This window comes from Callospermophilus lateralis, unplaced genomic scaffold, assembly GCF_048772815.1.
Source record: "Callospermophilus lateralis isolate mCalLat2 unplaced genomic scaffold, mCalLat2.hap1 Scaffold_142, whole genome shotgun sequence".
NCBI lineage: Eukaryota > Metazoa > Chordata > Mammalia > Rodentia > Sciuridae > Callospermophilus > Callospermophilus lateralis.
The window spans coordinates 2091270-2235448 of NW_027512569.1; positions in this window are offsets into that span (position 1 = coordinate 2091270).

Below are 144179 nucleotides of genomic sequence, written 5' to 3' on the forward strand. Positions count from 1 at the left end.
GGAATTTCTTTGCCTCAGGCAACCCCTTTGTAAAGCCTGAAGAAAACAGTTTTCAAATGAAAATGAATGGGCATCACCTGTGGCTCTTTGCTTAATTGCTTAAAAAGGGATGTGTCTGAATCAGCCCCTTGGCCCTATGTGAGGCTGGGGCTTAGATTCTCGGCACCTGATGGATCTACAGAAAGATCCCATCTCTGAATCCAAAACCAAAATGGCAAAAAGAGCAGTCAATGTGGATGAAGTCTCTTGCCTTCCTCTGTAGTCCTGACCTCTATCAAGTGAGAACAGATATCGTTTGGATCAAATGAGTTTTTCAAAGCCCTGAAGAGGCTAATGCATAGGTGCTTGGATTTTCTCATGACTCCAATTCACACAAAGAATTTATACTCAACAATCAGTAAGAGTCAAAATGGAGAAGCAGAGCAGTATTAAGTGCAGGCCTATTTGATCACTCCTGGTTCACAGGAAGGGTGTCCAGGCCACCCTGACTTTAGGCAATTGAGGGGTAAGTGAGCTTATTTTGGAAACTGTCTTGGGCTGCACCCCTCATGGAAACCTGCAGCAAGAGGTTATGATGTGTGTCTCTATGGCAGAAGATGAGGGTCATGTGGGAGTGTTTTGGTTTCAATTGCGGTCATTTGTGTGGCAGTGGAATAGGCCACTAATGAGATTCACCCTTCTAAACTGAGATCTAGCGCACTCCTTGGGAAAAATTGCCTGTGAGAGTTCTCCAGAGCTTTTATTGAAATGAGCTTCCTCACCATTTAATGGTTCCTGAATGAATTGAAACCCACAGTGCTTCCAAATTCATCCTTGAAAAGTGGCTACAAAAATACCATGAAATTTTTGCCATTCCAATGACCAGGTGGCACTGGAGAATCTTTGATGTCCTTTTGCTCATCATGAGTGTACCAGACAGTGCCTTGATTGTCTGGGTTTCATAAAAATGGTGTAGAACAGAAATGCCAGTAACTTGTAGCCTACTGAATAGTGGTGTGTGTGCAGGTGGTGTGCAGGTGTGTGATAAAACATCTCTTGTGGGGCCATGTGGATCTGCCATTACTTCCAAAGGGCTTGAGACTGACATGGTGCATCCAGCAGATCCTTATAAGTCTGAAACCTCTCCATGTAAAGGCATCTTTTATATGGAGATTTTCAGGGCAATGTTCAGAATCAGGTTGCTATGGTCAAGGGAGCAATCTATGTGGGATAGAATCCTGGTTGGTGAATTCTCCTGCAGACCCTGACCCACCATACATGACAGAACTCCCTCCAGCACTGGGTCTCAGTTGAACTCATTTTATTTAGTGAAACAAATACCAAACTCCCAGTGCAGCGGCAAGAAACACCATGAAAAGTGGAGGATTACCAAATGGCTTCACAGTCCACACGGGGAGACACTTAGCCTTAAGTGGCCACAGTTTACCTACAAAGAGTGAATTCAGCACTGCCGCCTCATGTCTTTTGGAAAATAAGAAACCATGTCCTCCAGGTTACATAGATGCAGACACAGCTTTGATGCTTTCACTAGAAATGAAGCTAAAGCTCCTGATAAAAACATATATTTCAAGGATCTTCTAGCTTTCAGAGTCTGTGTTGAAATATCAGCTGTTATCCTCATTGGTTTACCCCTAAATGTAATCCGCTTCCTTTCACTTGTAGCTTTTAAAATTCTCTCTTTATTCTGTACGTTGGGTATCTTCATTATAATGCGTCTAGGTGTGGATCTCTTATGATTTTGCACATTCGGCATCCTGTTGGCTTCTAGGACTTGGGAGTCTGTCTCATTCTTCAAGTCTGGGAAGTTTTCTCGGATTATTTCATTAAATACATTGCTCATTCTTTTGGTTTGGACCTCTATACCTTCCTGTATCCCAATGACTCTTAAGTTTGGTCTCTTTATGTTATCCCATATTTCTCGGATGTTCTGTTCATGGTTTCTTATCAGTCTTGCTGAGCTGTCTATGTTCTTTTCAAGTTGAAATACTTTGTCTTCATTGTCTGATGTTCTATCTTCTAAGTGTTCTACTCTGATGGTAGTGTTCTCAATTGAGTTTTTAAGTTGTTTTATTGCTTCCTGCATTTCTAGGATTTCTGTTTGTTATTTTTTACAACTTCTATCTCCCTGTATAATTGATCTTTTGCTTCTTGAATTTGTTTGTGTAATTCATTGTCGAAGTGATCTTTCATTGTTTGATTTTGCTCTCTAAAGTCTTCCTTGAGACTCCAGATTATCTGAAGCATGTATATCCTGAGTTCTTTATCTGACATTCCATCTGCTGCAGCTATTACCTCTTCTAAAGTTGTGTTGACCTGCATTGCTTGTGGTTCTTTTTCTTTGTCTTTTCATATGGCTCGCGTTTCTTTCTGCTTGGTGAAACTGTTGTGATTTTGAAATTTTCCCCCTATATATTTATATTGCTCTTGCATATTTGAAAAGTCTTCCTTGCAGGGGCGGGGGGTGGCTGTGGTGCTCCTCCAATTGGGGTGATCTATCTACCATGCTGATGGGCCGCTGGGCCTGTTCTCCGGATCGGTCGCAGGTCTGCCTACCCTGCAGGCGCGGGAAGCGGCTCTGCTAAGCCCCTCCTCCAATTGGTGTGACGTGTCTACCACACCCATGGACCCCTGGGGTGTTCTGCCGATCGGTCGCAGGTCTGCCTACCTTGGAGGCGCGGGTGGCGGCTCTGCTCTGCCCCTACTCCAATTGGGGTGACGTGACTACCATGCCGGCGGGTGGGTGGGCCTGTTCTGCCGTCGGTCGCATGTCTGCCTACCTTACGGGCATGGGCGATGGATCTGCTCTGCCCCTACTCCAAATGGGGTGAAGTGTCTGCCGCGCTGGCAGGCCGCTGGGCCTCTTCTGCTGGTTGGGTCCAGATTTGTCTACCTTGAGGGCGCGGGTGGTGGCTCTGCTCTGCCGCTACTCCAATTGGGGTGTCGTGACTACGAAGCCGGCAGCTTGCTGGGCCTGTTCCGGGCACCACTTGCAAAGACTCTGCTCTGCCACTACTCCTATTGGGGTTACGTGGCTACCATGCCGGTGGGCCACTTGGATTGTACTAGGCGCTGGAGAAGGCTCTGCTGTGCAACTACTCCAAATGAGGTGACGTGACTACCACGCCTGCTGGTCGCTGGGCCTGTTCTGGGCACCTGCGGCGGCTCTGCTCTGCCTCTATTCCAATTGGGGTGAAGTGAGTATCATGCAGGTGTGTCGCTGGGCCTGTTCCAGGCATGGGCAGCGGCTCTGCTCTGCCCCTCTGGCTTGATAACAAAGTGAGAGAGACTCGGGTGTTTGTGACTCACTTTCTTTACCAGGAGACCAACTGTTTCTGTCACCGCTGGTATCAATGAAGTTATCTCCTCCGCTGCTTTCTGATGTCATCAGATCTCTGCCATGTTGGTATCCCATACAAAAGGCAGCATTTCGTTCCCTTTGCTGGGTGACCAAAGCAATGGGTGAGTCCTGACTTGCCCTCACAAGCCCCGTCTCAATCCTGTTGCCACTGCCTATGAAGGCTTGGTTGATATTTACTTCCACATTATTCAGCAAGACCCGGACCGGGAAGCAGTTTCCACGGGTTCTTTAGCCTTGGGCCAGATCAGTTCGGGGAGGCCAAATTTGGCCGCTCTGGGCTCGGTGTATGTTCTAATAGGAGCAGGCTCCAAGACGCAGTTTCTGCGGGTTCTTTAGCACTGAGCCTGAGTAATTTGTCTGCGAGGCAAAGGTGAATGGCATCCTGAAATTACCTGTTCTATAGCTGAATGAGGTGCGATCAGTCGAAAACAGGGATGGTGACGTCAGCTCTTCAAGATGGTGGACGCTGGCTTTCTCTGTGGTCTGACCGGTATGGAGAATGGAATTGGACCGCATCCATCCCCGTCTCAATCCCAGAATTCAGCACTGAGCACAGTAATTGCATAGCTGGCAGGAGCCCATAGAATCCGCACCACTGTATATTTGCCATGCTATCTCGTCGTTTCCCAGTGCGCGCCACACACTCTAGCTACAGGGCAATTTGCTCAATAAGCAGCATGACCCTCCGTGTGGACAAATCACTCGCGTTTGAGCCCCCGTAGCTGATGCTCGTGAGATGGATATATGTCCACTAGGTTTTGGAACACCCCAAATTTGCTGGAAATTCCTAACAAGATAGGTTTTAGCCGTTCTAACTCGTCATTTTCCCTCACAGTGACGCAGTACATGGGGGTAATGCACTCCATTCGCCGCCATCATGTGATCCCCCAAAGTTAGATTTCAGTACAAGGAAAAAAATATGTATTTCAGGTGGAGGAATATTTCTGAGAATAATCTTGTGAAAAGTTGATTATAAATCCACATACATGAATATGAATTAATTTAAGGAGGGTATAAAAAAATATACTAAATATTTTGAAAAATCTGGAGAGTGAATATATATATATATATATATATATATATATATATACACACAGACACACACACACACAGACATTAAAAAGTAGCATTATGTATGTGAATTGAAATTCACCATGAAATATATCATCCACAGATCCAAAAATATTCATTTTAATGTACATGGATTTATGTTGTTCAACTAAAAAGCTCACCCATATGTTGAATTTTCAGTTCCAACAGCGTTAAGTAGGAGTGATCTCTTCTCACAATTTGTATCTGCCAAGCCAGCCACCTCACCAAATGTACGACTGATACCAGGTAGAATTCTATATGTGCTTAAAAAATTCATGTGATGAATAGGCTACAGAGAAAGGGAGACAGTTTTTCACATATTTGTTAACTTTGAAAACACATGGAGAACTATTTCAATTAAAATTCGCTAGATTTATAACACCTACAATTTATCATACGAAAGGCAAGTCCAATTATACACCATGCCTCCAGTGAACCTCTTGTATTTGTATTCTGTTTCGGTTATTATTCTCCATCAAATTAGGATAAGAAGTCAAAGTCTAGTAGGGTATGTGTTAGTGTCAGGGATTCAGTATTTCGAATGGAAAATTGGAAAATGTATCCAATGTGTATGCAAATATGTGCTACACAAAAATCTTCCCACTCTCATTCAGAACAATGCCTTGACATTACCTTCGCCCTACATAAGACACAATTAGAGGAGAAGATTCAGAAAATCTGTGAATACATATGTGGAATGGAAAATGCTCAGAAATTCACAAATTTGGAGGTGGTAGAGGAGTTTCCAAAAGTAAGGGACAGGGTAATCACTCCAAAAACATGACGTTCTGCCAGCCTAACATCTGAAGAAACTGCCTATGAGGTTGGGCAATGAAATATATGCTGTTGTCAGAAGCATTAGCTTCATATGTAGTGAGACCATCAAATCTGGTTCTGCATCTATGTGACCTGGAGAACATGGTTTCTTATTTTCCAATGAACATGAGGCAGCAGTGCTGAATTTTCTATTTGTAGGTACACTGTGGCCACTGGATTCTAGGTGTCTCCCCATGTGGACTGTAAATTCATTTGGTCATCCTCCACTTTCGTGGTGTTTCTTGCTGCTGCACTGGGAGTTTGGTATTTGCTTCATTAAATACAAGGGTTCACCTGGGTCACAGTGCTGAAGTGAGTTCTGTCAAGTGTGGTGGCTCGGGTTCTGCAGGAGAATGCACCAACCAGGCTTCTATCCCACATAGCTTGCCCCATTGACCATAGCAACCTGATTCTGAACATTGCCCTGAAACCTCCCCATATTACAATATGCTTTTACATATAAGGTTCTACTGACTGCAAAATGTCAGTCACAATCCATTTGGAAGCCAATGGCAGATCCACATGCCCCCACCACAGATGTTTTATCACACACCTGCCAACTACTGCTCTAGTACAACTACTCAGCAGGATCCAACTTACTGGAATCTCTGTTCTACACCATTTTCATAAAACCCAGTCAATCAAGGCACTGTCCTGTATACTCATGATCAGCAAAAGGACATCCAAATGTTCTCCAGTGCTACCCAGTCATGGGAATTTCAAAAATTTCATGATATTCCAACACAATTCCTGGCAATAATTTTCTGAGATCAGTAAAAGAACTCAGTTTCTAAGGGGAATCACACCAGAGTGCAAGCCTAGGTGGACCCAGTGATCTCTTCCAACCGCCATACAAATGTCCACAATTAAAACCAAAACACTCTCACATGGCCCTCATCTTCTTCCATATAGACACTCATTATATCCTCTGGCTGGAGGTTTCCATAAGGGACGCAGCCCACGACAGTGTCCAAAATAAGCTAACTGCACCGCATTTGCCTAAAGTAAGGGTGGCCTGGACTCTCTTCCTGTGAACCAGGAGTGATCAAATAGGCCTGCCTTTAATATTGCTTGGCTTCTCCAACTTGAGGCCTTCTAGCTTTGGGGTTTAGATTCTTTAAGTGAATTGGAGTCATGAAAATCAAGCACCTATGGCCTACCCTCTGCCGGGCTTTGAAGAACTCATTTGACCCAAAGGATCCCTATTCTCACTTGATGGATATCAGGAACCTACCAGAGGAAGGCAAGAGAGTTCATCAACAATATCTGATCTTTTTGCCATTTTGGTTTTGGATGCACGCATGGGATCTATCTTTCGATCCATCAGGTGATGAGAATCTAAGCCACAGCCTCACACAGGGCCAACAGGCTGATTCAGACATATCCCAATCCTAAGCAATTAAGCAAAGAGCCACAGGTGATGCCCATTCATTTCCATTTGAAAACTGTTTTCTTCAGGGTTCACAAAGTGGTGGCTTGAGGCAAAAACTTCCTGACATTCAACAGAACAATAGGTAAGCAAAAGGACCAAAGCAGGGTTTCTCCACTGATACTTTCCTGGTCAACAGATATCTGAGATTTCTGAGATGCTAGCCATTTCCTTCAGCTATCCAGTACATAGCCATGTCACAGATCTTGGAGGTGGTACAAATCTTGGACACAAAACCATGATACTATTCTGGAGAGTGGGCAGAATTGAGAGAGAAAATAGGAAATTAGGAAGCTTGTAGGTGTTGCCCATCCATAAGGCAAGCCAGAGTCCACTCATGAATTGGGCAGGATGAATGCTGGGAAGCTTTCTACTAGACAGGACACAACCATGGATGCATTGTCTTTTCTAATGTCTACAACAATGGACTCAGTGGGATACACACACATAGAAACACTCGCCTTGTCAAAGGACTTAATAGAAATATTCCACTCCATACCAAACAAACCGCCTTTCCTACCTATTCTCAGAAAATGATCCACTACCTGCTTTCTCAGGAAAAGCCCCTCTTCAGAGGTTTCCTGGCATTTGGCCATCCTCACATCCCTAGGTACCAAGAAAGACTGACTCTGTCCTTGGTAATTCCAAACATGTGAGACCACTGGGACTAGAACAGGGACTGTCTCTGGGAGCCTGGCTTCCTGGATCCCAAGTTCAGAGAGTTCCCTCACCAAGAAAGTGAAGTGAGATCACTTTCTTCAGGATCTGAATGATGTCACTGCCTTGGCAACCTCTTTGTCCTAACAGTTGCTTCCAAAAGTACCATGAGGTGGAGCCTGCCCCGATTTTCATGTGACACTTTCTCTAGTTAGAATGTTATATCAACCATAAGCACCTGGGAACAGCTTCCAAACAGGACTGGTTTGGTCCATGTTCTATACATTAAGAAGAGAGAGAATGATTCAGACACAACCCTTCATCCTGACCAGGATGATTGCCATGGAAGATGACTTTTGCTTTCTGAGGTACTTCATAGCTGCCTTCATCTTCACCAGGGATTATTTCTGCATGAACATTTGAGTTTCTCAGCAGGTGAAGATCCCCTAGATTCCTCTAGTTTAATACCCACACTGTTCCTGCTCTCATGCAAAGTTGGTGTATGGTTACGGTTAATAATATTTTCGATTTGGGTTAGGAATCATTCTGCAGGATGAATAATGGGATTGGGAACCTGCAATATTTATAAGAATATATAGGTGAAATATATGTATAAAAACGGGAATCTAAGAAAGATTTGAAGTCCAGAAGGGCATTGGGCCCTTGGTTTGGATACTTAGTGTTGAATTATGTTCTGTACAATTGTCTCAGTTAAATCGAAATACAATGGCATAGGACCTTGTACCATGGATGATTGAATGTAGAAGAGAACATCCAGTCAAAAAGGGGTAGTCAGTAGGATTAGCAAGATAGTCAGTAGGTTTAGGAAGAAGAGTGAGTATATGATTTGGAAAAAAAAGCTTCTTTAGCAATAGGGTTTCGTTTAGAGAGTGAATGTAAATGTCAGCACATGTGAAGAGTCAGGCAAAATGATGAACTGGGGAAAATATGTAGGAAAGCAGGTGTCAATAGAGACATTACGAAATCAGGCAAAGTATAAAGTGAGGGATAGGATTAGACATTTTCAACAGGCTTGAGTTTGAATATATAATCATAGGAAAAAACAAATATGTCATCATGAATGGGAATGAAATTTGAGAGCATTATGCAACCTGGACATGGATGTTATTAGTTATCAACATTCACTTTCCTTTTAGGCTTTGGTACAATCATAAGTGTGACATTTTATTTTTTCTTTTGTTCAGAATATTACTGTGATAAAATGTATATGTAGATCAGGTGACATGAGTATTTCTTTCACCATTTCTGGGAGCAATAATTTGAAGACGTATACATTAGTATTAGGGGCACAAAGAGGTGTAACCTGTGTCTATGAATATAGAGATAATGCATGAATAGACCATACTATGAATAAATGACATAACTGATTCCTCTTTAAATAATGGATTGAATTGATATGTGAAAATATATAAGAAATCTTATATTGATATACAATCATTCATTCCAACCAGTTATATATCTAATGGTAATATAAGGATTATGATTTATGATGAATGGTGTTTGAGTTTTGCTTTATAAGTGATGATGTTAAACGAAAATAATGTGTTTGGAAAGAAGTCTCATGAAAAGACCAGTCAAGAAACATGGAGGAATGCATGTGTTCTGAATCAGGAAGTGATTGATCATGAAACAAATGCCTATAAATTTTCTAATTTGTGACTGAAATATATATCCTATGATGTGGATAAACTGAAGACATAGTAACGTACAAGTGTTGAATAAAAATGAAAGTCAAAATACACATCATGTCCCCTAGGAATGTACTTGCATTGATTTTAAACTGGCCAAGTAACTGTAGAAATAATAGGGTTTGTATGCACCATTCACTGAATTTAATTTTCAGTACTAGGAAACAATATGTATTGCAGGTGGATGATTATTTCTGAGAATAATCTTGTGGAAAGTTGATTATAAATCCACAGATATGAATATGAATGAATTTAGGGAGTGTATAATAAGACACATATATTTCATATTTTGAAAAATCTGGAGAGTTTATATATATATACAAACACGCACATGCACAGATATTAAAAAGTAGCAATGCAGGAGATCCATTATGAAGGCAGGCATGGAGAAATCAATTCTCTGATCTCTTCAGCTGCACGGGCATAGGAAGTCGTAAACTGTCTAAATGCTGTTTGCTCAGAATCACTAGGCAATGTTTACCTGTTGTGAATCTGGGGCGAACAGTCTGGCCCCCTCAGAACACACACAGAGCCCGGATTGGCTGCATTCAAGCTTAGATTCGTCTGGTTTTTGTGACTCAGCACTAACATTCCCGCTGAAATAACTGGTTGGGCTTTCTGAATTGACAGAGTTAAAAGACAACTGAGCCTTCATAGGCAGTGGCCACAGGATTGAAATGGGGCTTGGGAGAGATATTCAGGACCCACCCGTTGCATTGGTCACCCAGCAAAGGGAACAAACGGTCACCATTTGAATGGGATACCACCATGGCAGAGAACTGACATTACAGGCGGAGGAGATAACTTCATTGAAACCAACGCGACAAGTGTGTAATCCCATTGCCATCTCTCTCAACACCATGGGGAAACCTCAAAGGCCCTTCCCAGCTCTGCCGTAATGGCCCCTCCCAGCTCTCCCAGGAGCGCGATAGCCAGACCTAGGGAAACAGGATTGGCTCGGGACTTGCGGCGTGGAATTCCCGGCTACCACTCCCACCAGTGCTGACAATTGAGGTCTCTTACACCACCTACCGGGGGCATGGCTCACGGAAGACAAGAAAATTCGCTGGGGGTTCTCGGGCCAAAGCTCTACAAACTTAGGGTCTGAGGGAGGCAAACAGGGAGAGTGTGCCCAGGCGTTCATTAAAACAGGGCTACCAGGAGCAGAGGCCTGGCGTGTAACCAGTATTGTGGTGAGCGTCAAAGGTGAGCGGGGCCTGGCTTGAGGAAGCACAAGAGAAGGCCCTAGGCACTCAGGATTGGAGACCCGCCCAGTCTGGAAGGAAGAGCTGCTGCACAGTGATTTGTTCCCACTTATTTAGAGGAGAAGCTTGGCCCAGTGCACACAGCTCCACCTACTGGAAGAGAAGTTAATTGTACTTTAGGACTGCATGTATTATTATTATTATATTATTTGTATGTTTTTCTTTTTCTTTCATTTTCATTTTTGTTGTTGTTCTTTAACTTTTTTAATGTTTTTTATTTTTTAATTTTTTTTAATTATTATTATTATTATTTTAAATTTTAATTTTCATTTTTTAATTATCATTATTACTTAAAATTTTCTTTCTTTATTTTCTATCTTTTTCTTTTGTCTTTTTATTTCTTTTAAATTTTCTTATACCACCTTCCTTGAATTCTACCTGGCTACTCTCATTCTCTTTAGTAACTTCTTCCCTTCCCTTCTAATATCTTTCCTTCCAAGCATCAAACAAAATTTATAAGAGTAAGCAGTAACTCAGTAGTCAAACAGAACAAGAAGTAACATGAGCAGCATAAAAAAGCAAGGAAGAAAAAAAGTACAAACAATGAAGGACAGCCTAAATATTCAAGAGCATCTGGAGTCATCAGAAAAATGGTCATATAAAGAACTCAAGGAATACCTTAGACAGATGGAATGGAACCTTAAAGAGGATACGAGACAACAAAAAACAAACAGTGAAAGAACGCATTGAAAATGAATTACATAAACAGATAAAATAAGAAATTAAGCATCTTTATCAGGAGATAGAGATTATTAGAAAAATCAAACAATAATTCTAGAAATGAAGGAAATGATAAACCAAATTAAAAACTCAATTGAGAGTATCACTAACAGAGTGGAGCAAGTAGAAGACAGAATGTCAGATAATGAAGACAAAATATATCATCTTGAAAAAACTCTATCCAAGAAAGAAATGCTGTAAAAAATTATGAGAAAACATCCAAGAGATATGGGATAACATAAAAAAAACAAACTTATGAGTCATCCCGAAAGAGGAAGGTACAGAGATTCAAACCAAGGGAATGAGTAACCTGCTGAATGAAATAATTAGAGAAAACTTTCCAAAAATAAAAATGGAAACAGATAAACAAATTGTAGATGCTTACAGGACACTGAGCACACAAAATCACACTAGACCAATGCCAAGACACATTGTTATGAAGATATCCAATATACAAAACAAAGAGAAAATATTAAAACCTACCAGAGAAAGGAGGCAGATTACAATCAGGGGTAAAACAAAAAGGTTAACAATGGATTTTTTTTATCACAGATGCTGGAAGTGAGAAGATCCTGGAACAACGTACTTCAAACACTGAAAGACAATGGATGCCAACCAAGAATTATGTATCCAGCAAAATTAAGCTTAATGTAAGACAACGAAATAAAAATATTTCATGATAAACAAAAGCTAAAAGAATTTGCAGCCAGAAAACCAGCATTGGAAAGCATCTTGAGCAAAACACTACACGAGGAAGAAATGAAAATCAACAATGAAAACCATCAGTGGGAAGTGCCTCAGTAATGACAGAGGGCGGGAAAAGCTAATCATGGAGAAACAAACTAATTTAAAAAAAAGATATAAGCAAACATGGGTGGCAGTACAAACAATATATCAATAGTAACTCTAAACGTTAATGGCTTAAACTCTCCAATAAAGTGACATAGGCTTGTAACTTGAATTAAAAAAAACAAATCCAACAATATATTGCCTACAGGGGACACATCTGAATGGAAAAGACATACACAAGCTGAAGGTGAAAGATTGGGAAAATTTATACCATGCACACAGTCCTCGTAAGCAAGCAGGGGTGGCCATCCTCCTATCAAATAAAATCGACCTCAAGACTAATTTAATCAAAATGGATAAGGAAGGACATTATATACTGTTAAAAGAAACCATTCACCGACAAGACATAACAATTATCAATATTCACGCATCAAATAATGGTGCTGCGACGTTCATTAAACAAATTCTCTTCAAGTTCAAGAATCAAATAGACCACAGTACAATAATTATGGGTGACTTCAACTCACGTCTCTCACCATTGGACATATCCTCCAAACAAAAGTTGAATAAAGAAACTATAGAACTCAATATCACAATCAATACCCTAGACTTAACTGACATATATAGAATATATCAACCATCATCAAGTGGATATACTTTTTTCTCAGCAGCACATGGATCCTTCTCAAAAATAGACCATATGTTTTGCCATAGGGCAACCTCAGTAAATATAAAGGGGAGGAGATAATACCATGAATTTTTTGTGATCATAATGGAATGAAACTGGAAACCAATGATAAAAGAAAAAAGAAAAAATCATACATCACATGCAAAATGAACAATATGTTACTGAATGATCAATGGGTTACAGAAGACATAAAGGAGGAAATCAAAAAATTCGTAGACATAAATGAAAATACAGACACAACATATCAGATTCTATTGGACAAAATGAAAGAAGTTTTAAGAGGTAAATTAATCATCTGGAGGTCATTCCTCAAAAAAAGAAAAAAAAAGAAAACAACAAATATATGAGCTCACACTTTATCTCAAAGCCCTAGAAAAGGAAGAGCAAAACAACAGCAAATGTAGCAGAAGGCAAGAAATAATTAAAATCAGAGCGAAATTGATACAAAAGAAACTATTGAAAAAATTAACAAAACTAAAAGTTGGTTCTTCGAAAAGATAAATAAGATCGACAGACCCTTAGCCATGCTAATGAAGAGAAGAAGAGAGAGAACTCAAATTACTAACATACGGGATGAAAAAGGCAATATCACAACAGATGCAACATAAATACAGAAAAAAATTAGAAATTATTTGGAAACCTGTATTCCAATAAAATAGAAAATAGTGAAGACATCGATAAATTTCTTAAGTCATATGATTTGCCCAGACTGAGTCATAAAGGAACACACAATTTAAACAGACCAATATCAATGGATGAAGTAGAAGAAGCAATCAAAAGACTACCAACCAAGAAAAGCCCAGGACCGGATGGGTATACAGCAGAGTTTTACAAAACCTTTAAAGAAGAATTAATACGATTACTTTTCAAGTTATTCAGGAAATAGAAAAACTGGGAGCTCTGCCAAATTCATTCTATGAGGCCAACATCACCCTGATTCTGAAACCAGACAAAGACACCTCAAAGAAAGAAAACTACAGACAAATATCTCTGATGAACCTAGATGCAAAAATCCTAATTAAAATTCTGGCGAATTGGATACAAAGGCACATCAAAAAAATTGTGCACCATGATCAACTAGGATTCATCCCTGGGATGCAAGGCTGGTTCAATATATGGAAATTAATAAATGTTATTCACAACATCATTGGACTTAAAGATACGAACCATATGATCATCTCGATAGACGCAATAAAACCATTCAACAAAGTAGAGCATTCCTTTATGTTCAAAACATTTTAAAAACTAGGGATAACAGGAACTTACCTCGACATTGTAAAAGCTATCTATGTTAAGCCTCAGGTTAGCATCATTCTGAATGGTGAAAAATTGAAGGCATTCCCTTTAAAATCTGGAACAAGACAGGGATGTCCTCTATCACCACTTCTATTCAATATAGTTCTCGAAAAACTGGCCAGAGCAATTAGAGAGATGAAAGACATTAAAGGCATAAAAATAGGAAAAGAAGAACTTAAATTATCACTATTTGCAGATGACATGATTCTATACATAGAAGACCCAAAAGGGTCTACAGAAAAAACTACTAGAACTAATAAATGAATGCAGCAATGTGGCAGGATATAAAATCAACATGCATAAATCAAAGGCATTTCTGTATATCAGCGACAAAACTTCTGAAACAAAAATGAGTCAAAACACTGCATTCCCAATTTCCTCAAAATAATTAAATACTTGGGAATCAACCTAACAAAAGAGGTGAAAGATTTATATAATGCAAACTACAGAACCCTAAAAAGAGAAAGAGAATAAGATCTTAGAAGATGGAAAAATATACCCCGTTCATGGATAGGAAGAACTAACATCATCAATATGGCTATATTACCAAAAGTTCTCTATAGGTTTAATGCAATGCCAATCAAAATCCCAAAGGAATTTTTTGTAGAAATAGATAAAGCAATCATGAAATTCAAATGGAAAAATAAAAGACCCAGAATAGCAAAAGCAATTCTAAGCAGGAAGTGTGAATCAGGCAGTATAGTGATACCAGATTTCAAACTATATTACAGAGCAATCATAATAAAAACAGCATGGTACTGGTACCAAAACAGGCGGGTGGACCAATGGTACAGAATTGAGGACACAGAGACTAATCCAAAAAGCTACAACTATCTTATATTTGATAAAGGTGCTAATCGCCTGCAATGGAGGAAGGATAGCATCTTCATCAAATGGTGTTGGGTAAACTGGAAATCCATATGCAACAAAATGAAACTGAATCCCCTCCTCTCGCCCTGCACAAAAGTTAACTCAAAGTGGATCAAGAGCTAGATTCAAATCAGAATCTCTGCGTCTGATAGAAGAAAAAGTTGGCTCCGATCTACATATTGTGTGGTCAGGCTCCAAATTCCTTAATAGGACACCCATAGAAGAAGAGTTAATAACAAGAATCAAGAAATGGGACTTACTTAAACTGATTTTTTTTTTCTCAGAAAGAGAAACAATAAGAGAGGTAAATATGGAGCCTACATCATGGGAACAAATTTTTAGTCCTCACCCTTCACATGGAGCCCTGATATCTAGAGTATACAAAGTATACAAAGAACTCAGAAAATTAGACAATAATATAACCAATAACCCAATGGGCCAAGGACCTGAACAGAAACTTCTCGGAGGAGGACATAGAATCAATTAACAAGTACATGAAAAAATGCTCTCCATTTCTAGCAGTAAGAGAAATGCAAATAAAAACCACCCTAAAATACCATCTCAATCCAGTGAGATTGGCAGCCATAATGAAGTCAAACAACAACAAGTGCTGGCGAGGATGTGAGGAAAAGGGTACTCTTGTACATTGCTGGTGGGACTGAAACTGGTGCAGCCAATTTGGAAAGGAGTATGGAGACTCCTGTGAAAGCTTGGAATGGAAGCACCATTTGACCCAGCTATTGCCCTTCTTGGACTATTCCCTGAAGACCTTAAAAGAGCGTACTAAAGGGATACTGCCACATCGATTTTCATAGCAGCACAATTCACAATTGCTACACTGTGGAACCAACCCAGATGCCCTTCAATAGATGAATGGATAAAAAAAATGTGACCTTTATATACTATGGAGGATTATGCAGCACTAAAATATGAGAAAATCATGGAATTTGCAGGGAAATGCATGGCACTAGAGCAGATTATGCTTAGTGAAGCTAGCCAATCCCTAAAAAACAAATACCAAATGTCTTCTTTGATATAATGAGAGCAACTAAGAACAGAGCAGGGAGGAAGAGCATGAAGAAAAGATTAACATTAAGCAGAAACATGAGGTGGGAGGGAAAGGGAGAGAAGAGGGAAATTGCATGGTAATGGAGAGAGACCCTTATTGTTACACAAAATTATATATGAGAGGTTTGAGGAAATTAAACAACGAGAGAAATGAATTACAGTAGGTATGGTAGAGAGAAAAGATGGGAAGAGATGGGAGGGGGGATAGTAGAGTATAGGAAAGGTAGCAGAATACAACAGTAACTAATAGGGCATTATGTAAAAATATGGATGTGTAACTGATGTGATTCTGCAATGTGTATTTGGAGTAAAAATGGGAGTTCATAACCCACTTGAATCTAATGTATGAAATATGATATGTCAAGAGCTTTGTAATGTTTTGAGCAACCAATAAAAAAAGTAGCGATATATATGCCAATAGAAATTCATCATGAAATATATATAATCGACAGATTGAAAAATATTAATTTTACTGAACATGAAATTATGTATAATGTTATTCAACTAGGAAGCTCACCCATTGGTTGAATTTTCAGTTCCAAAAGCATTTAGGAGGAGTGATCTCTTCTCTCAATTTGCATCTGCAAATTCAGCCACCTCACAAGTGTATACGAGTGATATCAGGTAGGATTCTATATGTGCATATAAAAATACATGTGCTGAATAGGCTACAGAGAAAGGGAGACAGGGATTCATATATTTGTTAATTTTAAAAACACATGTAGAACTATTTCAACAAAAAATTGACTAGATTTATAACTCCTACAAAATATAATGCAAAAGGCAATTCCAACTATACACCATGCCTCCTCTGAACTGCTTGTATTTCTATTCTTTTTGGGTTATTTTTCAACATCATATTAGGATCATTATTCAGAGTCTAGTAGGGTATGGGTTAGTGTCAGGGATTCAGTATTTCAAAAGGAAAATTGAAAAATGAATCCAGTGTGTATGTAAATATGTGCTACACAAAAATCTTCCCACTCACATCCAGAACAATGCCTTGACATTACCTTCACCCAAGTAAGACACAATTATAGTAGAAAAGTGTGAAAATCTATGAATACATATATGGAATGGAATATGCTCGGGAGTTCACAACCTTGGAGGTGGTAGAGGCGTTTCCAAAAGTAAAGGACAGGGTAAACACTCCACAAACAAAGAGCTCTGCTGGCCTAAGACTTCTTGGAATACTGCTTCTGAGGTTGGGCACTTGAAATATATGTTGTTGTCATGAGCTTTGGCTTCCTTTGTCGTGAGACCATAAAAGCTGGGTCTGCATCTATGTGACCTGGAAGACATGATTTCTTATATTTCAATGAACATGAGGCAGCAGTGCTCAATTTTCTCTTTGTAGGTAAACTGTGTCCACTGGAGGCTAAGTGTCTCCCAGTGGGGACTGTGAAGACATTTGATCATCCTCCAATTTTCGTGGTGTTTCTTGCTGCTACACTGGGAATTTGTTACTAGCTTCACACAATATAAGAAGTTCATCTGGGATACAGTGCTGGAGGGTGTTCTGTCACGTGGGGTGGGTTAGCGTCTGCAGGAGAATGTACCAACCCGGCTTCTATCCCACATAGCTTGTCCCAATAACCATAGCAACCTGATTATGAACATTGCCATGAAACCTCTCCATATAACAAGATGCCTTTACATACAAGGGAATGGGGGCTGCGCCATATCAGTCACAAGCCATTTGTAAGCCAATAGCCGATCCACATGGCCCCATCTGATGTTTCATCACACACCTGCCCACCACTGCTCTAGGCCCACTACTCAGCAGGCTCCAAATTCCTGGCATCTCGTATTCTACACCATTTTCATTAAACCCAGTCAAACAAGGCACTGTCTGGTATACACATGATCAGCAACAGGACATCCAAAGTTTCTGCAGTGCCACCTGGTCATGGGAATTTCCAAAATTTTATGGTATTTATCTAGCAAGTTTTCAAGGATGAAGTTAGAGGCACTGTGGGTTTCAATTCATTCAGGAACCGTTAAGTGTTGAGAAAGCTCATTTCAATGAATGCTCTGGAGAACTCTAAAGTCAAGGCTTCTCAAAGAAAGTTGCCAACAGGTCACATGAAGCCAGGCCAATTGACGTCTACAATGTGAGGTCCATGTGTGTTTTGACTCTCAACTATGGCTACCAAGTCTTTCAGAATAAAATCATGTGATATCCTGGCTGAGATTCCCAGGCCTCTGTGGAAAGCCACCCTGGGCCTAGATCAGTTTCCAAGAGTGAGTCTCATGCGTGGCCTCCTAAAATCCCAACACAATTCATGGCAATACTTCTCTGAGGTCAGTTCCAGAACTCAGTCTCTAAGGGAAAATCATACCAGAGTTCAAGCCCAGGTGGACCCAGTCATCCCTTCCAACTGCCACAAAAATGACCAAAATTAAAATGAAATCACTCCCACAGGGCCATAATATTCTTCCTTGTAGACACTCATCATAACCTCTTGCTGGAGGTTTCAATGAGCACAAGGTAGTGTCCAAAATAAGCTCACTTGCCCCTCATTTGCCTAAAAACATGGTGGCCTGAACACTATTCCTGTGAACCAGGAGTGATCAAATATTCCTGCTGTTAAAGTGTTCCGCTTCTCCAATTTGAGGTCTACTGGCTGAAGCCTATAAATTCTTGATGTGATTTGGAGTCATGAGAAAACCCAAGAACATATGGGCTAGCCTCTGCAGGGATTTCAAAGACTCATTTGACCCAAAGGATCCCTATTCTCAATTGATGGAGGTCAGGAACATAAAACAAGAAGGCAAAAATATTCATCCACAATGACTTCTCTTTTTGTCATTTTGGTTTTGGAATCACATGGGATCTTTCTTTAGATCCATCAGGTGCTGAGAATCTAAGCCACAACCTCATTCAAGGACAAGAGGCTGATTCAGACACATTCCATTCCAAAGCAATTAAGCAAAGAGCCACAGGTGATGTCCATTTATTTCCATATGAAAACAGTCTTCTTAAGGCTACACAACGGGGTGGCCTGAGGCAAAGACTTTCCTGACATTCAGGGTAATAGAAACAGAAGTAAGCAAATGGCCCAAAGAAGGGTTTCTCCACTGAGACTTTACTGGTCACACTGATATCTGATTTTTCTGAGATGCTCCCATTTCCTTAAGCTATCCAGTACATGGCCATGTCACAGAGCCTTGTGGTGTTACATATCTGGTACTCAAAACCATGAGCCTATTCTGGAGAGTGGCTGGAAAACACGAAGAAAACAGGAACTTAAGAAGATAGTAGATGTTGCCCATCCATAAGGCAAGCTGCAGTCCATTCATCAATTGGGCAGTAAGAATGCGGGGAAGCTTTCAACTAGAGACAACACATCCATTGACGCATTGTCTTTTCTAATGTCTACAACAACGGATACAGTGGAATACACAGACATAGAAACACTCACCATGTCAAACGACTTACTAGAAATAGTCCACTCCAAACCAAACAAACCACCTTTCCTAGCTATTCTCAGAACATCAGAAAAAAACACAAACTCACACCTACAATGGCAAAGGCAATTCTTTCCCCCAAGTAGGTCTGCGATTATCCGGAGTGTCTTCTGACTGGTGGGCCATATTATGTTCCCCAAAAATGTCCTGTCCTGTTTCAGATCTGGTCTCCTTGGCCAATTCTGTGAAGTTGTCAGGAGCCAGTGGTTTGCCACTACCTACTTTCTCAGGAAAGGCCCCTCTTCAGAGCTCTGCTGGAATTTGGCCATCCTCACATCAGTAGGTACCAAGAAAGAGTGACTATGTCTTTGGGAAAAGCAAACAAGTTAGCCCACTGGGACTCGGAGTGAGACTGACTCTGGGTGCCTGGCTTCCTGGATCCCAAGTTCAGAGAATTCCATCACCAAGGAAGTGAAGTGAGGTCACTTCTTTCAGGAACTGAATATGGTCACTGCCTTGGTAACCACTTTGTCCTCACAGTTGCTTCCAAGGTTCCCATGAGATGGAGGCTGCCCCAACATCCTGTGACACATTCAGAAGTTAGAATGGTATATCAACCATAGGCACCTGGGAACAGCTCTCCACACAGGCCTGGATTGGTCCATCTTCTCTACTTTAAGAAGACAGAGGCTGATTCAGACACATCAATTCATTTTGACCAGGTTGTTTGCCGTGGAAGATGACTATTGCTCTCTCAGGTCCTACGTAGCTGCCTACATATTCTCCAAGGATCATTTCTCCATGGATCTTTTAGGTTCTCAGCAGGTGGAAGATCATCTACATTCCTATATTGTAAGACCCACTCTGTCCCTGCTCTTCTGTAAGTTATATTGAAGGAACAGTGTATAGTTAGGGTTAATAATAGGTTTGATTTGAGTTACGAATCATTCTGCGGGATGAATAATGGCATTGGCAACCTGTGATATTTACAAGAGTATATATGTGAAATATAACTATGAAAGCAGAAATCTAGGTAAGATTTGAAGTCCAGAAGGGCACTGGGGACTTGAGTGGGATACTTAGCTTTGAGTTATGTGCTGCACAGATGTCTCAAATAAATCAGTATACACTGGCATCGGACCTTGTACTTTGGATGATTGAATGTTGAAGAGAACATCCAGTCAAAAAGCGATAGTCGGTAGGATTAGGAAGGTAGTCTGTAGGTTTAGAAAGAAGAGAGAGTATAGGATTTGGACCAAAAGTTCTTTAGCAATAGGGTTTCGGGTAGAGAGTGTATGTAAATGTCAGTACATGTGAAGAGTCAGTCACAATGATGAACTGGGGAAATCATGTAGGAAAGCAGATATCAATAGAGACATTAGGAAATCAAGCAAAGTATAAAGTGTGTGATAGGGTTAGACATTTTCAATAGGTTTGAGGTTGAATAGATAATCTTAGGAAGAAACAAATATGTAGTCACCAATAGGATTGATATTTGAGAGCATTAGGCATCCTGGACATGGATGTTTTTACTAATCCATGCTCACTTTCTATTTAGGCTTTGGTACAATTGTAAGTATGACCTTTGGTTTTGGTGTCCAGAATATTTCTGTGATAAAATGTGTATGTAGATCAGGTGACATGAGTATTTCTTCCACCAATTCTTGGAGCAATATTTTGAAGACTTATAAATTAGTATGGTCGTACAAAGAGGTGTACCCTGTTTCTATGAATATACACATAATGCATGAATAGACCATACTGTGAATAAATAATATAACTGGATCCACTTTAAATAATGGATGGAATAGATATCTGAAAATATATAAGAAATGTTATATTGATATACAATCATTCATTCCTACCAGTTATATATCTAATGATCATCTTAGGGTTATGGTTTATCATGAAGGGTTTGTGAGTTTTGTTTCAAAATTGATTATGGAAATCGAAAAAAATGTATTTGGAAAAAAAGTCTCAGGAATAGACCAGTCAAGAAACGTAGAGAAATTCATGTGTTCTGGAGCAGGAAGTGATTGAAAGTGAAACAAATGCCTATAAATTTGCTAACTAGTGAATCAAATATATATTCTATGATGTACATAAACTGAAGGAATAGTAATGTACCAGTGTGGAATAAAAATTAACGTCAAAATACACATCATGTTCCATAGTAACCTACATGCATTGATGTTAAACTGGGTCAGTTAATGTAGACATATTAGGATTTGTATGCACCTTTCACTGAAGTTAGTTTTCAGTACTAGGAAACAAATATGTATTTCGGGTGGATGAATATTTCTAAGAATAATCTTGTGAAAAGTTGATTATTAATCCACATACTTGAACATGAATGAATTTTGGGATTGTATATAAGACACAAATATTTCATATTTTTAAAAATCTGGAGAATATAAACAAACACACACACACACACACGAACATAGACATTAATAAGTAGCAATATATATGCCAATCAAAATTCATCATGAAATATATATCATAAAGATGCAAAAACATTCATTTTACTGAACATGGGTTTATGTATAATGTTGTTCTACTGGGAAGCTCACCCATAGGTTGAATTTTCAGTTCCAACAGGGTTTAGGAGGAGTGGTCACTTCTCACACTTTGTATCTGCTAAGTCATGTAACTCACAAGAATGTACGTGTGATACCACGCAGGATTCTATTTGTGCATATAAAAATACATGCGCTGAATAGGCTCCAGAGAATGGGAGACAGTAATTCACATATTTGTTAACTTTGAAAACACATGGAGAACTATTTCAATTAAAAATTGACTAAATTTATAACACCTACCCTTTATCATGCAAATGGCAAGTCGAACTCTGAACTGCATGTACTTATGTACTGTTTGGGTTATTTTTCTCCATCATATTAGGATTAGTAGTCAGAGTCTAGTAGAATATGGGTTAGTGTCAAGGATTCAGAATTTCGAATGGAAAATAGGAAAATTAATCCAATGTGTATGCAAATATGTGCTACAACAAATCTTCCCAGTCTCATCCAGAACCATGCCTTGACATTACCTTCGCCCCAAGTAAGACACAATTAGAGGAGAAGAGTTACAAAATCTGTGATTACATTTTTGGAATGGAAAATGCTCAAGAGTGCACAAACTTGGAGGTGGTATAGGAGTTTCCAAAAATAAGGACAGGGTACACACTCCACAAACATGGAGCTCTGCTTGCCTAAAACTTTTTGAGAAACTGCCACTGAGGTTGAGCACTGAAATATAGGTTGTTGTCACGAGTTAAGCTTCCTTTGTAGTGAGACCCTCAAAGCTGGGTCTGCATCTATGTGACCAGGAGGACAAAGTTTCTTATTTTACAATGAACACGAGGCAGCAGTGCTGAATTCTCTCTTTGTAGGTAAACTGTGGCCACTGGGGCTTTGTGTCTCCAAGTGTGGACTGTGAAGCCATATGGTCATCCTCCATTTCGTTGTGTTTCTTCCTGCTGCACTGGGAGTTTGGTATTTGCTTCACGAAATACAAGGAGTTCAACTGCGACAAAGTGCAAGAGGGAGTTCTGTCACGTGTGGTGGGTCAGGGTCTGCAGGATGATACAAGAACCAGGCTTCTATCCCACATAGCTTGACCCCTTGACCATAGCAACCTGATTCTGAACAATGTCCTGAAATCACTCCATATAACAAGTTGCCTTTACACAGAAGGTTCTGCTGGCTGTGCCATGTCAGTCACAAGCCATTTGGAAGCCAAGAGCAGATCCACATGGCCCCACCACAGATGTTTTATCACATACCTGCCCAACACTGCTCTAGGCCCACTACTCAACAGAGTCCAACTTACTGACATCTCTGTTCTACACCATTTACATGAAACCCAGTAAAACAAGACACTGAAATATTCATGACAAGCAACAGGTCATCCAAAGGTTCTCCAGTGCCACCTGGTGATGGGAATTTCAAAAATTTCATGGCATTTATCTAGCCATTTTTCAAGGATGAAGTTGGAGTCACTTTGAGTTTCAATTCATTCAGGAACCATTAAATGGTTAGGAAGCTCATTTCAATGAAAGCTCTTGAGAACACTCACAGGTAAGGCTTCCCAAAGAATGGTGAAAAGATCACATGATGTTTAGCTCATTTAGCTCTACAATGTGAGGTCCATATGAGTTTTGACTCTCAACGATGGGTGCCAAGTCTTTCAGAATAAAATCATGTGGTATCCTGGCTGAGAGGCCCAGTGCTCTGTGGAAAGCCACCCTGGGCCTAGAACTCAGTTTCCAAGGGCGACACTCATGCCTGGCTTCCTAAAATCTCAACACTATTCATGGCAATACTTCTCTGAGTTCAGTTGCAGAACTCAGTCTCTAAGGAAATCACACCAGAGTTCAAGCACATGTGGACCAAGTCATCTCTTCTAACCGCCACCCAAATGACCACAATTTAAACCAAAACACTCCAACGTGGCGCTCATCTTCTTCCATATAGACACACATAATAACCTGTGGCTAGAGTTTTCCATGAGGGGCACAGCTCAAGTCCGTGTCCAAAATAAGCTCTCTTGCACCTAAATTGCCTAATTCAGGGTGGCATGGACACCCTTCTTGTGAACCAGGAGAGATCAAATAGGCCTCCCATTAATACTGCTCCACTTCTTCAATTTGAGGTCAACTGACTGTGGGGTTTGGATTCTTTATGTAAATTGGAGTCTTGAGAAAACCCAAGCAACCATGGGCTAGCCTCTGCAGGGCTTTGAAGATCTCATTTGACCCAAAGGATCCCTATTCTGACTTGATGGAGTTCAGAAAAGTTACAGAGGAAGGCGAGAGACTTCATCCACAAGGACTGCTCTTTGGCCATTTTCGTCTTGGATGTACACATGGGATCTTTCTTTATATCCATCAGAAGGTGAGAATCTAAGCCACAGCCTCACACAGGGCAAATAGGCTGATTCAGACACATCCTCTCCAAAGCAATTAAGCAAAGAACCACAGGTAACACCCATTCATTTCCATTTGAAAACTGTTTTCTTCAGGCTTCACAAAGTGGTGGCCTGAGGAAAAGACCTTCCTGACATTCAGGGCAACAGAAGATTAGGTAAGCAAAAGGCCCCAAGCAGGGTTTCTCCACTGAGACTTTACTGGTAACACTGATATCTGAGTTTTCTGAGATGCTCGCCATTCCCTTTAGTTATCTAGTACATGGTCATTTCACAGAGCTTCGTGGTTGTACATATCTTAAACACAAAACCATGAGCCTATTCTGGAGAGTGGCCAGAATTCAGGAAGAAAACAGGATCTTAGGAAGATAGTAAGTGTTGCCCATCAATAAGGCAAGCTGCAGTCCATTAATAAATTGGGAAGGATAAATGCTGGGAAGCTTTCTAGCTGACAGGACATATTCATTGATGCATTCTCTCTTCTAATGTCTACAACCACGGGCACAGTGGGATACACTGACATAGAAACACTCGCGTTGTCAAACGACTTACTAGAAACCGTTCACTCCAAACAAAACAAACCTTCTTTCATACCTATTCTCAGAACATGAGACAAAACCACAAACTCACACCCACATCACAAAGGCACCTCCTTCCCCCATGTAGGTCTGTGACTATCAGGAGAGTCCTCTGACTGGTGGGCCATACTATGTTCCCAGAAATGGCCTGTTCTGTCTCAAATCTGGTCTTCTTGGCCAACTCTGTGAAGTTTTCAGGATCCAGTGGTGAGCCAATGCCTGCTTTCTCAGGAAAGCCCCCTCTTCATAGCTTTTCTTGCATTTGGCCATCCTCACATCAGTAGGTCCCAAGAAAGACTGAGTCTGTCCTTGGTAAATCAAAATAAGTTTGACAACTGGGACTGGGACTGGGACTGGCTCTGGGTGCCAGGCTTCCTGGATTCCAAGTTCAGAGAGTTCCATCACCATTGAAGTTAGGTGAGGTCACTTCCTTTAGGAACTGAATGAGGTCACTGCCTTGGCAACAACTTTGTCCTAACAGTTTCTTCCAAGGTTGCCATGAGAAAGAGGCTGCCCCTACTTTCTGTGACACTTTCACAAGTTAGAATGGTATGTCAACCATTGGTACTCAGGAGCATCTCTCAACACATCCCTGCTTTGGTCCATCTTCTCTACATTAAGAAGAGAGTGGCTGATTCAGACACATCCCTTCATCATGAGCAGGTTGTTTGCCATGGAAGACTTTTGCTCTCTCAGGTCCTTCATAGTTGACTACATCTTCTCCAGGGATCATTTCTTCATGGACCTTTGAGGTTCTCAGCAGGTGAAAGATCCTCTATATTCCTGTATTTTAAGACCAACTCTGTCCCCGCTCTTCTGTAAAATTAGATTGAGAGAACAGTATATGGTTAGGGTTAATAACAGGTTCAATTTGGGTGAGAAAAGAAACTACATGGTTGAGAAAACAGGGTCCTACAGTTAACAATAATATGAGAATTATTAATGGACCAGCCTGGGTGGATAAAAGTGTAGTTAACTAGGTGGACTATGTGAACCAAGACTCAAACCTCCCTTTGGGGGCCTCTGTCTTTCTTTGACGCTCTTCAAGACATTTTCTTAATTTACTCATAGATTCTTTTACAATTCCAGTATTGTCGGCATAAAAAAACATCATTCTTTCCTCAATGCAAGCAAAAAGGCACCCTTCTCTCATGAAGAGGAGGTCCAACACTCGCCTGCTCTGTAAACAACTTCAGAGAGAGAGAGGTTAAAATTCCTGTAAAGCTGTGATGTCGGTTTTTAATGTCTTTAAGCTTTGGTCTATTTCTGCTTCTAATTGTGTCTTTGTTGTGTCTCATGGACTAGGACAGTTGTTCCTGTGCCCACCCCTTCAGCAACTATTATTCCTAATAGGATGGCTAAAGTGAGGGATACAGGTTCCCGGTGGAACCGGGTTGTATGCCCCCCTATTAGATCTTTAAATGAACCTGCATCCTGATAGAGCACTCTCGAAAACATCTGCATCATTACATAATTAATCGCAACTATTGACCACTTTATGAAAACATAAATAATGTTAAAGTTTATAGAATTATACTGTTGTAGAGACGGACAAGGAAAGGCACCTAAGATAGCACCAAAGACAGGAAAGGAGTTTTATTTGGTTGCATCCGTATTTAGAGGGCATTGCTTCTGTTGTAATCAATTAATCCCCTGAACCCCAAGTTTTGGTAGTTTTAGTATTTGTACCCAACATGTAAGGGAAGGGGCTCAGAAGTTCACAGTCTGCAGAAATTCACAAAAATCAGTTTTTGTTTCTGTTTTTTTTTTTCCTCTGTTCTGTGCACGTTAACTTTTCAATTACACCTTGGAATGGGAGAGCTTTTTTGCCTCTTTTTTTTTCCTCCTTGCCAGCTGCCACCATGGAGCCCAGTTGGTAACTTTTTTATCTTAGAAATGTAGCAATCTCCGTGAAGCCCCAGCTCAAGGCCAGAGTCCTTGTTCACATATTTTGTGAAAAACTGGTAAGGCGAAGTCTAGCTTAGGGGTGGTGATTTTTCCAGCCAGTGGCCAAGTAGAACAGGGCAACACGAAAAGTGGAAGTTTATCTCCATTGAACTTTTTCAGAGGGACTCTTTTGATGAAAGCCCTAAAGTGAGCCTTGGTGAAGACTTCTGGAGAAGGTCATTTAAGACATTTCTGTGGACCTGGTACAGAGGGGGGTGACAGGGAAGGTGATGCTGAGAGCAGCTCCGTGGATCTGAGAATGAGGAAGGAGAGATGCCAAAGAATAATGGGAAAGGGGTTTGATTTTCCTAGAACAAAAACTTGAGCAGTAGAACAGGTAGAGCAGAGGGGAAGACGGGAGTGAGTATTCCAAAAAGCCTGTGAGGGACTTTAAATTCTTAGAAACCTGTTTTCAGTGATGACAAATCAACTTTAAAGGTCATTTTCATTACATCTTGGATAGGGGTCTGAGGGCTCTTCTCAGCTGGTTTGAGCTTTGTCTAAGCTTGCTAGAGGACTTGTGGGACCTAGTGCAGACACTGACAGGAAAAGAGAGGAGTGGGTGGAGGGGTACCTCGGTACCTGCTTCCTCAGCAAGGGGGCAATGTTCTGAGATCCAGCGGAGGTTTGGGTTTTTGATCTAGTAATTGGAGGGGAGAAATCAGGTTGCTGAGGTGGGAGTGACAGCAGAGAGTCTAGAGCAGAAGGCTGAGGGTGAGGAACTATTGGGGAAGCATAGTACAGGATGTGAGCGAAGGAGGGAAAAGGATTCCACATAGGGGAATTTCCCCCTTTTGAGCACCTGCCGAAGTTAAAACTGTCATGCAGAATTTGAGGATCTAGAGAACCCTCTGGGGGCCATAGTTTTTGGTTGTCTAATTGGTAATATAGCCAATGCTGTGTACTGAATTTGATGAGGAGTTTGGGTTCCAACAGGCAGCCCCTGTATGCTCACATCCCCATGACTTACACAAGAAGTCGGCTTTTCCCCCACACAGCCGTGGCTGTTTGTCGCATTGATAGTCTGCCGGGCATACATAGTAATATAGGCTAGCCAACCTGCATCTGGCTCGCGTGTCCCTGCATCCATAATGTTTGTTTCAATTATCTATGGTACGGAAGGGATTTAATGGAATTTTAGTGAGATCCTCTTCATCAGGCATGTCTCAATAGGAAAGACCTATACCGAGCAGAAAAATGTCTGGGTGGAGAGATAGTCACCAGGTCCCTAAGGGGGCGTTAAGGTCTCTTTAATGGTTCTATTTATTTTTTCTACCTGTCCTGAATTCTGGGGTATATAAGCATAATGTAACTTCCAATTAATGCACAGGGTCCTGGTTAACACCTGACTTACCTGGGCCATGAACACCAGTCCATTATCAGTCCATTAGGCAGATCGTATCTTGGAAAAATATCTTTCAGGATCTTCTTGAAAACCATTTGCGCCGTTTTTTTTTTTTTTTGTTTTTTGTTTTTTTTTGTGTGTGTGTGTGTGTGTTTAAGGCTTCAATCCATCCTGAAAATGTATCTACAAAGACTAGGGAATAATTAAGTCCATACCTTGCTGGCTTAATTTCAGTAATGTCCACTTCCCAGAATTGTCCTAGTCTGGTTTCTCGTAGGTGCTTTCCTCTAGGAAACTTGGAAGGGTAAGCATTACCCAATTGACGGACCCGACAGGCTTTTGTTACCCATTCAGTTATTTCCTTTCGCTGTGAGTTGGTTAGTGGAAAACTCTGTTCTTAATCTTACAGTTATGCCTGCAGTTTCTTTGAACCAAGGTGAGTGAGTTGATGTACATTTTTAACATAGTGTAGGGCTTGCTGTAATTGCAGGCTGAGCTCAGTGAAGTTGAGGCATTCAGTGTCAGTTTCGTTAGATGTTATCAAAAATTCCTGGTCCTCAGGGTTTCATTGGAATTGGGCATCTTCCTTTAACAGCGGGTATAATGGAGCAGCTAAGGACGCAAATCCAGGTATCCATAACCTGCAAAAGCCAGCAGTCCCAAGAAATTCTCTGAGTTGTCTGCTGTAAGATGGGGGTGGTATCTACACAATGGTTTTTTTTTTTTCTGGGCTCAGTGAGCCATCGTTTACTGCCCCTAAGGGAATAGCCCAGGAAGATTACTTCGTGCTAGCAAATTTGGGCCTTTTTGGCCGAAACTCTATACCCGAGTTGAGCAAGCTCATATAATAGTGCTTGGGTCCCAGACTCAGTTTTCCTTGGTGTTGGCTGCCAGTAGCAGGTCATCCACGTATTGAAGCTGGGTAACTTCAGGGTGCGTAGTTCTGAAGTTGTTGAGATCTCTGTGGAGGGCTTCATCAAAGAGAGTGGGGGAGTTTTTGAACCCCTGTGGGAGTCTAGTTCAAGTTAGTTGACCAGACATTTTGGTTTCTGGGTCTACCCACCCAAAAGCAAACAGCTACTGACTATCTTTATGCAGAGGCAAGCAAAAGAAAGCATCTTTTAAGTTCAGAACAGTATATAATTTCCCCTCAGGGTTCAGAGTGCTAAGCAGATCGTACCGATTAGGTACCATGGGGTGAATGTCCTGCCCTCTTTTGTTGATCTCTCTTAGCTCTTTAATGGGGCTATAGTTCCCGGTCCCTGTCTTTTTTTTCTAGTAGCAGGGGAGTGTTCCAGGCCGATTGACAGGGCCTTAGGACCCCTAATGCCAGATATTTCTGAATATGGGGCCTTATCCCACGTTTAGTTTTTTTGCTTAGAGGATATTATTTGACATTGATTGGGGAGACTGAGGTTTTTAACTCCACTGTTATTGGAGGTTGTTTCACGGCCAGGCCTAATGCAGCAGTTTTTGCCCAGGCATCTGGGTAATCTGTTATCCATTTTTGGGGTAGCTTGCCTGTTTGATCAGTCTTGGGGCATGTGAAGGGTGGATGTTCATCTTCTACTAATATAGTTAAAGCCGTGACTATAGGAGTTTTTGCTGAAGTATTTAGAAATTTCATTTGGGGGCCTTCATGGTTAAAAGTTATTTTCGCCCGGAGCTTGATGAGCAGATCTCTGCCCATCAATGGGTCCGGGCATTCTGGGATTCCTAGGAAGGAGTGATGGATTTTTCCTTTCCCCAGGTCCATGGTCCTCTTAGTTGTCTAAGCCCGATATTTACTGTCATCATCCCTTTGAACTAGAGACCTTTTATTTGATAGAGGGCCCAATGGGGCCTTAAGGGCTGAGTATACTGCTCCTGTATTCACTTCAAAGTTTACTGGAGTCCCCTCCACTTCAAAAGTTACCCTGAGCTAGGGGAAGCGATCTGAGCCCTTACTTTCTTAGTCATCCTCCAGAGTCAGAATGGCCAGCTGGCGTGGCTGTCTCTTTATAGGGAACTCTATGGCCCAGTATCCTTTTTCTTTAGAGTAGGCACACTGATCTGAGGCCAGGGGTGGCCTCTGGCATGGGCCCTTCCTGTCACCCTATGTCTTAATTTCTGGCCTCTTTCTTGCTGTGATCAGGACCTTAGTCAATGCGTTAGTCTGTCTTTTGCTTCTCTCATCCTCCCTTTGCTCCCTTTCTTTCTCCCTGTTTCTCTCTTATAGTATACTTTCTCGGCTTCTTTGACTAAATCTCTCTTTTAATTTTTTTTTAATATCCATGGCAGCTTGCTCAATTAAGGCCATCGTGACAGATGCCTTTTAATCCGCTGCCTGAGGATCTAAAGGAGTATATCTCTTATATGCCTCCATGATTCTCTCTAGAAACATAAATGGAGATTCTTCAGGCCTTTGAATAATTTCTCTTACCATGGCCAAATTAGTTGGTCACCCAGCGGCCACTTGGAGACCCGCTGTTAGAGCCTGGAAATAATTGAACAGATGCTCCCTATCTTCAAAGGTGTTGGGGTCCCAGTTGGGTGGGTTAAGGGAGAAGCCAGCTTTGATTATGTTGGGAAGTTGTGTTGGTCGCCCATCAGGTCTGAGGATATTTTTTTCTACATTCCAGGAGATTTTTCTCTCATTGCTCTGTCATGAAGAGAGTCGCTAGGTGGTGTTGGCAGTCACCCCAAGTAGGCAGGTGTGAAAACGTCGGTGAGTTCTCTGAGTTCTTTTAGCCGGGCCAGCTTCCTCCAGGGAAGGAGGGGCTGTGTGTGCCGCGGGACAGTCATCTGGATGGCGCTGGGCCAGCCTAGCTTCCTCGAATGGTGGAGATGCTGAGTCAGCAGAAGGGGAATCGCTTAGAGGGTGTTAGGGGTTGGGAGACGAGGGCAGATGATAAGGAGGGGGTGGAGAGTCCAGTAGAGTCTTGAGACTCAGGGAGAACAGAGGGTGGAGGAGGAGGAGCAGAGAGTTTGAGAGATAGAATCGTGGGGGGAAGGAGTAGGAGCAGGTGCAGGGACAAGGAAAGGCTTGACCCATGGAGGAGGAGATTTGTAGAGGTACTGACAAGTTAAGATATATGGCTGTTGATCTGGATGTCTATGTGGCCCCTGCTGAAAGACAATATCTCGGACTTTTCAAATAAGTGCGAAGTAGAAAGATCCTTCTAGGAGCCATCTGACTGCAATGGTGGGTCATTCTGAGACACAGAATCTGCCAGGTCTGGCGTTTTACTGAAAAAGAAAGATTCTGAGCCCTTAAGCAGATTTTGGTCCAGTGATCAAGGGTCAGGGACAGAGGCATTGAAATGATCTGTCCCATAATGAAATATACACAGACACTGAAAGCAACGAAACACAACACAGACAAGACAAGACAATAAAGACAGGCAATGGACGTCCAATACTGAGACCAGGACTGACTAGTCGGCAAAACCTGAAGGGCTGGCATTACCGAATCAGAAACAAAATATCACTGAGTCGAGGAGACTATTGTTCCACGATTTGCCGAGTCTATCCCCCAGGGACATGGCCTGTGGCTCTGTAACATGTGTGTCAGCCACCATGGGAGAGAGCTCACGCTCTTTACCAATAGCCGTTTTGCCATACCCTAACCTGAAGCCTGAAACCAGAAAGATGGGCCTTATTTACCCCCAGAGGAGCCCATTTGGGGGTATTTTGTCTGCAGCTGCCGGATCTTGCTAGGGCCACCAGATGTAAAGGTTGGGCGAGCATCTGCGGCAGAGACCACTAAGAGACTGTCTCATGCAACAGCAAAGGGTTTATTGGGAGTCCGGCATGAAGGGCTCAGAGATCACTTGAACAGAGCAGAGAGCCCTGAGTACAGCTTAAGAAATGGTTATATATTTTTCTTGGAGAGGGCAGGGAGAGAAATTTATTGATGGGTAATGGCGAGTGGGCGGTTTGCGTGCAACTCATTGACGGAGTACATTCTGCAATTTGGCGGTTCGGGACAGCACATTCTGGGAACGAGAATAGTAAACAGTTCTCAAGATTTCAACGGTGTTTTGTTAAGCATACAGAAAAACAGGAAGTGACAAGTATCTATTTTATTAACCTTTCAATATAAGTATGAAAACAGAAATCTAGTTAAGATTTGAAGTCCAGAAGTTCATTTGGCCCTTGATTGGTATACTTAGCATTGAATTACGTTCTGTAGAGATGTCCCAGAAATATGGATATACAATGTCATAGGACCTTGTACCTTCTCGGAGGTCAGTTCCAAAACACAGTCTCTAAGGGGAATCACACCAAAGTGCAAGCCAAGTTGGACCCAGTAATCTCTTCCAACTTCCACACAAATGACTGCAGTTAAAACCAAAACACTCTCACATGACACTCATCTTCTTCCATATAGACACTCATCATAACTTCTGGCAGGAGGATTCCATGAGAGGCGCAGCACAAGACAGTGTCCCAAGTAAGCTCCCTTTCCCCTCATTTACCAAAAGTCAGGGTGGCCTGGACACCCTTCCTGTGAACCAGGAGTGATCAAATATGCCTGCCGTTAACACAGCTCTGTTCTCCAATTTGAGGCCTACTGACTGTCGGTTTAGATTCTTTATTTGAATTGGATTCATAAGAAAACCCAAGAACCTATGGGCTAGCATCTGCAGGGCTTTGAATAAATCATTTGACCCATTGGATCCCTATTCTCACTTGAGGGAGGTTAAAAACCTTACGGAGGAATGCGAGAGACTTCATCCACAATGACTGATTTTTGGCCATTTTGATTTGGATCCACACATGGGATCTTTCTTAGGATCCATCAGGTGCTGAGAATCTAAGCTCTAGGCTCACACAGGGCCAAAGGGCTGATTCAGACTCATCTCTTTCAAAAGCAATTAAGCAAACAGCCACAGGTGATGCCCATTCATTTCCATTTGAAAACTGTTTTCTTCAGGAATCTCGAAGGCGTGGCCTGAGGCAAAGACCTTCCTGACATTCAGGGCAACAGAACAATAGGTAATAAAAAGGCCAATTGCAGGGTTTCTCCACTGAGACTATCCTGGTAACAATGGTATCTGAGTTTTCTGAGATTCTTGCCAATTCCTTCAGCTATCCAGTACATGTCCATGTCACAGTGCTTGGAGGTGCTACTATCGTGGACACAAATGAATGAGTCTATTCTGGAGAGTGACCAGAATTTAGGAAGAAAACAGGAACTTAGGAAGATAGCCGGTGTTGCCCATTGATAAGGCAAGCCCTAGAGCATTCATTAATTGGGCAGGATGAATGCTGGGAAGCTTTCTAATAGACATGAAACATCCATTGATGCATTCTCTTTTCTAATGTCTACAACCACGGACACAGTGGGATACACAGACATAGAAACACTCGCCTTGTCCAACAACTTACTAGAAACAGTTCACTCCAAACCAAACAAACCGACTTTCCTACCTATTCTCTGAACATGAGACAAAACCACAAACACACATGCACACCCACAAAGGCACCTCCTTCCCCCAAGTAGGTCTCTCACTCTCCGGAGTGTCCTCTGACTGCTGGGCCATACTGTGTTCCCCCGATATGGCCTGTCCTGTCTCAGATCTGGTCTCCTTGTCCAACTCTGTGAAGTGGTCAGGAGCCAGCTGTGAGCCACTACCTGCTTTTTCAAAAAAGGCCCCTCTTCAGAGTTTTCCTGGCATTTGGCCATCCTCACATCAGTAGGTACCAAGAAAGACTGACTCTGTCCTTGCTAAATCGAAGCAAGTGAGACCACTGGGACTGGGACTGGGATTGGCTCTGTGTGCCTTGCTTCCTGGATCCCAAGTTCAGAGAGTTCCATTACCAAGGAAGTGAGGTGAGGTCGCATCCTTCAGGAACTGAATGAGGTCACTGCCTTGGCAACCACTTTGTCCAAACAGTTGCTTCCAAGCATACCATGAGAAGGACGCTGACCCTACTTTCTGTGGCACTTTCGCAAATTAGAATGGTATATCAACCATAGGCACCAAGGAACAGCTCTCCACTCAGGCCTGGTTTGGTCCATCTTCTCTATATTAGGAAGAGAGCCTTTAGTCCCGGGAGCATTGCAGTGAACCTCCGCACTAAAACTATTAGCAAGCACCTGATGGAGGAGGCCTCCATAGGTAAGTGGCGCCTTTATAACATCTGATATCCGGTTAAGGGAGATCTCTTCTGATGACAGAGATGTGGCCTGGGGAGGCTCACATATACTCCTGTCCAGGACAGTAACAAGAATCGTTCTGTCCTCTGTTCTGTTCTGTAGGAAATTCCTCTGGAAGTGTAGAGAGGTGCCGACAGGCACGCACGCGCTCTTACCCTGGAGCTTTAGCAAGATGTTGCACTGTACCACTGTTTTTCTCTTTAGGCGCCGGGTTTCTGTTTTTCTTTTTGTGTGTGTGTGTGTGTTTTGTTCTGCGTTCTATTTTTTTTTTGTTTGTTTGTTTGCTTTTGTTCATTTTGTTGTGTGATTTTGGTGGTAAAAACTTAAGGATATTGGACGTGAAAATGGGTAATAAAGAGAGTAAGCCTGACACCCGTTTGAACTGTGTTTTAAGGAACTGCGATGAACTTTACCCCCCTTTGTTAAGCAGGATGATAGAAGCCCCTATCTGGCTGCCTGGAGCACAACCATTGCAGAGGGAAATGCCTGCTGGGGACCTAAGAACTGAGTATCTCCCAGGTTAACAAGTTAAACTCCTTTAAAACCCCTTGTCCCTCCAGATCAAGAGAGTCACAACATTTGGCAGAGTCCCCTGTGTTTCTCCTTTGTTAGCAAAGCAATTAACTTCCCCTTTTCTTTTTCTCAGAACCCATTCCTCATTATTTAATTGGTATAAATTGGCTTCTAGGTCAGGAACCGAACTTTAAGTTACAAATTTGGTACCCCCCCTCAGCCCCAGAACTTTGTGAGAGCTGTCTACTGAAATGTTAGGAGATGGAGCTTGCTTGGGGTGGAACTGAACCAGAGAAGCTAATCCTGTAAGTAAAAGGAGGGACTGAGGGACCCCCAGCAGCTGCCAAAGCCCTGTTGATTCAGGGAATACCCTCCTTCCTTCCGTGCACTGTAAGGATTATGCCACCTCTGTCTTTTTAAAAAAGAGAAAAAGAAAAAGGGGACACTAAATTCAGTAAAGTCACCATATAGACACTTTATTTTACATTTCAGGTTTCCCCTCTGTTAAAACATCTGGTCCCCCCCCGTGGTGCCACTGGTGTAGTAGATTTTTCTCTTATCTACTCTGGTTTAAAGGATTCTGTCTGACAACCATAGTATCTACCTCCTTTCTGTCTGTCTTGTGTCTTTTTTTCTGGTCCTTTAAGACATGTGCAATAATGTGTTGATATTATAAATTTTTTTTGGGAATGATCTTAGCTGAATGTGTGTCTAAATGATGATGTTTTATCATAACAAACTGGTATCTGAATGGGTTTTTGAAGCATTGCACAATCTTGCAGTTAAAAGTCGGGTTTAGATCATTGTTTAGTTTAAGATTTTAGGTAATTCATGCCAGAGAACTTAAATACTTAGGATGGAAAACTGAAGAACTCTACTTCCAAGTTGGCAAGTAACTTCCCAATCATTCACTCTTTTTTTTAACCAATTTTGAATTCGGTAGCCAGGGAAAATGTCACTGTGTGTACCAGTGCATTAATTTGGACAAGGATAGTAAACCATAGTATGGTATCTGTTGACAAAATAAGATGTAAAGACATAAAATTTTGTGAATTGTATCTTAAACTTGTATCATAATTTTCAACACCCAAACCGGAAAATTATGGTTAAAATGCCATAGGCCTGAGGTGTCTGCTCAGAATAGCAGTTTTTTCCCTGCTCCTTCCAGACCTCAGCCATGACTCATGTTGAAATGCAAATGAAAAAAGCCTGCAAGCTTAGTAGGAGACTGATTTGATGCCTAACGGAAGAAAAAAGTAAATTGTATGGTATTTACTAATTACTGGCCAGTCATTTTTTTCTAGGACTCTTATTGTTTTCCTTAGATATTTTATTATTTTTGAGCTCATGATTCTGAGCATACAGACCTAGGTTAATGTTTTTCTGATCAGTTCTATCTTTGACCAACTGTGGACTTTTTGAAACATTGCAATAAAGATTTCACCTGCGAAAAACTACAAGGCCCTTACTATTATTATGTGTGCACAATTTTGTTATGTGTTGTCTGTCTATATAGACATATATCCGTATATCATATATATGATACACAAATTAACATATATAAGGAGCGCTCATAAAAAAAAGCGCTCATAAAAACAAATTTTAAAAAGTGGATCAAAAGATCTTTAGTTCTCGTGGTTTAAATGTTTCAATTTAAATTGGATAAAAAGATAAAAATAAATGTTTTTAAATTTAAGCTTACAAATTTTTCTAGGTGTTCAAAAATCTAATAAAATATTAATATCTACAAAACGTGTAATATGCCTTGGTTCTAGGACATTTTCTTCAACATAAAAATGGTTTACACTGTTCAATATATTTCTCTAATATTTTGATAAATAAGTAAAGTAAATTTGATATGGGATTACTCATTCGTGAGTACTTTTGTGAGATATCTGATTCATTTACTAAGGTCTGTATAAGTTTTTACTAAACTCTATATAAGGTTTTAAAAATCAGTCATGTGTTAATGAGACAAAAATTTTTTGAAACATAAGTTTACCCATAACATTGTGTTTATTAAGTTTTATTTATTCTAAAGCAAGGAACCATAAAAATTAAAAAACTTATTAAATCAGAACTGTTATTTTAGAGCACTGTACTGCCATTTCTTTAAAAGCTAAACTTGGTTAATGTAGAAACATCAATGTAATTGTGATGCTATTAATGTTTTCATATCTTACAGGTATGCAAGTCTGTAAGGTAGAAACTTTAAAAGAGCATTATATCAAGCTGGTGTTATGAAGTTGTATGGTAAAAAATATATTGGAGATTTATTTACCTGTTATCAATAAGATTTGTAAAGTTTTATGTTACTTTTTACATTGTGGAACAATTTAAATGTATTTTTAAGTTAATGAGAGCCTAATCTATGTAAAAGTTGAAAACTTTCAGGCTTTCTTTAATTCATGTTTTAAATGTGATATCATATGGTGTTAGCTAATGTTCATGAGACCGCAAACAATTTATGTAAACTTTGTCAAATGATATTTAAAAATAAAGATCAGCTTTAGAACTAAAATGCTTAAGATTTATAAAGAGCCCTGCCTTACCTGAGATAAGGCTGTGTGTCCCATCTTACTATATGTGAGAATGACTATGAAACCAGTAGGTCAGATAATATTTCTTTAAAGTTATGTTAAAAACATAAAAAATGTCAAGATTCCTAGGATCTCAAACAGGGGATATAATGTAATACTCAGGCAAAAAATTTAGGGTAGCTATTACACGAACTAAGTATTTTTACTTTTGTTAATTTTAGTTTGAAATTTTCTTATAAGTTATCTAAAGATTCCCTGTTAGTGTTTTACAAATGTGTTGCTTTAAGAACACAACATGGGTTTATTCAAGATAATAAGTCATCACCTACAATACAGACAGAATAATACAGATCCCAATTAATAAAAAGATAATTATAAAGTTATAGACATTAAAGTCCAGTACTCTTAATATAAGGCTGTTAAAATTTATTTGCTGGATGTTTAAGATTAGGATTTAAAATTAAAGTTAAATAAAAAGGGCCAAGAAAACCAATATTTGGGTCTTACCCTCTGAGTCAATCTGAATCCACGAAACAGGGGACTTCTCTAAAGAGCTTTGCAACTCTGAGCCACATAACCTCCTGATCAGGGAGATTAATGAGACCACTGGAGAACAGAAAACCAATCAGTGCATTTGTTATGAAGAGGAGAGTCATCAGAGAAAGGAGATATCCCTGATGCTTCTGAGGGAAGCCAAATGGTCAAGCAAGACCTGGACCCACCTAGCGCAAATGGCACTAGCAGAATTGAAAATCTGCTCTCATCTTTCCAGAATTGACTCCCATAAAGCTCAGCTGACTGTTAACAATACATAGAAACAAAAGTCCGTTTGACTGCTTCATCTTAAACACTTTGGAAAGACAGTTAAGACCAAAATACAGCCATTCCTGGGCATTTTAAATAATAATAATAATAATAATAATAATAATAATAATAATAATAATAATATTTTAAGGTATGCACTTTATTTTAGCCTCCAAAAATAAGTAAGAGTGGAGGCTACAAAGAAGGATTCTCACACAGGAATGCCTGATACTTATAAAAAGAGACTATCAAGAAGAGCTGCCACAGGCAGAAATTTCTAATTTAAGGCCTGCAGATATTCCTAACCAACACAGGTAGGCTTGGTGTTTGCTAGTACGATTATCCAGCCCTGAGTAACAGAATTAAAGGTTTCTCTATTAGACACAGAGGTCATACTAGAAAAAGGATTTTACAAGATCAGATGACATTACATTGTTAAACTGTATCTTATGGGGAAGGACAACTGTAACACTAAAAGTTAAATATTAATTTGATAGTCCTGATAACTGGGGATATTAAAGACTGGTGAGGGAACTTCTATACAGTAACATGTTCCGGCTGCTGCAACATTTATTCAGTACTCATGGTTTTTGTTTCTCTCATAGAAGAACCCATCCCCAGATGACTTTACAACCTGTTCTTCCCCAACCAGACTTCAATCTGAACTGACTTCTAAAAGGCAACTCATGTCCCCCAACTGACTTATAAAAGGCAACTCATGTCCCTCACGCCATGCCCACTCACTTCACCCTGTCTCAGGTCAGAAGAAGAAATAATGATTGACGCCACTCTTCTTACAACAATGGAGAGAAAGATAAATAGACTATCAATATAAGTAATTAATTAAGTCAGGTAAAATCAGGGAGATCGGTTTTGGGTGAGTTCTAAAAATTTGGAGAATCTTACCTGAGGGATTAAAATTTCCTCAGTGCTCTTCCCCTAATCTATTAAAGATTTGAAAGGGACACAGAGAAAAGGGGGAAATGATAGACCCAACCTGATCTTTTATTAAAATTGGGAGCCATCTTGCCACAAAGCCATGAAAAGATAATTTTGGCTTTACCATAAATTACTGCAAATTCTGAACCTGCTTGAAATGCCTGCCCGTGCCTTGAACTCACGCATGCCCGGCTCTCTGACCAGATAGCAGCCCTCTCTGAAACTTTAGTGACACATCATAAATATTTGCCTTCTCTGGCCAGACAACATTCCTCTCTGAGGCTCTAATGGTCCTCTGAATTCTGATGTAGGGACAGCAAAAAAAAATCTAAACTACCATTAGTGTGATGCTTGTCAGAGTTCTGTTAACTGTAACACCCCTTTTGTGTAACATTCTGGGCTATAAAGCTGGGCTGTAGGAAAGCTGGGGTTGCTGTCTTGTTCCGGCTGTTTTGGGAGGGGAGGCAGCATGAAAGGTGGAAATAATAAGATTAATTTAATTTGATTTTAATTAGAGTCAGTGGTCTTTTCTTGTCTCGTGGTCTAACAATTAACACTCCAAAAACATGGAGCTCTGACGGCCTAAAGACTTCTTGAGGAACTTCCTCTGAGGTTGGGCACTTGAAATATATGTTGTTGTAAGGAGCTTTAGCTTCCTTTCTAGTGAGACCATCAAAGCTGGGTTTGAATCTATGTGACCTGGAGGACATGGTTTCTTGTATTCTAATGAACATAAGGCAGCAGTGCTGAATTTTCTCTTTGTAGGAAAACTGTGGCCACTGGGTGCTAAGTGTCTCCCCGTGTGGACTGTGAAGCCATTTGTTTATCCTCCACTTTTCATGGTGTTTCTTGCTGCTGCACTGGGAGTTTGGTATTTGCTTCATAAAATACAATGAGTTCAACTGGGACCCAGTTTTGGAGGGAGTTCTGTCAATTGTGGTGGGTCAGGGTCTGCAGGAGAATGCAACAACCAGGTTATATCTCACAGAGCTTGCCCCCTTGTACATAGAAATCTGACTCTGAACTTTGCCCTGGAACCTCTCCATGTAACAAGATGCCTTTACATAGAAGGTTCTGCTGGATGCACAATGTCAGTCACAAGCCATTTGGAAGGCAATGGCAAATCCTCATGGCCACACCACAGATGTATTATCACACACCTGCCCACCACTGCAATAGGCCCACTACTCAGCAGGCTCCAACTTACTGGCATCTTTGTTCTACACCATTTTCATGAAACCTGGTAAATCATGGCATTCTCTTGTACACTCATGATCAGCAACAAGACATCCAAAGGTTCTCCAGTGCCACCTGATTATTGGAATTTCAAAAATTTCATTGTATTTATCTAGCCATTTTTCATGGATGAAGTTGGAGACACTGTGGGTTTCAGTTCATTCAGGAACCATTAAATGGTGAGGAAGCTCATTTCAATGAAAGCTCTGGAGAACTGTCACAGGCAAGTCTTCCCATAGAGTCTTCAAAAGGTCACATGAAGCCAGGCCCATTGAGGTCTTCAATGTGACGTCCATGGGTGTTCTGACTCTCAACTATGGCTGCCAAATCTTTCAGAATAAAATCATGTGATATCCTAGCTGAGATTCCAAGGCTCTGTGGAAAGCCACCCTGTCCTTGATCTCAGTTTCCAAGGGCGAATCCCATGCGTGGCCTCCTAAAATCTGAACACAGTTCATGGCAATATTTCTCTGAGATCAGTTCCAGAACTCAAACTCTAAGGGGAATCACGCCAGAGTTCAAGCCCAGGTAGACCCAGTCATCACTTCCAACCGCCACACAAATGACCACAATTAAAACCAAAGCACTCCCACAAGGCCCTCATCTTCTTCCATATAGACACTCATCAAAACCTGTGGCTCGAGGTTTCCATGAGGGGATCAGTCCAAGACAGTGTACAAAATAACCTCCCTTGCCCCTCATTTGCCTAAAGTCAGGGTTGCCTGGACACCCTTCCTGAGAACCAGGAGTGATCAAATAGGCCTGCCATAAATACTGCTCTGCTTCCCGAATTTGAGGCCTACTGACTCTCGGGTATATATTCTTTATGTGAATTGGAATCATGAGAAAACCCAAGCACCTATGGGCTATCTTCTGCAGGGTTTGAAGAACTCATTTGACACAAAGGATCCCTATTTTCAATTGATGGAGGTCAGGAACCTTACAGAGGAAGGCGAGAGACTTCGTCCACAATGACTGCTTTTTTGGCCATTTTGGTTTTGGAAGCACACATGTAATCTTTCTTTAGATCCATCAGGTTCTGAGAATCTATGCAACAGCCTCACACATTGCCACGAGTCTGATGCAGACACATCCCTTCCCAAAGCAATTAAGCAAAGAGCTACAGGTGATGCCCATTAATTTTTATTGAAAACCATTTTTTCAGGCTTCACAAAGGGGTGGACTGAGACAAAGACGTTTCTGACATTCAGGGCAACAGAACAATAGGTAAGCAAATGGCCCAAAGCAGGGTTTCTCGAATGATATCTGAGTTTTCTGAGATGATCCCATTCCCTTCAGCTATCCAGTACGTGGTCATGTTACAGAGCCTGGAGGTGGTACATATTGTGGACACCAAACCATGAGCCTATTCTGGAGAGTGGCCCGAATTCAAGAAGAAAACAAGAACTTAGGAAGATAGTAGTTGTTGCCCATCTATAAGGCAAGCCACAGTCCATTTATAAATTGGGCAGGATGAATGCTGTGAAGCTTTCTACAAGACAGGAAACATCCATTGATGCATTCTCTTTTCTAATGTCTACAACCACAGATACAGTGGGATAAACAGACATAGAAACACTCGCCTTATCAAAAGACTTACTAGAAACGATCCAATCCAAACCAAACAAAGCGACTTTCCTACCTATTCCCAAATCATGAGACAAAACCACAAACTCACACGCACACCCACAAAGTCACCGCCTTCCCCCAAGTAGGTCTGTAACTATCTGGAGTGTCCTCTGACTGATGGGCCATACTATGTTCCCCCAAAATGGGCTATCCTATGTCATATCTGGTCTCCTTGCCAACAATGTGAAGTTGTCAGGAGCCAGTGGTGAGCCACTACCTGCTTTCTCAGGAAAGGCCCCTCTTCAGAGCTCTCTTGGCATTTGGCCATCTTCACATCAGTAGTTACCAAGAAAGACTGACTCTGTCCTTGGTAAATCCAATCATTTGAGACCACTGGGACTGGGACTGCCTCTGGGTGCCTGGCTTTTGGATCCCAAGTTCAGAGAGTTCCGTCACCAAGAAAGTGATGTAGGTCACTTCCTTCTGGAACTGAATGAGGTCACTGCCTAGGCAATCACTTTTTTCTAACATTTGCTTCCAAGTGTCCCAATAGATGGAGGCTGCCCCTACTGCCTGTGACACTTTCACAAGTTAGAATGGTATATCAAACATAGCACCCGGAAGCAGCTCTCCACACAGGCCTGGCTTGGTCCATCTTCTCTACATTAAGAAGAGAGAGATTGCTTCAGACACACCCATTCATCCTGACCAGGTTGTTTGTCGTGGAAGATGACTTTTGCTCTCTCAGGTCCTTCATAGCTTCCTCTATCTTCCCCAGGGCTCATCTCTGCATGGACCTTTGAGGTTCTCAGAAGGTGGAAGATCTCTTATGTTCCTGCATTGTAAGACCAATTCTGTCCCTGCTATTCTGTAAAGTTAGATTGAGGGCAAAGAGTATGGATAGGGTAATAACATGTTTGATTTGGATTAGGAATCATTCTGCTGGATGAATAATGGTATTGGGAACCTGCGATATTTGTAAGTATATATAGAGGTGAAATATATGTATGAAAACAGAAATCTAGGTAAGATTTGAAGCCCAGAAGGGCATTGGATCCTTGATTGGGATACTTAGCTTTGAATTATGTTCTGCACATGTGTCTCAGATAAATCTATACACAATGGTATAGGACCTTGTACCTTGGATGATTGAATGTCGAAGAGAACATCCAGTCTAAAAAGGATAGTTGGTAGGATTAGGAAGATAGTTGGTAGAATTAGAAAAAAAGAGTGAGCATAGGATTTGGGAAAAAAGTTCTTTAGCAATAGGGTTTCGGGTAGAGAGAAAATGTAAATGTCAGCACATGTGAAGAGTTGGTCACAATGATGAATTGGGGAAAATATGTAGGAAAGCAGATATCAATAGAGACATAGGAAATCAGGCAAATGATAAAGTGATTGATTGGATTAGACATTTTCAGCAGGTTTGAAGTTGAATATATAATCTTAGGAAGAAACACATATGTAGTCACCAATAGGATTGACATTTGAGAGCATTAGCCAACCTGGACACGGGTGATTTTTATAATCCATACTCATATTCCATTTAGGCTTTGGTACAATCTTAAGTGTGACTTTGCATTTTGTTGCCAGAATATTACTGTGATAAAATGTATATGTAGATCAGGTGACATGAGTATTTCTTGCACCATTTCTGGGAGCAATATTTTGAAGAGGTATAAATTAGTATTGGGGGCACAAATAGGTGTACCATGTGTCTATGAATATAGAGAGAATGATTGAATAGACCATACTGTGAATAAATAATATAACTTGTTCCAACTTTACAAATTGGAATAAATTAATATCTGAAAATACATAGCAAATCTTATATTGATATACATACATTCATTCCAACCAGTTATACATCTAATGGTAATATTAGGGTTGTAGTTTATCATAAATTCTGTGTGAGTTTTGCTTCAAAATTGATTATGGAAATCGAAAATATTGTGTTTGGAAAGAAATCTCATGAAATGAGCAGTCAAAAACAAGGAGGAATATATTTGTTCTGAAGCAGGAAGTGATTGAATGTGTTACAAATGTCTTTAAGTTTGTGAACTTGTGGATGAAATGTACATTTTATGATGTACAAAAACTGAAGAAATAGACATGTACCAGTGTTGAATAAAATTGAACGTCAAAATACACATCATGTCCCATATCAATCTACTAGCATTGATGTTAAAGTGGGTCAGTTACTGTAGAAATATAAGGATTTGTTTGCACCATTCACTGAAGTAAGTTTTCAGTACTAGAAAACAAATATGTATTTCAGGTGGATGAATGTTTCTGAAAATAATCTTATGAAAAGTTGATTATAAAACCACATACACGAACATTAGTGAATTTAAGGAGTGTATAATAAGACACATGTATTTCATATTTTGAAAAATCTAGAGTATATATATATATATATATATATATATATATATATATATATATATACACACACACACAAATACATTGGAAAGTAGAAAATATATGCCAATCAAAATTCATCATGAAATATATATCATCCACAGATCCAAAAATATTAATTTTACTGAACATGGATTTATGTATAATGTTGCTCAACTAAAAAGCTCACTCATAGTTTGAATTTTCAGTTCCAAAAGCATTTAGGAGGAGTGATTTCTTCTCATACTTTGTATCTGCCAAGTTAGCCACCTCACAAAAATGTACGTGTATTCCAGGTAGGATTTTATATGTGCATATAAAAATACATGTGCTGAATTGGCTACAGAAAAAGGGAGACAGGAATTCACATGTGTGTTAACTTTAAAAACACATGGAGAACAATTTCAAGAAAAAAATTGACAAGATTTATAACTCCTACCCTATATCATGCAAAAGGCAAGACCAACTATTCACCATGCCTCCTCTGAACTGCTTGTATTTCTATTCTGTTTGAGTTATTTTTCTCCATCATATTAGGATTAGTAGTCAGAGTCTAGTAGGGTATTGGTTAGTGTCAGGGTTTCAGTATTTCGAATGAAAAATTGGAAAATGAATCCAATGTGTATGTAAATATGTGCTACACAAAAATCTTCCCACTCTTATCCAGAACAATGCCTTGACAATACCTTCGCCCCAAGTAAGACACAATTAGAGGAAAAGAGTTAGAAATTCCGTGAATACATATCTGGAATGGAAAACGATCAGGAGTTCACAATCTTGGAAGTGGTAGAGGAGTTTTCAAAAGTAAGGGACAGGGTAAATGCTCCACAAACATGGAATTCTGCTGGCCTAGACACTTCTTGGGAAACTGTCTGTGAGGTTGGGCACTTGAAATATATGTTGTTGTCAGGAGCTTTAGCTTCCTTTCTAGTGAGACCATAAAAGCTGGGTCTGCATCTATGTGACCTTGAGGACATTGTTTCTTTTTTTCCCAATGAACATGAGGCAGCATTCCTGAATTCTCCCTTTGTAGGTAAACTGTGGCCCCTGGGGGCTAAATGTCTCCCCATGTGGACTGTGAAGTCATATGGTCATCCTCTATTTTCGTGATGTTTTTTGCTGCTGCACTGGAAGTTTGGTATTTGCTTCACGAAATACAAGGAGTTCAAATGGAACACAGTACGGGAGGGAGTTCTGTCACGTGTGGTGAGTCAGGGTCTGCAGGAGAATACAAGAACCAGGCTTCTATCCCACATAGCTTGCCCCCTTGACTATAGCAACCTGATTTTGAACAGCGTCCTGAAACCTCTCCATATAACAAGATGCCTTTACACATAAGGGTCTGCTGGTTTGACCATGTCAGTCACAAGCCATTTGGAAGCCAGTGGCAGATCCACATGGCCCCACCACATATGTTTTATCACACACCTGCCCACCATTGCTCTAGGCCCACTACTCAGCAGGATCCAACTTTCTGGCATCTCTGTTAAACACCATTTTAATGAAAACCAGTCAATCAAGGCACTGTCTGGTATACTCATTGTTGGAAAAAGTATAAACGGCAGCCATACCCCAGAGAAAAACCCCAACATGGCGCCTAAGGACTTCTTCTTCCTACCTTCTTCTTTTCTGAAGTGGTGCGAAAAGTTCCCGCCCGTGTGAACTCTCCCACTGGCGCCAATTTCAAATCTCGCTGGTGGGGAACCTTAGCCCCAATGAGAACTAACTCCTGGGCTCCAGAGCTGATATCTGAAAGAACTTGCCAATAAACGGGTTGCCTGCCATTTATCTAAGTCCTTCCATCTCCTCCTTAGTTCTATATAAGCACACAGCTTTTTGCAATAAAATTGGAATTCTCCCGGCGAAGTGCCTTTGTGTGGGGAGTTCTTTCATTCTGGTGCCCCGTTTGAGGATACAGGTGAGCTCTTTCCAACAAGAGCCCCGTCCCCCATTCCGCCGAGACACTCCGTCCTGGTCCGCTCTTTTCAGATGCCAGCTTCCTGCACTCACCACTGATCTGATGTATGTAAGCCTCCCCTGACCCCGGCTCGCCAACTCCCTTGGGGCTACCGCTTGTTTTGTGACCCTGATCGTCCGGCACACTCTAGACGCCCGGTAGGGGAGAGGGAATTCCTCCCACCAAGACCTTTACTGATCACAGTGGACCCTCTGGTGATCCGTTTCCCTTTGGGGCTTGAGGGTTCTGAGTTTACACGAGAGGCTCTGTGGTTTTTCCTCCTCTGCTTCCACTGCTGCTGCCGGCTAGATTTGCTGTTTCCTGCGGGGCTGCTGTGTCCGGCTGAAGCTGCCTCTCTGCTCAGGGAAAACTGAACTCCCGTCCTAGAACTGCATTCTGCTGGAACTGGAGTTCTGTTTTCATTACTGACTTCTTCAGCTGCGTTCGAAAACTTTGCTGACGTCAGGTTGCCCGTGGCTCCAAACCCATTGGGTCTTCAAGATCGCACTTCACTGGTGACGACCAGGTAGTACCCTCTGTATTTCCTCACGACAGCTGGTCATTTTGGGGACACCCACGTGACCCCCGTTCTCCCTGAGCTTCCTGGAAGCTGTTCCAGCTCGGATTTTCTCTTTGTCTATCTCGCTTACTCTTATTCTCTCTCTCTCTCTCTCTCTCTCTCTCTCTCTCTCTCTCTCTCTCTCTTCCATCTCTCCCTGTGACAATGGGCACCTCTTCATCTGTACCTGAAGCCTCACCTCTCAAATGTTTAATAAAAAATCTGGCCACACTCTTCCTCACACCAGACATCAAGCCCAAACTTTTAATTAAATTCTGTACCCAAGATTGGCCTCCATATCCACTGGAAAATATCAATCATTGGCCTCCAGAAGGCTCCTTAGATCCAAACCTCCCCTGGGACCTTTTTAACTACTGCCAGCGTCTGAAAAAGTGGAGGAAGATTCCCTGCATTGAAGGTATTAGCCTTCCCACACAGCACCTTGTCTCTGCTCCTCCTGCCCTCCCCCTCAGGTCCTCCTTGCTTGCAATCCCCTCTCTTACCCTACTTCTACTTCTGACTTCACAGATTCTTCCTCATTCGACCCAGCAGATGAACCCCCACCTTATCCCCAGCCCCATCTGCCCCTTCTCTTCTGCTATACCCTCCTCATCCTCTGCCTGATTCCATGGATCCTCAGCCTTCCATTTTATCCCCCTCCCCTCTGTCCTCTTCTGCCTGCTCCACTTCCTCCTCTTCCAAAGAGACACTCCCTTCCCCTCCCTCTCCTTCCTGTCCTCCGCCTGCCTCTTTCAGTCCTCCTGTTACCAGGTCTAAAGGACTCCTTCCCACCCCTCAGACAATCGCACCCCTTCGTGAGGTAGCTGGTCCCGAGGGTGTCATCAGAGTCCACGTGCCCTTCTCCAGGTCAGACATTACTCAGCTAGAGAGGAAGTTAGGCTCAATCACCACTAAACCCACCACTTACATTCGGGAGTTTCAATGGGTCCTGCAAGCATATAGCCTCACTCATCATGACATATACATGCTCTTGGCGAATACACTTCTCCCCGAGGAAAGGCAATGGGTCTGGGAGCTAGCCCAAGCCCATGCTGATGAAAATCATAGGACCAATCCTAACCACCCCAAGGGCCCTCATGCTGTCCCAGAGCAGGATACCCTATGGGATTACAACACCCCTGAAGGCTTACAGACTCATGACCTTTTTACATCCTGCCTCTTGGCGGGCCTGAAAAAGGCGACCCGCAAGGCTGTTAACTTTAAAAAGGTGCAGGAGGTCATTCAAAGGAAGGAGGAAACACCTTCAGAATTCCTGGATAGACTAACAAAGGCCCTTCAACAGTGCACATAACTCGACCCAGAAACCCCTGATGGCCGTCATGTCTTAATGACATATGTTCTGGCCCAAAAATACTCTGACATTATAGCCAAGCTTAAAAAGCTTGAACAGGGCCCTGCTACTCCTCAGACCAAAATCCTCGCTGTCTCTTTAAAGGTTTTTCATGGTAGAGAGGATGAAAATGAATGCCTTAGGCAGAGAGCTGAAAATGCCAAATTCCAAATGTTGGCCCAGGTCATTCAGAGAAGGCCATCACCACGCCGTCCCAATCTGACACCCCCTGGAGCTTGCTTCAAATGTGGTAAGGATTGTCCTTCGCCGAGAACACCCTATAACCCCTGCCCAACATGCCATCAAAGGAGACACTGGGGGGCAGACTGCCCAACAACCCAGAAGGGAGGTTGGTCAGCCACCCGGCAACCCCAGCCCCTCCTGGGCTTGGCAGAGGAGAAATGATGGAGCCCTGGGCCTTCCCTCCAGACTATTACCATCAAGAATCAAGAACCTAGGGTCACCTTCCTGGTGGATGGACGCTTCATTACCTTCCTCTTGGATACTGGTGCCACTTTTTCGGTCTTGAGGGTGTATTGGGGTCCTACGACACCCTCAAAAACTCCTATTGTCGTGGTAGGAGGTAAACATATTTTCCCTCAAAATCCTTTTTGTCCTTCAATCACTCCTTTCTCGTTATGAGCCATTGCCCCATTCCCCTTCTGGAAAGGGACATACTCTCACGACTAAAAGTCACCATTCACATATCACCCCACACCTCTCCTACCTCTCATTTCCTCATGATGTTCCTAGGGGCAGATACACGTCCTTCATGCACTCTCCCACGACTATCTAAACCAGTTAACCCTGAGTTTTGGGACACAACTATACCCTATATGGCTAAATGCAGTCCTATTCATATTGTCTTACTGGACCCTTCAAGATATATTAGTCAACCATGATATCCACTCACAACCACAGCCTTCCTCGGATTAGAAGCCATCATCCAGGATTTATAATGAAAGGGGTATCTTAGGCCTACACACTCTCTTTTCAACACCCCCATTCTGGCAGTTAAGAAACCTAACGTGTCCTACAGGCTGGTTCTAGACCTTCCCCTTGTCTACTCCTCTGTGGTCCCCATCCACCCGCTAGTGTCCAACCCTTACACCCTCCTCTCTCAGATCCCTGCCACTACTACCCACTTCTTGGTTCTAAATTTAAAACATGCGTTCTTTTCTATTCCCTTGTTCTCAGAATCTCAGGATATCTTTGCTTTTACTTGCACTGACTCTCACACCCGCCATTCTCATCAGCTTACCTGGACTGTCCTCCCACAGGGATTCAGGGATAGCCCCCATCTCTTTGGCCAAGTTCTTGCCCAGGACCTCACATCCTTTCACCCGACCTGTCCTGACTCTACTCTCCTTCAATATGTCGATGACCTTCTTCCATGTAGTCCCTCTGGGAACACTCTCAATCCCACACTGCTCAGCTTCTTAATTTCCTAGCAGACAAGGGAAATAGGGAGTCTCCCCAGAAGACCCAGGTTTCCCAGTCTTCTGTCACCTATCTTGGTTTTTGCCTTGCACCCAGAAAAAAGGAAATAACACTGGATAGGAGGCAACTCCTCTCTGATCTTCCAGTGCCCCATACAAAAGCCAAAATACTATCATTCCTAGGACTAGCAGGGTATTTTAGGGCGTGGATCCCAAATTATTCTCTTCTATACAAATCCTGTATGACCTAGCAAAGGGACCCCCTAGTGAATCTCTTGCCTCCTCCCCAAACTACCACTTGCGCAGGCTTCAGCAACTTGTCTTAAAGGCACCTGCCCTTCACCTTCCTGATCTTTCAAGACCATTTCATGTATATGTCCATGAAAAATGGAGGCAAGAACTTGGGGTCTTAGGTCAAAACTATGGGCCTACATTTGCACCTGTGGCATATTTGTCCAAGCAACTTGACCCTACCATCCGTGAGGGGGCCCCTTGCTTAAGATCTCTGGCTGCTGGACAAATTTTACACAAAGAAGCCTCTAAGCTTACTTTTGGGGCCCCTTTAACTATCCACTCCCCACATCACTTGAAGGATCTTTTAGCTTATAAGGGCTTTCAAACCCTTCCTCCATCCAGAGTTCTGTCGCTCCTCACTTCCTTTCTGGAAAACCCTAATATTACTTTCCTCCCCTGCTCTGCACAGAACCCTGCCTCACTGCTCTCAATGACTCCCACGTCTAACACACCAACTCATAATTGGTTGGAAACCTTAGATGATTTCCTCCCCTGTCATTCTTCCATTTCTGAGAGACTACTAGCCAAGCCTGACCTTATCTGGTTTACTGATGGCAGTTCCTTTAGGCAGAATGGCACTCATTACTTTGGATACACTGTAGTTTAAGCCACTGAGATTATAGAGGCCAAAGCTCTGCCTTCAGGAACTACCAACCAGCAGTCTGAACTTATAGTAGCCACTCGTGCCTGCCTTCTAGCACAAGGCAAATCCCTCACCCTTTATACTGATTCAAAATATGTCTTCCATATCTTATCCCATGCTGCAATATGAAAGGAGCGAGGCCTACTTACCACCAAAGGTAATGTGATCACTAATTCGGCTCTTATAACCAATCTGATAAACGCCTCCCACTTACCCACCCAGGTGGGAGTTGTCCATTTTTGGTCTAATCAGAAGGACGTCTCTCTTATCACTTAGGGCAATGCCAAAGCTGACCAGGCAGAACAAATGGCTGCTACCACTTCCAATGATGGACCCCCTGGGGGACATATAATGGCCACTTTAGACAGCTAATCTGAAGCCCCTACTTCTTCCAGTAAGAACAAGGATCTCTTCAAGTTCCTTCATACTCTATTCCTTTCCAATTCTCAGTCTTTGACCCTCTTTTTACAGAGCTTCTTCTCGCTCACCCTCTCTGACAAAGCCATGCTACAGAATATAGCCTCTAATTGTCAGATCTGTCAGTGGACCAACACTTATACTCCTTTAAGGCCCAAACCTTTTCCTTCCCACCAAGCCCGGGAACACATTCCCACTGCTGACTGGCAGGTAGACTTCACCAACATGCTCACAGTATGGTGCACTAAATACCTCCTTGTCTTTGTGGACACTTTCTCTGGTTGGATTGAGGCATTTCCCACTTCCAATAAAATGGCTTCCACTGTAGCTTTAATCTTACTGACAGACATCATCCCCAGGTTTGGTATGCCCACTTCTCTACAATATGACAATGGCCCTGAGTTTATTTCTAGGATCACACAAAAGGTCTTTCAAGCCCTCTCCTTCAAGTGACATTTCCACTGTCCATATTATCCCGAAGCTTCAGGGAAAGTGGAAAGGGTAAATCGTACTCTAAAGGAAGTCCTTACCAAATTGACAATGGAATTAAACTTAGACTGGGTCAAACTCCTTCCCTTGGATTTGCTTCGAATCAGAGCTCTCCCTAAAAACCATCTTTACTGTCTCCTTTTGAGATAATGTATGGAAGACCTCTTATACCCCCTGGGTTGGTCATTTCACAAGGACCTCTCACCCGAGATTTGTCTTTGCCTCTTTTGTATCATCTCCGCTCGGAACTCTGGAAATATCAGGACTGGCTTCATCCGGACCCAGTGTCCTCTCCAAACACTCCTCCCTTAACACCTGGGAGTCTAGTATATTATAATACCCCAGAGGAGAAAGGGACTCTTGCCCCAAAATGGGAAGGCCCATATCCTGTCATTCTCTGTACCCCCACTGCCGCCAAACTCTCCTTACCCGACAACCGTCTAACTCCCTGGATTCACATTTCTAGGTTGAAGCCATATCACCAGGAGGCCCCACCTGCTGACGACAGGAACAACCCAGAGGAACTCCAAGAATCACCTCCTGAACCTCCCCTTTACTCCTGCTCTCCACACTCATCTCACCCATTTAAGTTGCGGCTCACACGGTGTTCCATGCAGCCCAATTCCTCTTAAAAAAGTCACAATGAGCTCTCCCAACACCCTAATCTTCTGTAACTGCTTGTTTTTTGTGCTCTGCTTATTTTCTGTGCTCTATCGGGACTGGTCTTTACCCTCCTTTCCTACCATGTATTTATTCACTCTTCAGGAACGATACTCAGAACATGGCATGCAGAAGGTCCGCACAGTGGATGCAACTACTTGCTTCATCCACAACTGCACCTCTATTTCCCTAAAATTGTCACCTTCAAGGACCTTCGTCCCTGGTAGCTGGAACTGGCTTTTCATTTGCTTCCTTTTTGATCAAACAAAAGACTATAGTCATTGGTGGCCTGAGATATATAATGGGTGCCCCTATTGGTCATGCAGGTTCCATGAAGAACATGGTAGCTATTCTTACCACTCACTTGGTTACCCTAAAGTGTGGACTTCTAGTTACCTAAAGTGGGATAAAGGCTCTTCATCTGATAACAATGGATGGTATACTTTAGATATACCTGACCCCAAGGCCAAACGTTGGGACTATGTTGAGTTTGCTGTCTATACTCGGACAACCTCAGCCAGACCCAAAGGGTGGATGACAGTTGGCCGCACCCTGATAATGCCACCTAAGGCAACCATCCAGGTAGTCGAACACATTAAGGAGTCAGAATCAAAACTTTGAGATCTTATCCATAGCTCATCCAAAAAGGATTCAGACCCTTCAACCCCCTCAGGTCCCCCTGACACATGGCTCAATTTGTTACACAAATCTCTTCGATTATTAAACTCCACCACTCTTTCTGTGCCTCCTTCTCAGTGCTTTCTCTGTGCTTCACTTAGTCCCATTAGCGGCAGGAAATATTTCAGCAAAAACCTACAATTTCTCTAAGAAAGGACAACCCCTACATGTGACATGTATCCCACTGTGGGAAAGTTATTCCACCAATACTTTATTTCCTTTCATCTGTTTCCACCTGCCAATAATGAATCCTTTACCCATTTGTTCCTTGAGCTGAAGCACCCAATCGAGCCCTGCATTTATGCAACCTGGACATTTCCTCTGGTGTAATGGGTCTTTAAGTACCTCAACGATCAATGTCTCTGGCACCTGTTTCTTGGTTACTGTAGTTCCTCAGCTGTCTTTGTATGCTCCCACCGAATTCCGACAGTTGGCCCTACCTTCCTGAACCCGTAGGGCAGTCTTTCTTCCGGTTCTGGTAGGCCTCACTTTAACAAACTCAGTGGCGGGTCTCGGACTCTCTGGTGGAGCTATAGGTCATGCTCTATGGGCATCCAAAGACCTGCAACAAAAACTGCAGGAAGCACTCGATACCACTGCTGAGTCTCTGGGTTCCTTGCAGCGCCAGATTACTTCATTGGCACAAGTGGCTTTACAGAACCAAAGGGCAATTGATCTTCTCACTGGAGAAAAAGGGGGTACATGCCTATTCCTCAGAGAGGAATGTTGCTATTTTGTTAATGAATCTGGGCTGATAGAAAAAAATGTTGTTAAATTGCAGGAATTATTGACCAAATTGCTCAAACCTAGCTCCTCCAATCAAATAACAGGGTTCTTCCAATCCTATCTTGCCATGTACTTACTACCTATCTTGGGGCCCCTTATTGGGATGCTCCCTTTTTGTGCTCTCTTGCCATGCATAATGAAGTTGCTTCAAACCCAACTGCAAAAAATTTCTAATCAAAATTTCAACCAGCTTTTGCTTAGGCACTACCATCCCCTGATGACCGATGAACCCCTAACATCTCCAAGAGAACAGTTCACTCAGTGATGAAGCTCACTACCAGGCACGATGGAATGCAACGTACATCAGACAGCGGGAGGCAACGAGCTTGGAGAACCTCTTAATCTGCCATCCTGAATTCATGAGTCTTTATGATCTTCTAAGCTTCCTCATGGCCCTTGGCCTCTTCTATGTCAGTCCCCCAACATGGAACTTCTGCCAAAAATTGACCTTTGTTTAATTTTTATCTTCATTCTGTTTTTATTCGCTCTGATCTTCTTCAGGTGCTGGTGACGCCATGTCCAGGCAACGCTTCCAGTATTTCCTAGAGTCTCTGTTACAGGACCAGTATCTGATACCAACAATCTCCTCCATCCAGGACTGGTTTCATGCCATCGACAACTTGTGTCATCAGGGAACTTTCATAGAGTTTACCCCTACTGAAGTAGCTATCTATACCACTGGGTTTTATTTCTGGCTGACATGATATAACCAGAGCTGGCCCCCGAGCATTTGTCCACTTCCCTTTCTAGGCCCCACAGCACCCCCACACAGCAGGAAGCAGCCAGAAATGACAAACAATGCCCAACTTTCTAAGAAAACAAAAAGGGAGGAATGTTATGAAAACTATAAATGGCAGCCATAGCCCAGAGAAAAACCCCAACATGGCACCTAAGGTCTTCTTCTTCCTACCTTCTTCTTTTCTGCAGTGGCGTTAAAAGTCCCCGCCCTTATTAACTCTGCAGCCAGCGCCAATTTCAAATCTCACTTGTGGGGAACCTTAGCCCCAATGAGAATTAATTCCTGGGCTCCGGAGCTGATATCTGTAAAAACTTATTCTCAGAACATGAGACCAAACCACAAACCCACAACCACACCCACAAAGGCACCTCTTTCCCCCAAGTAGGTCTGTGACTATTCGGAGTGTTCTCTGACTGCTGGGCCATACTATGTTCCTCCGAAATGGCCTGTCTTGTCTCAGATCTGGTCTCCTTGGTCAACTCTGTGAAGTTGACAGGAACCAGTGGTGAGCCACTACCTTCTTTCTCAGGAAAGGCCCCTCTTCAGAGATCTTCTGGCATTTGGACATCTTCAAATCAGTAGGTACCAAGAAAGACTGAGCCTGTCCTTGGTAAATCCAAACAAGTGAGACAACTGGGACTGGGACTGGGACTGGCTCGGGGTGCCTGGCTTCCTGGATCCCTAGTTCAGAGAGTTCCAACACCAAGGAAGTGAGGTGAGGTCACTTCCTTCAGGAACTGAATGAGGTCACTGCCTTGGCAACCACTTTGTTTTAGCAGTTGCTTCTTATGGTCCCTTTAGATGGAGGCTGCCCCTACTTTCTGTGACCCTTTCATAAGTTAGAATGGGATATAATCCATAGGTGCTCAGGAACAGCTCTCCAAAAGGCCTGGTTATTCTGTCTTCTCTACATTAAGAAGACAGAGGCTGATTCAGACACCAAACTTCATCCTACCAGGTTTTTTTCCATGGAAGATGACTTTTGCTCTCTCAGGTCCTTCATAGCTGCCTACATCTTCTCCAGGGATCATTTCTGCACATACCTTTGAGGTTCTCATCAGGTGGAAGATCCCATACATTCCTGTATTGTAAGACCAACACTGTCACTGCTTTTCTGTAAAGTTAGAATGAGGGAACAGTGTATGGTTAGTGTTAATAACATTTTCAATTTTGATTAGGAACCATTCTGCTCGATGAACAATGGTATTGGGAACCTGCGATATTTATAAGAATATAGAGGTGAAATATATGAACGAAAAGAGAAATCTAAGTAAGATTTGAAGCCCAGAAGGTCATTGGGTCCTTGATTGGGATACTTAGCATTGAATTACGTTCTGCACAGATGTCTCAGAAAAATCGATATACAATGGCATAGGACCTTGTACCTTGAAGGATTGAATGTAGAAGAGAACATCCAGTCAAAAAGGGATAGTCGGTAGGATTAGGAAGACAGTAAGTAGGTTTAGGAAGAAGAGTGAATATAGGATTTGGACCAAAGTTTTTTAGCAATAGGGTTTCGGTTAGAGAGTGAATGTTAGTGATAGCACATGTGAAGATTCAGTCACAATGATGAACTGGGGAAAATATGTAGGAAAGCAGATATCAATAGACACATTACAAAATCATTCAAAGTGTAAAGTGAGTGACAGCTTTAGACATATTCAACAGGGTTGAGTTTGAATATATAATCTTTGGAAGAAACAAATATGTAGTCACCAATAGGATTTTCATTTGAGATCATTAGGCAACCTGGACATGGATGTTTTTAGTAATCCGTGTTCACTTTCCTTTTAGGTGTGGTACAATCATAAGTGAGAACTTTGCTTTTTCTGTTCAGATTATTACTGTGATAAAATGTATATGTAGATCAGGTTACATGTATTTGTTCCACCATTTCTGGGAGCAATATTTTGAAGATGTATAAATTAGTATTGGGGGTACAAAGAGGTGTACCCTGTGTCTATGAATATAGAGATAATACATGAATAGACCATACTGTGAATAAATAATATAACTGGTTCCACTTTAAATAATGGATTGAATTGATATCTGTAACTAAGTAAGAAATCTTATATTGATATACAATCATTCTTTCCAACCACTTATACATTTAAAGGTAATATTAGGGTTATGGTTTATCATGACGGGTGTTTTGCTTCAAATATGATAATGGAAATCGAAAATAATGTGTTTGGAAAGAAGTCTCATGAAAAGAGCAGTCAAGAAACATGGAGGCATACATGGGTTCTGAAGCAGGAAGTGATTTGAAGTTAAACAAATGCGTATAAATTTGCTAAATTGTGGATAAAATATGTATCCTATGATGTGCATAAACTGAAGAAATAGTAATGTTCCAGTGTTGAATAAAAATGAACGTCAAAATGCACATCATGTCCCATAGGAATCTACTTGCATTGATGTTAAACTCGTGTCAGTTACTGTAGAAATATTATGATTTGGCTTTTTTTTTGGTGTTATAATACAATTTATTTTAGTACTAGCATGCCACAGAATGTAGAGGAAGGAACAATGGATTTTTAGTTATAGCACTAATGATCTAACATTTAATGACTATTTTGGGGAGTCTAGAAATTACATAAGGCTATGTAACATATTGTTTTTTTATTTAACATTCAAAAAAGCTTGGAATTTTGGTGATATTTCTACTTTTTTATTTTTTATTTTTCAGTTGTTGATGGACCTTCATTTTGTTTATTTTTATGTGGTGCTGAGAATACAACCCAGTGCCTCACACGTGCTAGATAATCATGTTACCACTGAGCCACAAACCCAGCCCCTCCACTTTTTTCTTAAGATCGAATATGCCTCTCCCACTTCTTTACTCACTTTTTTCCTCATTTTCCCCCTTCTCTCTCTTCCTTTTTCATTTTCCATCCATATCAATTTTTCTCTCATGTCATTACAAACAGTATCTTGCTATGAAATATAAATTCAAGACTGTTTTTTATAGTCATTCTTTTTTCTTGAGAAAATTTTAAAATTATAATAACCTGATAGATATATTACTATACATTTATTATATATATGTATCTACATTCATGCATATGCATTACATATATTATATATGTATATATACATTTATATTTAAAGTACTTTGATTAGCCTGTTAGATATAATATAGTATAGACCATATCTTTCTTAATTCTCAAGTCTTCCAGAATTAATATCTTACAGTGAAAATCAATTAAACATATTTAAGTAAACAGGTATCTTTCTTATTTGTCTATACTGATAATTTAAGGTTTTATATCACATTAAGCTATAATATGGCATAATATATCTTATGAATTAGAGAAAAATTTTTTAAAAAACCTATTATTTAAGGACCATATGCACTGACAATTTAAATGGCATTCTCGTGATTTCAATTTCTATCAATTGTGTATTAATTGCCAAATATTTATTTTAGTACTTTTCATATTCATAATTGATATAAAGTCAATTGTTTAATTCTTCTTGTAAGTAGTTACTTATTACAGCAGGGGCATTATTAATAATTCTAAATCTTTATAAGAAAAATGGTACAAAGATATTTTCATGCAAACTTAAGAATAATTGCATGCTCTGAATGTTTGATTGTTAATAGATATAACAAAGAGCTTTTGATGAGTCTCTTCCCCAATCAAACATAAAATGCAAAGATATAGTTGGGTATGTATGTCCAAATAAAGATAAGGAGAAATACACATTATTAGCTAGAAACAATTAAATAAAAGATGAAAAGAAAAATTCAATACATTGTACGAACTTGTCAGATGAGGTAGTATTCTGGAAGAATAGCCTAAGGCTAGACCTGGTCCATGACAAAATATTAACTAAAAAATGAAATATGAAAAATATAGGAAATGCTATGAATTTTTCATGAAGGTAGGTGAATTATCCTTTAATCTCAATTTATGTGCATTTTCAAAAGCCAAATTTCTGGTAAAATAAATTTGTGATAGTTACAACTACACAAAACAAAGTTTCTGCTTAGCAAAATGAATGCATCTCAACCCTTTTTTAGCTGATTTCTTCCCACTCAATTTTAAACCTTTATTTATTTATTTATTTTTATTGGTTGTTCAAAACATTACAAAGCTCATGATATATCATCTTTGATACATTTTTCTCATTTGGTTTATGAACTCACATTTTTTCAACAAATAAGAATTGCAGAAACACATTGCTTACACATTCACATTTTTACATAATGGCATATTAGTGACTGTTGTATTCTTCTACCTTTCCTATTCCCTACTATCCCCCCTCCTTTCCCCTCCCATCTTCCCTCTCTACCTCATGTGCTGTTGTTTAATTCTCTCCATTATTTCCACCAGATTTCCCCTCACAACCTACTATGTGTAATTTTGTGTATCATTCAGGGTATTCTACCATTTCCATATGCTTTCTGTTCTCTCTCCCTTTCTCTCCCCCCACTTGTCTATGTATAATGTTAATCTTTTCCTCATGCTCTTCCTCCCTTTCTGTTCTTAGTTGCTCTCTTTATATCAAAGAAGACACTTGGAATTTGTTTTTTAAGGATTGGCTAGCTTTGCTTAGCATATTCTGCTCTAATGCCATACATTTCCCTGCAAATTCTATGATTTTGTAATTTTTTAGTGCTGCGTAATACTCCATTGTGTGTAGATTTCACATTTTTTTAATCCATTCATCTATTGAAGGCCATCTACGTTGGTTCCACAGTCTAGTTGTTGTGAATTGTGCCGCTATGATCATTGATGTGGCAGTATCCCAATAGTACGCTGTTTTAAGATCCTCAGGGAATAGTCCAAGAAGGGTGATAGCTTGGTCAAATGGTGGATCCATTCCCAGCTTTCACAGGAATCTCCATACTGCTTTCCAAATTGGCTGCACCAATTTGCAGTTCCACCAGCAGTGTATAAGTGTCCCCTTTTCCCCACATCCTTGCCAACACTTACTGTTGTTTGACTTCCTAATGGCTGCCGATCTTACCTGAGTGAGATGGTATCCTAGGGTGGTTTTGATTTGCATTTCTCTGACTGCTAGAGATTGTGAGCATTTTTTCATGTACTTGTTGATTGATTGTATGTCCTCCTCTGTGAAGTGTCTGTTCAGGTCCTTGGCCCATTTGTTGATTGGGTTATTTGTTATCTTATTTTTTAATTTTTTGAGTTCTTTGTATATTTTGGATATTAGGGCTTTATCTGAAGTGAGAGGGGTAAAAATTTGTTCCCAGGATGTAGGTTCTCTATTTACCTCTCTTATTGTTTCTCTTGCTGAGAAAAAAAAAACTTTTTAGTTTAAGTAAGTCCCATTAATTTATTCTTGTTATTAACTCTTGGGCTATGGGTGTCCTATTAAGGAATTTGGAGCCCGACCCCACAGTATGTAGATCGTAGCCAACTTTTTCTTCCATCAGATGCAGTTTCTCTGATTTGATATCTAGCTCCTTGATCCATTTTGAGTTAACTTCCTTGCTTGGTGAGAGAAAGGGATTCAGTGTCATTTTGTTGCATATCGATTTCCAATTTTTCTAGCACCATTTGTCCTTCGTATATTGCAGGTTTTTAGCCCCTTTTATCAAATATAAGAAAGTTGTAATTTTGTGGATTGGTTTCTGTGTCCTCTATTCTGTACCATTGGTCCACCTGCCTGTTTTGGTACCAGTACCATGCTGTTTTTGTTACTATTGCTTTGTAGTACAGTTTGAACTCTGGTATCGCTATACCTCCAGATTCAAACATCCTGCTTAGGATTGCTGTTGCTATTCTGGGTCTTTTGTTTTTCCATATGAATTTCATGATTGCTTTATCATTTCTACAAGAAATGTCGTTGGGATTTTGATTGGCATCAATTTAAACCTGTAGAGAATTTGGGTAATATCGCCATTTGGTTGATGCTAGTTCTGCCTATCCATGAATTGGGTATGTTTTTCCATATTCTAAGATCTTCTTCTATCTCTTTAGGGTTCTGTAGTTTTCATTTATAAATCTTTTACCTCTTTTGTTAGGTTGATTCCCAACTATTTAATTGTTTTTCCAATCATGTTATTTTCTTTGAGGATATTTTGAATGGAGTGGTTTTCCTCATTTCATTTTCAGAAGTTTTGCTGATGACATACATTAATGCCTTTGATTTATGCGTGTTGATTGTATATCCTGCCACTTTGCTGAATTTATTTACTAACTCTAGCAGTTCCTCTGTAGACTCTTTTGGGTCTGTTAAATATATTGTCATGTCATCCGCAAATAGCGATAATTTAAGTTCTTCTTTTCCTAGTTTTATGCCTTTAATTTCTTTTGTCTGTCTAATTGCTATGACTAGTATTTCAAGAACTGAATTAAATAGAAGTGGTGATAGAGGGCATCCCTCTTGTTCCAGATTTTAGAGGGAATGCCTTCAGCTTTTCTCAATTTAGGATGATGCCAGCCTGAGGTTTAGCATATATAGATTTTACAATCTTGAGGTAAGTTCCTGTTATCCCTAGTTTTTCTAGTGTTTTCAACATAAAGGGATGCTGAACTTTGTCGAATGTTTTTTCTTAATCTATCGATACGATCATATGGTTGTTGTCTTTAAGTCTATTGATGTGGTGAATAGCATTTATTGATTTCCGTATAATGAACCAGCCTTGCATCCCAGGGATGAATCCTACATGATCATGGTGCATAATTTTTTTGATATGCTTTTGTATTCGATTCACCAAGATTTTATTCAGAATTTTTGCATCCAAGTTTATTAGAGATATTGGTCTGTAGTTTTCTTTCTTTGAAGTGTCTTTGTCTGGTTTTGGGATCAGGGTGATATTGGCCTCATAGAATGAATTTGGAAGAGTTCCTTCTTTTTCTATTTCTTGAAATAGCTTGAAAAGTATTGGTATTAATTCCTTTTTGAAGGTTTTGTAGATCTCTGCTGTATACCCATCCGGTCCATGACTTTTTTTGGTTGGTAGTATTTTGATGGCTTCTTCTATTTCTTCCTTTGTTATTGGTCTGTTTAAATTGTGTGTGTCTTCCTGACTCAATCTGGTCAGATCGCATGACTTAAGAAGTTTATTGATATCTTCACTATCATCTATGTTATTGGAACATAGGGTTTCCATATACTTTCTAATTATCTTCTTATTTCTGTAGTGTCTGTTGTGATATTGCCTTTTTCATCCCGTATGTTAGTAATTTGAGTTCTCTCTTTTCTTCTCTTCCTTAGCATGGCTAAGGGCCTGTAAATCTTATGTATTTTTTCAAAGAACCAACTTTTAGTTTTATCAATATTTTCAATGTTTTTTTGTTTCAATTTCGTTGATTTCTGCTCTAATTTTAATTATTTCTTGTCTTCTACTACATTTGCTGTTGTTTTGCTCTTCCATTTCTAGGTTTTTGAGGTGTAGTGTGAGTTCATTTATTTGCTGTTTTTTTCTTTTTTTTGAGGAAAGAACTCCAAGAAATGAATTTCCCTCTTAAAACTGCTTTCATTGTGTCCCATAGATTCCAGTATGTTGTGTCTGTATTGTCATTTGTCTCTACGAATTTTTTTTATCTCCTCCTTTATGTCTTCTGTAAACCATTGATCATTCAGTAGCATGTTGTTCATTTTCCATGTGATGTAGGATTTTTCCTTCCTTCTTTTATCATTGATTTCCAGATTCATTCCATTATGATCAGATATGGTGCATGGTATTATCTCCACGACTTTATATTTAGTAAGAATTGCCCAATGGCATAATATATGGTCTATCTTTGAGTAGGATCCATGTGCTGCTGAGAAGAACGTGTATCCACTTTTTGATGGTTGATATATTCTATACATGTCAGTGAAGTGTGCTGTTGAATTTCATGGTTTCTTTATTCAGTTTTTGTCTAGAGGATCTGTCTAATTGCTAGAGTGGTGTGTTGAAGTCACCCATAATTATTGTGTTGTAGTTTATTTGACTCTTGAACTTGAGGCGAGTTTGTTTTATGAGTGTTGCAGCTCAATTGTTTGGTGCATACAAATTGATAATGGTTATGCATTGTTGGTGCAAGGTTCCTTTTAACAGTATATAGTGTCCTTCTTTATCCCTTTTGATTAACGTAGGTTTGAAGTTGATTTTATTCGATATGAGTATGGCCACTCCTGCTTGCTTCCGAGGGCCATGTGAGTGGTATGATTTTTCCCAAACTTTTAATTTCAGCCTCTGTATGTCTTTACCTATCCTATGAGTCTCCTGAAGGGCATATTGTTGGATTTTTTTTTTTTTTTTTTGATCAAGGTTACTAGCTTATGTTTCTTGATTGGTGAGTTTAGGCCATTAACATTTAAGGTTACAATTGAAATATGATTTCTACTTCCAGTCATGTTTGTTTGTTTGTTTGTTTATTTATTTATTTATTTATTTATTTATTTATTTTGGTTAGTTTTTACTTTTTGGTTATTTTCCTCTCCCTTTACTGAGATACCTCCCGCTGCTAGTTTCAGGCATTACTTTTCAAATCCTCTTCTTGTAGTATTTTGCTCAAAATGCTTTGCACTGCTGGTGTTCTGGCTGTGAATTCTTTTAGCTTTTGTTTATCGTGAAAGACTTAAATTTCATTGTCAAATCTGAAGCTTAATTTTGCTGGACACATTATTCTTGGTTGGAATCCATTATTTTTGAGCGTTTGAAATACTTTGTTCCAGGATCTTCTTGCTTTCAAAGTTTGTGATGAAAAATCAGTCGTTAACTTAATTGGTTTACCCTGAATGTAATCTGCCTACTTTCTCTCGTAGCTTTTAATATTCTCTCTTTGTTCTGTATGTCCCTGTTCTGGCTATCTTCATAATTATTTGTCTTGGAGTTGGTCTATTATGGTTTTGAATGCTTGGGTCCTGTACGCTTCCAGGATTTGGCAATCCATTCCATCTTTCATCTCTGAGAAATTTTCTAGAATTATTTCATTTAATATGTTGTCCATTCCTTTGGTTTGAATCTCTATGCCTTCTCCTATCCCGATGACTCTCAAATTTGTTTTTTTTTATGACATCCCATATCTCTTGAATAGATTGCTCATGGGATTTAAGCATCTTTTCTGTGTTTACTATATTCTTTTCAAGTTGATAAACTTTGTCTTCATTATCTGACGTTCTAACTTCTACTTGATCTAGTCTATTTGTAATATTCTTCGTTTGAGTTTTTAATTTGGTTTATACTTTCCTGCATTTCTAGGATTACTGTTTGATATTTCTTTTTAAGGTCTCTATCTCCTGGTAAAGCTCGTTCTTTGCCATTTGAATTTGTTTGTTTATTTGATTTTCAAAATATACTTTTATTGCTTGGACTTGCTGCCTCATGTCTTCTCTAATATTCCTTTCCATCTGAGTTAGGTATGCCTTGAGTTTTTTCCCTATCCCTATTTCTGATGCTTCACGGTCCTCCTGTAGAATTTAGTTGTCCTGCATTTTTTTGCACACCTTTTTTTCCCTTGTTTTTTTATGATGTTAACGTTAATTTTCAGCTCTATTTGATTGCTGTGTTTCTGCTTTCTTCAATAGATTTGTTTTGGTTTTATATATCTCTGTTGTCTCTCTTTTGTGTTTGTAGACTATGCCTGCAAAAGTGGATTCCACTTGGAAGGAATTCCGACAGCTGAGCTCCAGTGATGTCACCTGTCTGCTATGGCGGGCCCCAGGCTCCTTGCCGGGGTGTTTGAATGGGCGGGTGGGACTGGACTGTCTCTAGTTGGTTTCACCTCCCAGTCGCTGGCGGGCGGGCGGTCTCCAGCCATCCAGTCGTGCAATCAGCGAATGGGCTGTCACCGGCGGGCGGGTGATCTCTAGCTGCCCAATTGCGCAGGCAGCCAGCGGGTGATTGTTTGCTGGTGGGCAGGTGTTCTCCAGCCTCCTAGTCACGCGTGTCTGTCCTCTGGTCCCCTGGTTTCCTTTGCGAGTCTTGATTTCCCCTGCTACACCAGATTTCCTCTGAGTGATGCCTCTTGGCAGCTCAAACTGTACTCTTTGCCTGCCGTTTCTTGGGTGTGGAGGGTGTCTATTGGGAACCCCGGCACTCTATTGTTTTGATTTTTTCCGCTTGCCCCACCCATTGTGCTGGCTAGACAAATTTTGTTTTCATCAGTGATGGGAGGGGAAGTTGAAGGTCAGGTGCCACTAGTTTTCCCCCCATCTTTATGAAGGCTTTCTTTGGTAATCCCTCCCCCGGAAAGCCTAAGAGAGAATTTTTGCGAATTACCTGCTGTATGGGAGATAAGCTGAGTAACACACACCTGTTTTGTTGTTGCAATCTGTCGGAGAGTGGCGGTGGATACTTCAGCTCTCCAAGATGGTGGCCGTTGGTTTCCTCGGTGGAGTTTCGGTTGTGGGGGATAGAACTGTAATGCTTTCTTCCCCATCTGAAATCCCAAACTCAGCCCCGGGCTCAGTGGCGGGTGAGCCAGCCGGATTTCACAGAATCCGCAGCAACGTTTCTCCCTGCATGCAGGTCGCTTCACGGTGGAGGCCAGCCATCTGTAGCCACGGCACGGGCCGCAAGGATCAGTCACCCCAGATCTTCGGTCGCATAGTTGGCTCTTGTTTGAGACTCAATTACTGGACCTCGGTGGTGGAAATCATTCTTCTAGGTTCCAGGCACACTCATTTTTCTGTAAGATCCTAACAAGATACTTTTTCGTCATTCTAACTCCATATTCACATGTGAAGTTGCGCAGTACAAAGGGTCTGATGCACTCTATTCATGGCCATCTTGCAATGTCAAAATATTAGGATTTCTATGCACCATTTACTGAAGATAGTTTTCAGTACTAATAAAAAAAATGTATTTCAGGTGGATGAATATTTCTGAGAATAATCTTTTGAAAAGTAGATTATAAATCCACATACATGAATATGAATGAAATTTGGGAGTGCATAATAAGACACATATATTTCATATTTTGAAAAATCTGGAGGGTATATATATATATACAGACACACACAGAGAGACATTAAAAAGTAGCATTATATATGCCAATTGAAATTCATCATGAAATACATATCATCCACAGATTCAAAAACATTCATTTTACTGAACATGGATTTATGTATAATGCTATTCAAATAGGAGGATCACCCATAGGTTGAATTCTCAGTTCCAACAGCTTTTAGAAGGAGTGATATCTTCTCACAATTTCTATATGCCAAGTCAGCCACCTCACCAAAAATATACGTGTGATACCAGGTATGATTCTATATGTGCATATAAAACTACATGTGCTAAATAGACTACAGAGAAAGGGAGACAGGAATTCACATATTTGTTAACTTTAAAAAAACATGGAGAATTCTTTCAACCAAAAAATTGACTAGATTCATAACTCCTACCCTATATAATGCAAAAGGCAAGTCCATCTATACATGATGCCTCCTCTGAACTGCTTGTATTTCAATTCTGTTTGGGTTATTATTCTCCATTATATTACGATTAGTAGTCAGAGTTTAGTAGCGTAGGGGTTAGTGTGAGGGATTCACTATTTTGACTGGAAATTTTTAAAATGAATCCAATGTGTATGCAAATATGTGCTACAAAAAATTGTTCCCACTGTCATCCAGAACAATGGCTTGACATTACCTACTCCCCAAGTAAGACAAAATTAGAGGAGAAGAGTTAGAAAATCTGTGAATACATATCTGCAATAGAATATGCTAAGGAGTTTCCAAAAGTAAGGGACAGGGTAAACACTCCACAAACTGGAGCTCTTCTGGCCTAAAGACTTCTTGTGGAACTGCCTCTGAGGTTGGGCACTTGAAACATATGTTGTTGTCAAGTGCTTTAGCTTCGTTTCTAGTGAGACCAATAAAGGTGGGTCTGCATCTATGTGATCTGGAGGACATGGTTTCTTATTTTCCACTGAACATGAGCAGCAGTGCTGAATTTGCTATTTGTAGCTAAACTGTGGCCACTGGGGTCTAAGTGTCTCCCCGTGTGGAGTGTGAAGCCATTTTGTGATCCTAAAATTTTCATGGTGTTTCTTGCGGCTTCACTGGGAGTTTCGTATTTGCTTCACAAAATACAAAGAGGTCAACTGGGACACAGTGCTGGAGGGAGTTCTGTCACGTGTGGTGGGTCAGTTTCTGCAGGACAATGCACCAACCATGCTTCTATCCCACATAGCTTTCCCCATTGACCATAGCAACTTGATTCTGAAACTTGCCCTGAAACTTCTCAATATTACAAGATGCCTTTACATAGAAGGGACTGCTTGCTGCACCATGTCATTCACAAGACATTTGGAAGCTAATGGCAGATCCACATTGCCCCACCACAAATGTTTTATTACACACCTGCCCACTACTGCTCTAGGCCCACTAATCAGCAGGCTCCAATTTATTGGCATCTCTGTTCTACACCATTTTCATGAAACTCCAGTCAATCAAGGCACTGTCTGGTATACTCATGATCAGCAACAGGACATCCAAAGGTTCTCCAGTGCCACCTGGTCATGGGAATTTCAAAAATTTCTTGGTATTTATCTAGCCATTTTTGAAAGATGAAGTTGGAGGCACTGTACGTTTCAAATTAATCCAGAACCATTAAATTTTGAGGAAGCTCATGTCAATGAAAGCTATGGAGAATTCTCACAGGCAAGGCTTCCCAAAGAGTGGCTAAATGGTCACGTGAATCCAGGCCCATTGAGGTCTACAATGTGAAGTCCATGTGTGTTTTGACTCTCAACTATGGCTGCCAAGTCTTTCAGAATAAAATCATGTGATATCTTGGCTGTGATTCCCAGTGCTTTGTGGAAATACAACCTGGGCATACATCTCAGTTTCCAAGGACGACTCTCATGCGTGGACTCTTAACATCCCAACACAATTCATGGCAATACATCTCTGAGGTCAGTTCCAGAACTCAGTCTCTTAGGGGAATCACACCAGAGTTCATGTCAAGGTGGACCCAGTCATCTCTTCCAACCACCACACAAATGACCACAATTAAAACCAACACACTCCCACATGGCCCTCATGATCTTTCACATAAACACTCTTTATAACCTCTGGTTGGATGTTTCTATGAGGGGTGCAGACCAAGACAGTCTCCAAAATAATCTCCCTTGCCCCTAATGTGCCTAAAAACAGGGTGGCTTGGACACCCTTCCTGTGAAACTGGTGTGATCACATAGGCCTGCTGTTAATACTTCTCTGCTTCTCCAATTTGAGGACTACTGACTGTGGGGTTTAGATTCTTTGTCTGAATTGGAGACATGAGGAAACCCAAGCTCCTATGGGCTAGCCTCTGCAGGGCTTTGAAGAAATTATTTGACCCAAAGCATTCCTATTCTAACTTGATGTAGGTCTGGAACCTCACAAAGGAAGGGGAGAGACTTCATCCAGAATGACTGCTCTTTTGGCTATTTTGGTTTTGGATGCACACATGGGATCTTTCTTTAGATCCATCAGGTGCTGAGAATCTAAGCCTAAGCCTCACACAGGGCCAAAAGGCTGATTCAGACACATCCTTTCCAAAGGAATTAAGCAAAAAGCCTCAGGTGATGTCCATCCATTTTTATGTGAAAACAGTTTTTTTCAGGCTTCACAAAGGGGTGGCCTGAGGCAAAGACTTTTCAGACATTCAGGGCAGCAGAACAATTGGTAATTAAAAGGCCCAAAGCAGGGTTTCTCGACTGAGACTCTCCTGAACACACTGATATCTGAGTTTTCTGAGATGCTCGCCATTCCCTTCAGCTATCCAGTACATGGCGATGTCACAGGGCTTGGAAGTGGTACATATATTGAACACAAAACCATGAGCCTATTCTGGAGAGTGGCCAGAATTCAGGAAGAAAGCAGAAACTTTGAAAGATAGCAAGTGTTGCCCATCGATAAGGCAAGCTGAAATCCATTCATAAATTGGGCAGGATGAATGCTGGGAAGCTTTCAACTAGACAGGACATATCAATTGATGCATTCTCTTTTCTAATGTCTACAACCATGGACACCGTGGGATACACAGACATAGAAACACTCGCCTTGTCAAACGACTTACTCGAAACAGTCTACACCAAACCAAACATACCGACTTTCCTACCTATTCTGAGAACATGAGACAAATCCACAAGCTCACACCCACACCCACAAAGGCACCTCCTTTTCCGAAGTAGGTCTGTGACTATCCAGAGTTTCTCTAATTGTGGACCATATTTTATTCCCCCAAAATGGCATGTCCTGTCTCAGATCTGGTCTCTTTGGTCAACATTTTGAAGTACTGAGGAGCCAGCGGTGATCCAATACCTGCTTTCTCAGTAAAGGCGACTTTTCAGAGCTTTCTGGCATTTGGCCATCCTCACATCAGTAGGTACCAAGAAAGACTAAATCTGTCCTTGGTAAATCCAAGCAAGTGAGACCCCTGGGAGTGGGACTGGGACTGGATTTGGGTGACTGGCTTCCTGGATCCCAAGTTCAGAGAGTTCTGTCACCAAGGTTGTGAGGTGAGGTCACTTCCTTCAGGAAGTGAATAAGGTCACTGCCTTGGCAACCACGTTGTCCTAACAGTTGCTTCAATGAGTCCCATGAAATGGAGGCTGCCCCTACTTCCTGTGACACTTCCACAACTTAGAATGGTATATCAACCATAGGCACCCAGGAACAGCTCTCAACACAGGCCTGGTTGGGTCCTTCTTCTCTAAATTAAGAAGACAGAGGCTGATTCTGACACATTCCTTCATCCTGACCAGGTTTTTTACAATGGAAGATGACTTTTGCTCTCTCAGTTAATACATAGCTGCCTACAACTTCTGCAGGGATCATTTTTGCATGGACCTTTGAGTTTCTCAGTAGTTGGAAGGAATCCTACATTTTTGTATTGTAAGACCATCTCTGTCCCTGCTCTTCTGTAAAGTTAGATTGAGTCAACAGTGTATGGTTATGGTTAGGGTTAATAACAGGTTTGATCTGGGTTAGGAATCATTCAGCTGGATGAATAATGATATTGATGACCTGTGATAATTACAAGTATATATAGGTAAAATATAAGTATGAAAACAGAAATCTAGGTAAGATTTAAAACCCAGAAGTGTATTAGGACCTTGATTGTGATACTTAGCTTTGATTTATTTTCTTCAAAGATGTCTCAGGTACATCGATATACAATTGCATTGGACCTTGTGGCTTGGATGATTGATTGTCAAAGATAACTTCCAGTCAAAAAGTGATAGTTGGTAAGATTAAGAAGATAGTCGGTAGTTTAGAAAGGAGAGTGAGTATAGAATTTGCACCAAAAGTTCTTTAGCTATAGCTTTTCGGGTATAGAGTAAATGTAAATGTCAGCACATGTGAAGAGTCAGTCACAATGATGAACTGGGAAAAATATGTAGGAAAATAGATATCATTAGAGACATTAAGAAATCTGGCAAAGTATAGTCGTTAGTGAAAAGTTAGTAAAATAGGGAGTTGTCTCTTCATGTTTTTCTGTATACTTAACTTCCCTCCCTGCCCTCCCCAAGGAAAGTATATAAGCCCTGTTTAAGCTGTTCTCAGGACTCTCTGCTCTATTGAAGTGAGCTCTGAGCCCCAGCATGCTGGACCCCCAATAAACCCTTTGCCTTTGCATGAGACAGTCTCTTGGAGGTCTCTTCGCCTGACACTCGTCCGACCTTTACATATGGAGGTTCCACCGAGTTCTGGCAGCAGTGGACGAGAGACCCCAACTGGCTCCTCTCGGGATTTGTAAGGCGCCTCTTTCTGGTGTCAGGTTTCAGGTTAGAGCTTGGCAAAATGGCTGTCAATGAAGAGTGTGAGCTCTCTCTCACGGTGGCTGACAGATGTGTCAAAGAGCCACAGGCCACCACCCTGAGGGACACCCCAGAGGACTATGAAAATCGAGGAACAATAGTCTCCTCATCTCAGTGATATTTTGTTTCAGATTCGGTATTGCCAGCCCATCAGGTATTGCCGGCTACTCAGTCCTCGTCTCAGTGTCGGACGTCCATTTCCTGTCTTTATTGTCTTGTCTTGTCTGTGTCATGTGTCGTTGCTTTTACTGTTTGTGCATTTTTCATTATGGAAAAGAGCACTTCAATGCCTCTGTCCCTGACCCTTGATCACTGGACCAAATTCCGCTTAAGGGCTCAGAATCTTTCCTTTTCAGTAAACCGCTGGACCTGCCAGACTCTCTGTGCCTCAGAATGGCCCACCTTTGGATTCGGATGGCCCTTAGAAGGATTTTTCTACTTCTCACTAATCTAAAAAGTCAGAGATATTGTCTTTCAGGAAGGGCCACATAGCCATCCAGATCAAAAGCCATATATCTTAACCCGGCATTACCTCTGCAAATCTCCTCCATGGGAGAAGCCTTTCTTTGCCCCTGCTCCCGCTCCTAATCCTTCCCCCATGATCTCTCAAACCCTCTGCTCCTCCTCCTCCTCCACCCTCTTTTCTGCCTAAGTCACAAGATTTAACTCTACTGGATTCTCATCCCTCACCTTATCCCTTGCCCTTGTCTCCCAACCCCCAACACCCTCTAAGTGATTCCCCTGCTGCTGACTCAGCCTCTCCGCCATTGGAGGAAGCTAAGCCAGCCCAGCACCCTCCAGAAAACTCCCCCGTGGAACACACAGCCCCTCCTCCCCTGGAGGAACCTGGCCCGGCTAAAGGAACTCACCGGCAATGAAAGATTGAAAACCCTGGAACTCCTATGATGCTCCCCCTCCGTCCCTATGTGCCAATGATTGATGATGGCCATGGGGAAAAAATGCAAGCCTACCAGTATTGGCCTTTCTCCTCTTCAGACCTATATAACTGGAAAAATAACAATCCCCCTTTTAAAGAGGACCCCACTCGTCTCTCAGGTGTGGTTGATTCATAGATGTTTTCACACCAGCCTACTTGGAATGACTGCCAACAACACCTAGGGACTCTCTTCATGACAGAGGAACAAAGGAGAATCCTCCTGGAAGCTAGAAAATAATATCCTCGGACCAGATGGGTGACTGACACAACTTCCCAACATATTCAACCCGGCTTTCCCTAGAATTGACGAAACTGGGACCCCAACACCTTTGAAGGTAGGGAGCATCTGTCCACTTATCTCCGGGCTCTAATAGCGGGTATCTTAGTGGCTGCTAGGCGACCAACTAATTTGGCCAAGGTAATAGAGTTTATTCAAGGGCCTGATGTATCTCCCTCTATGTTTCTAGAGAGAATTATGGAGGCATATAGGAGATATACTCCTTTTGATACTCAGGCAGAGGCTCAAAAGGCATCTGTCATGATGGCCTTTATTGGGCAAGCTGCCCTGGATATTTAAAGAAAGTTACAACACTTAGATGGATTACAAGATATGACTTTGAGAGATTTAGTCAGAGAAGCCAAAAACGTATACCATACGAGAGAAACTGAGGAAGATAAGAAAGCAAAGGGAGGATAAAAGAAACAAAAGACAGACTAAGGAATTGACTCAGGTCCTGGTCACAACAACAAATAGGCCAGAAATAGGAAACATGGAGACAGGAAGGGATACCTCGGCCCAAACTAGAGGCCACCCCTGGCCTCAGATCAATGTGCCTACTGTAAAGAAAAAGGACACTGGGCCAAAGAGAGCCCTAGAAAGAGACAGCCACGCCAGCCAGCCATCCTGACTCTGGAGGATGACTAAGAAAGTTGGGGATCAGATCCCCTCCCCGAGCTCAGGTTAACTTTTGAAGTGGAGGGCACCCCAGTAAACATTGAAGTGGATACAGGGGCAATATACTCAGCCATTAAGGCTCCATTTTGCCCTCTATCAAATAAAAGGTCTCTAATTCAAGGGGCTAATTGCAGTAAATATCGGGCTTGGACAAATAAGAGGACCTGGGACCAGGGGAAAGGAAAAATTCATCACTCCTTCCTAGTAATCCCAGAATGCCTGGCCCCATTGATGGGCAGAGTTCTGCTCACCAAGCTCTGGGCCAAAATAACTTTTAACCCTGAAGGCCCCCAAGTGGAATTTCTAAATCCTTCAGTAAAAACTCCTATATTCACAGCTCTAACTATGTCAGTAGATAATGTACACCAAATCACTCACCTTAGTTTAAAGAAACTACATTCATTTATGAAGGATCAAGAACAGAGTTTTCCACTAACCGAATCACAGTTAAAGGAAATAACTGAATGGTTAACAAAAGCCTGTCAGGTCCATCAAATGGTTTCCTGCAGGAAAGCACCTATGAGGAACCAGACAAGGACAATTCTGGGAAGTGTACTTTACTGAAATAAAGCCAGCAAGTTATGGACTTAAATATCTCCTAGTCTTTGTAGATACGTTTTCAGGATGGATTGAAGCCTTTCCCACCAAAAAAAAAAAAAATAGAAAAGGAAAAAAAGAAAAAAAAAGAAACAGTGCAAATTGTGGTGAAGAAGATCCTGGGAGATATTTTTCCAAGATACGGCCTGCCTAAAGTAATAGGGTGTGATAATGCACCGGCATTCATAACCCACATAAGTCAGGGGTTAGCCAGGACCTTGGGGATTTATTGAAAATTACATTGTGCTTATAGACCCCCGAGTTCAGGACAGGCAGAATGAATGAATAGAACCATTAAAGAAACCATAACGAAATTAAGCTTTGAGACCGGCATAAAATATTGGACTATGCTCCTGCCTTATGAACTGTTTCATGCAAGAAATACTCCCTCTGTTTCTTTGTGTAACCTCACCCCCTATGAAATTTTCTATGGTGCCCCTCCTCCAGTAAGGGATCTAACCCCAACTCTAAGACCTAACGATTTCTTTCACACCCCCTTGCTTGACAGACTTAAAGCACTTGAAAGAACTCAGGATACCTGTGAAAACAGATGGCCACTGCCTAACAACCTGGGGACGAGAGGACTCCAAATCAAAATCAAGTAAGATGCTTCTTCTATGTAAGACGACATCAGGTGTCATCCCTGGAACCCCGCTTGAAAGGACCATACCAGGTGCTACTTATAACACCTACAGCGGTAAAGGTAGACAGAATCATTTCCTGGATCCATACCTCTCATCTCAAGCCTGCGGCCTGTTGAGACTCTGGCTGGAAACTGGAAAAGACTGGTAACCCTTTCAAATTGTGTATTCGCCCTGTGGATAAAGCTATAGACTCTCCCCTTGACCACCAGTAGTGCTAACCCTCATCAGCCCGTTCAGCAGCGATGGCTGATCACAAATCCTACTGGAAAAGAAGTATGGTCTATGTCATATACAGCCCACTTAGGTAACTAGTTACCATCTCTCCACCCAGACATTTATCAGCTGGCTATACGTCTTTCCTATTGGGATATCCCTGATGAAGAGGATGCCACTAAAATTCCATTAAATCCCTTCCAAACCATAGACAATGGAAACAAACATAATGAATGTAGGGACAAGCGAGCCAGATGCAGGTTGGCTAGCCTAGATTACTATGATTGCCTGGTGGACTATCAAAGCAACATGAAATCACGGCTGTGTGGGGGGAAAGCCAACTTCTTCTGTAAGTCATGGGGATGTGAGCATACAGGGACTGCCTGATGGATCTCAAGCTTCTCATCAAATTCTGTAGAGAAAAGGGAAAGAAAAGAGAAATTGGATGGAAATGGAAGGAGACCCTCATTGTTATACAAAATTACATATAAGAGGTTGTGAGGGGAATGGGAAAAAAAATAAGGAGAGAAATGAATTACAGTAGATGGGGTAGAGAGAGAAGATGGAAGGGGAGGGGAGGGGGGATAGTAGAGGATAGGAAAGGTAGCAGAATACAACAGTTACTATTATGGAATTATGTAAAAATGTGGATGTGTAACCAATGTGATTCTGCAATCTTTGTAATGTTTTGAATAACCAATAAAAAAATAATTCTGTACACAGCATTGGCCATATTACCAATTAGATAACCAAAACCGATGGCCCACAGTGGGGTCTCTAGATCCTCAAATTCTGCGTGACATTTTTAACTTCTGCAAATGCTCAAAAGGGTGAAAGGAGATTCCCCTATGTGGAGGCCTTTTCCCTCCTTCGCTCACATCCTGACCTATGTTTCTCCAATAGATCCTCACCCTTACCCTTCTGCTCCAGACTCTCTGCTGTCACTATCACCTCAGCAACATGATTTCTCCCCTCCAATTACTAGATCAAAAATCCAAACCTCTGCAGTTCTCAGACCATTGCCCAATTGCTGAGGTATCAGGTAATGAAGTACCCCTCCACCAACTCCCTCCTCTCTTCTCCTATCAGTGTCCGCACCGGATCCCACCAGGTCCTCTTACCAGCTAACCCAAATCTCAAACCAGCTGAGGAGAGCCCTCAGACCCCTATCCAAGATGTAATGAAAATGGACTTAAAAGTTTCTTTGTCATCACTGAAAAAAGGTTACTCAGAATTTAAAGTCCCTTACAGGCTTTTAGTGATACTAACTCCAGTCTTCTCTGCTCTACCTGTTCTACTGCTCAAGTTTTTGTTGCTAGGAAAATCCCAAACCCCTTTCCCATTATTCCTTTACATCTCTCCTTCCTCATTCTCAGATCTTCAGAACTGCTCTCAGGCCCACCTACCCCATCTGCCCCCTCTGTACCAGGCCCACCAAAAAGTCTTATCTGACCTTCTTCAGAAGTCTTCATCATGGCTGACTTTACGACTTTCAGCAAAAGAGTCCCTATAAAAGACTTCAGACTAGATAAAATTCCTCTTTTCGTGTTGCGCTGTTCTACTTGGCCACTGGCTAAAAAAATCTGCACTCCTAAGGTAGACACCCCCTTACTAGTTTTTCACAAAATATGTGTACAAGGCCTCTGGCCATGAGCTAGGGATTCACAGAGATGGCTACATTTCTAAGATACAGAAGTTACAAACTGGGCTCCATGGTAACAGCTGGCAGGGTGAAAATTAAAGGGAAGAAAGAGCTCTCCCTAACCCAGGTGTCCTTGAAAAGTTAACTTGCCAAGAACAGAGGAAAAAAACAGAAAAATAAACTGCTTTTTTTGAACTTCTGCAGACTGTGAACTTCTGCGCCCCTTCCTTTACATGTTGGGTACAAAATTCTGAAACTACCTAAACTTGGGTTTCAGGGGATTTATTGATTACAACAGAAGTAATGCCCTCTAAATCTGGTTGCAAACAAATAGGACTGTTTCCCTGTCTTCGGTACTATCTTAGGCGCCTTGCCTTGTCTGTCCCTACAGCAGTATAATTCTATATAATTAAACATTTTTTATGTTTTCATGAAATTGTCAACAGATATGATTAATTGTGTAATGGTTCAGATGTTTCCCAGAGTGCTTTATCCTGATGCAGGTTCATTTGAAATTCAAATAGGGGGAAATAAAACCCAGTTCCACTGGGAACATATATCCCTCACTTTAGCCATCCTATTAGAAATAGGAGTTGCAGCAGAGGTGGGCACAAGAACCACTGCCTTGGTCCATGGGACACAACAAATGACACAATTAGAAGCAGCAATAGACCAAAACTTAAAGATATTAGAAACCTCCATCACAGCTTTGCAGAAATCTTTAACCTCTCTCTCTGAAGTTGTTTTACAGAACAGTCGAGGGTTGAACCTCCTCTTCATGATAGAACGGGGCCTTTGTTCTGCATTGATGGAAGAATGTTGTGTTTATACTGACCATTCTGGAGTTGTAAAAAAATCTATGAGTAAATTAAAAGGACAACTTGAAGAGTGTCAATGAGAGAGAGAGGCCAAAAAAGGGTGGTTTGAGTCTTGGTTCACACAGTCCCCCTGTTTAACTACGTATTTATCAACCCTGGCTGGTCCAATAATAATCCTCATATTATTGCTAACTATAAACTCTGTTTGTTCAACCATGTAATTTCTTTTCTCCAATCTCAAATTGGACAAGTTAAACTTATGTTAATACCCCACTAGCAGACATAAAATGTGACACCCCCCAATGATCACTTTTATGACTAAAAGTAGCCAGAAGAAAAAGTGGGGAATGAAAGGTTAATAAAATAGGCACTTGTCACTTCCTGTTTTTCTGTATTCTTAACAAAAAACTGTTGAAATCTTGAGAAATGTTTGCTAATCTTGTTCCCAGAATGTGCTGTCCCCAACTGCCAAACTACAGAATGCACTCCCTCACCCGGTTGCGCGCAAACTGCCCACTCGCCTTGATCCATTAATAAAATTCCCTCCCTGCCCTCTCCAAGGAAAGTATATAAGCTCTGCTTAAGCTGTTCTCAGGGATCTCTGCTCTATTAAGTGAGCTATGAGCACCAGCACGCTGGACCCCAATAAACCCTTTGCTGTTGCATGAGGTAGATTCTGGGTGGTCTCTTTCTCCGACGCTCACCTGACATTTACTTGGATGACTGAATGTAGAAAAGAACATCCATTCAAAACGGGACAGTCAGTAAGATTAGGAATATAGTTGGTAGGTTTAGGAAGAAGATTGAATATAGGATTTGGAAAAAAAGTCCTTTAGCAATAGGGTTTCATATAGAGAGTGAATGTAAATGTCAGCACATGTGAAGAGTCAGTCACAATGATGAACTGGAGAAAACATGTAGGAAAGCAGATATCAATAGAGACATTATGAAATCAGGCAAAGCATAAAGTTAGTGATAGGATTACACATTCAACATGTTTGACTTTAATTATATAATCTTAGGAAAAAAGAAATATGTAGTCGTCAATAGGATTTACATTTGAGAGCATTAGGCAAGTGGACATGGATGATTTTAGTAATGCAGGTTCACTTTCCATTTAGGTTTTGGTACAATCATAAGTGTGATCTTTGCATTTTGTGTTCAGAATATTACTGTGATAGGTGACATGAGTATTTCTTGTACCATTTCTGGGAGCAATATTTTGAAGACGTATAAATTAGGATTGGGGGTACAAAGAGTTGTACCCTGTGTCTATGAATATAGAGGTTTCCTGGCCTAAAGACATTTTGAGAAACTGCCTCTGAGGCTGGGCACTTGAAATATATGTTGTCGTCAGGAGCTTTAGCTTCCTTTGTTTTGAGACCATCAAAGCTAGATATGCATCTATGTGACCTGAAGGACATGTGTTCTTATTTTCCAATGAAAATGGTGCAGCAGTGATGAATTCTCTTTTTGTAGGTAAACAATGGCCATTGGGGCTAAGCGTCTCCCTGTGTGGACTGTGAAGCCCTTTGGTCATACTCCACTTTTAATGGTCTTTCTTGCTGCTACAATGGGAGTTTGGTATTTGCTTCACAAAATACAAGGAGTTCAAATATGTCGCAGTGCTGCACGGCATTCTGTCACATGTGGTTGGTCAGTGTCTGCTGGAGAACGCACCAACCAGGCTTCTATCCCACATAGCTTGCACTCTTTTCCATAGCAACCTGATTCTGAACATTGCCAGGAAACGTCTCCATATACCAAGATGCCTTTTCATATAATTGTCTGCTGGCTGCACCATGTCAGTCACAGGACATTTGGAAGCCAATGGCAGATCTACATGGCCACAGCACAGATGTATTATCACACACTTGCTAACCACTACTCTAGGTTCACTACTCAGAAGGCTCCAACTTACTGGCTTCTCTGTTCTACAGCATTTTCATGAAACCCAGTAAATCAAGGCACTGTCTGGTATACTCCTGATCAGCAATAGGACATGGAAATGTTTTCCAGTGCCACCTGGTCAAGGGAATGTCCAGAATTTCATGGTATTTATCTCGCCATTTTTCAAGGATGAATTTGGAGCCACTGTGTGTTTCCCATTCATCCAGGAACCATAAAATTTTGAGGAAGCTCATTTGAATGAAACCTCTGGAGAACTCTCACAGGCAAGGCTTCCCAAAGAGGGGGCAAAAGGTCACATGAAGCCAGGCCCATTGAGGTCTGCAATGTGAGATCCATGTGTGTTTTGTCTCTTAATTATGGCTGCCAACTCTTTAAAAATAAAATCATGTAATATCCTGGATGAGATTCCCATGGCGATGTGGAAAGCCATCCTGGGCCTAGAACTCAGTTTCCAAGGGCGACACTCATGTGTGGCCTCCTAAAATCCCAACACGACTTCATGGCAATACTTCTCTTAGTTGGGTTCCAGAACTCAGTCTTATGGGGAATCACACCAGTGTTCAAGCCCAGGTGGATCCAGTCATCTCTTCCAACCACAAACAAATGACCACAATTAAAACCAAAACACTCTCAAATGGCCTTCAGCTTCTTCCATATAGACACTGAACATAAATTATATAACTGGTACCAACTTTAAATAATGGATTGAATTGTTATCTGAAAATATACAGGAAATCTTATATTGATATACAATCATTCATTCCAACAAGTTATACATCTAATGGTAATATTAGGGTTATGGTTTATCATGAAGAGTGTGTGAGTTTTGCTTCAAATTTTTATGGAAATCAAAAATAATGTGTTTGGAAAAAAGTCTCATGAGAAGAACAGTCAAGATACCTGGAGGAATACATGTGTTCTGAAGCAGGAAATGATTGAAAGTGAAACAAATGCCTATTAATTTGTGAACCTGTGGATGAAATATATATCCTATGGTGTGCATAAACTGAAGAAATAGTAATGTACCAGTGTTAAATAAAATGAACTTCAAAATACACATCATGTCCCATAGGAATCTATTTGCATTGATGTTAAACTGGGTCAGTTACTGTAGAAATATTAGGATTGTATGCACCATTCACTGAAGTTACTTTTCAGTACTAGGAAACAAATATGTATTTCAGGTGGATGTATATTTCTGAGAATAATCTTGTGAAAAGTTGATTATGAATCCACATACATGAACATGAATGAATTTAGGTAGTGTATATAGGACACATATATTTTATATTTTGAAAAATTTGGAGAGTATATATATATATATATATATATATATATATATATATATATATACACACACACACACACAAAACACAAACACAGACAATAAAAAGTAGCAATATATATGCCAATCGAAATTCTTCATGAAATATATATCATCCACTGATGCAAAAATATTAATTTTACTTAACATGGATTTATGTATAATGTTTTTCTACTAGGAGGCTCCCCCATAGGTTGAATTTTCAGTTCCAACAGCGTTTAGGAGAAGTGATCTCTTCTCACAATTTGAATCTGCTAAGTCAGCCACCTCACAAGAATATACGTGTGATACCACGTAGGATTCTATATGTGCATATAAAATACATGTGGCGAATAGGCTACAGAGAAAGGGAGACAGGTATTCACATATTTTTAAACTTTAAAAACACATGGAGAACTATATCAATTAAAAATTAGGTAGATTTATAACACCTACCCTAGATCATGCAAAAGGCAACTCCAACTATACACCATGCCTCCTCTGAACTGCTTGTATTTCTATTCTATTTGGGTTATTTTTCTCCATCATATTAGGATTAGTAGTCATAGTCTAATAGGGTATGGGTTAGTGCCAGGTGTCCCGGCCGGCAGGACACATCAACGTGGGCATCGAACATAGTTGGGAAGGAATGAAGGGACAAGAGACAGGACAGATGACAGCCTGACAGGAGTTCTGATCAAGCTGCAAACTTTTATTTTTCTCACAGGGTGTTTATATGCTGCTGATGGGAAAGCTCTCTTATCGGCAGTTGCTGGATGTCTTCACAGGGTTAGATAACCTCAGGATATTTCAGGAAGACAGATGGCGACAGGATGTCTCAGGGAGATAGATGGTTGTGGGATATCTCCCAGGCAGGATGTCTCGCCAGGGGGGCTGTTTCTTGTAAGTGTCAGGCTATTCTTTGAAGGAAAACTTCCTTCTAACCCCTGACATCTCCCCCTTTCTTATATAAAATATTTGACCTACCTTACCAGCCATGTTTTTAGGGGGGGGGGTTAGAGGCTCTGTTTCTCTAGGAGGCCTTAGAATATCTCCTGATCCTAGCGAGCATCTTTACTAGCAGATTTCGTTGTGGCCTTGGCATGTTTTTGGAGGAGATGGCCTTGAAGGGGAAGCATGCCAACCGCCATGCACCAGAGCATGTCACTCAGAGGTCTTGTGATTGGGGATCCGTGGATCCATCCTTTTGCAATCCTTCCTGCACCCTCCGATATTATGGCCTAACGTCCTCACTCCATGGGTGCGTCTTCCCCCAAGCCGCAGGGCCCATGTAGACGAACCCTTATGGCAAGGGCAGAAGATGGTTTGTCAGAGCTGTTACTTATAGTTTTATGTAAGAAAGAGAGACCTGTGGGGATGAAAACTTAAGAAATAAGCCTGTGAGAAGGGTAGAACATCCTTTTAAAAGTTGACAGCGTGGTCTTCCATCTCCAGATGATGATAGTGGATTTGTATGGGCTTAGAGGCCATAATATTAATGTGTTCTTTAATAAATTTTACCACACTGTTTATAATGCAGGGTCCTATGGTCACCATTAAACGTAAACCCAACAAAGGGCCTAATAGGGGAAAAAGGTAGGGTAGAAATCCATTAAGCTTTGTCCAGAGGGGATTTTCAAATACTTCCCTTCATCTCTTTTCTAGATCTTCTTGAAGCTGTTTAAATTTAGTGCATACTATGACTGATTTATTGGCATAAAAGCAGCATCGTTCCCCTAAGACCAATCAAATATCTCCCTGGTTAGCAGTCAGCAAATCTAAGCCTCGTCTGTTTTGAAGGAACACTTTTGCCAGGAAGTCTATTTGGTCCTACAAATCTTTAATGGTTTCTGATAGAGTTTGTACATCATTTTAAGTTGTTGAGACAGGCGATGGTAAGGGTGTATTGCCATGCCTAAGCCAGTGTACCTGTGCCCACAGCAGCTGTTATTCCAAGGCTGGCAATAAGTGGTAAGGCCTGTATCGCCCGCCTCTGTCTTTTGACTAAGGTGTCTAGGCTAGAGGTTCGTCTCCTGGGACAATAGTTATATCAGGGAGTAATAAGGCAAGAACACAGCCACTGGTCCAATTCGCTGGAAGCCTGGGGAAGGCCACCTTTCCTCGACACATAACAACTGTGCCATTGGGGGGACAAAGAGATGGGATGGGTGAGGAATAATTTTGTACTGTTGAGCAATTTCCAAAGGAAGTAATTACAAAATCCATATCATAGGTATTATTCTGCATCACGCCTAAAAGACATAATGTAAAAGTGCCTATAGGCTGTACTTTAAAGGGAAATCTGGGTTGGCATATATTATCATTGTCCATAGTAGAATTAATAGGAACTGCCATAGGCATGCTTGCTCCTGTTGTCATGCAGAGCCAGCAATTACCAGCAAGGGTGGGGTTGGAATTATTAAGGAAGGAGAAGGTAGTTTGCAAAATATCTAATGTATTGGTATCTAAACCTGGGAACTGGGATTTCGGCTACATTAAGGGATGATATGTGAGCTCAGGGATTTGGGGTTTCAAAAGTTTGATTATCTGAGGATGCTTGACAGCATCAGTGGGTCCTCTACCATCAGAGACCCCTGTAGGGGCCTTAATGGGCCAGTAGGAAGGTTTTCCGACAGTGCCTTGGCACCCAGCTGACTGTAGCTTGGTGTATTTGCCTTCTCCTCCCTGGTCAAACAGAACGGGGGTATAATGAAAGTGGTCCCCCCTGCTTCATGAGTTTTAATTAGGGAGGCTTCAAAAAATCATTCTCCCTGCTTGTTAACACAAATTGAGGCCGACACATAACAAGAGACATGCATAGCCTGGGTATGTGTACGGGTTGCAGAACAATTTTGGAGAGCTTTACTTGTACTAGGGGGAATAATCTTTGGCTTGTTAACACATTCCCATTTAGGCTGATGAACTCCTCTGAATTTATGGTCAACCTCGGCATGGAGGTAAGCCACCTTAGTCATGCAGTCAGCAGTCTGGGTCCAACTAGTGGGAGCCTGAGTCCAAGATCCTCCCTTGCCTTCACGGGGGGGGGCAGGGGGGGAAGGTACTCCATGATGTTGGAAGGTGGAGGGCCCAGGCCTCCGTGCACAAACCTGTTCAGCAGAAGTGCCTTAAGCAGGATCCTCAGACAGATTGTTGGATGGATCCAAAAAAGAGGAAAATTTGTACTCAGGGAGAGGGCCTCCGTCCCCGGTTTGAGGTAAGTCATTAACCTGTTTAACCAGGCGTTCTGGTAACCATCTTGGGGCTGCTAGCTCTTGGTCCAAAACACAAGCTGAGCCTCGTTCCCAGATGAGGACAGGATGTGGGTGTTTCCATTTATTTGTAAGGGGATTTCGCCACACAACAGGTGGCTGATCAGAATTGGAAAAGGGATGCCAGTGTCTGTCTGCAGCCGAAAGGCCTTCACTGTCTAGGGTAAGAAAAAAAAGGGCAAATAATGCATGGTTAAGGCAATGCCTGTGAGTGGTAAATACAAGGGCGGAAGCCTTAAGGCGAGATAGCCAAGTCTTTAAGGTAAGGTGGAACATTCCACAATGCCTTGGCCCTGAGGTTTGTATTGAATTCCAGTAGTATGACAAAATTGCAAGGTAGCACAAAACTGTTTAAACTTGGCACTGGTATATGGAGGACAATTACCTGTTTTAATATGTATTGGTTTACCCATTATGGAAAAGGCTGAAACAAGATGAGAAAGGACATCTTTGGTAGCCTCTCCAGAATGTGGTGAAGCAAAAATAAAGCTGCTGAAGGTATCAGTAGAAACGTGTATATATTTGGTTTTTCCAAATTCAGGAAAATGAGTAACATCCATTTGCCAAACCTGATTTGGCAGTAATCCTCGGGGGTTAACTCCCAAGTGTTGAATGGGGAGGGAGAGAGCGCAAGCAGTGCATTCTTTTACTATTTCTCGTGCCTGTTGCCTGGTAATTTTACAAAGTAAACGAAGGCTCTGGGAATTTAGTTGGTGAAGATTGTTTAGCTCCGTGGCCTATTGAATGGAGCCACCAAAAATTGGAAAGATGGTAGAAGTTGCTGCATCAGCTTGAGCATTACCTGTGTTAGAGGGCTGGAAAGATCAGAGTGTGCCCTGATGTGTCCTAAGAAAAATGGGTGTTGTCTGGCCTGAATTAGCTGCTGAAGCTGGTGAAACAGAAAGGCCACATTGGAAGAAGCCTTAATAGTGAGTGAAATCTCCAGCAGGAGCACAGAATGAGCAATGCAGGCACTGTCTGCATAAATATTAACAGGATTATCACAAAATGTTATAAAAACTTGTGTTATGGCAAACAATTCCACAAACTGTGATGAATGATAGACAGTATCAAAGGTGGTAGGCTGGTTATTGACAACAAAGACCGCACAGCCATTACTGGAACCATCTGTAAAGACAGTAAGGGCTTGGAACTGGGAGCCTTTTGAGTAATTTTGGGAAAAATAAATGGATGTATCTGGACAAAATGTAAAAGGGTGTCATTGGGGACGAGGTTATCAATTGTTCCCAAATGGCCTGATTGGGCAATACCCCATTCATCCCCTCTCTGTAGTAAAAATTGGGTTTGGTCATTAGTATATGGAATTAAAATATTATCAGGGTCTTTGCCAAAATGTTGTCGAGAAAGCAAACGACCTTTAATAATAATAATAGAAGCTACCTGAGCAAGATAAACGGTAATAAACTTGGAGGATGTGGTGGATAAATGGACCCAAAGCAAGGGGAAGCCTTTATTTTTAAAATATGGATATCACTGCCAAAATTTTCCTGAGGGTATATGAGGAGTGTGTAAAAGAACCAGAACCAGAGGAAGGTTTTAAGAAATTTGTGTAACAAACTGTTTGGCAATGGCCTCTGTGACTTGGTTTAATGCCTGTCATGCCTCGGGAGTAAGCTTTTGAGGGGAGGAGGGGTAGGAATCACCTCTCAAAATATCATTAAGGGGCAAAAGTACACAAGTGGATAATTTTAAATATGTTCTTAGCCATTGAATATCTCCCAGTAATTTTTGAGAATCATTAAGGGTGTGAAGATGGTTCACACGTAGTTGTATTTTAGGAATTTGGATCTGATTATCTTGAAGTTTAAGGCCCAAATAGGTATAAGGGTCCTGTGTTTAAACCTTATCAGGAGCTATCTGTAGTCTCAAGGTAGTGAGGGTTTTCTAAAGGTCCAAGTAACAATTATTAAGGTCATGGTAATTAGGTGCAGCAATTAAAAAATCATCCATATTATGTAAAACATAAAATTCTGGTCATCACTCTCTCACAGGGTCTACTGCTTGAACAACTTATTTTTATTAAAGACTAGGGCTGTTGGCCATACCTTGGGGAAGAACCTTCCATTGAAATCTCTGCATAGGGCCGTGGAAATTAATGCAAGGGAGACTAAAGGCAAAATAGGGTCTATCCTCAGGATGTAAAGGAATGGTAAAAAAGCAAACTTTTAAGTCAATAACCATTTTACAATAGTTTTTGGGAATAGCCATTGGTGTGGGAATTCGAGGCAGTAGTGCTCCCATCAGGCACATAACTTTATTAATGGCACACAAATATTGTAAAAGATGCCGCTTGCCTGATTTTTTCTTGATAACAAAAATAGGAGTAATCCATGGTGAGGTTGAGGGCTTTATATGGCCGGCTGCCAGCTGTTCCTGCACTAACATGGAGGCAGCCTCCAATTTTTTGGGGGGGGGTAAGGGGCCACGGATCCACCCACACAAGAGTCTGAGTCTCCCAAATAATTTTATCTGCATGGGGTACAGGAGGGTCAGGAACCGACACTAAAAGTCAGAATACCCAAGTCCATATGTATTTGTTTTTTTTATGGGTTTTATAGTCCCCACCAGTCCTTGTCTCAGTCTCACAAGGCCTGTACCAGGGACAAAATTTATACGAACCATTTGATGAGTCACCATGGAATTGGGACTGGCAAGAATGACTTCCATTTGACTCAAAATATCTCGGCCCCATAGGTTAACAGGGAGGTCAGGAACAATGAAAGGAGTGACAGTCACCTTATTACCCTCTTTATCAGTCCAGCTAAGAGCCCTAGAACTGACATGGGGATTTTTTGACTCTTAACCCTTTTAGGTCATTCAAGGATGGGGTTATGGGCCAACCTGATGGCCAGGATTTGTGAGAAATAATTGTGGCATCAGCTCCAGTATCTAGAATTCCTTGGAATTCCTTTTTTTCAATAAGTAAGGTAAGGGTGGTTCTATTGTGAGAAATGGGCTGAACCCAATATACATCAGAGGAGCCGAGGGAGGCTGTCCCCCATTGTAGGTTTGGGCGGTGGAAGTGCCTCCTGAATCCAAGGGAAGGAATATTAATTGTGCAAGTCTTGTTCCTGCTGGGATGTCTGCAACTCCATTAATAGCTGTTGCTAGTATTTTTATTTCTCCAGTGAAATCATTATCATTAATGCCAGGGAAGACCTGAACACCATTTAAGGTAGCAGAGGCTCTTCCAAGAATAAGGGCACTCGTATGAGATGAAGGGGGACCCATAATTCTAGTGGGTATTATCTGGTGCCCTTGCATTGAGTCTAATATTGTATCGGTGGGGGCACAGAGGTCCAATCCTGCGCTGCCTGGGGTGGCTAGTTGGAGGGAGGCAATTGTGGGGAAGAATTTTGTGGTAGGTTTGGAGTTTGGAAGGGAATAAACCTTATTGCCCCTGGTTTTGTCCTGGGGGAGGTCGTGGCCAGGGGCTGGCCCCGCAGGGGGTTTCCTGAGAAGCAGGAAGAAATAGGCTGTCTGAGGCCATTTGTCTTAGATCTACACTTACTGGCCCAGTGATGACATTTACCACATCTAGAACAAAGGGTAGCTGGGGGCGGTTTAGCCCCAGTTTGAGGAGACGATATTCCTAGGCTTTGTTTGCCTTTTGGACACATGCGTGCAAAATGGCCAGTTTGTTTACAAGTAAAGCAAGTACATGAGCCAGGATTGTGAAAGGCCTTGGTAAAGGGTGCATGTAGGGCGAGACCCATGGCATGGGCTGCACCCACCCCTGCACAGAGTCTAATAAAGTCAGAAAGTTTCCCTTTTTCCTTATGTGGTCGAAGAACATCCTGACATGCTGGGTTGGCGTTTTCAAAGGCAAGATGTTTTACAAAAGTTCTTTCGCTTTCGCTTGGTCCAAGCAAACATTCTGCAGCTAGGTTAAGCCGGGGAACAAGGTTTCTATAAGGGTCGTTGGGTGCTTGTCAAATTTTTGCCAAAGAAGTGGTAGCCGAGCCCGTTTGAGGGAGGCATCTCCAAGCATGTAAGCCAGCCATCTGAATCTGCGCCAAAATTCCAGCAGGGAAACGTGCCTATTTAGTTTTAGTGTCAAATGGCCCATAGCCCACTAGCTTAACATAAGTTCAGGATTTAGAGGAGGCCTTAGTTAATTTTTTTTTGAGCAGTTTCCTGACAGTGCTCCTTGAAATCTGCATTCCATAACAGGAAATCTCCGGCACTGAGGGTAGCTCGGTCTAAAAACTTCCAATCATTGGGAGTAAGCCATTGTGCACTGCGGCTTTCTAATAAAGTCAACTTGTAGGGCACAGTGGGGCCATTGTGAGCACAAGTCTTTTTATGTTTTTTAAGAAAACGCAGGCTTAATTTTTTGCAGACACTCTGGGTTCCTTCCTGCCTAGGGGTGAACTCCTCATGCTCTGAGTCCTGATCTCCTTGATCCATTTCCCGCGCTTCCTCCTCTTGATCCTCGTCTAAGTCTTTGACCTCAGCCTGGGCAGGCTTATCTATCTGACTGCGGGTGACTGGGAAGGCGAGAACAGGCTGATGGAGAGGCTTAGCCTTTGTATTAGACCGCCATGGGCCAGCTTGCATTGACTCCGTGCCTAAGGCTAATGAACAGAGCTCAGAGTCTAGGGATCTTAATTCTTTTAAAAGTTTGATCTGTTCCCGTCTATGTTGGAGAGACTCTCACAAGGAAGCCAGGCTAGGCACGGGAAGTGGGGAAAAATATCTGGGTGGCATTTTGCTCCTGAAAGGCTGGAGCACAAAAGGCAGGAGGGATATAGGAGGTAGGTAGATGTGTAAGTCCTATAGGCTGTGGCAGGGTCCTGAGAGGTGGCGCATCTTCTGAATGGTAGCTTGCTGCTTCCTTCTACAAGGTAGCCTCCATCCCAGGGGTCAATGTGTCTCTGGGATTTAAAACTCGATAAAGGTGTTTGGTAACCATTGGAGCCTTATTCATTAGGGTGGTATTTTGAGGGGGACTAGGAAGGTTCCCAGGGTCCTGGGGAGACTGAGAAGGGTCAATGTCTATACTAACTGATGGGCATGCCGTGGGGAGACGAGAGGTGTTTTACATAGTCTCTTCTCCAATCCTGACAAGTTGTAAGGTACCATTGTCAAAGGGTGAACTTTTAAGAATTTCATTAATTAAGTTCCAGTAAGAAAAGGTGGGAACTGGCACTTTTTCTGGGCCAAAGTTTTCATAATAATTTTTTAAACAGTCTCTTACTCTAAGCCATATTTTGCCATCAATGGTCACTTCAATGTGAAACCATGGACACAATTCTCCTATGTATTAGAAGAAAAATTTTAAGTCCTTTTTCTTAACACGCACCCCCCATGTCTTGAAGTACTCCTTGAGGCCTGACAAAAACAAATCATGTGATGAAACTGCTTGTCCCATGGTGGGTCACTCACCGTGCGTCATCCCCACTCTCCTCCTGGATCTGTCTCTTTGTGGTGTCTGCTGAGGCAATCGTGAGCTCCACTTGATGAAGTCTTCCAGGAGGACGGGGTTCCCAATCAGTCAAAGGCTCGAGCCCCAGTCAGTGGGTGCCAGTAGTCCCGGCTGGAAAGACACATCAACAGGGGCAGCGAACCTAGATGCGGAGGAATGAAGGGACAAGAGACACGAGAGATGACAGGAGTTCTGATCAAGCTGCAAACTTTTATTTTTCACACAGGGGCATTTATATGCTGGAGACGGGAAAGCTCTCTTATCCGAAGTTCCTGGATGTCTTCACAAGGTGAGATAAACTCAGGATGTTTCAGGAAGACAGATGGCAACAGGATGTCTCAGAGACACAGTTGGCTACAGGATGTCTCCCAAACAGGATGTCTCCATGGGGGCTGTTTCTTGTAAGTGTCAGGCTATTCTTTGAAGGTGAATTCCTTCTACCCCTGACAGTCAGGGATTCAGTATTTCAAATGGAAAATTGGAAAAAGAATCCAATGTGTATTCAGAGCAATGCCTTGACATTACCTTCATCCCAAGTAAGACACAATTAGAGGAGAAGACTGAGAAAATCTGTGAATACACATCTGGAATGGAAAATGCTCAGGAGTTCACAACCTTGGAGGTGGTATAGGAGTTTCCAAAAGTAAGGGACAGGGTAAAAACTCCACAAACATGGAGCTCTGCCGGCCTAAAGATTTCTTGAGAAACTTCATCTGAGGTTGTTTTTAGGAGCTTTAGCTTCCTTTATAGTGAGACGATCAAAGCTGGGTCAGCATCTATGTGACCTAGAGGACATTGTTTCTTATTTTCCAATGAACATGAGGCAGCAGTGCTGAATTCTCTCTTTGTAGGGAAACTGTGGCCACTGGTGGCTAAGTGTCTCCCAGTGTGGAATGTGAAGCCATTGGTCATCCTCCAATTTTTGTGGTGTTTCTTGCAGCTGCACTGGGAGTTTGATATTTGCTTCACAAAATACAAGAAGTTCAACTGGGACACAGTGATGGAGGGAGTTCTGTCACGTGTGGTGGGTAAGGGTCTGCAGGAGAATGCACCAACAAGGCTTCTATCCCACATAGCTTTCCCTCTTGAGCATAGCAATCTGATTGTTAACATTGCCCTGAATCCTCTCCATATAACAAGATGCCTTTACATACAAGGATCTGGGGCTTGTACCATGTCACTCACAAACCATTTGGAAGCGAAGGGCAGATGCATATGATCCGACCACAGATTTTTTAACACACACCTGCACACCACTGCTCTAGGCCGACTACTCAGCAGGCTCCAAATTACTGGCATCTCCGTTCTACACCATTTTCATGAAACCCAGTCAATCAAGGCACTGTCTGGTACACTGATGATCATCAATAGGACATCCAAAGGTTCTCCAGGGCCACCTGGTCATGGGAATGTCAAAAATTTAAAGGTATTTACCTAGCCATTTTTCAAGGGTGAAGTTGGAGGCACTGTGGGTTTCAATTTATTCAGGAATGATTAAATGGAGAGGAAGCTAATTTCAATGAAAGCTCTGGAGAACTATCACACGCAAGGCTTCCCAAAGACAGGCCAAAAGGTCCCATGAAGCCAGACCTATTGAGGTCTACAATTTGAGGTCCATGTGTGTTTTGACTTGCAACTATGGCTGCCAAGTCTTTAAGAATAAAATCATGTGATATCCTTCCCAAGATTCCCAGCGCTCTGTGGAAAGCCAACCTGGGCATACATCTCAGTTTCCAAGGGCGACTCTCATGCGTGGCCTCCTAAAATCCCAACACAATACAAGGCAATACTTCTTTGAGGTAAGTTCCAGAACTCATTCTCTAAGGAGAATCACACCAGTGTTCAACCCCAGGTGGACCCAGTCATCTATTCCAACCGCCACACAAATGACCGCAATTAAAATCAAGACACTCCCACATGGCCCTCATTTTCTTCCATATAGACACTCATCATAACCTCTGGCTGGAGGTTTCCATGAGGGGCACAGCCCAACACAGTGTCCAAAATAAGCTCCCTTGCAACCATTTGCCTAAAGTCAGTGTGGACGGGACATCCTTCCTGTGAACCAGGAGTGTTCAAAGAGGCCTGCCGTTAATATTGCCCTTATTCTCAATTTTGAGGCCTACTGACTGTGGTGTTTAGATTCTTTATGTTAATTGGAGTCACGAGAAAACCCAAGAACCTATGGTCTAGTGTCTGCAGGGCTTTGAAGAACTCATTTGACCCAAAGGATCCATATTCTCAATGATGGAAGTCAGAAACCTTACAGAGGAAGGCGAGAAACTTCATCCAAAAAGGCTGCTCTTTTGGCTTTTTGATTTTCATGCACACATGGGATTTTTCTTTAGATCCATCAGGTGCTGAGAATCTAAGCCACAGCCTCACACAGGGCCAAGAGGCTGATTCAGACACATCCCTTTACAAAGCAATTAAGAAAGAGCCACAGGTAATGTTTATACATTTCCATTTGAAAACTGTTTTCTTCAGGCTTCAAAAAGGTGTAGCCTGAGGCAAAGACTTTCCTGACATTCAGGGCAACAGAAGTATATGTAAGCAAAAGGCCCAAAGCGGGGTTTCTCCATTGAGACTTTCCTGGTAACACTGATATCTGAGTTTTCTGAGATGCTCATCATTTCCTTCAGCTCTCTAGTACATGGCCGTATCACAGAGCGTGGAGGTGGTTCATATCTTGGACACAATACCATGAGCGTATTCTGGAGGTTGCCCATAATTCAGGTAGAGAACAGGAACTTAAGAAGATATTAGGTGTTGCCCATCCATTAGGCAAGCCGCAGACCATTCATAAATTGGGCAGAATGAATGCTGGGAAGATTTCTACTAGAAAGGACACATGTATTTATGCATTCTCTTTTCTATGGTCTACAACCATGGACACAGTGGGATACACAGATATAGAAAGACTAGCCTTGTCAAACGACTTACTAGAATCAGTTCACAGCAAACCAAACAAACCGACTTTCTTACCTATTCTCAGAACATGAGACAAAACCACAAACCAATACCCACACCCACACCCACACAGACCCCCAAGTACGTCTGTGACAATACGGAGTGTCGTTTGATGGTGGGCCATAATAAATTCCCTCATAATGGGCTGTCCTGTCTCAGATCTAGTCTCTGTGGCCAACTTTGTGAATCTGTAAGGAGCCAGTGGTGAGCCACTATCTGCTTTCTCAGGAAAGGCCCCTCTTCAGACCTTCCTGGAATTTGGCCATCCTCACATAAGTAGGTACCAAGAAACACTGACTCTGTCTTTGGTAAATCCGAAAAAGTTTGACCACTGGGACTGGGACTGAAACTGACTCTGGATGCCTGGCTTTCTGGATCCCAAGTTCAGAGAATTCCATCACCAAGGAAGTGAGGTGAGGTCACTTCCTACAGGAACTGAATGAGGTCCCTACCTTGGCAACCACTTTGTCCTAACAGTTGCTTCCAAGGGTCCCATGAGATGGAGGCTGCACCTACTTACTCTGACATTTTCACAAAGTTAGAATGGTATAATACCATAGGCACCCAGGAAGAGCTCTCCACACAGGCCTGGTTTGCTGCATCTTCTTTACATTAAGAAGAGAGAGGCTGATTCCAACACAACCCTTCATCCTGACCAGGTTGTTTGCAATGAAAGATGACTTTTGCTCTCTGAGGTCCTTAATAGCTGCCTACATCTTCTCCAGGGATCATCTTTAATGACCTTTGAGGTTCTCAGCAGGTGAAAGATCCCTTAATTTCTGTCTTGTAAGACCAACTCTGTCCCTGCTCTTCTGTAAAGTTAGATTGAGGGAAGAGTGTATGGTTAGGGTTAATAACATGTTCAATCTGTGTTAGGAACTATTCTGCTGGATGAATAATGTTATTGGGAACCTACGATATTTATAAGAATATGTAGATGAAATATATGTATGAAAACAGAAATCTAAGATTTGAAACCCTGAAGGGCTTTGGGCCCTTCATTGGGATACTTAGTGTTGACTTACTTTCTGCACAGATGTCTCAGATAAATCCATATACAATGGCCTAGGACCTTGTACATTGAATGATTGAATGTGGAAGAGAACATCCAGTCAAAAAGGGATAGTAGGTAAGATTAGGAAGATAGTTGGTAGGTTTTGGAAGGAGAGTGAGTATAGGATTTGGAAACAAAACTTCTTTAGCAATAGGGTTTCGGTTAAAGGGTGAAGGTAAATGTCAGCACATATGAAGATTCAGTCAAAATGATGAACTTTGGAAAATATGTAGGAAATCAGATAATAATAGAGACATTACAAAATCAGGGAAATTACAAAGTGAGTGATAGGATTAGACATTTTGAACAGGGTTGAGTTTGAATATATAATCTTAGGAAGAAACAAATATGTAGTCACCAATAGGATTGACATTTGAGAGCATTACGCAATGTGGACATGGATGTTTTTAGTAATCCCTGTTCACTTTCCTTTTAGGCTTTGGTACAATCAGAAGTGTGACCTTTGTATTTTGTGTCCAGAATATTACTGTGATAAAATGTATATGTAGATCGCGTGACATGAGTATTTCTTCCAGCATTTCTGGGAGCAATGTTTTGAAGTCCTATAAATTAGTATTGGTGGTACAAAGAGGTGTTCACTGTGTCTATGAATATAGAGATAGTGCATGAATAGACCACATTGTGAATAAATAATATAACTCGTCCCACTTTAAATAATAGATTGAATTCATATCTGAAAATATATAAGAAATCTTATATCGATATACCATCATTCATTCCAACCAGCAATACATCTAATGGTAATATTAGGGTTATGGTTTATCACGAAGTGTCTTTGAGTTTTGCTTCAAAAGTGATCATGGAAATCGAAAATAATGTGTTTGGAAAGAAGTCTCATGAAAAGACCCATCAAAAACATGGAGGAATACATGTGTTCTGTAGAATAAAGTGATTGAAAGTGAACAAAATGCCTATAAATTTGCAAACTTTTGGATGAAATATATTTGCTATGATGAGCATAAACTGAAGAAATAGTAATGTACCAGTGTTGAATAAAATAAATGTCAAAATGCACAACATGTCCCATAGGAATCTACTTGCATTGATGTTAAACTGGTTCAGTTGCTGTGGAAATATTAGGATTTGTATGCACCATTCACTGAAGATAGTTTTCAGTACTAGGAAACAAATATGTATTTCAGGTGGATGAATAATTTTGAGAATACTCTTGTGAAAATTTGATTATAAATACACATACTTGAATATGAATGTGTTTAGGGAGTGTATAACAAGACATATATTTCATATTTTGAAAAATCTGGAGAGTGTGTATATATATATATACATACACAAACACACAGACATTAAAAATAGCATAATATATTGCAATTGAAATTCACCATGAAATATATGTCATCTACAGATCCAAATATATTTATTTTATTGAATATGGATTTATGTATAATGTTGTTAAACAAGGAAGCTCACTCATATATTGAATTTTCAGTTCCAACAGCGTTTAGGAGGAGTGATCTATTACAATTTGTATCTGCCAAGTCAGTCACCTCACAAGAATGTACGTGTGGTATCAGGTAAGATTCTATAATTGCATGTAAAAATACATGTGCTGAATAGGCTACAGAGAAAGGGATGCCTTGACATTACAATCACCGAGACTAAGGCACAATTAGAGGAGAAGAGTTAGAAAATCTGTGAATAAATATCTGGAATGGAATATGCTCAGGAGTTCACAACCTTGAAGACGGTAGAGGAGATTTCAAAAGTAAGGGACAGGGAAAACAGTCCACAAACATGGAGCTCTGGTTCCCTAAATCCTTCTTGAGAAACTGACTCTGAGTTTGGGCACTTGAAATATATGTTGTTGTCGGGAGATTTAGCTTCCATTGTAGTGAGACAATCAAAGCTGTGTCTGCATCTATGTTACCTCGAGGACATGGTTTCTTATTTTCCACTGAATATGTGGCAGCAGTGCTGAATTCTCTTTGGTAGGTAAACTGTGGCAACTGGGGGATAAGTGTATCCACATGTGGACTGTGGGCCATTTGGTCATCCTCCACTTTTCGTGGTGTTTCTTGCTGCTGCACTGGGATTTTGGTATTTGCTTCATGATGTATAAAGAATTCAACTGTTACCCGGTGCGTGAGTGAGTTCTGTCACTTTTGGTAGGTCAGGGTCTGCAGGAGAAGGCACCAACCAGGCTTATATTCCACATGACTTGCCCCCTTGACCATAGCAACCTGATTCTAAACATTGCCCTGAATCCTGTCCATATAACAAGATGCCTTTATATACAAGGGTCTGCTGGCTGCACCATGTCAGTCACAAGCCATTTGGAAGCCAATGGAAGATCCACATGGCCCCACCACAGTTGTTTTATTACACACCTGCCCAGCACTGCTGTAGGCCCACTCCTCAGCAGGCTCCAACTTCCTGGTATCTCTGTTCTGAACCATTTTTATGAAAACCAGTGAATCAAAGCACTGTCTTGTAATCTCATGATCAGCCACAGGATATCCAAAGATTCTCCAGTGCCACCTGGTCATGGGAAGTTTAAAAATTTTTTGGTATTTATCTAGCCATTTTTCAAGGTTGAAGTTGGAGGCACTGTGGGTTTCATTTAATTCTGGAACTATTAAATGGTTAGGAAGCTCATTTCAATGAAATCTCTGCAGAAGACTCACAGGCAAGGCTTCCCAAACAGTAGCCAAATGATCACATGAATCCAGGCCCATTGGGATCTACATTGTGACATCCATGTGTGTTTTGACTCTCATATATGGCTGCCAAGTTTTTCAGAATAAAATCATGTGGTAACCTGGCTGAGATTCCCAGTGCTCTGTGAACAGCCACCCTGGGCCTAGATCTCATTTTACAAGGGTGACTCTCATGTGAATCCTCCTAAAATCCCAACACAATTCATGGCAATACTGCTCTGAGGTGAGGTCCACAACTCAGTCTCTAAGGGGAATCACAACAGAGTTAAAGCCAAGGTGGACCCAGTCATCTATTCCAACGGCCACACATGACCACAATTAAAACCAAAACACTCCCACATGGCCCTCATCTTCTTCCATATGGACACTCATCATTACCTCTGGCTTGAGGTTTCCATGAGGGGCACAGCCCAAGACAGTGTGCAAAATAACCTCCATTGACCCTCATTTGCCTAAAGTCAGGCTGTCCTGGACACTCGTCTGGGGAACCAGGAGTGATCAAATAAGCCTGCTGTTAATATTGCTTTGCTCCTCCAATTTGAGGCCTATTGACTGTCAGGTATAGATTCTTTATGTGATTTGGATTCTGGAGAAAACCCAAGCACCTATGGGATAGCCTCTAAAGGGCTTTGAAGAACTCATTTGATCCAAAGGTTCCCATTCTCACTTGATGGAGGTCAGGAACCTTACAGGGGAAGGCGAGAGACTTCTTCCAAAATGACTGCTCTTTTGGCCAATTTAGTTTTCGATGCAAACATGGGATTTTCTTTACATCCATCATGTGCTGAGAATCTAAGCCAAAGCCTAACACAGGACCTAGAGCCTGATTCAGACATATCCCTTTCCAATGAAATTAAGCAAAGATCACAGGTGATGCCCATTGATTTCCATTTGAAAACTGTTTTCTGTAGGCTTCCCAAAGGGGTGGCCAGAGGCAATGACCTTCCTGACATTGAGGGCAACAGAACAATAGGTAACCAAAGCAGTATTTCTCCACTGAGACTTTCCTGATTACACTGATATCTGAGTTTTCTGAGATTCTCGCCATTCCCTTCAGCTATCCAGTACATGGCCATGTCACAGAGCTTGGTGGTGGTACACATCTTGGACACAAAACCATGAGCCTATTCTGGAAAGTGGCCAGAATTCAGAAAGAAAACAGGAACTTAGGAAGATATCAGGGGTTGCCCATCAATAATGCAAGCCACAGTCCATTCATAAATGGGAAGTATGAATCCGGGGAAGCTTTCTATTAGACAGGACACATCCATTGAAGCATTCTCTTTTCTAATATCTACAACCACGGACACAGTGGGATACACAGACCTAGAAACACTCGCCTTTTCAAACGACTTACTAGAATCAATTAACTCCAAACAAAACAAACTGCCTTTCTTACCTATTCTCAGAACATGAGACAAAACCACAAACCCACACCCACACCCACAAATGCACCTCCTTCCCCCAAGTAGGTCTGTGACTATCCGGAGTGTCCTCTGACTGGTGGGCCATACTATGTTTCCATGAAATGGCCTGTTCTGTCTCAGATCTGTTCTCCTTGTCCAACTCTGTGAAGTTGACTGGAGCCAGCGGTGAGCCACAACCTGGTTTCTCAGGAAAGGGCCCTCTTCAGAGCTTTACTGGCATTTGGCCATCCTCACATCAGTAGGTACCAAGAAAGACTGACTCTGTCCTTGGTAAATCCAAACAAGTGAGATCACTGGGACTGGGACTGGGACTCGCTCTGGGTGCCTGGCTTCCTGGACCACATGTTCAGAGATTTCGAACACCAAGGAAGTGAGGTGAGGTCACTTCCTTCAGGAACTGAATGAGGTCACTGCCTTGGCAAACACATTGTCCTAATAGTTGCTTCCAAGGCCCCATGAGATGGAGGCTGCCCCTACTTCCTGTGACACTTTCACAAGTTAGAATGGTATATCATCCAAAGGCACTCCAGAACAGCTCTCCACACTGGCCTGTTTTGGTCCATCTTCTCTACATTAAGAAGAGAGAGGCAGATTCAGACACAACCCTTCATCCTGACCAGGTTGTTGGCCATGGAAGGTGACTCTTACTCTCTCAGGTCCTTCATAGCTGCCTACATCTTCTACAGGGATCATTTCTGCATGGACGTTTGAGGTTCTCAGCGGGTGGAAGATCCCCTAAATTCCTGTATTGTAAGACCAACTCTTTCCCTGCTCTTCTGTAAAGTTAGATTGAGGGAACAGTGTATGGTTAGGGTTAATAACATGTTCGATTTGGGTTAGGAATTGTTCTGCTGTATGAATAATGTTATTGGGAACCTGCGATATTTATAAGACTATAGAGGTGAAATATAAGTATGAAAACAGAAATTTTCTAAGGTTGTATGGTAATTCTAGGCTTAAAATAAAAACATGTTGGAGATTTATGTGTATCATTTGTGTTGTATAATTGGACTTGTTATCAAAAATATATGTACAGTTACATGTTACTTTTTACACTTAGATACAATTTAAAAGTATTTTTAAGTTAATGAGAGCCTAATCTCTGTGAAGGTTTTATTGTAAAACACAAAGGTAATGCCCATTCATTTCCATGTGAAAACTGTTTTCTTCAGGCTTCAGGAAGGAGTAGCCTGAGGAAAAGACGTTCCTGATATTCAGGGCAACATAACAATAGGTAATCAAAAGGCCCAAAGCAGGGTTTCTCCACTGAGACTTTACTGGTCACACTGATATCAGAGTTTTCTGAGATGCTTGCCATTCCCTTCAGCTATCCAGTACATGGCCATGTCACAGAGCTTGGAAGTGGTACATATCTTGTACACAAAACCATGAGCCTATTTTGGAGAGTGGCCAGAATTCAGGAAGGATACAGGAACTTAAGAAAATAATAGGTGTTGCCCAATGATAAGGCAAGCCACAGTCCATTTATAAAATGGGCAGGATGAATGCTTGGAAGTTTTCTCTTTGACAGGACACACCCATTGAGGCATTCTCTTTTCTAATGTCTACAACCATGGACACAGTGGGATACACAGACATAGAAACACTGGCCTTGTCAAAGGACAAACTAGAAACAATTCACCCCAAAACAAACAAACCCCCTTTCCTAACGATTCTCAGAACATGAGAAAAAACCACAAACCCACTCAAACACCCACAAAGTCACCTCCTTCCCCGAAGTAGGTCTGAAACTATCCAGAGTGTCCTCTGACTGGAGGGCAATACTATGTTCCCCAGAAATGGCCTGTCCTGTCTCAGATCTGGTCTCCTGGGTCAACTCTGTGAAGTTGTCAGGAGACAGCAGTGAGCCTCTAACTTCTTTCTCTGGAAGGGCCCCTCTTCAGAACTTTCCTGGCATTTGGCCATCCTCACATCACTAGGTACCCCAAAAGACTGACTCTGTCCTTGGTAAATCCAAACAAGTGAGACCACTGTGACTGGAGCTTGGACTGGGTCTGGATGCCTGGCTTCCTGGAACCCAAATTCGGAGAGTTCCATCAACAAGGATGTGAGGTGAGGTCACTTCCTTCAGGAACTGAATGTGGTCACTGCCTTTGCAACCACTTTGTCCTAACATTTGCTAGGGTCTCAGAATATGGAGGATGCCCCTACTTCCTGTGACACTTTCACAAGTTCGAATGGTATAGAAACCATAGGCACCTGGGAACAGCTCTCCACACAGGCCTAGTTTGGTCAATCTTCCCTACATTAAGAAGAGAGAGGATGATTCAGACACATGCTTTTAACCTGACTGGGTTGTTTGCCATGGAAGATGACTTTTGCTCTCTCAGGCCTTTCATAGCTGCCTGCATCTTCTCCAGGGATCATATCTGCATGGACCTTTGAGGTTGTCAACAGGTGGAAGATCCCCTACACCCCTGTATTGTAAGACCAACTCTGTCCCTGCTCTTCTGTAAAGTTGGATTGAGGGAACAGTGTATTGTTAGGATTAATAACATGTTCGATTTCTGTTAGGAATCATTCTGTTGGATGAATAATGGTATTGGGAACCTGCAATATTTATAAGAATATACAGGTGAAATATAATTATGAAAACTGAAATCTAGGTAAGATTTGAAGACCAGAAAGGCATTGGGCCCATGATTGGGATACTTAGCTTTGAATTATGTTCTGCACAGATGTCTCAGATAAATCTATATACAATGGCATAGGACCCTGTACCTTGGATGATTGACTGTTGAAGAGATCATCCAGTCAAAAAGGGATAGTCGGTAGGATTAGGTAGATAGTCGGTAGGTTTAGAAAAAAGAGTGAGTATAGCATTTGGACAAAAAGTTCTTTAGCAATAGGGTTTCGGATAAAGAGTGAATGTAAATGTCAGCACATGTGAAGAATCAGTCACTATGATGAACTGGGGAAAATATGTAGGAAAAGAGATATCAATAGAGACATTAGGAAATCAGACAAAATATAAAGTGAGTGATAGGATTAGACATTTTCAACATGGTTGAGGTTGAATATATAATCTTGGGAAGAAACAAATATGTACTCACCAATAGGATTGACATTTAAGAGAATTAGGCATCCAAGACATGGATGTTTTTAGTAATCCATGTTCACTTTCCATTTAGGCTTTGGGACAATCCTAAGTGTGACCTTTGCATTTTGTGTCCAGAATATTACTGTGATAAAATGTATATGTAGATCAGTTGACATGAGTATTTCTACCACCATTTCTGGGAGCAAAATTTTGAAGATATACAAATTATTATTGGAGGTACACAGAGGTGTACCCTGTGTCTATCAATATAGAGATAATGCATGAATAGACCATACTGTGAATAAATAATATAACTGGTTCCACTTTAAACAATGGATTGAATTGATATTTGAAAGTATACAAGAAATCTTATATTGATATACAATCATTCATTCCCACCAGTTTTACATCTAATGGTAATATTAGGGTTACGGTTTATCATGACGGGTATGTGAGTTTTGCTTCAAAAATGATAATGGAAATCAAAAATAATGTCTTTGGAAAGAAGTCTCATGAAAGGAGCAGTCAAGAAACGTGGAGGAATACATGTGTTCTGAAGCAGGAAGTGATTGAAAGTAAAACAAATGCGTATAAATTTGCTAAATTGTGAATGAAATATACATACTATGATGTGCATAAACTGGACAAATAGTAATGTACTAGTGTTGAATAAAAATGAACGTCAAAATACAATTATATCCCATAGGAATCTTCTTGCATTTATGTTAAACTGGGTCAGTTACTGTAGAAATATTAGAATTTTTTTTGGTGTTATAATACAATTTATTTTAGCACTAGCATGCCACAGAATGTCGAGGAAAGAGTAATGGATTTTTAGTTATTGCACTAGTAATCTATCATTAAATGACTATTTTGGGGAGTCTAGAAATTACATAAGGCTATGTAACATTTTTTTTATTTAGCATTCATAAAAACTTGGAATTTTGGTAATATTTCTACTTTTTTATTTTTTTTTATTTTTTCAGTTGTTGATCGACCTCATTTTATTTATTTATATGTGGTGCTGAGAATATAACCCAGTGCCTCACACATGCTAGCCAAGCATGTTACCACTGAGCAAGACACCCAGACCCTCCACATTTATCTTATAATCAAACACTCCTCTCCCTCTTCTTTACTCACTTTCTTCCTTATTTTCCCCCTTCTCTCTCTTCCTTTTTCATTTTCCCTCCATAGGAGTTTTTCCCTCATGTCATTACAAACAGTAATATGCTATGAAATTTACATTTAAGAATGTTTTTTTATAGTCATTCTTTTTTCTTGAGAAAATTTAATAATTATAATAACCTATAGATATATTACAATACATTTATTATACATATTTATCTATATCCATGCATATGTATTACATATGTTATATATATACATATATATTTAAAAGTACTTTGATTAGCCTGTTATAAATAATATAGACCAAGTCTTTCTTAATTTTCAAGTCTTCCAGAATTAACAACTTACAGTGAAAAATCAAATAAACATATTTAAGTAAACAGGTATCATTCTTATTTATCAATACTTATCATTTAAGTTTTTATATTACATTAAGCTGTAATATGGCATATTAACTCTTATGAATTAGTGAAATTTCATTTGAACAACCTATTATTTAAGGACCATATGCACTGACATTTTAAATGGCTTTCTCGTGATTTTAATTTCTATCAATTGCATATTTATTGCCAAATACTTATTTTATTAATTTTCATATTCATGATTGATATAAAGTCAATTGTTTAATTCTTCTTGTAAGCAGTTACTTATTACAGTACGGACAGTATTAATAATTCTACATCTTTATAAGAAAAATGGTACAAAGATATTTTCATGCAAAATTAAGAATAATTGCATGCTCTAAATGTTTCATTGTTGATACATATAATAAAGAGCTTTTGATGAGTCTCTTCCCCAGTAAAACATAAAATGCAAAGATATAGTTGGGTATGTATGTCCAAATAAAGATAAGGAAAAATACACATTATCAGCTAGAAACTATCAAATAAAAGATGAAAAGAACAATCCAACACATTGTACGAACTTGTCAGATGAGGTAGCCTAAGACTAGACCTGGTCCATGACAAAATATTCACTAAAAAAATGAAATAGGAAAAATATAGAAAATGATATGAATTTTTCAAGAAGGTAGGTGGATTATCCTTTAATCTCAATATATGTTCATTTTCAAAAGCCAGTTTTCTGGTAAAATAAATTTGTGATATTTACAGCTACACAAAACAAACTTTCTGCTTATCAAAATGAATGCATCTCAACTTCTTTTTAGCTGATTTCTTCCCACTCAATTTTAAACCTTTGTTTATTTATTTTTATTGGTTTTTCAAAACATTACAAAGCTCATGATATATCATCTTTCATACATTTGACTCAAATGGGTTATGAACTCCCAATTTTCCCCAAATACGAATTGCAGAATCACATCAGTTACACATTCACATTTTTAGATAATGTCATATTAGTGACTGTTGTCCTCTGCTACCTTTATTATCCCCTACTATCCCCCCTCCCCTTTCATCCTATCTTCCCTCTCTTCCTCATCTGCTGTTTTTCACTTCTCTCTCTTGTTCCCGCCTTTCCCCTCACAACGTCTTATATGTAATTTTGTGTAACAATGAGGGTCTCCTACCATTTCCATATGCTTTCCCTTGTCTCTCCCTTTCTCTCTCCCACTCGTCTTTGTTTAATATTAATCTTTTCCTCATGCTCTTCCTCCCTGTTCTATTCTTAGTTACTCTCTTTTTATCAAAGAAGACATTTGGCATTTGTTTTTTTAAGGATTGGCTAGCTTCTCTTAGCATAATCTGCTCTAATGCCATCCATTTCCCTGCAAATTCTATGATTTTGTCATTTTTTAGTGCTGCATCCATCGTGTATAGATGCCACATTTTTTTTTTATCCATTCATCTATTGAATTGCATCTAGGTTGGTTACACAGTCTAGCTATTGTGAATTGTGCCACTATGATCATGGATGTGGCAGTATCCCTTTAGTACACTCTTTAAAGATCCTCAGGGAATTGTCCGAGAAGGGCGATAGCTGGTTCAAATGGTGGATCCATTCCTAGCTTTCCCAGGAATCCCCATACTGCTTTCCATGTTGGCCTCACCAATTTGCAGTCCCACCAGCGTTGTACAAGTGTCCCCTTTTCCCCACATCCTCGTAAACACTTGTTGTTGTTTGACTTCATAGTGGCTGCTAATCATACTGGAGTTAGATGGTATCTTAGGGTGGGTTTGATTTGCATTTCTCTGACTGCTAGATATGGTGAGCATTTTTTCATGTACTTGTTGATTGATTGTATGTCCTCCTCGGTGAAGTGTCTTTTCAGGTCCTTGGCCCATTTGTTGATTAGGTTATTTGTTATCTTATTGATAATTTTTTGGAATTCTTTGTATATTCTGGATATTAGGGCTCTATCTGAAGTGTGAGGGGTAAAAATTTGTTTCCAGGATGTAGGCTCTCTATTTACTTCCCTTATTGTTTCTCTTGCAGAGAAAAAAAACTTTTTAGTATAAGTAAGTCTCATTTTTTTATTCTTGTTAATAACTCTTGGGCTATGGGCGTCCTATTAAGAAATTTGGAGCCCGACCCCACAGTATGTAGATCGTAGCCAACTTTTTCTTCTATGAAACGCAGTGTCTCTGATTTTATATCTAGATCCTTGATCCATTTTGAGTTAAATTTTGTGCAAGGCGAGAGAACGGGATTCAGTTTCATTTTGTTGCATATGGATTTCCAATTTTCCCAGCACCATTTGTTGAAGATGCTATCCTTCCTCCACTGCATGCTTTTAGCCCCTTTATCAAATATAAGAAAGTTGTAATTTTGTGGATTGGTTTCTGTGTCCTCTCTTCTGTACCACTGGTCCACCTGCATTTTTCAGTACCAGTTCCATGCTGTTTTTGTTACTATTGCTTTGTAGTACAGTTTGAACTCTGGTATCGCTATACCTCCAGATTCACAATTCCTGCTTAGAGTTGCTTTTGCTATTCTGGGTCTTTTATTTTTCGATATGAATTTCATGATTGATTTATCTATTTCTACAAGAAATGCTGTTGGAATTTTGATTGGCATTGCATTAAACCTGTAGAGAACTTTGCGTAATATTGCCATTTTTATGATGTTAGTTCTGCCTATTCATGAACAGGGCACATGTTTCCATCTTCTGAGATCTTCTTCTATCTCTCTCTTTAGAGTTCTGTAGTTTTCATTATATAAATCTTTCACCTCTTTTGTTAGGTTGATTCCCAAGTATCTTATTTTATTTGAGGATGTTGTGAAAAGAGTGGTTTTCCTCATTTCCATTTCAGAAGTTTTTTTGCTGTTATACAGGAATGCATTTGATTTATGCGTGTTAATTATATATCCTGCCACTTTTCTGAATTCATTTATTAACTCTAGCCATTTCTTTGTAGACCTTTTTTGTGTCTGTTAAATATATTATCATGTCATCTGCAAATAGTGATACTTTAAATTCTTCTTTTCCTATTTTTATGCCTTTAATTTCTTTTGTCTGTTTAATTGCTCTGGCTAGTATTTCAAGAACTAAATTGAATAGAAGTGGTGATAGAGGGCATCCCTGTCTTGTTCCAGATTTTAGAAGGAATGCCTTCAGTTTTTTCTCCATTTAGGATGATGCTAGCTTGAGGTTTAGCATATATAGCTTTTACAAAGTTGAGGTAAGTTCCTGTTATCCCTAGTTTTTATAGAGTTTTGAACATAAATGGATGCAGAACTTTGTCAAATGCTTTTTCTGCATCTATCGAGATGATCATATGGTTCTTGTCTTTAAGTCTATTGATGTGGTGAATGGCATTTATTGATTTTCGTATATTGAACCATCCTTGCATCACAGGGATGAATCCTCCTTGATGACAGTGCACAATTATTTTGATATGCTTTTGTATTCGATTTGTCAGAATTTTATTGAGAATTTTTGCATCCAAGTTTATTAGAGATATTGGTCTGTAGTATTCTTTCTTTGAAGTGTCTTTGTCTGGTTTCGGGATCAGGGTGATGTTGGCCTCATAGAATGAATTTGGAAGAGCTCCTTCTATTTCTATTTCTTGAAAAAGCTTGAAAAATATTGGTTTTAATTATTCTTTGAAGGTTTTGTAGAAATCCGCTGTATTCCCATCCTGTCCAGGGCTTTTTTTTTTTTGGTTGGTAGTCTTTTGATTGCTTCTTCTATTTCTTCCTTTGTTATTGGCCTGTTTAAATTGTTTGTGTCTTCCTGACTCAATCTGGGCAGATCGTATGACTTAAGAAATTTATCAATATGTTCACAATATTCTATTTTATTGGAATATAGTGTTTCAAAATACTTTCTAATTATCTTCTGTATTTCTGTAGTGTCTGTTGTGATATTGCCTTTTTTATTCCATATGTTAGTAATTTGAATTGTCTTTCTTCTTCTCTTCCTTAGCGTGGCTAAGGGCCTGTTGATCTTATTTATTTTTTCAAAGAACCAACTTTTAGTTTTATCAATTTTTTCAACTTTTTTTTGTTTAAATTTCGTTGATTTCTGCTCTAAATTTAATTATTTCTTGTCTTCTACTACATTTGCTGTTGTTTTGCTCTTCCTTTTCTAGGTTTTTGTGGTGTAGTTTAAGTTCATTTATTTGTTGTTTTTTTCTTTTTTTGAGGAAAGAACTCCAAGAAATGAATTTCCCTCTTAAAACTGCTTTCATTGTGTCCCATAGATTCTGGCATGTTGTGTCTGTATTGTCATTTGTCTCTAAGAATTTTTTTATCTCCTTCTTTATGTCTTCTGTAACCCATTGATCATTCAGTAGCATGTTGTTCATTTTCCATGTGATGTAGGATTTTTCCTTCCTTCTTTTCTCATTGATTTCCAGTTTCATTCCATTATGATCAGATATGGTGCATGGTATAATCTCCATGCCTTTATATTTACTAAGAATTGCCCTATGGCATAATATATGGTGTATCTTTGTGTAGGATCCATGTGCTGCTGAGAAGAACATGTATCCACTTGATGATGGTTGATATATTCTATATATGTCGGTTAAGTCTAGGTTATTGATTGTGCTGTTGAGTTCTATAGTTTCTTTATTCAGTTTTTGTCTAGAGGATCTCTCTAATGCCGAGAGTGGTGTGTTGAAGTCACCCATAATTATTGTGTTGTAGTCTATTTGACTCTTGAACTTGAGGAGAGTTTGTTTTATGAACGTTGCACCTCCATTGCTTGGTGCATACAAATTGATAATTGTTTTTTTCTTGTTGGTGGATGATTCCTTTTAACAGAATATAGTGTCATTCTTTATCCCTTTTGATTAACTTAGGTTTGAAGTTGATTTTATTCCATATGAGTATGGCAAATCCTTCTTGCTTCCGAGGGCCATGTGAGTGTTATGATTTTTCCCAACCTTTTACCTTCAGCCTGTGTATGTCTTTTCCTATCATATGAGTCTCCTGAAGGCAGAATATTGTTGGATTTGTTTTTTTGATCCAGGTTACTAGCACATGTCTCTTGATTGGTGAATTTAGGCCATTAACATTTAAGGTTACAATTGAAATATGATTTGTACTTCCAGTCATGCTTATTTATTTATTATATTTTAGTTTGGATAGTTTTTACTTTTTTGGTTACTTTCCTCCCGCTTTACTGAGATACTTCCCACTGTTAGTTTTGGGCACTATTTTTTAACTCTTCTTCTTGTAGTATTTTGCACAAAATGCTTTGCAGTGCTGGTTTTCTTTAATTTCATTGTCAAATCTGAAGATTAATTTTGCTTTATATGGTATTCTTGGTTGGAATTCTTTTTTTTTTTTTCAGCATTTGAATTACATTGTTCCAGGATCTTTTCACTTTCAAAGTATGTGATGAAAAATCAGTTGGTAACCTAATTGGTTTACCCCTGAATGTAATCTGCCTCCTTTCTCTTATAGCATTTAATATTCACTCCTTGTTCTGTATGTTGGCTATCTTCATAATTATATGTCTTGGAGTTGGTCTATTTTGGTTTTGAATGTTTGGGGTCCTGTAGGCTTCCAGGAATTGGCAATCCAATCCATCATTCATCTCTGGGAATTTTTATAGAATTATTTCCTTAATATGTTGTCCATTCCTTTGGTTTGAATCTCTATGCCTTCTTCTATCCTGATGACTCTTAATTTTTTTTTTATGACATCCCATATCTTTTGAATAGATTCCTGGTGAGATTTAAGCATCTTTTCTGTGTTGACTATATTCTTTTCAAGTTGATAAACTTTATCTTCATTATCTGATGTTCTGACTTCTACTTGATCTAGCCCATTTGTAATATTCTCGTTTGAGTTTTTAATTTGGTTTATATTTTCCTGCATTTCTAGGATTACTGTTTAATATTTCTTTTTAAGATCTCTATCTCCTGGTAAAGCTCATTCTTTGCCATTTGAATTTGTTTGTTTAATTCATTTTCAAAATATACTTTTATTGCTTGGACTTGCTACCTCATGTCTTCTCTAATATCCCTTTCCATCTGAGTTCGGTATGCCTTGAGTTCTTTCCCTATCCCTGTTTCTGATGCTTCAAGGTCCTCCTGTAGAATTAAGTTGTCCTACATTGTTTGTACTCCTTTTTTGCCCTTGTTTTTTCATGATGTTTACGTTAATTTCCAGCTCTATTTGATTGCTGGGTTTCTGCTATTTCTTTAGATTTGTTTTGGTGTTGTATATCTCTGATGTCTCTCCTTTGTGTTGGTAAACTATGCCTGCTAAAGTGGATTCCGCTTGGAAGTAATTCCAAAGGCCGAGCTCCAGTGATGTCACCTCTCTGCTTTGGCGGCCCCCAGGCTCCTTGCCGAGGGGTCCGAATTGGGGGGTGGGACTTGACTGTCTCTGGTTTGTTTCAGCTCCGGGTTACTGGCAGGCGGGTGGTCTCCAGCCGCCCAATTGCGCGGTTGGTCGCCAGCGGACAGGCGGTCTCCAGCCGCCCAGTCCCGCGGGCAGCAGGTGGGCTTTCGCCAGTGGGTTGGCAATCTCTAGCCACCCAGTCTCACGCTCGGTTGCAGGAGGGTGGGCATTCCTCAGCGGCCCAGTCACTCAGGCAGTGGGTGGAATGTCACCTGCGGGCCTGCAGTCTCCAGCCGCCCAGTCACAAGGGCCTGGCTTCTAGTCATTTGGTTTCTCCTGCTTGTCCTGGTTTCTTTTTCTAGACCAGATTTCCCCTGAGAGATGCCCCTCGGCAGTTCAAACTGTACTCTGGGCCTGCCGTTTGTTGGGTGTGGAGGGTGTCTATTGGGAACCCAGACACTCTATGGTTTTAATTTTTTCTGCTTGCCCCTCCCCCAGCACTGGCTATACACGTTTTTTTATCGCCACTGATCGTAGGGGGAGTCGAAAGTCAGGTGTCTCTAGTTTTTCTGGCGTCTTTATGCAGGCTTGCTCTGATAATCCCTCCCCCGGAAAGCCTAGGTGAGATTTTATGTGAATTCCCCGCTGTATGAGAGATGAGCTGAGTAACACACACCTGTTTTACTGTTGCAATCTATTGGAGAGGGGCGGTGGTTACTTCAGATCTCAAAGATGGTGGCCGCTGGTTTCCTTGGTGGAGTTTCTTTTGTGGGGGATAGAACTATACCACTTTCTTCCCTGTCTGAATTCCTGAACTCAGCCTGGGGATCAATGGGAGCTCAGCCGGCAGGATTCCACAGAATCCGCAGCAACATTTCTCCCTGCTTGCAGGTCACTTCTCGGTGGTGCCCCACTATCTGTAACAGCAGGCCTGACTGCATGATTCAATCAGCCCAGATCTCTGATTGCACATTTGGCTATTGGGAACCCCGGCACTCTATTGTTTTGATTTTTTTTTCCGCTTGCCCCTCCCTCAGCACTGGCTAGACAGGTTTTTTTCACCGCTGATGGGAGGGGGAGTTGAAAGTCAGGTGCCTCTAGTTTTTCACTATCTTTATGCAAGCTCGCTCTGATAATCTCTCCCCCAGAAAGCCTAGGAGAGATTTGATGCAAATTCACCAAAGTATGGGAAATGAGCTGAGTAACAGCACCTGTTTTATTGTTGCAATCTGTAGGAGAGTGGCTGTCGTTACTTCAGATCACCAAGATGGTGGCCGTTGGTTTCCTTTGTGCAGTTTCCATTGTGGGGGTTAGAACTGTACCACTTCCTTCCCCATCTGAAACCCTGAACTCAGCCCAGGGCTCAGTGGGGACTCTACTGGCAGAATTCCACAGAATCTGCATCAACGTTTCTCCGTGCTTATTGATCGCATCTTGGTGGTGCCCCGCCATCTGTAGCCACTGGACGGGTCGCGCGGATCAGTCAGACAGGATCTCCGGTCGCAGAGTTGGCTAGTGTTTGAGACTCATTTACCGGACCTCAGTGCTAGAAATCCTTCTTCTAGGTTTCAGTGCACCCCCATTTTGCTGTAAGTTCCTAACAAGATAGTTTTTTTGTCGTTCTTAGTCGTTAGTCACCTGCGCAGTGGCGCGGTACACTGGGTATGATGCTCTGTATTCGCGGCCATCTTGCAATGTCAAAATATTATGATTTGTATTCACCATTCACTGAAGTTAGTTTTCAGTATTAGGAAACAAATATGTATTTCAGGTGGATGAATATTTCTGAGAATAATCTTGTGAAAAGTTCATTATAAATCCTCATACATGAATATGAATAATTTTAGGAAGTGTATAATAAGACATATATATTTCATATTTTGAAAAATCTGGAGAGTATATATATATATATATATATATATATATATATACACACACACACACACACAAACACACACACTGAGACATTAAAAAGTAGCAATATATATGCCAATCGAAATTCGTCATTAAATATACAACATCCACTTATCCAAAAATATACATTTTACTGAAAATGGATTTATGCATAATGTTGGTCAACTAGGAAGCTCACCCATAGGTTGAATTTTCTGTTCCAACAGAGGTTAGGAGGAGTGATCTCTTCTCACAATTTTTATCTGCCATGTCAGCCACCTCAGAAGAATGTACATGTGATACCAGGTAGGATTCTATTTGTGCATATAAAAATACATGTGCTTAATAGGCTACAGAAAAATGGAGAGAGGAATTCACATATTTGTTAATTTTAAAAACACATGGAGAACTATGTCAATAAACATTAACTATATTTATAACTCATACACAATATAATGCAAAAGGCATGTCCAACTACATACCATGCCTTCTCTGAATTGCTGGTATTTGTATTCTGTTTGGGTTACTATTCTCCATCACATAAGGATTAGTAGTCAGAGTCTAGTAGGGTATGGGTTAGTGTCAGAGATTCAGTATTTCGAATGGAAAATAGGAAAGTAAACCCAATGTGTTTGCAAATATGTGCTACACAAAAATCTTCCCACTCACATTAAAAACAATCTCTTGATATTACCCTCGCTGGAAGAAATACACAATTAGAGGATAAGAGTTAGAAAATCTGTGAATACATACCTGGAATGGAATATGCTCATGAGTTCACAACCTTGGAGGTGGTAGATGAGTTTCCAAAAGTAAAAGACAAGGTAAACACTCCACAACATGGAGCTCTGCAGGCGTAAAGACTTATTGAGATACTGCCTCTGAGTTGGGACACTTAAAATGTATGTTGTTGTCGGTAGCTTTAGCATCGTATGTAGTGAGACCATCAAAACTGGGTCAACATCTATGTGACCTGGAGGACATGGTATCTTATTTTCCAATGAAAATGAGGCAGCAGTGCTGAATTCTCACTTTGTGGGTAAACTGTGGCAACTGGGGGATAAGTGTCTCTCCGTGTGGACTGTGAAGCCATTTGGTCATACTCTACTTTTCGTGGTGATTCTTGCTGCTGCACTGGGAGTTTGGTATTGGCTTCATGAAATACAAGGAGTTCAACTGGGACACAGTGCTGGAGGGAGTTCTGTCACGTGTGGTGGGACAGGGTCTCCAGGAGAATGCACCAACCAGTCTTATGTCCAACATAGCTTGCCCCCTTGACCATATCAACCTGATTCTGAACATTGCCCAGAAACCTATCCATATAACAAGATGCCTTTACATATAAGGGTCTGCTGGCTGCATCATGTCAGTCACAAGCCATTTGAAAGCCAATGGCCAATCCACATGAAACCACCAGAGATATATTATCTCACACCTACCCAACTTTGCTCTAGGCCCACGACTCAGCAGGTTCCAACTTACTGGCATCTCTGTTCTACACCATTTTTGTGAAACCCAGTCAATCAAGGCACTTTCTCGTACACTCATGATCAGCAACAGGATCTCCAATGGTTTTCCAGTGCCACCTGGTCATGGGAATTTCAAAAATTTCATGGTATTTATCGAGCCCATTTTTTAAGGTTGAAGTTGGAGGCACTGAGGGTTTCATTTAATTCAGTAACCATTAAATGGTGAGGAAGCCCATTTCAATGAAAGCTCTGGAGGACTCTCACAGGCAAGGCTTCCCAAAGAGTGGCCAAATGGTCACATGAAGCCAGGCCCATTGAGGTCTACAATGTAAAATCCTTGCGTGTTTTGACTCTCAACTATGGCTGCTAATTCTTTCAGAAAAAAATTATGTGATAACCTGGCTGAGATTCCCTGTGCTCTGTGTAAAGCCTTCCTGGGCACAGATCTCAGTTTCCAAGGGTGACTCTCATGCATGGCCTCCTAAAATCCCAACAAAACTCATGGCAATACTTCTCTGAGATCAGTTCCAGAACTCAGTCTCTAAGGGGAATCACACTAGAGTTCAAGACCAGTCATATTTTCCAACAACCATACTAATAACCACAATTAAAACCGGAACACTTCCACATGGCCGTCATCTTCTTCCATATAGACACTCATTTTAACCTCTGGCTGGAGGTTTCCATGAGGGGCACAGCCCAAGACAGTGTCCAAAATAAGCTCCCTTGTCCCTCATTTGCTTAACGTTGGGGTGGCCTGAACACCTTCCTGTGAACCATGACTGATCAAATAGGCCTGCCGTTAATACTGCTCTGCTTCTCCAATTTGAGGACTACTGACTGTGGGGTTTAGATTCTTCATGTGAATTGGAATCATTGGAATCACCTATGGGCTAGCCTCTGAAGGGCTTTGAAGAACTCATTTGACCCAAAGGCACCCTATTCTCACTTGATAGAGGTCAGGAACCTTACAGAGGTAGGGAGAGTCTTCATCCACAAGGACTGCTCTTTTGGCCATTTTGGTTTTGGATGAACACGTGGTATGTATAAGGTGCTGAGTATCTAACCACAGCCTCACACAGGGCCAAGAGGCTGTTTCAGAAACATCCATTTCCAAAGCAATTAAGCAAAGAGCCACAGGTGATGCCCATTAATTTCCATTTGAAAACTGTTTTCTTCAGGCTTCACAAATGAGTGTCCTGAGGTAAAGACCTTCCTGAAATTCAGGGCAACAGAACAATAGGTAAGCAAAAGCCCCAAAGAAGAGTTTCTCCACTGAGACTTTCCTGGTCCCACTGATATCTGAGTTTTCTTAGATGCTCACCATTCCCTTCAGCTATCCAGTACATCACCATATCACAGAGCTTGGAGGTGGTACATATCTTGGACACAAAACCATGAGGCTATTCTGGAGAGTTTCCAGAATTCAGGAAGAAAACAGAAACTACTGAGAGCAGATGTTGCCCTTCAATAAGAGAAGCTGCGGTCCATTTGTAATTTGGGCAGGATGAATGCTTGGAAGCTTTCTACTAGACAGGACACATCCATTGATGCATTCTCTTTTCTAATGTCTACAATCACGGACAGAGTGGGATACACAGACATAGAAGCACTCGCCTTGTCAAATGACTTACTGGAAACAGTCCACACCAATCCAAACAAAGAGCCTTTCCTACCTATTCTCAGAACATGAGACAAAACCACAAACCCACACACACACACTCAAAGGCACCTCCTTTGCTCAAGTAAGTCTGTGACTATCCAGAGTGTCCTCGGAATGGTGGGCCATTGTATGTTCCCCCAAAATGGCTTGTCCTGTATCAGATCTGGTCTCCTTGGCCAACACTTTGAAGTTGTTAGGAGCCATGGGTGAGCCACTACCTGCTTTCCCAGGAAAAGCTCCTCTTCAGAGCTTTCCTGTCATTTGGCCATCGTCACATCAGTAGGTACTAAGAAAGACTGACTCTGTTCTTGGTAAATCAAAACAAGTGAGACCACTGGGACTGGGACTGTGACTGGCTCTTGGTGCCTGTCTTCCAGGATCAAACGTCCAGAGAGTTCCATCACCAAGGCAGTGAGGTGAGGTCATTTCCTTCAGGAACTGAATGAGGTCACTGACTTGGCAACCACTTTGTCCTAACAGTTACTTCTAAGGGTCCCATGAGATGGAGGCTGTCCCTACTTCCTGTCACACTTTCACAGTTAGAATGGTATACCAACCATAGGTACCTGAGAACAGCTCTCCACATAGGCCTGGTTTGGTCCATCTTCTCTACATTAAGAAGGTAGAGGCTGATTCAGACACATCCCTTCATCCTGACCAGATAGTTTTCCATGGAAGATGTCTTTTGCTCTCTCAGGTCCTTCATAGCTTCCTATATCATCTCAGGGGATAATTTCTGCATATACCTTTGATGTTCTCAGCAGGTGGAAGATCCCCTACATTCCTGTATTGTAAGACCAACTCTGTCCCTCCTCTTCTGTAAAGTTAGATTGAGGGAAAAGTGTATGTTTAGGGTTAATAACATGTTTGATTTGCTTTAGGAATCTTTCTGCCGGATGAATAATGGTATTGGGAGCCTGTGATATTTACAAGAATATATAGGTAAAATATAAGTATAAAAACAGAAATCTAGGTAAGACTTGAAGCCAGAAGGGAACTGGGCCCTTGAGTGGGATACTTAGGTTTGAATTATGTTCTGCACATGTTTCTCAGATAAATTGATATACAATGGCATAGGACCTTATACCTTAGATGATTGATTGTCGAAGAGAACATCGAGTCAAAAAACTATAGTCAGTAGCATTAGGAAGATAGTCAGTAGGTTTAGAAAGAAGAGTGAGTATATGATTTGGACCAAAAGTTCTTTAGCAATAGAGTTTTGGGTAGAGAGTGAATGTAAATGTCAGCATATGTGAAGTGTCAGTCACAATGATGAACTGGGGGAAATATGTATGAAAGCAGGTATCAATAAAGATATTACGAAATCAGGCAAAGTATGAAGTGAGTGATAGGATTAGACATTTTCAACATGGTTGAGGTTGAATATATAATCTTAGGAAGAAACAAATATGTAGTCACCAATTTGATTTACATTTGAGAGCATTAGGCAACATGGACATGGTTCTTTTTAGTAATCCACGCTCCCTTGGCATTTAGGCTTTGATACAATCATGAGTGTGACCTTCGCTTTTTGTGTCCAGAATATTCCTGTGATAAAATCTATATATAGATAAGGTGACATGAGTATTTCTTCCACCATTTCTGGGAGCAATATTTTGAAGACGTATAAATTAGTATTGAAAGGACAAAGAGGAGTACACTGTATCTATTAATATAGAGATAATGCATTAATAGACAATACTGTGAATAAAAAACATAACTGGTTCCAACTTTAAATAATGGATTGAATTGAATAGTGAACATATAGAGGAAATCTTATATTGATATACAATTATTCATTCCAACCAGTTATACATCTAATGTTACTATTAATGTTATGGTTCATCATGAAGAGTGCGTGAGTTTAGCTTCGAAATTGATTATGGAAATTGAAAATAATGTATTTGGAAAGAAGTCTCATGAAAAGACCAGTCAAGTAACATGGAGGAATACATGTGTTCTGAAGCAAGAAGTGTTTGAAAGTGAAACAAATTCCTATATATTTGTAAACTTGTGGAAGAAATACATATCCTATGATGTGCAAAAACTTAAGAAATAGTAATGTACCAGTGTTGGATTAAAATGAAGGTCAATATAGACATCATGTCCCATAGGAATCTACTGGCATTGATGTTAAACTGGGTCAGTTACTGTCAAAATATTAGGATTTGTAAACACCATTGATTGAAATTAGTTTTCAGTACTGGGAAACAAATATGTATTTCAGGTGGATGAATATTTCTGAGAATTATCTTCTGAAAAGTTGATTATAAATCCATATACATGAACATGAATGAATTTACAGAGTGTGTATAAGTCACATACATTTCATATCTTGAGAAATCTGGAATATATATATATATATATATATATATATATATATATATATATATATATATATATATTAAATACACACAAATATACATTAAAAAGTATCAATATATATGCTAATTGTAATTCATCATGTAATATACATCATTCACAGATGCAAAAATATTTATTATACTGAACATAGATTTATGTATAATATTGTTCTACTGGGAAGCTCACACATAGTTTGAATTTTCAGTTCCCACAGGGTTTAGGAGGACTGATCTCTTCTCACAATTTGTATCTGCCAATTCAGCCAACTCATGAAAATGTACGTGTGATACCAGGTATGATTCTGTATGTGCATATAAAAATACATTTGCTGAGTAGGCTACAGAGAAAGGGAGTCAGGAATTCACATATTTGTGAACTTTAAAAACACATGGAGGACTATTTCAATTAAAAATTGAGTAGATTTATAACACCTACCCTTAATCATGCAAAAGGGAAGTCCAACTGTACACCATGCCTCCTCTGAACTGCTTGTATTTTCATTCTGTTTTGGTATTATTCTTCATCATATTAGGATTAGTAGTCAGAGTATAGTAGGGTATGAGTTACTGTCAGGGATTCAGTATTTCGAATGGAAAACTGGAAATGGATCAATGTGTATGCAAATTAGTGTTACACAAAAATTTTTCCACTCTCATTTAGAACAATAACTTGACATTACCTTCACCCCAAGTAAGACACAATTAGAGAAAAAGAGTTAGAAAATCTTTGAATTCATACCTGAAATGAAAACTGCTCCGGATTTCACAACCTTGGAGATGGTAGAGGAGTTTCCAAAAGTAAGGGACTATGTAAAAACTCCACAAACATGAAGATTTGCCAGCCTAAAGACGTCTGGAGAAACTGCCTCTAAGATGGACAGTTGAAATATATGTAGTTTTCAGGAGCTTTAGCTTTTTTTCTAGTAAGACCATCAAAGCTCTTTATGCATCTCTGTGACCTGGAGGACATGGTTTATAATTTTCCAATGAACATGAAGCAGCAGTACTGAATTCTCTCTTTGTAGGTAAACTATGGCCACTGGGGGCTATGTGTCTCCCCATTTGGACTGTGAAGCCATTTCATCATCCTCCACTTTTTATAATGTCTCCTGCTGCACTCAGAGTTTTGTATTTGCTTCATGAAATACAAGGAGTTTAACTTGACCACAGTGCTGGAGGGATTTCTGTCACATGTGGTGGGTCAGGGTCTGCAGGAGAATGCACCAACAGGGCTTGTATACCACATAGGTTGCTTCCATGACCATAGCAACCTGATTCTGAACATTGCCCTTAAACCTCTCCATATAACATGATGCGTTTACATACAATGTTCTGCTGGCTGCACCATGTCAGTCATAAGCCATTTGGAAGACAATGGCAGATCCACATGACCCCACCACAGATGTTTTATCACACACTTAATCACCTCTGCTCTAGGCCCACTATTCTTCAGGCTCCAAATTACTGGCATCTCTCTTCTACACCATATTCATGAAAACCTGTTAATCAAGTCACTGTCTGGTACACTCATGATCAGCAACAGGACATCCAAAGGTTCTTCAGTGCCACCTGGTCATTGGAATTTTCAAAATTTCATGGTATTTATCTAGCCAATTTTCAAGGATGAAGTTGGAGGCACTGTTTATTTCAATTCATTCAGGAATCATTCAATGTTGAGGAAGATCATTTCAATGAAAGCTCTGGAGAACTATCACAGGCAAGGCTTCCCAAAGAGTGGCCAAAAGGTCACATGAAGCCACGCCCATTGTGGTCTAAAATTGAGGTCCATGTGTGTTTTGACTATCAAATATGGCTGCCAAGTCTTTCAGAATTAAATCATGTGATATCCTGTCTGAGATTCCCAGTGTTCTGTGGAAAGCCACCGTGGGCATAGATCTCAGTTTCCAAGGGCGACTCTCATGCGTGGCCTCTTAAAATCCCCACACAATTTATGGCAATTCTTCTTTGATGTGTGTTCCAGAACTCAGTCTCTAAGGGGAATGACACCAGAGTTCAAGCCCAGGTGGATCCAGTCATCTCTTCCAACTGCCACAAGAATGACCACAATTAAAACCAAAATACACCCATATGGCCCTCATCTTCTTAAATATAGACATTCATCATAACCTCTGGCTGGAGGTTACCATGCAGGATGCATCCCAAGAGAGTGTCCAAAATAATGTCGCTTGCCCCTCATTTGCCTAAAGTCAGGGTGACATGGATACCCTTCCTGTGAACCAGGAGTGATCAAATAGGCCTGCCATTAATACTGCTCTCCTTCTCCAATTTGAGGCCTACTGACTCTCAGGTATAGATTCTTTATGTGATATGGAATCTTGAGAAAACACAAGCACCTCTGCAGGGATTTGAAGAACTCACTTGACCTAAAGGATTCCTATTCACACTTGATGGAGGTAAAGAACCTAACAGAGGAAGGCAAGAGACTCATCCACAATGAGTGATTTTTTGCCATTTTGGTTTTGATTGCACACATGGAATCTATCTTTAGATCTATCATGTGCTGAGAATCTAAGCCACAACCTCACACAGGCCCAAGAGGCTGATTAGGACACATCCCTTTTCAAAGCAATTAAGCAAAGAGCCACATGTTATGCCAATTTATTTCCATTTGAAAACAGTTTTCTTCAGGCTTCACAAAGGGGTGGCCTGAGGCAAAGACCTTCTTGACATTCAGGGCAACATAACCATAAGTATGCAAATGAACCAAAGCAGGGTTTCTCCACTGAGAGTTTACTGGTCACACAGATATTTGAGTTTTCTAAGATGTTCCCATTCCCTACAGCTATCAAGCACATGGCCATGTCACAGAGCTTGGAGGTGGTACATATCTTGGACTCAAAACCATGGGCCTATTCTTGAGGTTTGCCGGAATTCAGGAAGAAAACAGGAACTTAGAAAGTTAGCAGGTGTTTCCCATGCATAAGGCGAGCCACAGTCCATTCCTAAATCGGGCAGGAAGAATGCTGGGAAGCATTCTACTAGACAGGACACATCCTTGATGCATTCTCTTTTCTAATGTCTACAACCACGGACAGAGTGGGAAACACAGACATAGAAGCACTCGCCTTGTCTAACGACTTACTAGAAACAGTCCACTCCAATCCAAACAAACCACCTTTCCTACCTATTCTCAGAACATGAGACAAAACCACAAACTCACACCCACACCCACAAAGGCACCTCCTTAACTCAAGTAGGTCTGTGAATATCCAGAGTGTCCTCTGACTGGTGGACCATACTATGTTCCCCTGAAATGGCCTGACCTGTGTCAGATCTGGTCTCCTTGGCTAACTCTGTGAAGGTGTCAGGAGCCAGAGGTGAGCCACTACCTGCTTTCTCAGAAACGGCTCCTCTTCAAAGCTTTCCTGGCATTTGGCCATCCTCACATCAGTAGTTACCAAGAAAGACTGACTCTGTCTTTGGTAAATCCAAACAAGTGTGACCACTGGGACTGGGACTGGGACTGGCTATGGTTGACTGGCTTCATGAATCCCAAGTTCAGAGATTTTAATCACCAAGGAAGTGAGGTGAGGTCACTTGCTTCAGGAACTGAATGAGGTTACTGCCTTGGCAACCACTTTGTCCTACCAGTGGCTTCCAAGTGTCACATGAGAAGGAGGCTGCCCCTACTTCCTGTTACACTTTCACAAGATAGAACGGTATATCAGTCATAGGAGCCCTGGAACAGCTACCCACACAGGGTGGGTTTGGTCCATTTTCTGTACATTAAGAAGAGAGAGGCTGATTCAGTCAGAACCCTTCATCCTGACCAGGTTGTTTGCCATTAAAAATGACTTTTGCTCTCTCAGGTCTTTTATAGCTGCCTTCATGTTCTTCAGAGATAATTTATGCATGTACCTTTGAGGTTTTCATCAGGTGAAAGATCTCATACATTCCTGTGTTTTAAGACCAACTCTATCCCTGCTCTTCCGTAAAGTTAGATTGATGGAACAGTGAATGGTTAAGGTTAACAACATGTTTGATTTGGGTTAGAAATTATTCTGCTGGATGAATGATGGTATTTGGAACCTAAAATATTTAAAAGAATATAGAGGTGAAATATAATTATGAAAACAGAAATCTAGTTTAGATTCGAAGCCCAGAATGGCATTGGGACCTTGACTGGGATAATTAGCATTGAATTACGTTATGCACAGATGTCTAAGATGAATCTATAATCAATGGCATAGGATCTTCTACCTTGGATGATTGAATGTACAAGAGAACATCCAGTCAAACAGGGATAGTCAGTAGGATTAGGAAGATAGTCGGTAGGTATAGGAAGAAGAGTGAGTATAGTATTTGGAACAAAAGTTCTTTAGCAATAGGGTTTTGGTTAGAGAGTGAATATATTTGTCAGCACATGTGAAGAGTCAATCACAATGATGAACTTGGGAAATATGTAGAAAAGCAGATATCAATAGAGACATTACAAAATCAGGCAAACTATAAAGTGATAGGATTAGACATTTTCAAAGGGTTCAGGTTGAATATATAATCTTAGGAAGAAACACATATGTAGTCACGAATAGGATTGACATTTTAGAGAATTAGGCAATGTGGACATGGATGTTTTTAGTAATCCATGCTCACTTTCCATTTAGGCTTTGGTACAATAATAAGTGTGACCTTTGCATTTGGTGCCCAGAATATTACAGTAATAAAATGTATATGTAGATCAGGTGGCATGCGTATTTCTTCCACCATTTCTGGGAGCAATATTGTGAAGACGAATAAATTAGTATTGGGGGTACAAAGAGGTGTATGCTGTGTCTACGAATATAGAGATAATGCATACATAGATCATACTGGGAAAAAATATAACTGGTTCCACTTAAATAATGGATTGAATTGATATCTGAAAATATATAGGAAATCTTATATTGATATACAATCATTCATTCCAAAGAGTTATACATCTAATGGTAATCTTAGAGTTATGGTTTATAATGAAGGGTGTGTGAGTTTTGTTTCAAAAGTGATTATGGAAATAGAAAATAATGTGTTTGGAAAGAAGTCTCATGAGAAGACCAGTCAAGAACCATGGAGGAATACATGTGTTCTGAAGCAGAAAGTGATTGAAAGTGAAACAAATGCCTATAAACTTCCTAACTTGTGGAATAAATATATATCCTATTATGTGCATAAACTGAAGAAATAGTAATGTAACAGTGTTTAATAAAAATGAACTTCAAAATATACATCATGTTCCATAGGAATCTACTTGCATTGATGTAAACTAGGTCTGTTACTGTAGAATGGAAAATTGCAAAATAAATCCAATCTGGAATGGGAAATTCTCAGGAGTTCACAACCTTGGATGTGGTGGAGGAGTTTCCCAAAGTAAGGGACATTGTAAACAAAACCCAAACATGGAGCTCTGCTGGCCTAAAGACTTCTTGAGAAACTGGCTAAGAGGTTGGGCACTTAAATTTATATTGTTGTCTGGAGCTATAGCTTCTTTTGTAGTGAGACCATCAAAGCTGGGTGTGCATCTATGTGACCTGGAGGACATGGTATCTTATTTTATAATGAACATATGGCAGCAGTACTGAATTCCCTCTTTGTAGGTAAACTGTGGCCACTGGGGGCTAAGTGTCTCCCCATGTGGACTGTGAAGCCATTTGTTCATTCTCCATTATCATGGTGTTTCTTGCTGCTGCACTGGGAGTTTGGTATTTGCTTAACTAAATACAAGGAGTTCAACGGGGACAAGTGGTGGTGGCTACCCCTACTTCATGTGACACTTTCACAAGTTAGAATGGTATATCAATCATAGGCACCCAGGAACAGCTCTCCACACAGGCCTTGTTTGGTCCTTCATATCTGCCTACATCTTCTCCAGGGGTCATATCTGCATGGACCTTTGAGGTTCTCAGCAGGTGGAAGATCCCCTATATTCCTGTATTGTAAGACCAACTCTGTCCCATTCTTCTGTAAAGTTAGATTGAGGGAACAGTGTATGGTTAGCATTAATAACTTGTTCAATTTGGGTTAGGAATTATTCTGAGGGATGAATAATGATATTGGGAATCTGCTATATTTATAAGAACATAGAGGTGAAATATATGTATGAAAACAGAAATCTAGGTAAGATTTGAAGCCCAGAAGGGAATTGGGCCCTTGATTGGGATACTTAGCATTGAATTACCTTCAGCAGAGATTTCTTGGATAAATCAACATACAATGGCATAAGACTTTGTACCTTGGATGATTGAATTTAGAAGGGAACATCAACTCCAAAAGGGATAGTCGGTAAGATTAGAAAGATAGTCGGTTGTTTTCGGAAGAAGTGTGAGTATAGAATTCGGAAAAAAAAAAAATTTAGCAACAGGGTTTCGATTAGAGAGTGAATGCCAATGTCAGCACATGTGAAGAGTCATTCACAATGATGAACTAGGGAAAAAATGTAGGAAAGCAAATATCAAGGAAGACAATAGGAAATTAGGCAAAGTACAAAGTGATTGTTAGGATTATATATTTTCAACAGGATTGAGTTTGAATACATAATCTTAGGAAGAAACAAATATGTAGTCACCAAAGAATGACATTTGAGAGCATTAGGCAACCTGGACATGGATGTTTTTAGTAATCCATGTTCACTTTCCATTTAGGCTTTGTAAAATCATAAGTGTGACCTTTGCAGTTTTGTCAAGAATATTACTGTGATAAAATGTATATGTAGATCAGGTGACATGAGTATTTCTTCCACCATTTCCGCGAGCAATATTGAGAAGACGTATAAATTAGTATTGGGGGTACAAAGAGGTGTACGCTGTGTCTGTGAATAGAGAGATAATGCATGAATAGACCATACTGTGAATAAATAATATAACTGGTTCCACTTTAAATAATTCATCTAATTGATACCTGAAAATATACAGGAAATCTAATATTGATATACAATCATTCATTCCAACCAGTTATACATCTAATGGTAATATTAGGTTATGGTTTATCATGAAGGGTGTGTGAGATTTTCTTCAAAAGGATTATGGAAATCGAAAATAATGTGTTTGGAAAGAAGTCTCAAAAAATTCCGGTCAAGAAACCTGGAGTAATACATGTGTTCTAAAGCAGGAAGGGATTTAAAGTGAACCAAATGCCTCTAAATTTGTGAACTTGTGGATGAAATATATATGCTATGATGGGCTAAACATGAAGAAATAGTAATGTAGCAGTGTTGAATAGAAATGAAGTTCAAAATAGACATCATGTCCCATAGGAATCTACTTGCATTGATGTTAAGCTGGGTCAGTTAATGTAGAAATGTTAGGATTTGTATGAACCATTAACTGAAGTCAGATTTCAGTAATGGGAAACAAATATGTATTCAAGGTGGATGAATATTTCTGAGAATAATCTTCTGAAAAGTTGATTATATATCCACATACATGAACATGAATGAATTTAGGGAGTGTATATAATACACATATATTTCATATTTTAAAAAACTTGGAGAGTCACACACACACACACACACACACACACACACACACTCAGACACACGCACAGACATTAAAAGTAGCAATATATATGCCAATCGCATTTCATCATGAAATATATATAATCCACATATCAAAAAATATTCATTTTGCTTAACATGGATTCATGTATAATGTTGTTCTACTAGGAAGCTGACATAGGTTGAATTTTCAGTTCCAACAGCGTTTAGGAGGAATGATCTCTACTCACAATTTTTATCTTCCAAGTCAGTAGCCTCAAAAGAAATTATGTGTGATACCAGGTAGGATTCTATATGTGCGTATAAAAACACATGTGCTGAATAGGCTGCAGAGAAAAGGAGACAGGAAGTCACATATTTGTTACCTTTAAAAACACATGTAGAACTATTTCAATTAAAAATTGACAATTTTTATAATACCTACCCTTTATCATGCAAAAGGCAAGACCTAGTATACACCATGCCTCCTCTGAACTGCTTGTATTTCTATTCTCTTTGGGTTATTTTTCTTCACCATATTAGGATTAATCGTCAAAGTCTAGTAGGGTATGGGATAGTGTCAGAGATTCAGTATTTTGGATGGAAAATAGGAAAATGAATCCAATGTGTACGTAAACATATGCTACAAAAAAATCTTCCAACTCTCATCAAGAACAATGTCTTGTCATTACCTTCGACCCTAGTAAAACACAATTAGAGGAGAAGAGTTAGAAAATCTGTGAATTCATATGTGGAATAAAATATACTCAGTAGTTCAAAAAATTGGAGGTGGTAAAGGAGTTTCCAAAAGTAAGGGAAAGGTTAAACAGTCCACACACATGGAGCTCTGCTGGCCTAAAGACATCTTGAGAAAGTCCCTCTGAGGTTGGGCACTTGAAATATATTTTGTTGTATGGAGCTTTAGCTTCCTTTGTAGTGAGACCATCAAAGATGGGTCTGCATCTATGTGACCTGGAGGACATGGTTTCTTATTTTCCAATGAACATGAGACCGTAGTGCTGAATTCTCTCCTCCTAATTAAACTGTGGACACTGGAACCTAAGTGTCTCCCCGTGTGAACTGTGAAGCCATTTGGTCATCCTCCACTTTTCGTGGTGTTTCTTGCTGCTACACTGGGAGTTTGGTATTTGCATCACGAAATACAAGAAGTTCAACTGGGACACAGTGCTGGAGGGAGTTCTGTCACGTGTGTATGGTCAGGGTCTGCAGGAGAAGGCACCATCCAATATTCTATCTCTCATAGTTGCCCCAGTGTCCATAGCAACCTGATTCTGAACATTTACCTGAAACCAAACCATATAACAATTTGCCTTTACATATAAGGGTCTGCTGGCTGCACCTTGTGAGTCACAAGCCATTCTATATAAATGCCACATTTTTAATCCATTCATCTATTGAAGGGAATCTAGGTTGGTTCCACAGCCTTGCAATTGTGAATTGTGCTGCTATGAACATCGATTTATCAGTATCTCTGTAGCATGCTCTTTTTAGGTCTTTAGGGAATAGACCGAGAAGGGGAATAGGTCAAATGGTGGTTCCATTCCCAGCTTTCCAAGAAATCTCCATACTGCTTTCCAAATTGGCTGCACCAATTTGCAGTCCCACCAGCAATGTACAGGTGTGCCCTTTTCCCCACATCCTCGACAGCACATGTTGTCGTTTGACTTCATAATGGCTGCCGATCTTACTGCAGGGAGATGGTATCTTAGGGTGGGTTTGTTTTGCTTTTCTCTGACTGCTAGAGATGGTGAGCATTTTTTCATGTACTTATTGATTGATTGTATGTCCTCCTCTGAGAAGTGTCTGTTCAGGTCATTGGCCCATTTGTTGATTGGGTTATTCGTTTTCTTATTGTTTAATTTTTTTGAGTTCTTTGTATACTCTGGATATTAGGGCTCTATCTGAAGTGTGAGGAGTAAAGATTTGTTCCAAGGATGTAGGCTCCCTATTTACCTCTCTTATTGTTTCTTTTGCTGAGAAAAATGTATTTAGTTTGAGTAAGTCCCATTTGTTGATTCTAGGGATTAACTCTTGTGCTATGGGTGTCCTATTGAGAAATTTGGGGCCCGACCCCACCATATGTAGATCGTGGCAAAAGTTTTCTTCTACCAGATGCAGTGGCTGTGATTTGATATCAACCTCCTAGATCTATTTTGAGTTAACTCTTGTGCATGGCGAGAGGAGGGGATTCAGTTTCATTTTGTTACATATGGAATTCCAGTTTTCCCAGCACCATTTGTTGAAGATGCTATCCTTCCTCCATTGCATGCTTTTAGTCCCTTTATCAAATATAAGATAGCTGTAGTTTTGTGGATTTGTTTCTGTGTCCTCTATTCTGTACCACTGGTCCACCCGCCTGTTTTGGCACCAGTACCATGCTATTTTTGTTACTATTGATCTGTAGTATAGTTTGAGGTCTGGTATCGGTATACTGCCTGATTCACACTTCCTGCTTAGAGCTGTTTTTGCAATTCTGGGTCTTTTATTTTTCCATATGAATTTCATAATTGTTTTATCTATTTCTACAAGAAATGACGTTGGGATTTTGATTGGCATTGCATTAAACCTATAGAGAGCTTTTGGTAATATAGTCATTTTGATGATGTTAGTTATGCTTATCCATGAACAGGGTATATTTTTCCATCTTCTAAGATTTTCTTCTATTTCTCTCTTTAGGGTCTGTAGTTTTCATTGTATAAGTCTTTCACCTCTTTTGTTAGGTTGATTCCCAAGTATTTTATTTATTTTTTTGAGGATATTGTGAATGGAGTGATTGTCCTCATTTCCATTTCAGAGGATTTGTCACTGATATACAAAAATGCCTTTGATTTATGCGTGGTGATTTAATATCCTGCCACTTTGCTGAATTTATTTATTACCTCTAATAGTTTCTTTGTAGACCCTTTTGGGTCTGCTAGGTATAGAATCATGTCTTTTGCAAATAGCGATAATTGGAGTTCTTCTTTTCCTATTTTTATGCCTTTAATTTCTTTAGTCTTTCTAATTGCTCTGGCCAGTGTTTCGATAACTATGTTGAACAGAGGGGTGAGAGAGGGCATCATTGTCTTGCTCCAGATTTTAGGGGGAATGCCTTCAATTGTTCTCCATTCAGAATGATGCTAGTCTGAGGCTTAGCATAGATTGCTTTTACAATATTGAGGTATGATCCTGTTATCCCTAGTTTTTCTAGTGTTTTGAACGTAAAGTGATGCTGTACCTTGTCGAATGCTTTTTCCGCATCTCTCGAGATGATCATATGGTTCTTATTTTTAAGTCTATTGATGTGATGAATAGCATTTATTGATTTCCGTATATTGTACCAGCCTTGCATCCCAGGAATGAATCCTACTTGATCATGGTGCACATTTTTTTTTATATATGTTTTTGTGTCTGATTCGCCAGAGTTTTTTTGAGGATTTTTGCATTTTTCCTGAAATACATTGAAAAGTATTGGTTTTTGTTCTTCTTTAAAGGTTTTGTATAATTCTGCTCTATACCCATCCAGTCCTTGGCTTTTCTTAGTTGGTAGTATTTTGATGGTTTCTTCTATTTCCTCAATTGATATTGGACTGTTTAGGTTGTCTATATCCTCCTGACTCAATCTGGGCACATCATATGACTTAAGAAATTTATCAATGCCTTCACTATATTCTATTTTATTGGAGTATATTAATTCAAAATAATTTCTGATTTTCTTCTGTATTTCTGAAGTGTCTCTTGTTATATTTCCTTTTTCATTTCATATGCTAGTAATTTGAGTTCTCTCTCTTCTTCTCTTTGTTAGCATGGCTAAGGGTCTGTCGATTTTATTTATTTTTTCAAAAAACCAATGTATTGTTTTGTCAATTTTTTCAATTGTTTCTTTTGTTTCTATTTCATTAATTTCTTCTCTGATTTTAATTATTTCTTGCCTTCTACTTCTTTTGCTGTTGTTTGCTCTTGTTTTTCTAAGATTTTGAGATGAAGTATGAGATCATTTATTTGTTGGTTTTTTCTTTTTCTAAGGATTGAACTCCAAGCAATGAATTTTCCTCTTGGAACTGCTTTCAATGTGTCCCATAGATTCCGATATATTGTGTCTGTGTTTTCATTTATCTCTAAGAATTTTTTAATTTCCTCCTTGATGTCTTCTATAACCCATTGATCATTCAGAAACCTATTGTTTATTCTCCAAGTGATGAATGATTTTTCCTTCCTTCTTTTATCGTTGATTTTTAGTTTCATTCCATTATGATCAGATAAAATGCATGGTATTATCTCTACTCCTTTTTGTTGTCTAAGAATTGCCCTGTGACATAATATATGATGTATTTTTGAGAAGGATCCTTGTTCTGCTGAGAAAAAAGTGTAACTTCTTGATGATGGGTTGTATATTGTATATATGTCAATTAAGTCTAGGTTATTGTGTTATTGAGTTCTATAGTTTCCTTATTCAACTTTTGTTTGGAAGATCTGTCCAGTGGTGAGAGAGGTGTGTTCATGTCTCCCATGATTACTGTATTGTGGTCTATTAGACTCTTGAAATTGAGAAGAGTTTGTTTGATGAACAAAGCTGCACCATTGTTTGGGGCATATATATTTATGATTGTTATGTCTTGTTGGCGTATGGTTCCCTTGAGTAGTATGTAGTGTCCTTCTTTATCCCTTTTGATTAACTTTGGCTTGAAATCTATTTTATTTGATATGAGTATGGACACTCCTGCTTGTTTCCGAAGTTCATAAGAGTGATATGATTTTTCCAAGTATCACCCTCAGTCTATGTATGTCTTTTCCTATAAAATGCGTCTCCTGTAGGCAGCATTTTGTTGGTTCTTGTTTTGTGATCCATTCTACTAGCCTGTGTCTCTTAATTGGTGAGTTTAAGCCATTAAGATTTTTGGTTATTATTGAGATATGGGTTGTTCTTCCAGCCATATTTGTTTATTTATGTTACTAAACATAGTTTGTTTTCCTCTTTGATTATTTTCCCCCCTTTAATGTCCTACCTCCCACTGTTGGTTTTCATTGTTATTTTCCATTTCCACTTCCTGTAATGTTTTGCCGAGGATGTTTTGAAGAGATGGTTTTCTAGCTGCAAATTCTTTTCACTTTTGTTTATCGTGGAAGGTTTTAATTTCATCTTCCATCTGAAGCTTAATTTCGCTGGATAAATGATTATTGGTTGGAACCCATTTTCTTTCAGTGTTTGAAATATGTTATTAAAGGATCTTCTAGCTTTCAAAGTCTGTGTTGAAAGATCAGCTGTTATCTTGGTTGGTTTACCACTAACTATAATCTGCTTCCTTACTCTTGTAGCTTTTAAAATTCTCTTCTTATTCTGTATGTTGGGTATCTTCATTACAATGTGTCTAGGTGTGGATCTCTTATGATTTTGCACGTTCGGCGTCCAGTAGACTTTTAGCATTTGGGATTTTGTCTCATTCTTCAAGTCTAGGAATTTTTCTCGTATTATTTTATTGAATAGTTTGCTCACTCCTTTGGTTTGGACCTCTATACTTTTCTGTATCCCAATGACTCTTATGTTTAGTCTCTTTATGTTATCCCATATTTCTTGCACGTTTGCTCATGGTTTCTTAACAGTCTTGCTGAGCTGTATATGTTCTTTTTGAGTTGAAATACTTTGTCTTCATTGTCTGATGTTCTATCTTCTAAGTATTCTGCTCTGATGGTAGTATTCTCAATTGAGTTTTTAAGATGGTTCATTACTTCCTGCGTTTCTAAGATTTCAGTTTGTTTGTTTTTTATAACCTCTATCTCCCTGTATAGTTGATCTTTGCTACTTGGATTTTTTTATGTAATTCATTGTCAAAGTGATCTTTCATTGTCTGATTTTTGCTGTCTAATGTCTTCCTTGAGATTCCAGATCACCTGAAACATGTATATCCTGAATTCTTTATCTGACATTCCATATGCTGCATCTATTACCTCTTCTAAAGTTGAGTTGACCTGCATTGCTTGTGGTCCTTTCTTTCCTTGTCTTTTCATACAGCTTGCATTTCTTTCTGCTTGGTGAAACTGTTGTGTTTTTGAAATTTTTCCCCTATATATTTATATTGCTCTTGTATAGTGGAAAAGTCTCCATTGCAGGTGCGGTTGGCGGCTGTGCTGCTTCTCCAATTGGGGTGATCTGTCTACCATGCTGACCGGCCGCTGGGCCTTTTCTGCCAGTCAGTCGTACGTCTGCCTACCTTGCAGGCATGGGTGTCGGCTCTGCTCTGTCCCTACTCCAATTGGGTTGACGTGACTACCACGCTGGTGGGTCACTGGGCCTGTTCCAGGCACAGGCGGCAGCTCTGCTCTGTACCTCTGGCTTGATGACTAAGTGAGAGAGACTCAGATGTTTGTGACTCACTTTCTTTACCAGGAGACCAACTATTTGTCTCACCGCTGGTATCGATGAAGTTATCTCCTCCACCGCTTTGTGATCACATCAGATCTCTTCCATGTTGGTATCCCATGTAAATGGCAGCATTTCATTTCTTTTTCTGGGTGACCAAAGCAGCGGGTGAGTCCTGACCAGCCCTCACAAGCCCCGTCTTAATCCTGTCGCCACTGTCTATGAAGGCTCAGTTGGCATTTACCTCTACAGTATTCAGCAGGACCCAGACCAAGAAACAGTTTCCGCAGGTTCTTTAGCCCTGGGCCAGAGCAGTTCCGGGACCCGGAATTCAGCCGCTCCGGGCTCGGTGTATGTTCTGATAGGAGCAGGATCCAAGAAGCAATTTTCGTGGGTTCTTTAGCACTGACCCTGAGTAATTTGTCTGCAAGATGAAGGCGAATGGCAGCCTGAAATTACCTATTCTGTATCTGAATGAGCTGTGATCAGTCGAAAACAGGGATGGTGACGTCAGCTCTCCAAGATGGTGACCGGATCTTCCTCTGTGGTCTCACCGGTGTGGAAAACCGAATTGGACCGCTTCCTTCCCCCATTTCAAACCCAGAATTCAGCACTGAGCACAGTGATTGCACAGATGGCAGGACCCCGCATAATCCAGAGACTGTATCTTCGTGTTGCTCTCTCGTCGTTTCCCAGCGCGCATTGCAGACACTGGCCGTGGGGCGATTTGCTAAATAAGCAGCGTGACCCTCCGTGAGGACAAATCGCTGGCGTTTGAGTCCCCGTAGCTGGTCCTTGTGCAATGGAAATCCTTCCTGTAGGTTTTGGAGCACACCAATTTTCCTGCAAATTTCTAATAAGATAGATTTTAGCCATTCTAACTCGTCCTTCTCCTGCAAAGTGACGCGGTACAGGGGGGTAATGAACTCTCATCGTCTACATAATATGATCCCCTGAAGTTAGTTTTCAGTACTAGGAAACAAACATGTATTTCAGGTGGAAAAATATTTCTGAGAATAATCTTCTCAAACGTTGATTATAAATCCAAATACATGAATATGAATGAATTTAGTTAGTGTATAATAAGACACATATATTTTATATTTTGAATAATCAGCAGAGTGAATATATATATATATATATATATATATACACACACACACACACACACACACACACACACACACACACATAAATACAGACATTACAAAGTAGCATTATGTATGGCAATCGAAATTCACCATGAAATATATATCATCCACAGATCCAAAAATATTGATTTTTCTAAATATGGATTTATGTTGTTCAACTAGGAAGCTCACCCATAGGTTGAATTTTCAGTTCCAACAGCATTTAGAAGAAGTGTTTTCTTCTAACAATTTGTATTTGCAAAGTCAGTTACCTCACAAATATGTACGTGTGATACCATGTAGTATTCTATATGTGCATATAAAAATGCATGTGCTGAATAGGCTACAGAGAAAAGAAGACAGGAATTCACATATTTGTTAAATTTAAAAACACATAGAGAACTATTTTAACTACAAATTGACAAGATTTATAACACCAACACTTTATCATGCAAAAGGAAAGTACAACTATACACCATGCCTCCTCTGAACTGGTTGTATTTCTATTCTGTGTGGGTTATTTTACTCCATCATATTAGGATTAGTAGTCAGAGTCTAGTAGGTTATGGGTTAGTGTCAGGGATTCAGTATTTCGAATTGAAAATAGGAAAATAAATTCAATATTTATGCAAATATGTGCTACAAAAAAATGTTCCCACTCTCATCCAGAACAATGCCTTGACATCATCTTCGCTTAAAGTAAGACACAATTAGAGGACATGATTTACAAAAATCTGTGAATACATATCTGCAATGGAATATGCTCAGGAGTTCATATACTTGGAGGTGGTATAGGAGTTTCCAAAAGTAAGGGACAGGGTAAACACTCCACAAACATGGAGCTCTGCTGGCCTAAAGACTTTTGAGAAACTGCCTCTGAGTTTGGGCACTTGAAATATATGTTGCTGTCAGGAGATTTAGCTTCCGTTCTAGTTAGACCATCATAACTGGGTCTGCATCTATGTGACCTGGAGGACATTGTTTCTTATTTCCCAATGAACATGAGGCACCAGTGCTGAATTTTCTCTTTGTAGGTAAACTGTAGCCACTGCGCGCTAAGTGTCTCCTCGTGTTTACTGTAAAGCCATTTTTTCATCCTCCACTTTTTGTGGTGTTTCTTGCTGCTGCACTGGGAGTTTGGTATTTGTTTCTTGAAATACAAGGAGTTCCACTGGAACAAAGTGCTGGAGGGAATTCTGTCACATGTGGTGCGTCAGGGTCTGCAGGAGAATGCACCAAGCAAGCTTCTTTCCCACAGAGCTTGCCCCATTGACCATAGCAACCTGATTCTGAACATTGCCCTGAAACCTCTCCATATAACAAGATGTTTTTACATACAATGGTCTGCTGGATGCAAAATGTCAGTCACAAGCCATTTGGAAGCCAATGGCAGATAAACATGACCTCACCACAGATGTTATTTCAGGCACCTCCCCACCACTGCTAGACTGCTAGAGAACTTCTAGTCAAAAAGGGATAGTTGGAATTATTAGAAAGATATTCAGTTTCAGAAAGAAGAGTGAGTATAGGTTTTGGACAAAAAGTTCTCTAGCAATAGGGTTTCGGATAGAGAGTGAATTTAAATGTGAGCACATGTGAAGAGTGAGTCACAATGATGAACTGGGGAAAATATGTCGGTAAGCAGATATCAATAGAGACATTAAGAAATCAGGAAAAGTATAAAGTGAGTGATAGGATTAGATGTTTTCAACAGGGTTGAGTTTGAATATATAATCTTAGGAAGAAAAAAATATGTTGTCACAAATAGGATTGACATTTGAGAACATTAGGCAACATGGACATGGAGGTTTTTAGTAATCCATGCTCACTTTCAATTTAGGCTTTGGTACAATCATAAGTTTGACCTTTGCATTTTGGGTCCCGAATATTACTATGATAAAATGTATATGTAGATTGGGTGACATAAGTATTTCTTAAACCATTTCTGGGAGCAATATTTTGAAGATGTATAAATTATTATTGGCGGTACAATGATTTGTCCTCTGTGTCTATGAATATAGAATTAATGCATGAATTGACAATACTGTGAATAAATAATATAACTGTTTCCACTTTAAATAATGGATTGAATTGATATGTGAAAATATACACAAAAACTTATATTGATATACAATCATTCATTCCAACCAGTTACACATCTAATTGTATAATTGCGTTATGTTTTATTATAAAGATTGTGTGAGATTTGCTTCAAAAGTGATTATGGAAATCGAAAATAATGTGTTTGGAAAGAAATCTCATTAAAAGACCAGTCAAGAAACCTGGAGGAATACATGTGTTCTGAAGCAGGAAGTGATTGAAAGTGAAACAAATGCCTATATATTTGTGAATTTGTGGATGAAATACATATCCTATGATGTGCATAAACTGAAGAAATATTAACGAACCAATGTTGAATAAAAATGAACATCAAAATACACACCATGTCCCATAGGAATCTAATTGCATTGATGTTAAACTGGGTCAATTACTGTAGAAATATTAGTATTTGTATGCACCATTAACTGAAGTTAGTTTTAAGTACTAGGAAACAAATATGTAGTTCAGGTGAATGAATATTTCTGAGAATAATCTTGTGAAATTTTTATTATAAATCCACATACATGAACATGAATGAATTTCGGTAGTGTATATAAGACACATATATTTCATATTTTGAAAAATCTTGAGAGTGTATATATATATATATATATATATATATATATATATATATATATATAAACACACACCCAAAACACACACAGAGATATTAAAAAATACCAATATATAAGCCAATCAATATTCATCATAAAATATATAACATCCACAGATGCAAAATTATTTATTGTACTGAGCATGGATTTATGTACAATGTTGTTCTCCTAGGAAGCTCACACATAGGTTGAATTTTCAGTTCCAACTGCTTTTAGGAGGAGTGATCTTTTCTCACAATTTGTATCTCCAAGTCAGCCAAGTCACAAAAATGTACGTGTGATACCAGGTAGGATTCTATATGTGCATATAAAAATACATGTGCTGAATAGGCTACAGAGAAAGGGAGACAGGAATTCCCGTATTTGTTAACTACAAAAACCCATGGTGAACTATTTTAATTAAAAATTGACTAGATTTATAACACCTACACTTTATCATGCAAAAGGCAAATCCAACTATACACCATGCCTCCTCTGAACTGTTTGTATTTCACTTCTGTTTGCATTATTTCTCTCCACCATATTAGGTTTAGTAGTCAGAGTCTAGTAGGGTATGGGTTACTGTCAGGGATTCAGTATTTTGAATGTAAAATAGGAAAATGAATCAAATGTGTATGCAAATATGTGCTACACAAAATCTTCCTACTCTCATTCACAACAATACCTTGACACTATCTTTGCCCCAAGTAAGACAAAATAAAAGAAGAAGATTTAGAAAATCTGTGAATACATATCAGGAATGGAACATGGTTACGAGTTCACAATATTGGAGGTGGTAGAGGAGTTTCCAAAAGTAAGGGACAGGGTAAATACTGCACAAATATGGAGATCTGACAGCCTAAAGACTTCTGGAGAACCTGCCTCTGAGGTTGGCCACTTGAAGTATCTGTTGTAGTCAGGACCTATGGCTTCCTTTCTAGTGAGACCACCAAAGCTGGGTCTCCATCTATGTGACCTGCAGAACATGGTTTCTTATTTTCCAAAGAACGTGAGGCAGCAAGGCTAAATTCTCTCTTTGGAAGTAAACTCTTGCCACTGAAGGCTAAGTGTGGACCCGTGTGGACTGTGAAGCCATTTGGTCATCCTCCACTTTTCATGGTGTTCTTGCTGCTGCACTGGGAGTTTGGTATTGGCTTCAGGAAATACAAGGAATTCAACTGGGTCACAGTGCTGGAGGGAGATCTGTCACGTGTTTTGCGTCAGGGTCTGAAGGAGAATGCACCAACCAGGCTTCTATCCCACATAGCTTGCCCCCTTGACCATAGCAACCTGATTCTGAACATTGCCCTGAAACCTCTCCATTCAACGAGATGCCTTTACATACAAGGGTCTGCTGGCTGCACCATGTCAGTTACAAGCCTTTTGGCAGATCCACATGACCCCACCACAGAAGTTTTATCACAGACCTGCAAAACACTGCTCTAGGCCCACTACTCAGCAGACTTTAACTTATTTGCATCACTGTTCTACACCATTTTCATGAAACCCAGTCAATCAAGGCACTGTCTGGTACACTCATGATCAGCAACAGGAAATCCAAAGTGTATCCAGTGTCACCTGGTGATGGGAATTTCAAATTTTTATGATGTTTATCTAGCTATTTTTCAAGGATGAGGTTGGAGGCACTGTGGGATTTAATTCATTCTGGAAACATTAAAAGGTGAGAAAGCCCATTTCAATGAAAGATCTGGAGAACTCTCACAGGCAAGACTTCCCAAAGAGTGGCCAAAAGATCAAATGAAGCCAGGCCCATTGAAGTCTACAATGTGAGGTCCATGTGTGTTTTTACTCTCAACTATGGCTGTCAAGTCTTTCAGAATAAAACCATGTGATATTCTGGCTCAGATTCCCAGTGCTCTGTGGGAAGCCCCCTGGGCCTAGATCTCAGTTTCCAAAGGCCACTACCATGCGAGGCCTCCAAAAATCCCAACACAATTCATGGCAATACATCTCTGCAGTCATTTCCAGAACTCAGTCTCTAAGAAGACTCACACCAGAGTTCAAGCCAAGGTGGACCCAGTCATCTCTTCCATCAGCCAAAAAAATGACCACAATTAAAACCAAAACACTCCCACATGGCTCTCAACTACTTCCACATAGACACTCATAACCTCTGGCTGGAAGTTTCCATGATGGGTGCAGCTGAAGACAGTATCCAAAATATGCTCCCTACCCTCATTTGTCTAAAGTCAGGGTGGCTTGACAACCTATCTGTGAACAAGGAGTGATCAATTAGGCCTGCCATTAATACTGCTCTGTTTCTCTAATTTGAGCCTTATGTCTGTGGGGTTTATATTCTTTATGTGAATTGGAGTCATGAGAAAATCCAAGCACCTATGGGCTTGCCTCTGCAGGGCTTTGAAAAACTTTTTGAACCAATGGATACCTATTCTCACTTGATGGAAGTCAGGAACCTTACAGAGGAAGGCGAGAGACTTCATCCACAAGACTGCTCTTTTTCCATTTTGGTTTTGGATGCACACATGAGATCTTTCCTTAGATTCATCAGGTGGTGAGAATCTAAGTCACAGCCTCACACAGGGCCAAGAGGCTGATTCAGACACATCCCTTTCCACGGCAATTAAGCAAAGAGCCACAGATGATGCTCATTATTTTCCATTAGAAAACTGTTTTCTTCAGGCTTCACAAAGGGGTGGACTGAGGCAAAGCCATTCCAGAAATTCAGGGCAACGGAACAATAGGTAAACAAAAGGCCCAAATCAGTGTTTCTCCACTGACACTTAACTGGTCACACTGATATCTGAGTTTTCTGAGTTCCTCTCCATTCCCTTCAGCTATCCAGTACAAGGCCATGTTATAGAGTTTGGAGGTGGTACATATCTTTTACACAAAACCATGAGACTATTCTTGAGAGTGGCCAGAATTCAGGAAGAAAATAGGAACTTAGGAAGATAGCAGGTGTTGTCCATTCATAAGGAAAGCCGTAGTCCATTCATAAATTTGGCAGGATGAATGCTGAGAAGCTTTATACTAGACAGAACAATTCCATTGATGCATTCTCTTTTCTAATGTCTATAACCACAGACACAGTGGAATACACAAACCCACAACCACACCCACAAAGGCAACTCTTTCTTCCAAGTTGGTCTGTGACTATCCAGAGTGTCCTCTGACTGGTGGGCCATACTATGTTCCCCAAAATTGCTTGTCCTGTCTCAAATCTGCTTTCCTTTGCTAACTCTGTGAAGTAGTCAGGAGTCAGCGGTGAGCCAATACCTGCTTTATCAGGAAAGAACCATCTTCAGAGCTTCCCTGGCATTTGGCCATCCTCACATCAGTAGGTAAGTGCCGCAGACCGGCTGGCTGGGCAAAATAAACGGGGGGGTGACGAACAACTTTTGTAGACTGATGCAGCAGGAGTGGAAGCCGTTTATTGTTGAATAAGAGCGGTATTTATACATTTTACACAGCCTATCTAATTAGCATGAAATAGGTACAGCAGTCAAACAATTAGGAATCTCCACACTTAATGGCTCGCTTTTGTTACTTCACAAACCACTCCCTCTGGCATTTTGCCAGGCGCCATCCAGACTTGTTTACAGACTCTAACATTTCTCTGGCAAAATAACAGGTGCCAATCTGACTTGTTTACAGACCTTAACAGGTAAGAAGAAAGACTGACTCTGTCTTTGGTAAATTCAAACAAGTGAGACCACTGGGACTGGGATTGGTAATGGCTCTGGGTGCCTGGCTTCCTGGATCCCAAGTTCAGAGACTTTCATCATCAAGGAAGTGAGGTGTGGTCACTTGTTTCAGGAACTGAATGAGGTAACTGCCTTGGCAACCACTTTGTCCTAACAGTTGCTTCCAAGGGTCCCATGAGATGGAGGCTGCCCCTACTTCCAGTGACACTTTCATATGTTAGAATGGTATATCAACCATACGCACCTGGGAAGTGCTTTCCACACAGGCCTGGTTTGGTCTACTCTACATTAAGAAGAGTGAGGCTGATTCAGACACATTCCTTCATCCTACCAGGTTCTTTTCCATGGAGATGTCTTTTGCTCTCTCAGGTCCTTCATAGCTGCCTACATCTTCTCCAGAGATCATTTCTGCATGTACCTTTGATGTTCACAGCAGGTGGAAGATCCCATACATCCCTGTATTGTAAGACCAACACTGTCGCTGCTCTTCAGTAAAGTTAGATTGAGGGAACAGTGTATGATTAGTGTTATTAACATGTTCGATATGGGTTAGGAACCATTCTGCTGGATGAATAATGGTATTGGGAACCTGTGATATTTATAAGAATATAGAGGTGAAATATATGTACGAAAACAGAAATCTAAGTAAGATTTGCAGCCCAGAATTTCATTTGTCCCTTGATTGGGATACTTAGCGTTGAATTACATTCTGCACAGATGTTTCAGATAAATTGATATACAATGGCATAGGACCTTTCACCTTGGATGATTGAATGTAGAAGAGAACATCCAGTCAAAAAGTGATAGTCGGTAGGATTAGGAAGATAGTCGGTCGGTTTAGGAAGAAGAATGAGTGTAGGATTTGGAACAAAAGTTCTTTAGAAGTAGGGTATCGCTAAGAGAGTGAATGTAAATATCAGCACATGTGACGAGAAAGTCACAATGATTAACTGGGGAAAATATGTAGGAAAGCAAATATCAATAGAGACATTACAAAATCAGGCAAAGTATAAAGTGAGTGACAGGATTAGACATTTTCAACATGGTTGAGTTTGAATATATAATCTTTGGAAGAAACAAATATGTAGTCACCAATAGGATTTTCATTTGAGAGCATTAGGCAACCTGGACATGGATGATTCTAGTAATCCATGTTCACTTTCCATTTAGGTTTTGTACAATCATAAGTGTGACCTTTGCTTTTTGTGTCCAGAACATTACTGTGATAAAATGTATATGTAGATCAGGTTACATGGGTATTTCTTCCACCATTTCTGGGAGCTATATTTTGAGGACGTATAAATTAGTATTGGGGGTACAAAGAGGTGTACCTGTGTCTATGAATATAGAGATAATTCGTGAATAGACTGTACTGTGAATAAATAATAAAACTGGTTCCACTTTAAATAATGGATTGAATTGATATCTGAAACTAAGTAAGAAATCTTATATTGATATACAACCATTCATTCCAACCAGTTATACATCTAATGGTAATATTATTGTTATGGTTTATTGTGACGGGTTTGTGAGTTTTGCTTCAAATGTGATAATGGAAATCGAAAATAATGTGTTTGGAAAGAAGTCTCATGAAAAGAGCAGTTATGAAACATGGAGGAATACATGTGTTCTCAAGCAGGAAGTGATTGAAAGTGAAACAAATGCCTATAAATTTGCGAAATTTTGATGAAACATATATGCTATGATGTGCATAAACTGAAGAAATAGTAATGTACCAGTGTTGAATAAAAGTGAACGTCAAAATGCACATCATGTCTCATAGGAGTCTATTTGCATTGATTTTCAACTGGGTCAGTTACTGTAGAAATATTAGGATTTTGGGGGGAATTAATAATACAATTTATTTTAGCACTAGCATGCCACAGAATGTAGAGGAAAGATCAATGGATTTTTAGTTATAGCACTAATAATCTAACATTTAGTGACTATTTTGGATAGTCTAGAAATTACATAAGGCTATGTAACATAATTTTTTTTATTTAACATTCATCAAAGCTTGGAATTTTCGTAATATTTCTTCTTTTTTCTTTTTTCAGTTGTTGATTGACCTTCATTTTCTTTATTTGTATGTGGTGCTGAGAATAGAACCATGTGCCTCACACATGCTAGAAAACCATGTTACCTCTGAGCCACAAACCCAGCCCCTCCACTTCTATCTTAACATCATACACTCATGTCCCTCTTCTTTACTCACATTCTTCCTCATTTTCCCCTTCTCTCCCTTCCTTTTTGGTTTCCCCTCCATATCTATTTTTCTCTCATGTCATTACAAACAGTAGTATGCTATGAAATTTAAATTTAAGACTGTTTTTTATAGTCATTCTTTTTCTTGAGAAAATTTAAAAATTATAATCACCTGATAGATATATTACAATACATTTATTATACAAATGTATCTATATTCATGTATATGCATTACATATATTATATATATACATATATATTTAAAAGTACTTTGATTTTCCTGTTAGAAATAATATAGACCAAGTCTTTCTTAATTCTCAATTCTTCCATAATTAACATCTTACAGTGAAAATCAAATAAACATATTTAAGTAAACAGGTATCATTCTTATTTATCAATACTGATAATTTAAGGTTTTATATCACATTAAGCTTAATGTGGCATATTAACTCTTATGAATTAGAGAAATTTTATTTGAACAAACTATTATTTAAGGACCATATGCACTGACATTTTAAATGGCTTTCTTGTGATTTCAATTTCTATCAATTGTGTATTAATTGCCAAATACTTATTTTAGTACTTTTCATGTTCATAATTGATATAAAGTCAATTGTTTAATTCTTCTTGTAAGTAGTTACTTATTAAAGTAGGGACATTATTAATAATACTACATCTTTATAAGAAAAATGGTACAAATTTATTTTCATGCAAAATTAAGAATAATTGCATGCTCTAGATGTTTGATTGTTGATACATATAACAAAGAGCTTTTGATGAGTCTCTTCCCCAGTAAAACATAAAATGCAAAGATATAGTTAGGTGTGTATGTCCAAATAAAGATAAGAAAAAATACACATTATCAGCTAGAAACTAATAAATAACAGATGAAAAGAACAATCCAACACATTGTACGAACTTGTCAGATGAGGTAGTATTCTGGAAGAATAGCCTAAGACTAGACCTTGTCCATGACAAAATATTCACGAAAAAAAAATGAAATATGAAAAGTGTAGAAAATGCTATGAATTTTTCATGAAGTTAGGTGAATTATCCTTTAATCTCAATTTATGTGCATTTTCTGGTAAAATAAATTTGTGATATTTACAACTTCACAAAACAAAGTTTCTGCATAGCAAAATGAATACATCTGAACCCATTTTTAGCTGATTTCTTCCCACTAAATTTTAAATCTTTATTTATTTATTTATTTATTTTGGTTGTTCAAAACATTACAAAGCTCAAGATATATCATCTTTCATACATTTGACTCAATTGGGTTATGAACTCTCATTTTTTCCCCAAATACGAATTGTAGAATCACATCGGTTACACATTCACATTTTTACATAATGGCATATTAGTGACTATTGTATTAGGCTACCTTTCCTATCCCCTACTATCCACCCTCTCCTCCCCTCCCATCTTCCCTCTCTACCTCATCTGCTATTGTTCAATTCTCTCCATTGTTTTCCCCCCACTTCCCCTCACAACATCTTATATGCAATTTTGTGTAACATTGAGGGTTTCCTACAATTTTCATAAGCTTTCCCTTCTCTCTCCCTTTCTCTCCCCCCATTCGTCTTTGTTTAATGTTAATCTTTTCCTCATGCTCTTCCTCCCTGATCTGTTCTTATTTGCTCTCTTAATATCAGAGAAGACATTTGGCATTTGTTTTTTAAGGATTGGTTAGCTTCGCTGAGCATAATATGCTCTAATGCCATCCATTTCCCTGCAAATTCTATGATTTTGTCATTTTTTCTGCTGTGTAATACTCCATTGTGTATAGATGCCACATTTTTTTTATCCATTAATCTATTGAAGGGCATCTAAGTTGGTTCCACAGTCTAGCTATTGTGAATTGTGCTGCTATGATCATTGATGTGGCAGTATCCCTATAGTACGCTCTTTTAAGATCCTCAGGGAACAGTCCAAGAAGGGTGATAGCTGGGTCAAATGGTGGATCCATTTCCAGCTTTCCCAGGAATATCCATACTTCTTTCAAAATTGGCCTCACCAATTTGCAGTCCCACCAGCAGTGTACAAGTGTATCCTTTTCCCCACATCCTCGCCAACACTTATTGTTGTTTGACTTCATAATGGCTGCTGATCTTACTGGAGTCAGATGGTATCTTAGGGTGGTTTTGATTTGCATTTCTCAGACTGCTAGAGATGGTGAACATTTTTTCATGTAGTTGTTGATTGATTGTATGTCCTCCTCTGTGAAGTGTCTGTTTAGGTCCTTGGCCCATTTGTTGATTGGGTTATTTGTTATCTTATTGTTTAATATTTTGAGTTCTTTGTATATTCTGGATATTAGGGCTCTATCTGAAGTGTGAGGGGTAAAAATTTGTTCCCAGGATGTAGGCTCTCTATTTACCTCTCTTATTGTTTCTCTTCTTGAGAAAAAACTTTTTAGTTTAAGTAAGTCCCATTTGTTTATTCTTGTTATTAACTCTTGGGCTATTGATGTCTTATTAAAGAATTTGGAGTCCGACCCCACAGTATATAGATCGTAGCCAACTTTTTCTTCTATGAGACGCAGTGTCTCTGATTTGATATCTAGCTCCTTGATCTATTTTGAGTTAACTTTTGTGCATGGTGAGAGAACGGGATTCAGTTTCATTTTGTTGCACATGGATTTCTAATTTTCCCTGCACCATTTGTTGAAGATGCTATCCTTCATCCATTGCATGTTTATAGCCACTTTATCAAATATAAGAAAGTTGTAATTTTGTGGATTGGTTTCTCTGTCCTCTATTCTATACCATTGGTCCACCTGCCTGTTTTGGTACCAGTACCACACTGTTTTTGTTACTCTTGCTTTGTAGTAAAGTTTGAACTCTGGTATCTATATACCTCCCGATTCACACTTCCTGCTTAGAATTCCTTTTGCTATTCTGTGTCTTTTGTTTTTCCATATGAATTTCATGATTGCTTTATCATTTCTACAAGAAATGCCGTTGGGATTTTGATTGGCATTGGTTTAAACCTGTAGAGAACTTTGGGTAATTTCGCCATTTTGATGAATTTAGTTCTGCCTATCCATGAACAGGGTACATTTTTCCGTCTTCTAAGATCTTTTTCTATCTCTCTCTTTAGGGTTCTGTGGTTTTCACCTCTTTTGTTAGGTTGATTTCCAAGTATCTTATTTTTTTTTGAGGATATTTTGAATGGAGTGGTTTTCCTCATTTCCATTTCAGAAGTTTTGTTGCTGATATACAGGAATGCCTTTGATTTAGGCGTGTTGGTTTTATATCCTTCATTTATTAACTCTAGCAGTTTCTTTGTAGACCCTTTTGGGTCTGTTAAATATATTACCATGTCATCCACAAATAGCGATAATTCAAGTTCTTCTTTTCCTATTTTTATGCCTTTAATTTCTTTTGTCTGTCTAATTGCTCTGGCTAGTATTTCAAGAACGAAATTGAATAGAAGTGGTGATAGAGGGCATCCCTGTCTTGTTCCAGATTTTAGAGGGAATGCCTTCAGTTTTCTCCATTTAGGATGATCCTAGCCTGAGGTTTAGCATTTATAGCTTTTACAATGTTGAGGTAAGTTCCTGTTATCCCTAGTTTTTCTAGTGTTTTGAACATAAAGGGATGCTGAACATTGTTGAATGTTTTACTACATCTATCGAGATGATCATATGGTTCTTGTCCTTAAGTCTATTGATGTGGTGAATAGCATTTATTGATTTCCGTATATTGAACCAGCCTTGCATTCCAGGGATGAATCCTACTTGATCATGGTGCACAACTATTTTGATATGCTTTTGTATTCAATTCACACGGATTTTATTGAGAATTTTTGCATCCAAGATCATTAGAGATATTGGTCTGTAGTTTTCTTTTTTGAAGTGTCTTTGTCTGGTTTTGGCATCAGGGTGATTTTGGACTCTGAGAATAAATTTGGAAGAGCTCCTTATTTTTCTATTTCTTGATATAGCTTGAATAGTATTGGTATTAATTCTTCTTTGAAGGTTTTGTTGAACTCCGCTGTATACCCATCAGGTCCAGGGCTTTTTTTGATTGGTAGTCTTTTGATGGTTTCTTCTATTTCTTCCTTTGTTTTTGGTCTGTTTAAATTGTGTGTGTTTTCCTGACTGAATCTGGGCAGATCGTATGACTTAAGAAATTTATCGATATTTTAACTATCTTCTATTTTATTGGAATATAGGGTTTCAAAATACTTTCTAATTATCTTCTGTATTTGTGTACTGTCTGTTGTGATATTGCCTTTTTCATTCCGTATGTTAGTAATTTGAGTTCTCTCTCTTTTTCTCATCCTTAGCACTGCTAAGGGCCTGTAAATCTTATTTATTTTTTCAAAGAACGAACTTTTAGTTTTATCAATTTTTTCAATGTTTTTTTTTTGTTTCAATTTCGTTGATTTCTGCTCTAATTTTAATTATTTCTTGTCTTCTACTACATTTGCTGTTGTTTTGCTCTTCCTTTTCTAGGTTTTTGATGTGTACTGTGAGTTTATTTATTTGTTGTTTTATTCTTTTTTTGAGGAAAGAACTCCAAGAAATGAATTTCCCTCTTAAAACTGCCTTCTTTGTGTCCCATAGATTCCAGTATGTTGTGTCTGTATTGTCATTTTATTCTAAGAATTTTTTTTATCTACTCCTTTATGTCTTCTGTAACCCATTGATCATTCAGTAGAATATTGTTCATTTTACATGTGATGTAGGATTTTTCCTTCCTTCTTTTCTCATTGATTTCCAGTTTCATTCCATTATGATCAGATATGGTGCATGGTATTATTTCCACGCCTTTATATTTACTAAGAGTTGCGCAATGGCATAATATATGGTCTAACTTGGAGTAGGATCCATGTGCTGCTGAGAATAAAGTGTATCCACTTGATGATGGTTGATATATTCTATATATGTCGGTTAAGTCAAGGTTATTGATTGTGCTGTTGAATTCTATAGTTTCTTTATTCAGTTTTTTATAGAGGATCTGTCTAATGGCGAGAGCGGTGTGTTGAAGTCACCCATAATTATTGTGTTGTAGTCTATTTGACTCTTGAACTTGAGGCGAGTTTGTTTTATGAGCGTTGCAGCTCAATTGTTTGGTGCATACCAATTGATAATTGTTATGTCTTGTTGGTGGATGGTTCCTTTTAACAATATATAGTGTCTTATTTTATCCCTTTTGATTAACGTAGGTTTGAAGTTGATTTTATATGATATGAGTATGGCCACTCCTGCTTGCTTCCGAGGGCCATGTGAGTGGTATGATTTTTCCCAACCTTTCACTTTCAGCCTGTGTATGTCTTTACCTATCAAAAGAGTCTCCTGAAGCAGCATATTGTTGGATTTTTGTTTTTTTTTTTTTTTTTTTGATCCAGGTTACTAGCCTATGTCTCTTGATTGGTGAGTTTAGATTTTTAACATTTAAGGTTACAATTGAAATATGATATGTACTTCCAGTCATGTTTATTTATTTATTTATTTTAATTTGGGTAGTTTTTACTTTTTGGTTATTTTTTTACCCCTTTACTGAGATACCTCCCGCTGTTAGTTTTGGGCACTATTTTTCAATTTCTCTTCTTTTAGTATTTTGCTCAAAATGCTTTGCAGTGCTGGTGTTCTGTCTGCGAATTATTTTAGCTTTTGTTTATCAGGAAAGACTTAATTTCCTTGTCAAATCTGAAGCTTAATTTTGTTGTTCTTGGTTGGAATCCATTATTTTTCAGTGTTTGAAATACATTGTTCAAAGATCTTCTCGCTTTCAAAGTCGGTGATGAAAAATCAATTGTTAACCTAATTGGTTTACCCCTGAATGTCATCTGCCTACTTTCTCTCGTAGCTTTTAATATTCTCTCCTTGTTCTGTATGTTGGCTATCTTCATAATTATATGTCTTGGGGTTTGTCTATTATGGTTTTGAATGTTTGAGGTCCTGTAGGCTTCCAGGATATGGCAATCCATTCCATCTTTCATCTCTGGGATGTTTTCTAGAATTATTTTATTTAATATGTTGTCCATTCATTTGGTTTGAATCTCTATGCCTTCTTCTATCCCGATGCCTCCCAATTTTGTTTTTTTTTATGACATCCCATATCTCTTGAATAGTTGCTCATGGGATTTAAGCATGTCTTCTGTTTTGACTATATTCTTTTCAAGTTGAGAAACTTTGTCTTCATTATCTGATGTTCTGACTTCTACTTGATCTAGTCTATTTGTAATATTCTTGTTTGAGTTTTTAATTTGGTTTATAGTTTCCTGCATTTCTAGAATTACTGTATGATTTTTTAAAAGATCTCTCTCTCCTGGTAAACCTTGTTCTTTGCCATTTGAATTTGTTTGTTTAATTCATTTTCAAAATATACTTTTATTTCTTGGACTTGCTGCCTCATGTCTTCTCTATTATTCCTTTCCATCTGAGTTAGGTATGACTTAAGTTTTTTCCCTATCCCTGTTTCTGATGCTTCTAGGTTCTCCTGTAGTATTAAGTTGTCCTTCATTGTTTCTACACCTTTTTTTCCCTTGTTTTTTTCATGATGTTCACGTTATTTTCCAGCTCTATTTGATTGCTGTGTTTCTGCTCTCTTCTATAGATTTGTTATGGGTTTATATATCTCTGTTTTCTCTCCTTTGTGTTGGTAGACTATGCCTGCTTAAG